Source organism: Pelmatolapia mariae, linkage group LG9 (genome assembly GCF_036321145.2).
Source record: "Pelmatolapia mariae isolate MD_Pm_ZW linkage group LG9, Pm_UMD_F_2, whole genome shotgun sequence".
Classification (NCBI taxonomy): Eukaryota; Metazoa; Chordata; class Actinopteri; order Cichliformes; family Cichlidae; genus Pelmatolapia; species Pelmatolapia mariae.
In genome coordinates this window covers 11,288,162-11,432,340 of record NC_086235.1, presented here as the reverse complement: position 1 = coordinate 11,432,340, position 144,179 = coordinate 11,288,162, and the positions used below count along the sequence as shown (strand labels likewise).

Below are 144,179 nucleotides of genomic sequence, written 5' to 3'. Positions count from 1 at the left end.
TATTAATGTATTTTATGCATTTCTGTTTTATATTACTGTGAAGCACTTTGTGGTTTTTATGCTGTGAAAAGTGCTATATAAATAAATTGATTTGATTTGATCTACTGTTTGCCAAACCCTGATCAAGAATGGCCTTAATGGGAGGGTTGTCACGGCCAGGTTGGCTTGTGTGTTTCTGGTGTGGACCCAAAAGCAGACACAGGAGAGGGAATAAGGTATAACAAAAGTCAACCTTTTATTGAGGCTGATATCCAAAACAGAAAACAAGGCAAGTTGGGGGGAAAAACGAAACTAAAACCTAAACTCGGATAACCTAAATGCAACATGAAAACTATGATATGAACGTGACGTGAATCTGAACAGGCGCATGCAAAAACTATGATTAGTGATTAATGCAAATACATTTTCATCAGTATGCTTGGAGGAGGTCAGGAGAGTGCTACAAATTTGAGTGCCTACAGATATCTGCAAAACACAGTGGATGATATGTCTGGTTGGGGCTGATTTTCACTCTGTGGTGTTGGGGATTTTGTCAAAAAATTGATGAACAGAGAAGTAATGTCACCATGATCATCCCAAACATAATGCCAATTTATTAAAAGTACCTGGACAGAGGAAAAAAAAACAAACATAAACTGGCACGCTAACTAGCCATGCAATTTGACAATGACCCCAAGGACGTGAACAAATCTACAATTGCTTGGCTGAAAAACAAGAGGAAGAATCAGGCAGTTCCAATGGACCAGCCAAAGTCCAACCCAACTGAAATGTTTCGTATAAACAAATGTCTACAAACCTTGATGAACAACATCATATAGAAGAAGGGACCAAAATTCCTACACAATGACAGATTGATAAAGCTGTCCATAAAACGACTTTGTGAGGAAAATAAGGTTGTTTTTCAAACTACTGCATCACTGGGCATACTTAGTTTTTCACAGGACAGCACAGTCCTACAGAAACTTTTTCACATGACTCTATGGATGTTTTCAACCTGTGTTACTCTGTCTAATGACTATACAAGTAATCAACATTCAACATGCATTTCCTGGGAAAAGAGAGATTTATGGAGTTAATTTGAAGCTGCTGCTGAACCTCGAGGAACCCTGCTGCACCATACTGCCGATCCAATTAAAAAGTTGTAATTATGATGACCAACATATGGGTTCAAAAGAATGGATAATCTCATGTGGTGTAAGTGTTCATGTGTGAGCACATAGAGTCTCTGGGAGTCTTGTGGAGCTCCAAACCTTGAGGCAGTGCAGGTAATATCTCAGTTTTTTACAATGAAGGCAATATCTTAGTTGTAGTCTGATATCAGTATCTCTTTTTACATTACAATAACATTTATTCACATGGACCAAAACAATAGTGTCTACTCTTCCTAATGAAAATCTCAGTATTTGAATCAACCCACGTTGATTAACCTTAGAGCTATCAGTTTGTGTGCCAATGACATTTCACATGTTTCTCTGAGATTTACTCTTCATCAGGCTCAAGAAGTGCTCATATTCTGGCACCTTCTGCACTCTCTTCTGCAGAACCCATATGCTCTAGTACAGTCTATCCTGTCTGAATGATAATTAAGCATCTTTACACATCCGAGAAGAGGTTGTTGGAAACTAACCTCTTCTGTGACAAGGTCCAAGGCTGTATGCTTATTTTTCCAATCTGCAGTCCACCTACAGTGGATGGCCAAAATAACAGGAAAAAGCTTGCAATAAAATGCAATCCCAAGCAATGCTATAAGCTATGGCCACAAAAATCTCATCACATTTTTCTGACACAGTCTCAATAAAATCTAAAACCTGCTTGTTATTGTAATGCTGCTGTATGTGCTAAATGTTAAGCCTGTTTTCCACCTCGTGGTCGAATCCTCTTCCATATATCTTACAAATGTTCTTGGACATATTTACATAAGCACGGGAGACTGGTTTTATTCTAGTGTTTCATTTGGACTTGAATTCATGCCGATATGCAGTGGCTGGCATTCTGAAAAAGCCCCTCAGTGAATGATTATTGTCCATAGTGAGGCGAATTTTAATTTAGTTTGCTTTGCAAAACAGCACCAGAGAGATTTCCACTGTTCAATTAGATACTTCACACCTCTCAAAGAAAAGGAAGGATTCAGGAAACAAGGGACCTAAATTGTAAAGGGAACATTTCAGATTTATTTTGTGATTTATGCAGTGTAGCGGGATACCGGCAGGTTTATGTGGTTTACATATTAATGAAAGATTTTCCAGATTGTAAGGCTTATGAGCACCGGGTGTATCTCCTCACATTTTCTAGGCATTTTTAGTGTTACCTGATTATGTCAGAGTTGCTATATTTGTAGAAGTTTTTGTTTTGTTTTTGTTTTGTTTTGTTTTAATATAGATATATTTAAATAAGAAGAGATTACTTGGAAGAACTGAACATGATTTATTGAGGTAGAGAAATTAATGTATTTGGCGATTACACTCCAATGAACCAGAAGAGAGTCCCGGCAGTGACTAGATTTAGGACAGGACCCCCCAGAATCTAGAAACAGGTGGTGGTGAAGATGAAGGCTGAGGCTTGAATAGAGCTCTGACTGAGGTGTCTAAAGGTTGAAATGGGGTGAAGGTGGATTGCATGAAAGAAGTCTGAAAGTGTGAATGGCAGAGAGCACAGATTTAAACCATGTGAAGCAGAGGCTGTTTGGCTCAAAGAAGGCATGTATGAAGAGGACTGGACTAGAGTAATGAAGTCAGTATTGAGATTAACATTATGGGAAAGTGGTAGTCATGTAAAGAACAGAAAAACACTCAAACTCCCAGGAAGGCCGGCAGATGAGATCTTCCTTACTACTCTTACACATGAGCTTCATATAAACCAACCGTGTGAATTGGTCTTGAAAATAGGCGGGGAAATATAAAGCTAATGAACATTTGTCATACAAAAAAAAAATAAAGAAAGAAATAATAATGCTGTCATAAAATTAGATGTCTATGAAACCAAAGACAGCAAACTTGATGTTTAGGCTATCTAAAAAGTAACTTCACATGAGGTGTCATGTATTTCAGAGAAATCTGTGTAAATAGCAATTGAGAGATCACACACATATGCGTAGCATCTCTTTTATGTGAGATTTATAGCTGACACTCCTTCAAGTATAAAATGACATGAAACACCACTTTCAGTTTAAGTAAATCCAAAAATGATTTTCTGTTATCAATATTCAGAAAAGCATAACAAACAAGCAATACCTGTCAACACACAAAACAAGTGACAAGTCTTCACAACAAGCAACAATTGTGGAGAAGACTGGAGATCATAAAGGTGCTCTGTTCCCTTGGAAGAATTTATAGCTCAATAGGGCATGGAGCTTGCAGCAAGGCAATTTCCTGGCTCCACCAAAATGGTTCGAGACGCGGGTGTTAAAGCACCTGTGGGGGGAAATTCGGCCTATCACCAAAATCTCATTAGCTACAGCACTGCATGTTGGCATTACAATGAAATGGCAGATACTTCCATTTTAATTATTCAGTGTTTGCAATAAAGTTCTTTAGTATGTCCAGCGAGGAAGATCATAGAGCTTAAATGAGCTGAACAAGTATTGAAAGAAAGTGTATTGCAATAGCATAGTTGCTTTTTATTTTATGTAAAACGCTCGGTGCAGCAAGGTTGAGCAATAAAGGAATATACCTAATGATTGATGTGGGGGCTGTGGTGTATTTTGTTATTATTTTGCTGATACACAATAGATTTTATAGATATGACCAATTTTCTTTTTCATTCAATTCACTTCAAAAGTAGCTGAAAACGTATCTAGTATACCATATATTATTAATTTACTGTCATTGTCTTTTGACATTTTGTGGGTTGAGAGGTCACATAAATTGCAGTGTTTTTGTTTATAGGTTGACCACCTCACCTTTTTGGTCTAAACTCAGCTTAAACTTCACTTATCTGAACAACAACTCAATATATTGCAATAAATATTTGTCCAGGCATTCATGGCTATAATAATAAGACTAAAAAACAAACAAACTGAGAGTAAATCCTGATGCATACCTCGCTTGTCATCTACTCTCAGTCATAGTGCTGCCATGTGTTTTTTCCCCCTAAATATACTTAGTTGTGATTCTCCTTGGGCTCCAACATGGTCTTCAAGGAACTTTGCACACTCCTGAGTTCTGTTGGTAAAATCCCTAAACTCAGTTTCAGTGTTGGTGTCCTGAATTTTTGAGTCTTCCTCTTTCTCATTGATATCCTTTAACCACCCAACATCTATGAAAAGAATAAAAAGGAATAAAGAATAAAAGAGATGCTTACACCATTGCCAAACCCCAGTCAGTCTTTTTAAAAATATTTATTTATTCATATAAATTGCTGCTATAATAATTAAGAGTATTAATTTGATTTAATTAAATTGCAATATTTTTTTGTTTTGTTTTATTTGAGGTTTTTTTTGTTTTTTATTCAGTCATTAAATATTCTTTGTTGTTTACTATATTTTCCATGTTTGGATCTCTCCTGTAGGCTACACTAAAAGAGAGAAGCAAGTATGGGCCCAGCAAAGGTTTTTTGTTGTTTTCAATTATTTCCATCACTGCTGGTTGTGTGGACTGTATTTTACATTATGTCTTTAGATTAACCAGTGCAACCAAAAAGAAAAAGAAAGAAAATCCAAAAGTCCTAACTGACAGCAGGGAATCAGCTTTTTATTATAAGAGAAGGAATAGTTCTGTTTTCTAGTATGATGGTTTGGTTCTGATTTATGGTACTGTTGGCAGCTGCTGATTAAGTCACACTTATAATCATCCTTCAGTTAAATGTGATATGCCCTAAATGCTTTCTTGGGATTTCTTTCATGCAGTACAATCTAAAGACATAATGTGAAGTGCCTGAGCAGGGTCCCACCTGCATTGAGTTAAATATGCAAAGCAATTCTACATATTTATTTATGGCCCCATGACCTTGTTATGCCTTGCATTTCAATATAATAATAATAATAATAATAATAATAATAATAATAATTTAATGACAACAGTGCACTGAAAGCAACTAAAAAACATTTAGAATATGTTTAAATAAGTGGACTTTCTTTGTCTTCGGACACAGGCTGGGTACACGAGTTGAGTGTGTTGAGTAGAGGATGCACCCTACTCCTGGTTTCATTGTGGTTGTTGGAAATCCAAAATAACAAAGGTCACACAAAATTTCAAATGAAATCCAAAGCATGAGGTAAATCCAGGAACACTAGGCAATAAATAGGAATTAATCGAAGGCAGAAGCAGGCAGGAGTAGACAGGATAACACAGCAAAAAACAAAGGAATATAGAGCTACTACAGCGGTAATATGGAAAGTACTTGTAAGATTTGAAAATAACAAAACCACAAGCATAAAAATAATACACAAACTCAAAGAAGAGACTTAAATATAATCCAATGACATGGGGAAAGCAAACGCAAAAGAAAACCCAGAATCCAAATATAACAACAACACTACATCATTGCAAAGGCAAAAAAAGAAAAAAGAAAGAAAGAAAGAAAACCTCATGCACAAATCAAATATAGGACAGCACAAGAAAATAAAAATACATGAGCGATCATTACAAGACTTATAAACACTGTCTTTGTTTGTGATTATTAATGCTGAAATCTTTGAGTTTTAGGATTGGGCAGAGATTTTCACAGACACTTTCAGAACTGCTTACTGTAGGTGATTACATACATCTTTTCAAACAGTATGAACAAAAGCCCAAGATGCTTGTGTAGTTGAAGGACTTTTGGTTTTTACAGCTAATTATTGCATCTTCACTCTGAGAGTGTAGTCGGTAGTCATAATACATAAATTATAAATAATAAAATTTGCAACACCTAAAAAGTTTTTAGCCAAGGAAAGTGGAAAAAAGAAAGGAAAAATATTTGTTGAGTAACCTGAGGCCTTTTTTATTTTGAGAATTTTGTTCCTGACCTGAAATCCAACACTTTCAGTCAGCCCGGATAAAATAACTTCATCCTAACTTAGGGAATATTACTATGAGAAGCACAATTAAGAAGTACTACCTTAGGATTTTGCAATAATTACAAGAAGCAGTGACTGTGTCACCTTTTTGTGTGTCCTAAGAGGGATAGTGTGCCTCTCTATATCTTTTTTACAAACATCTGTCCTAACCCCAGGAAAAAGAAAGGCTCTCTGTTACATCATTGATTGCAAACTGGACATTTAGCAGTGCATAAGAAGTTAATAGACATCAACCAGAAATAAACTTTGCTTTGTGTCCCCAGCTGTGATAAGCGAAAACTTTTTGATAATACATTATTAAAATAACTGTAGCTTGAAGGTTGTAAGGTGGTAAAGCATCATGCATGTTGGATGACTGAACTTGTCCCCTAATTTGTTAAAAATAATAATAATTTTTTTAAAAAAACTAGAGACATAACATAGTAAAAACTTTTACATGGATAACAGCATATTTCACAAAGTGATATAATTGGAAAAAGACTTTGGAAATATTTACAACATTCAGCAAACGCAATCGACTTGTTTTCAGCTGTTTCGCCAAAACCACTGAAACACTTTGCTTTCCATTATTTTTTTCTTACCATTCAAGTGTTGCATAAGAAGAACCCACTTGGGTCACCATGCTCCAGCCTCTGCAGCCTTCACACAGAGAGGCTGCTGCCCTTGGCTCACACCTCCATCAATAATTACTCGGCTTTAAAGCTTACTTTTGGAAAGCTGTGGTCTGTTGTTAATTTCCTTCTGCATGAGAAGCATGTCAGTGGGTACCCTGTGGTGTAATTCACTGCAATGAGGTGATTTTCAGACTAAGACTAATATGGGGTTGGGCAGGGTGAAGGTTTAGGAGAGGACAGTGATGACACATCAAAAAATGGCTTTACAGTACAGGCTAAGTCAGCTGCATTTGCTTTCAATTAGTTCCAAAACTTTTATTTGTATCCCTCACCAAGTTTGGATGTTAGGAAGTCTGACTTAAAATAATAGCGCAGTTTAAATAGCCACCGACGGAGAAGGAAAAGAGCCTAGCTTTCAGAGATTGTCGGTTGAGTGAAGGGATCCCTTCTTGACGTCTAAACTTTATTGAGGCTCAATCTTGTAGTGTGGTAAGTGAATCTACTTTAGCACACTCACAACCAACAAAAAGACAGTACTGAGAGTATCTCCACAGCGGATCATTGTTTTTGAGAAGAATACTGCTCCCTTGCCTGTCTTGTCACTGAAATAGGGCAGCATCAGCCTGAGATGCTTTGAACACTCTGACATGATTTCAGGAGGCATCTTAAGGGAACAGAAATATAAGAAATTATCTCTCAAAGGTGTCGGAACAAAGACAAAAAGTTGAGGACTGTTGAAAGTTTATTGCTCTGAAGCCAGTGTATAACTATTTTCAGCTGCACAACAGCTGAACGTTGTCAGTGGCTAACTGAGATATACAAACCTGCCCACAAGCATAAACATAAGATGATCGTCATTACAGAGAGAAACTACATCCCATCTCCACAGAGAAATATATTGATGGGGAACTGTGGAAGATAGTAGCTAGCATTTTCCCAGATTCATACGTCCCAGACATACAGTATTTCCAATAGTAAAGCTTTGTAGACACATGTTGATTCATCTTTTTCTCTTCTTCTTCAACAAAATAACACTCTGCTTAGGATGCCATAATCTGCACTTCTGAACAGGCTTGATTTTTGCATCGTGCAATCTCTCATTCTGCTCTCTTCATTATCACCATTCACAAAATCTGCATATCTCGGGGAATAAAAATAATTTCAAAGAAACACATTTCACATTTCATCTGCTATCTATTTTTCCACAAGCCAAGAAAGTGCTAATGTGTGCAAAATTGGACTTTTATTTTTAGTTTGTCATCTATGTTTTTATCCACAAAGAATCACCTGTGTTTTGTAGTGACCAGTAATGATTTCTAATGGTGCACTGGTTTAAAAAAATGATGATCAATTCAGAGGTTTTGTGCAATTTAATTTACTTCGTAGTGTGCATGCCTAATGACTTGTAAAGATCTTTTAACACCATTTCACATACAGTTATCCAAATGTATAAAGTATGAAATTTAATTTTGTGTTTAACAGTGTGGATCTGCATTGGTTGCAAGAGAGAGAGTGGAGAGCGAGATAGTCAATGGAGAGCCGGTTTCAAACTTCCAACATTTAGTTCAAGTTACATCGGTTATACCAGTGGGAAAGTACAGAACCCGTCAACCTTGTTCACCTGCAGGCATGAATGGACATATATGAGATGGATAATGCCACTTGCCACCAGGCGATGGCTTGAGGCCCCAGGCCAAATGGTGACTCAGAGGACTGAGGGACTTACCGATGACAATAGGGAAACCCTGGCCTTAGGTGGGGCAGATGACACATCACTCCAGATGCAAGTGGCGTGCATGATTCTGTTTAAACAAATCTAAGAAGACCAATGAAATAAATGCAATATAATGCAAAATAAGTAAAAGCTGCTTTTAAGATTAGTTAACTTTTAACTTGTTTTAGCTACTAAGCTGTTCTGCTAGCTAAGCAGCAGTCAACTTGTTACTATAACTAGCAGGCTGAAAGAACATAGAAGCCAGCACCTACAGGATTAACACTTTAGAACCAGTCAACTGTGTCTGTTGGTGTCAGAATACTTATAACATGATGGTGATAAATGTTGGTTGGAGAAGCCCCCTTTAAATTCCTTCCCTTTTATAGCAACCCTGAAGTCTCTAGAAATGCCATTGTCTTTCCTTTATTTTCGCATTGCTCCATAATTACTGTATTGTCACTTTATATTATTATACTATATCACTGACCTATATAAATAACTTTAGAAACCATTTGTTGTAAAAATGTCTATGATTTACACAGGATAGACTATGTATAGGATACACCCTGGACATAATGCTAGTCTATCATACTGTAGGGCTAAAACAGAGAGACAGACAACCATTCATGGTCACACTCACATCTATAGCCAGTTTAGAAATGTCAATTAATCCAACATGGATGTCTTTGGACAGTGGTAAAGAACCCATGCAGGCACAGCAAAACATGTAAACTCAACACAGAAAGGCCCAAGCCAGTCAGTGTGTTAGAACTCAGGACCTTCTTGCTGTGAGGCAATGGTGTTAACATCCATGCTCAGTATTACAAGAACAAAACATAGCAGCCAATATGTCACTCTCAACTGATTGCATAATAAGGTAATCATGTGACTTTCAGCGAGAATGTGAGAGTTCAAGCATCATCTGTCTTTTGCACTTTTCGTTTACTTTCTCCTCTCTCTTGCTGTTTAGTCACTAAAATCTCTGCTTAGGTTTAGGTAACAAAACCCATGGGTTGGGTAAAAATACTCCTTTTCAGTACAATAAACACGCTTTAAATGGCAAGCCTTTCCCATCTACAAACAGACCTCACTGACATTTCCATTGGGAGCATCAACACAGATTCATCGTGTCTATTTCAGACGTTGCGGTCTCCTATTGAACTGTGTCTGACTACTACACGCTGAAAAATTACACCAAAGGGGTACTCAGTGCATTACAATGTTAGGCTGATGGGTCCTGACCATGAAGTCACGTGACAACTAAGTCATAAAAGCAGGTTGTAGGAAGTTCTTTCTTTGAAGAATGAAAAGAAAAAATAACAATCACTCATGCACCCACTGTATCTGTGGCAATAACTAGAATACTATTACTGAATTCAGCCTGTTTCATCATGCCATATGCACCAGATTGACCTTTTTAGTCAAATATAGCAAGCGCACAGCACAGCAAAGCTCTGTAGTCTTGGGCATTTTTTACCATCAGACTTTTCTGACTCACATTTTTGGCCATCAGACATTTCTGACTCACAAAACTCCAACTGCAATATGACTAATACGAACTTGTTATAAATGTAGAGCAAACAGGTCTTAATGTGTTTTTTGGTACAGTAGATAATTCATTCTCAGTGGAATTTAAACCATGATTATAATCTGGAATGAGTCTCACTTCATTAAGCAAATAACCATCTGCTTATGAACACAGCGTCTTAGAAAAAAGAAAAACACTGAAGACTTTGTGGGGAATGCAAAGCAAACCATACAGAATGTAGCAGTTAGACTGCAATTGTTAAAAAAAGGAGGTGTAAAAAGTTGGAGACTGGCAGTCATGGATGACCACACTGATCTCCATATCTTCCAAACACAGCCTTGTTCTCTGGGGTCACCTTGTCTGACTGCTCTGGTGCAAGGGGCTTCATGCATAATCCACCATTTACTCCCATGCTCTAAAAACACAAGGCTTATAGACACACAAAGCTTGAGTTACGCCAGCAAAGCTCGTGTTCCTGTGTTGATTCACAACTAAAACACCCAGGTGGCAAGTTGAACACATGAGGGATAGACACAGATAAAGCTGGAATTACTTGTGTTCTTACAATGACACGATTTGCATGAAGCCTTGGAGAAGAGAAAACTGAACAACCTGATTAAACTTTATTTATTTCTTGTTTTATAAAAGGGTTTAGCATGAGCTGACAGAAATCCAACCAGAATTGTTTGTTGATGTAACTTGTTATGCAAGTAAACAAGATTCAGATGCTTGAGAAATTAGTTCGATCTCAAGATTGAGTCTTTTTTTTTTTCATAACTGAGGTATAGCTTCAAAATGGTAAGGGAAAAAAGAATTGCAACCTTGGGCTTTGTTGGTAAGAGACAATCGGGAGACTTTTGGAAAAACAATAAGTCCCCTCATCCTTCACCAGTCTACAGTGACAATGGGGGAAAATACTTATTTTATGATCAAAACTGTAAAGTTGAGAGTGAATGACAGCTTCATAACAACGCCTGAGTGTCAGTGGTGTTATTGAACCTGTTCTAGAGATTTCTCCAGGGCAATTCTACCAAATTCATGCACAACAAATCCTACATTTCTTTTAGTCGCAACAGTACCAACGGGCCTTTTTGGTAAATTTGTCATGCTTAGAAAACCTTCATAAATAAAGCCAGTCATGTCTGTATAGCAAGTACAACCTGATCCTGATACAGGCATCTCTGCAGTGGATGTGGTTAATAGGTTTTAGTAGTGAGGTGACAGATACTTAAGAGAAGATTAGTTAACTTAAAAAATGCATAGCACCATATATACAGCACAAAGGCAATGGCTTCCAATATCAGCAGCAATTTAAATCCAGTATTCCGGTATATCCAGGAATATTTAAATTGGTTGTTATGGACATGGTGGCATATATTCATATATTCAGTGTTTTGTTGAGGGTTGTCTTTGTTCCTGTCTTGGCAGTTCTCTGGAGAACATTGTCATGTGTGAGCACTTTATATTAAATGTACTGTTTGTGCTACTGTTACAAATGTGTGTTTAATCAACCCATTAAATAGATTCTGCACAATTCAAAATAAGCAGGCCAATGAATATAAGGAAAACACTGGGGATGATAACAGGTAAATAAGAAGACAGGATGACAAACAGCTATGATCATGGCAGAACTACACCAGCAGGTCCTCATGACTAAACTATCATACCATTCATTCGTTCCTAGGGTTTTAATGTCACCTATACAAGAGTTTTTGAAATGTTATCTGAGTGTATCCACTGTTAGTGATGGAGAAAGTCTGTATTAGCAGGTAGGAGGCCTTGATTGTTGGCTAGGTAAGTGGAGTGCAATTCTTTTCTACTATTAAGGTTCACTTTGTCTCAGTTTTATTCACATTTCTAAATATGGCTCGGCCAGGATACCAAAACAGCTTGGTTAGGAAGCAGTTTTGTTATCAATATGGGAAAAGATCAATAATTGTTTTAAGTGATACCACACTGACATGGACAGACAATCTTTTGAGTTCATTTTTGATGAGGATCGTATCATGGATACACAAACAATACACAATTCCATGGAGGGTCACACAGTCACAAAGAAGGGAAACGGAAACAAAAGCAGAGGGTGAAAGAAAAACTAAACCATAAACCTAGCACCATGGCACTGTTTTGATATTCATTTGCTTTTGCCCAAAGTTAGATGTTTGTCTAAAGTAACTCTGGTCTAAATCCAGTGAAATGAATAATTTCTAGGCCATACAGATAATACATGCTCGTATTGAAATAGTCAGTCTAATCCACAGAAAGCACTAAGCACTGTCTTGTGGGAGTTTGTAAACTCAAAACTGGCCCACAGACTCAACTGGCAAAAGTCATTATGTCACAACTGATTGCAATAGTTGTTTATAAATTTCTATTGATCAATTACCCAAAAAAGAGTCTTCTGATGACTTCTGATGCTTTGGATGTTTTAGTGATAGAAGGCAGGCAGAGTTCTGTACTTGTCAAATCTGATTGAATTTCATACTCAACTAATGCATTAAGACCATGGAGAATCGAGTTATTTCATCACTGTGAAATAACTGTCTAATTTTGGAAACCCAGTTTTATCACCATTTTTTTAAGTTTAAGTTTAAAAGGCTGAATAAACATCAAAATGACCAGTTATTTCTGGAGGCACTGTATGATATTATGGATAGAAGTCACCATATCCTGACCAAGGAAAGAGTGCTCAAAGCTCGATCTTTTTGGCATGTTTACTCAGAGTGATTCATCCACATGTTTCATCAGTTTGAGAGAATACTTGCACCATTATCTTAATCGCTATTCAACACAGGTGGTCTGGTAGCTCACACTGTGCATTCATAAATACAAAGCAAAACATGTTCTTAAAATTCAAGGTTGTGAACAAATCATGTGATTTTCTTCTCATGCTTCATCCCCTGTGTTATTCCATGTTATACCATTAGTTTTGTTTTACAGTCCACATCCGACCATAAGTATTGTGTTTTTATGGTACGGTATAGCTCATATAATATTTAGCATCTATAAATTCTGAAAAACAGGCCGAACAGTGTCGCGTTTTACAGTTGCCAAAAGTGCATCTCAAGGGTGCAGGCGTGTGAAATAACCTAAAGCTTTATTTTTATCTCTTGTTTCTGATAGTGAGATGGGTTCTTTTATTACAGCACAGCCAGCATTCAAGGACAGAGGATCTGTCTCCATACAGTGTTTTTTTTTTGTTTTCTGAGAGTGGTGTATACGTTTTTACTTAGTATGGCACTGTGATGACATGCTGTCACTCTTGTTTCCTTTGTCCCAATCAAATCAAGTTTCACTCAGCCTTCTTTTTTCTTTTCTTTTGATTTGTTTGTTGGTTTTTTGATGTTGTTTCTTCACAGAGTGCTTTAGATTTTCTGTATATGCACTTACTATGTTTAAGAAATTTGAGGTGTCTATGTGTTTGAAGAATGACAAATTGAAAAGAGACTGGAGGACTAATCATAACCCAGCACCAATATCTGCTTAAAATCTTTGCAGTAACAGCTTTTGATAAAAGTCCTTCAGACATTTAGACAAATGCTACAATTCAGTCCTAAGCAAAATTTGTAAAACATCTTTTACCAACACCAGTGTTTGATATGTTTACCTCTGTTCTTCCCCATAATTTACTGGCTAGTTCTCTATCATTGATTTATTGGAGATTTAACCTTGTTTGTTACCACTTTAATCTGCAGATTCCACTTCACCATTAAGAGAACTGCTTTATTTATGCTGCCTGTGGGATGCATGAGATTCGAGCCATAACTAAACTCCCCTTTTCCTCTTTGAAGTTGATATTCAGGGTCGACCAACTGTGCACAACAAATTTATGCGTGGTTCATATTCATTTTTGCTTTGAAAGGCACCCTGTTGTTCTTTCTCTCTTTAGAAAGGTGTTCACTGCACATTTCCTCACTTTTTATTCCTTTCATTTACTGAATAGGGAGAGGGAAAATTTGTTTGCTGATATTAACACATTTAAATGTAAACACAAGTATAACATTCAGGCTCTCTGAAAAATAGTTGTGATTTAATGTTTTGAATGAAACTTAAATAAAATCGTCTGTCCTCATCACATTCTTATTTTCACCTAATTAATTGTTGAAAGTCTATAAATGCTCATCCTACCGTCTCAGGAGAACATTTACATGACCGTATCCTTGAAATGTTCAGTTTAGTTCCATCAGATCTGAAACTTGATTCAAATGTGCAGTTAGACTACTAATAAAAATTGTTGCCATGACGATTACACTGAAAAACGTGTATGTCCCCTTTATTTCTTAGTTTTCTTTACATTTGTCAGCTATGTCACACTTAAATGTCAAAATCATCAAACAAATGTTAATTTTAGTCAATGGTAACCTAAGTAAATACAAAATGTAACAACTGAGCTTCTGTGTTATTAGTATTTATACAGTAAATATACTTCAGAATGACTCACAAGGTAAAACTAGTGTTATATATAAAATGCTGCATAAATCTTTTTTTTTTGTTATTTATATGCAAGACCTCTTTAGACACATGGTTGCAACCACAACATCCGAGTAAATCACCTGCTTATTACACCCCCATTTGACACAAAAAGAGATAAACTGGCATTTTACAGAGCAGCATTTCACTCTGTCTGTACCCTGACACAAACCACATCTCTTTCAAACAGCAAATATCACTGAGACAGGGACCGCTTAACAAAATGCTGCCAACCACAATAATTTCAGGGGGTTTTTTTTTTTCATTTTTCTTCTTTTTTTGGGGGGAGGGGGGGGCACGCGTTAAAAATAGTTTACCTTGTACTTGACTTAAAAGACTTAAATGAACTCTGTAATTACAGTGCAAACCTTGCATAGACATTGGCTTTTTCATCCATTATAGAGTGAGGCAGTTTGCATAGGATACACGGTTTGTTGAGTTTGATTACATTCTTTGTAAAGCAATAAAAATTAGTTTCATCCTTTTTTTTCTTCTTGAACTGGTAATGAGAGTCTCATCATGCAGAACAGAGTTACACTGCAAACATCTGCACTTATACCTGAACGAGGTGGCCGGTTTCGAGGTTACTCTAGTCTTCCATTCCCTCTTTCTCCCCCTGGCAGTTAGTTGGTAGTAGTAGTGTGCATCTCATCAGTGAACAAAACTGACATGGGTAATGAGTTTCCTCATTCCCCCTTGGCAAGTATCTATTTCAGCAACGAAGGTGCTTTTGGCAAAGTCGAAGTCATGTCTCTTTGTGCTCTCTGTATCATTGTCTCCAAACAATTGAGCCAAACTAATTTTCAATTATCCCAACCTAAATAGAAATATAGAATACCCGTACTAATGACTCATAAAACCTGATAAATGCTTTGTTTCTATACTTAACATGAGGCTTGGGGTGTTTTATGTGGTCTTACTTTCATTTTATTCCTAATAGGACCAATCAGTATTGGTATGCTTTCACACACAGGACAGCTTCCTCCTAAAAAGTAGTACCTGCAATTGCTGACACAATCATATAAATGATTATGACTATGATTATGTATGATGCATACTGCTGCTAGAGAGAAGTAGCCTGCATAGAAAGACTTTCTGGGAATATGTTTGATGCTAGGTCTTTCTTGGAAAATGAGATTTTTAATCTCAATGAGATTTTTACCTGGATAAATAAAGGACTAATAAAAAAATGTTTCAGTGAGTACAGAATGAGGCAACAAGAACCTAAAGCTCAAATCTAACCACACCACGCTGTCCATTTCCAACGATCAAGGTCAAATAGATATTACACCTTGAGAGTTTTAACGTGGAATCATATAGATCAAAATCTGCAACATTTTCACCTCAAAACTATCTTAACTTTTAAAAGCAGACACACTTGAATGAGAATAAATGTTTAAGTTATCTTCCATATCTATGTACAGATTTTTAAGTTACCTCACATGAATACAAGATAACTTCTTAGAAACATTTCAGATGATTCCAGGTACTAAAAACTGACACAATTCAAAAAGGAAAAGAAAGAGAAACACAAACAATAGTTAATTAAATGAATAAAATACAAAATAGATGACACACTAGACATCACAATAGTCATCATGTCATCTGAGACACTTTATTATATCCTCCTTCTGTTATCAGTCCTTATTTCCTTCATAAGTGCCTTAGTTCTTGGTGCTGGAAACATGCTTGGAGATTTTGCTCCATATTGATACAATGGCATCACAAAGTGAACATGACAGCGAGTGAGCTCACTGTCATGTTCAAGAAACCAGGTTAAGCCTTATGACAGGGTATGTTATCCTCCTGGAAACAGCCATCAGAAGATGGGTACATTGTGGTCAGCAAGAATACTCAAGTAAGCTGTGATGTTTAAACATTGATTATCTCATATAAAGCCTCCCAGTGGGTGTCAAGAAAATACCCCCCCACACTGTTTTTACCACCACAGTCAGCTTGAACCATTGATACGGAGCAGGATGGAACCTTGCTTTAATGTTGTTTATGTCAAATTCAGAGTCTACCATCTGAATGTTGCAGCAGAAATCAAGACTCATAAGACCAGGCAACACGTTCCTATCATCTGCTGTCAAACTTTGACAAGCCTGTGTGAAATATAGTCTCAGTTCCTGTTCTTAGCTGAGAGAAGCAGCACCCAATGTGGTCTTACGCTGCTGTAGGCCATCTTCTTCAAGGTCAGTGGTATCATGTTCTTCAGTATACATTAATCTAAAAAGTGGATAGACAAGAGGATGTTGCCTTCCTATTAGCTTGAGGTAGTCTAGGCATTCTCCTCTGGTTTTGTTTTTTTTTAGAACTGCTGCTCACTGGATAACCTGACAGCTATGACATCTTCAAAGTCACTCAAATCACCTTTCTTCCCCATTCCAATGTTTGATTTGAATTATGTCTTGATTATGTCTACATCCCTAAATTTTGCATGTGATTGGCTGATTAGATATTTGTGATAACAAGCAGTTGAGCAGCTTGAACAAGTTTGCCTAACAAAGTGCCCAGTGAGGGTATATAAATTCTTGCATTTTGTTGTCCATAAATGAACTAAACTAAATGATCTTTTTTTACTACAATATGAAATATTAAATTGTCAAAGTGTGACAAAAAGATACATGTATTCACTGCACATACAGGCTGAACGATGAAAACATAATTACTATTATCAAGCTGTCTGAAAAACATTGACAGTGAATGTCACTTTTCCCAGCAGCCACTGCATAAAAGCAAACACGCCATGTCTTTGTGCGGTAGCTGGGAAAGGCAGCTATTAGCAAAATAATGAAACAAGGTAAATTAACATCACTTAGTTTCTTTTCATAGCTTTTATTATCAGATATTTCAATAATTATTGTAAAATTTCTCTCGCAAGCAATGTTCAAAAGATTCCAAGTTTCTTACAACACATGCAGAGAGATAGTAGAATAAACACAAGGAGAGAAATGTGGTGAAAATAATCAAATAAAATGAATGCAAACACATTGTTTCACAATTCACATATCTATAAATGCTATGGAAGTGATTAAATACATTTCTTTGGTGAGACACAATGGGTAAAACTGAATTTTAGGTAAATAACAAGTTCAATAGAGTATAAAAACATGCACAGTAGCAGAGGAAGATAATTAGTAAATTTGATGCACCTATTGTTAAGGTTTTCCCCATAACATTTATTTAATCCTCGATGTAGGAACCAGGACTTTGGTTAGAAGAGCTAAGGCCTTTGAAACTAATATATCCAAACAGGCGTTTTGTGATGTAAGAATTTTAAATTAAATTATTTGGCCTGAAGCGATAAGAGGAACTGACACACTCTCTTTTGAGCTTTTCAAAACTTGTTTTGCAGAATTCTGAAACACTGAAAGACAAGATAAAAAGACTGAGTCATGCCAAAGTATAACAAGTTGTCCAGAAGGATATGAAACCAAGGATTAGTTTCTCTGTTGCACTTTGTTGCATAGAGTTTAACTGCAAACACCCTGGATGCTACTCTTCAGCGATGTTACAGAAGAAGGCCCACAATGTGGAAATAAAGTAATTTATTTGTAAGCTTATTATCTTCATCAGAAATTTTATTTTGCTCCTGAACTCGTCATGATCTCTAATTGGTCCCAGGGTTTTAACATTGTTGGATTTAGGATTTTTTTTTTTTTTTGTGATTTCTACTTGGGTCTTAGGTCTGTTTAGGTTTGTGTTGAGCATTTAAGTCTTGGAGTATTTTTAGTTCTATTTGCTCTTTGTATTTGTTGAGTTTAATTAGTCTCCTTGGTTTTTCCTTCAATGTCATCCTCTTATGGTTTCCCTTTCTTAAGGTCGTTCATGTTTCTGGGTTTTGGTTTGGTTGTCACTCAGTCAGTGTTTTACTTGGTAGTCTTGACCTCTGTCTACTTGTTTAGATTTCATTTAGTAATCCCTCTTTCCACTTCTCTGATTACTACATGTGTATATATAGTCCAGTCCTTCTCCTCAGTTTTTGCTTGTTCCTTGCCAATGTGTTTCCTACTACTTGCTCCTGCAAGACTTTGGATTGTGTTGCTTTGAGTATGGACTTTACTGACTTTGTGATTTTTGTTTTGGACTTTAAATGTCCTTTTTGTAATCTGACCATATTTTTATGTACTTTTTAAATTCAAATTCAAATTTTATTTGTCACATACACAATCATACACAGCATGACATGCAGTGAAATGCTTGTTGCTGTGGAATGCCCGACCATACAGTAAAAATTTACAGAAAAAAGAAATAAGAGTTACATAATAAGATTTAAAGAATAAATTAAGAATTTAACCCAAGAAGTAAAGTCTGAACTAAGAATTAAAGTTACATTTTAAAATAAAACGTTCAAATAAGCAACTTTAAGAATTTTTTTAAATATACAGTGTGCAAAGTAATAATTTACAGTAAAATAACAAGTTACTGAGGTATAGTAATGAGCTACATTATTGTTATTAGAGCGCATGTGCAGTGGTGTGATGAATGAGAGTCCAGTCATACAGTCCTACACCTGGTTCAGAGACCAAATAGCCTGAGGGAAGAAGCTCCTCCTCATTTTCTCTGTTTTAGCCATATGGGAGCGGAAGAGCTTCCCTGACTCTAACAGTGAAAACAATACGTTGTTGGAATGGGAGAGATCCTTCATAATCTTCCTGGCTTTGGTCTTGCACCGCTTAGTGTAGACAGACTGATGCGAATGATGCGTTCGGCCGAGCGCAGCACTCTTTGAAGAGCTCATCTGTCTTGCTTGGTGCTGTTCCCACACCAGGTGCAGATTTTTCCCATCAGGATGCTCTCAGTGGTGCAGGAGTAAAAGTTCTTAAGCACCCTCAGCGACAGATAGAAGTCTTGGAGTCTTCTGAGGAAGAAGAGATGCTGACAGGCTTTCTTGACCAGGGTGTTAATGTGACAGGTGCATGACAGGTCCTGAGTAATGTGGACACCCAGGTACCGGAAGCTGTCCACTCTCTCCACTGGCGCGCCACTGATGTTTAGGGGCTCATAATTCCTTGCCTGTTTTGTACTGAAGTTCACAATCAGCTCCTTAGTCTTGCTGACATTTAGGAGGAGGTTGTTCTCCTGGCACCAGTTCTCCAGGTTCCCAATCTCCTCCAGGTAGGCCGTCTCGATGTTGTCAGAGATCAAGCCCACAACAACAGTGTCGTCAGCAAACTTGACAATGGAGGTGGTATGTGATGTGGCTACACAGTCATAAGTGTACAGCGAGTACAGCAGGGGGCTTAAAACACAGCCCTGAGGTGCTCCAGTACTGAGTGAGATCAGGAGGGAGACATGTCTTCCCACCATCACTGACTGGGGTCTGCCTGTGAGGAAGTTGAGGATCCACTGACACAGTGGTGAGCTGAGTCCTAGGTTCTTTAACTTGGTGAAAAGCTTTGAGGGAATTATTGTGTTGAATGCTGAACTGTAGTCTAGGAACAGGACTTTGATTTATGTGGGACATAAATCAAATAATATAACATAACACTGAAGCTGGAAATACTTTATCTAGAAACTTTACTCATACACTTTAGATATAAATTAATAATAAATGTAATAATAATGATAAATAAATGTTTTGCTTTGTCGTAGTATCCTCAAAGAGCTGAACAAAACCCACTGCCATCTAAACTTGTTTACATTCCCAAACTACATTAGCTTGAAGCTTTACTGACCAGTAGCTTCTCATGTGTTAAACAGATGTAGCCGGGGTGTAATTTCATTGAGCACAGGGGTAATCACAGAGATTGTGTAATCCAGTGTGTATTATGTGGCTGATATAATCATTTGGTTGTTTTTCATTAGACCGCCGTGTTTTCGAATTTATGTGCACTGACCTCAGTGGGTGTGGTGTGAAATCAGTAGACCACTCAAAATATATAAAGCAAGGGTCATCACTATAATAATTCAAGCTCAGTCTTCCTTCATTCTTCTACATCATATGCACCATATCTTTAAATACACTTTAACATTGATTCAATCTGTCTCCATTTCATTTTCTCTATCAGCTATGAGTCTGCTATACCTACAGTAGATGTCAGCTGCGTGGTAAATAAAGTGTTATTTCACACTTCTTTTTTTTTTTGTTTTCAATCTGTCAGAGTTTGTTAATTTAAATCAACATCAGATAGGAACTGTCAGACAAGATATATGCTTATCAACATGAAGAAAACTGTCAAAAGTGGGAAATAAAATGTCTATCTTATAAGAATCTGGATAATATCACAACACATACTGATGATGCAATTATGTCAGTGCTGTAGTTTTGAAATACAAACAGAATAAAGTGTTACTAGACAATTAGAGCACCAAAATGAACAATTCTCTACTAAGCAACACCCAAATCTGACACAATCCAAGCCACAGAAGACTGAGGAGAGGCCATTGAAAATAAGTGACTCAACACTCTATTCCACTTTATTCCAGTGCCACAAGGCTTTAGGTGCACGGTAACACATAAGTGCATAGCCAATGGTATTTTTTTGGCAGAGCTGTAACCAGAGAGTATGAGAAAACAGTCTCAAAAGAGGTACAGTAAGTCTTCAAGCAATTTGTGAGGAGAGACTCTTCTGACTCTACAGAGGCTGATGGCCTGTTCCACCACCAGGAAATCACATAGAGGAAAAAAAGTCTTGCAGAGATGGCATTAGTAGTCCTTCTTCATCTACAGACTTTATTAAACTAGAGGTAATGGATTCATAAATGCTAAATAACATTTTTAAACCAATAGGAATGTGTATAATTTTAATGAGGCCATGATAGTTGCTTCTGGGAATTACAGGTATTATATCATTATTGTTTGTTTGTGTGGGTTTTTTTTTAATTAAATTGCATTTGAAATGAGAGGTTCATCTACACACACACACACACACACACACACACACACACACACACACACACACACAGACACACATATATATATATATATATATATATATATATATATATATATATATATATATATATGATCCCAATAGAAAGTTTTATTTTTAAAAAACTTAGAGGTTTGCACAGCCTTGACAGAGTTATGTGCTCTTGGAGTGCTCTCTGGTATTAATCAGTAATCTGTTTAATTTCACAGATCTCTGGTCAAATCTCTTCAAGGAGTCTGAGTCTTCCACACATTTACTATATCAGCGGTGCATAGAAGGAAGGCTTTAGGCAGGATGCTCTGCAAAATTCAATACTTTTGGAGCTCTCACTGTCAGCAGACCCACATCCAAACTGAGTGTCATGGTAAAAAGGTTAAATGCAGATTATTTGTACTTAAATACCACAAGCACCTCTGTGGTTGAAGAAGAAGTGAGAAGTGCATTTTTAAAGCATCTTGGCCCAGTTCTTTAGAAGCTCCACGACTTGGAACAGTATAGAAGAGACATGTCTACAAAGTTGGAATAAACTCCTTCGAGCATGCAAAATGCGCACATCCCTACCATAATCCTGTACTTTATCAAGCAATGTCAGGTTTTTGCACAGGGAACCAACTTTAGTCCCTCCCTCTTGCAAAAGACACAAATGAAAATGTATTTATTTTTATCAACATTATGCAAACATTCTAAAAAAAAAGGATGACAGCAGACACAAATCTGTGGGCAATGTTGTTTTATTTGATACACATTACATGGGGACAGCTTTGTAGTAGCTGGCTTGGTAATAACATGCACATTTGGCTCTCACCAGCCTAACCTGTTTTGTATTGGCTTTAAAAATAGCAAGCACTCCACTCCCTTGGGGCAGATACCATGTAGAAAATGGTCTGTGTCTGTTGGTGTTAGTAACGCACACAAGGAGCCGACTAAATGAATATGAGTTCAAGCAATGTGTACTCTACGTTCTAAGACTGAACAGAGCACAGAGCATATGGCCCTTAAGTCATTCAGTGGTGAAATGAGAAGGTGCTTCTCCTTAGTTAATGAAGTAGCAAAGACAATGGGGACTGAAATATTGCTATTTAGGGATTCCTGGTTGTAACAATTACATTCTGTGCCTCAATTATGTGAGAACGTATTAAAACACTGTTTTAATAACTTTCCCTTTTAAATCCAAGCCTATTTAACTTTCTGATTGTTTTTGGATTGTCTTTTTTTTACGCTTTTTATTGTGTTTTTGTCATTTGTGAGGTAATGTCAAACATTACTCTTTTCTGCTTGTCCAAAGATGGACAAGAAAGACAGCCATTTGCAAGAAGAGGTAAAAGGTATGTGTTACTGGCCTAAAAGTTGACCTTTTTAGATTGCATTGTACCATATTGACCTGCATTAGAGATGCACAGCCTTTTTTTCCATTTATATATAGTGTCACTGCCTTGAAAGAATGAGTCAGGGCTGGAGTAAGGTACTAGCTGTGTGCTGAGTCATCGTGGCATTTAATGTTTAATGCATTTGTTTCCATTCTTGTTTATCGCCGAGAGCAGCAATATCCAGGACCTTCAAAAATCAAGAGTAGTCATTGAAGATTGAGGTGAAGATCAAAAATAGAAATAGAACAAACTTTGATATGCTGGTTGTCAGATTACAGAAAATCACTGAAAACAGCTTTCGATGTAATATATTTGTTTTTATACGGGAGATGTGAGAGTGCTTTCTCATTTTATTCAATTTGATTCTCCTTTAATTGTTTTTATTTCCCTTGCCATTGTTCTAATGTACTTTGTAGCCTCTGCATAGCACTTCAATTTGGCTCTGTGCTTATTTTATCGTATTGGATGTCTGTTTATCTTAGACTCAGTCTATTCATTTTCATTTCACACTAAGTAAGCAGCAGTGGGATTACAGGGCCGAGACAAAGTTTAGTAGAAGGGGATGTATATTACTCCATAAATACATGCAATCTTGCCATATTTAGCTCCCCAGGTTAGAAATTGAATTCTCAGAAATTTTTTAGATTAAAGCCGCCACAGAATTAATCCTGATTTTTTTATTTAGTTTTTTAATTTTCTTGGCTTTGGTGCAGTTACACTGCCATTTTCAGTAGAACATGTAACACAGAGAGAGAGAAAGACGATTTAGTTTGACTTCTTATGAATCACACCACAAGTGGAGAACAGTAACAAGCTGGAAAATAAAGATACTCCATACAACAAAAGAATTCAGATTATTTTACACATGGTTTTGAAATTTGTGGATGGGTTCAAAAAGTTACTTTGTGGCTTAGTTTTGTAATACCATCAAAGGAAAAAATTACTGTGGTTTTTGTTTCTATTCACTGGCTGACTTTTTCACCCAGTTCTTTTCAACCCTAGTGTCTGGTGTAATACTAAAGATAGGAAGCCTCAAACACATCCCTATGTTAATTCCAAGTAGATGATCTGTACATATGCCTAGAATTTTTAGTGTCATTTATGGTGCAGTCTGTCATGATTCGGGATAAAAATAAGAGCTGTTTTTCACCCTTTTTGAAGTAAATGGGATTTGATACCCATGCAGTACAATACAATTAAGCACTAACTGTGCCCCTTGGATAAGGTCTGAACCTTTAGACAGCAGTTCTCCAACATCATGTCAATAATCATTTTCTATTTGGCTGCGATCAGCTTGACTTGCTTAGATGTACCATGTATCTGGTACATCTGGGTGTAAACTGCCTATTTAAAAAGTTATTCCTGTTTCATCATTATGTCTTAATTATTCCATAACAAAAGCTAAAAATGTTCTTAGAGTGCAATAATGACTGCTGTGTTTACCTATATTCCTCTCTCTCAAGGTTAGCAGCAGCTGTCACTGCATAATTAATAGGGTTAACAAAAGTAAGTGGCCAAAGACGCGCAGCTTTGCACACTAAGATCAGCAAATTCCTGTAAAGCAAACCTGTCAGCTTAGCGAGAACTCAGTGGCAGTAGTGACAGGCTTTTTTTTTGCCATGTGCATATGAAATGCATTTTCTAAAAGCATCCTACATGCAGAATAATACAAAGTGACTGGTATTAATTAACGCACGCGCATCTTTGAGCATTTATAATCCCTGAGGGGTTCTTTAGTAACCGAGGCATATTTCCATAGCCAACTCCAAAGTAATAACAGAGTACTCTTGGTGATGTGTATTCATTTATTTCGTCTAAGCAAATAGTTTAGTGCCTACAACAATAGGGGAGTTGATTTAAAAGGTGTCTTGACAACTCATGATTGTTGAATCATGACAGCTATGCTCTCACAGGCTAATATGACTCAGAAAGTGAATGCTGCACAAACATCTTAGTTCAGAGCCAAACAATGGTCCCAGAGCATGAATGTCCTGTATATTGTGATATTTCCCTATGTTCCAAAGTTACAGTTTTGTTATTGAAGTATTGACAAGTAACTTGCAACCAAGAGGACATTTTAAATTTATGGAGTTACTTAACTCATTGTGGAGTACTGGCAGTAAAAAGAAAAGAGGAGTAAGAACAATGGGACTGGACAGTGTTCTTCACCGGGGCACAGAAGGCTGAACCCAATCCAACATAAACAGTATCAATGCCATCACTTTTTTTGTTGGCGGTAGTAATGGTTGCTTTCCCCTGAGCTATAGCATAGATTGTGCCAGTTCTCTCATGTTTATGCAGGGGATGGCATCCCCCTCATTCCCACACCCACCACAACCCCCTGTTAGTCCTGATGTCTCTGTTTGGTTTGGTACACAGACTGTGCCACAAGACAGAGTGAGTCACAAGCAGTGTTGGAAATGCCGTGCTTTGGGAACAGCCACACAGGGGAATGGGGTGTTTAATGATCACAGTTGCTTACTGTATCCGTTCAAATACTGTGTCACCAAACTGGGGTTGTAGCAAAAATTGGTTTTCATTACTGTTTCTTTTTTTTTTTCACAATTGCAATAATTCTTGCATTGCACCATCAGTTGATACAGTACAACAAAAGTACACAGCCTTGAGCCTCTGAGGCTGTATTTAATCATTATGCATATATGCTCATAACGGTTCACCATGTAGAATTCATATATTTTAGCCTTTTGGGTAGAAAACATTTCCAGTTAGCACAAAGCACAGTGCTTCTGAAGCTGATGGGGGGGGGTGCATTACTTTAGGGCATAAACTTCGAATAATTAAAAGACATACAATGGCAATATTTTACCTAAAAATCAAACTCAAAATGGACCTTGAAAGGGAAAATTCAGATGGTTTAGGAATAATCTAATGTAGTGTAGTGAATACCAAATAGTTTGTACCAAGTTAGGTGCCAATCCATTTGGTAGATCCATGGCTAAAAACCTGAGGCTGTTATGGTAGTAGCAATAATGTGAACTAGATGAGAATTATTAATCATAATGCTAGAGCCTGCAGTTTCTGTCTACTAAGTCTATAATTTGCAGAATATTTTTGCACCGCACTTGCAATTTTGCAAATGAGAAAATTTACAGGTTTTATTGGTTCAAGAACTTGTTATATGACAAGAGCACAAAATTAACATATTGCATCATAGGCATAGTTGGAGTAAACTTCAGTGGTGCAGCTAAGCTGTGAGGAAAGCTCAGTTCTATAATTGACAAATTGCAAAATGACAAGCACAAAGCAGCATTATTGTCATCACTGTCAGTTGAGAACCACTATCCGTAAAAAGGACAGAGAGGGTGTAGAAGTTAACTTATATCACTGTCGTTGCAATTGCTGCTGCCTGCAAGGATCATAGATTACCTAATGTCCATTTAAACACATCGCTACACATTTACTGAAGCTCTACCTTGGTATACCTGTTGGATGTGACAAAGAGAGACAGAAAGTGGAATCACTTATCATCCATTGGTAAAAGATCTACCTTGTATGTCACTGCTTTGGCTTTCATCCAGACCTTCCATTATGTTGTCACCAGAGCATGCCAAGAAAGGACCAAACCACTTCATTCAGTTACTGGAGGAATAAACCATTCTAATACCCTACTGAAGCCTCTGTGTTACTTGAAATGCTTGCACCTTGATTACCTTTGTTCAGCATGGCCAAATCCAGAAACACTCTCTTAAAAACCTTTATTTATTTCAATCAAATGATCAGAAAGTAATTTCTCAGGTGCAGGAAGGTTGTGTTACTTTGGTGGTGAGACCTGGTAAAGAGACATGAAGTTGTGGCAAAAAGAAAGTCTTTCAGCTCTAAGGTTTTAAATGTCGGGACATATTAAAATGGTCTGGTCCTTAAAAGGTCTTAAAATTAGTGATATATAACCTCAGATTAACATCAACCCATGACTTACCACACAGTGTCATTATTTATTTAACAGAAACTAAGCTGACATACTGAAGCAGTGTGAAACAAAAATAGTGCACCGCTTGATTCAATAACTTATAGAATCACTTTTAGTAGAAATAACTCCAATTGTTTGCTGTTTCACCAACAAGTTTCACATTGTTGTGCAAGCCCACTTGTATTTATAACATTGCTTTGGTTCATTGATCTTTATTGGCATTTGTTTATCCATACATCTCTTTCTAAATCAGGTTGAGATCTGGACTTTTACTGGGCCATTGCAGCACCTTTGTTCTTTTCTTTTCCAGCCATTCTATTGTAGATTTGCTGCTGTGCTCGGGATCATTGTGCTGTTGCATGACCCAATTTCAGCCAAGCTTAGCTGTCACACAGATGGTCTCACATTTGTCTCTATAATACTTTGGTCACTTGGTTATAATCTTTTTTACTGTGAAAGGATGGACTTCAAATGGTTTGGAAACAGCTTTACAACCCTTCCAAGACTGATGGCCATCAACAATTGCTTGCACACCCGAATGCTCCAAACCAGCAAATTGCCAAAACCTCTGCTTTTATAGAGGTGCTCACAGTTGATGATGATTAATCAAACAAGTACATTTGATTAGCAGCACGTGGCTGTTCTTAGTTTTACCATACACTGATTCTGCATTTTGTCTTATTCTTTGTTAAAAAATCAATGAAACAATATTGTATTTAACTCATTTTAAGCCCTGGTAAGGAGTAGATGATTTTTATGTCCTGAAACATAAACTCTTTGAATTGAAATAGGGTGCACTTTCTTTTTCACCATGGCTGTATCTATGCTATTTAAACATAATGACATTTGATGGCTAAGTTATTTAGCACCTCACAGTGTGAATATGCTGGTGCTTAGTACTGTAACGTCACCCACTGATTTGTGATCATTGCATTTTGAAACCTCTACTTTAGCTTCTGAAGTTACATAATAATAATGTTAATTAATTAATGTTAATTAATAATATGGAGCTAGAACTTACTATTTACACATGTATAATATATATAGCTTTACAATTACACCTAATGTACCTACCAAGAGTGCTCTGGTCCATTCATACAACTTCTAAGTTCACCATAAATCAGACAGTATTATTTTAATCAGTGGTAAGTGAACTTTCATAAGTAATAAATAGATGGAGAGGGATTCTATCCAAGTGTGGTTTATTTAACAAAACAGTGCTTACATGACTCAACTGTATTATTTAGCCCTAATTTCTCTCTCTCTTTTTTTTTTTTTTTTTACAACTCTAGTACAAGTCTATTCACAGGACCCACCTAATAGAAACATACATTTTCAAGTGGGCCTCGATTAATTACAAAATCCTCAAGTGTCTCCAAAAATAAAAAATACAGATTGATGACTGAGAGATAAATAGATAAATACACAAAAATCGAATCAAACTCAATCAGCCAATAAATAAATAGAACAATAAATAACATTCAAAACATCTTTGGCCAAACTTGGGCCACCTCATTGTCCCCACAGAGTTACATTGGTGTTGGTAGATGCTTCTGCCAGTCAGAGCACAGTGCTGACTGAATTTATCTATGGGGCTCAAAAGAACATCACTGGACATGTGGCATGAAATAGCAAGTGAAAGAACAATTATATTGAGGCACTTTAAAGGATGTTGTTGGAAACGGCAACATTTCCGTGTCTATGCGTGATCCCCGAGAGGAAATAAAATGTAAGACAAGAAACAATATTCAGCCGAAAGGAAATTGAATGACTGCTTAGCTCATCTACTTATGTTATCATATGTTCTTTCTTTTTATTTTTTTGTATTTTTTGAGACAATTTGGGGACTGAGCATGGTGAAGCACCAATGAAATAGAAAACGGTGAGCTGAAAAAAAAACCCCAAAACATTAAAAATGGATAACATGGGAAGAAAGTAATGGTGAAACATTTGAGCCAACAAAAATAATATTGTTACATATTTGCTTTTTGAGTCTGTGAACGACATCAATGTGTGTTCTCTGTGGTTGCTGAGTTCGACTGAGTTTCTGATTGTTCCCCGAAAATCCCTGCCAGTGTCTTAAAGCGGGGCCCCCAGTCAGTGAGGTAATCATAGTCCTCCTCGAGGTCTATTGCGAGGGACTCAATGGAGCTTAGCGAGTCAGCTACAGAGCCATCTCCTTCGTAAGCGTACGTCGCTAAGGAGTCGTACGGCGGGGCTGAGTTGTCCGTGTCATGCTCTTTCAGACGCTGGTTGATGAAGTCTCGGATGTCTGCGCTGTCCTGAGAGACAGGCGGTCTGGGACCTATTTTCATCTCAGGCTTGACATCCCTGCGGTACAGGTTGTCTTTGACAACCTTGGGATTGCGAAGTGTCCCCATGTCAAACGCGTGCGTGTCCTCTTCTCCCCCTCCTTCATCATCGTAGTGAATCACATTATCCCGGATGTCCTCTTTGGATGACATAAGGGTTTCCTTCTTCTTCTGCCGTCTCAATCCCACGTAGAGGACTACAATAACTAGGAGAACAAATCGAAATGTTTCCATGTTAGATTTCCCAAAAAAATCAGGTTATTGAATCTTTATTTGTGAGAAAAGTAGAGCCTCTTAGAGGTATCGTTTTAACCATTTACAGCTCAAAATATGTCAAGTTGTGTTGATCAGAGGTATGAATTTGGATTACACAACAGTAAATGTCATTTTAAACAGGACCCCTATAGTCAAAAAAAGATGATTTTGGTATGCCTTAATTTTTACTTGGCTCTACATGAGAACAGATACTGCAGTTGAGATTGGCTGTATGGCAGGGTACCATGCAGAGAAACTGTGGCAACTTAAATATTAAACCCTATACAAAATTTACTCGACTGGATGGACAGAAGGGTATCACCTGAGTCTCCTTCCTTCACTGAGACCAGCTGGTCTTATGCTTAATCCTACTGAAAATATTTAATAGGATCAACATTTATACACAGTGTGGCCCAGAGTGTTCTTTTTTTGAGTATTGTGTTTTAAAAAAATAATATAAAATGCTATTAACATGCTTACACATGAAACAAAGATGATGAGTATGCTAGCAAAGAGGATTAGTGTAGAAATGTGCTCGGCAAAGTGCAGGTAGTATGACTCTAGGTGTTTAATCTCATTCCAACATAAGCCATACGTTTTGCCATGCTGTGCCATACCCACGATCAAAAACAAGTGGTAATATAGAGCACAGGAACAAAAGTTATAAGGGGTAAAAAAAGAAACCCAGGATCCCTGTTATCATTGTCATTTGTTGTCTAGACATCTGACCTGCAAATCAATGCCTTCTTTTGCCTTGGCATCTCAAAGAATAAGATGTACTCACTGCAATACATGCTTAGAAAAAATAGCACAGAGCTGTAAACATTGTTGGAAGTGAAATTGTACTGCTGACAATATACCCAAAGCAACATTTTATTGTTTTTTCACACAAACCATCAGAGATTGCTCGAGGTGCTGCATATTTTAGACACCATAGTACCGCTGTGTTATTTTCAGCACGGTAAATTTCCTACTCTCTCTTCACTCCTGTCAGTGCAATCTGTCTCTCTGTGTCTGTGTCCCCTTCTAAGCCTAGTCATTGAAAACTGCAGTAAAATGTGTTTTTTTTTTCCTCTGGGCTTTTAATATACAGTTGCATCTAGGAGTAAGAGCAATGGGCAGGAAAAAGTGAAATCATTCAAATGAAATATTCCAATAAATACATTCAGACTGAAAAAAGCCCTGACTAGGTCGCCTCTTTTCAACCTCTCTGTATCTCACTTTCTTTCTCCCTTCTTTTACTCTCAAGTTATTTTTATCTTCCTTTAAGTGGTGTGCCAGCTCCCCCCAGTGGCTCATTTGTAGACTTTCACAACAGACGGTTATTACAGGCTTTGTCATTAGATGCAGTCGATCCACATCGGTTTGGGAGACATAGCAATGCAGATGAACGCCTGGCTTGTTTAATTTCGACTCCTCGTTTTTTTTCCTCACAGGACAACTGGGTCATCCTTACAAATGCTGCACAGAAACTAAGTGGCTCTATGGAAATGTTCTCAGTGGGAGTGCTGATTTTCTCTGCCTCTTCCCTTCTCAGGGACAGCATGACAGTTTGGCATCAGCCTTAGCCTTGGGGGTGGGTCGACTTGGAGCTTTGAAGACATTCTTCTCAAATGAAGTGAACACACCGACACAGCTCTACAGCACAGTGCCACAATGTGCTTTTATGTTCAATCACATATAAAACAGTGGAAGTTGGGCTGATATTTCACATGAATACATTCATGAGGGTAATGAAAAAGGATTAATGATTAGGCATAGGTGGAATTTAACAGCGGATTCTTCGTGCACCGTAAATTAGAAGGAGATAGAGAAAAGTAAATACAGCTAAATTCAAAGGTCATGGACTTCCAGTATAAAACGAGGTCTTCTTTAACAACCGACCATCCCACGCTTATAATTCAGAAAATGATGCCATAAACCTACATTTACTTCCTCCCAGCTATGCAGATGAGCTCAGGCATTAATAGCAGAGAATTAGGAAGGAGTTTTACAACCATGACCTTGTGGGAAATGTAAAAGCTGTAGCTTCTGAAACAGCCACAGGGCAGCAAGATTGGATTTAGTTTATAGAGCCAAGTGACCCTCCCTCTAGTCTTTAACATCTCATTGAATGACAATATTCACATGGGTTTGATAATTAACTGCAGACACTCCTGGAGAAATGCCAGCCCAAATCTGATGGTCAGCTCAGCATGTTTGGAACCAGGTATTGCCAGACACAAGGGGAAGTATATCTGGAGCACATGCATCAATATTCTTTGATGCACATGCGTCTAGTCTCACAGGGTTTTCTAAAACATTACAGTTTTCTTTGGTTAAATTCAGATCAGAATTTGGCTACTAAAATCTCAGGAATTAAAAAATAAATTTTCCTCAACTTTTCAGAGCCTGCACTAAAGGAATAGCTGTAGAGTGGAAATGTCAATAGTTTGATATTTCATAAAATGTCAGCCCCTGTTTTTTTTTCTTTTTTTCTCCCCTCAGAAGTTAGAGAAGATCAATATTTCTCCAAGTCCTGGCGTCATTATGAGATTGCCAGGCAAACAGTGAAGACTCCAGACTGTCGCTGAACCCAGCCAAGAAAAAGTCCAACCCAGGAAAATTGGACGCAATGGTTTTTCATACAACTTAAACATGTGCACATTGCGTGCCCTTGAGCCTCTACAATGATAGTAAGCCATCAGCCTTTGGACGGAGCAGTTTTGCTGGACTGCCTCCAGCTGTTATGAAAAATGATGTTATATTTCCCAAAATGTCAAACTAGTTCACATTTTAATAGAGTTTATAGTACAAGGTATAAATATAGAGCAGACTAGGACTTATCCTCCTGAAATCCCATGAAATATTTTCCACAAAGAAAATGACTACTAAGTATAACTGCCATAAATATAGTCATATTTCACACAGTTTGGAGTTTTCAAAGTTTGAGAATAAAATCCGAATCTCACCCAGCAAGATGATGATACATAGAAGTATAGCAATCAGCGCTCCTGTGCTTAGACCCACAGGAAGAAAGATGGCCTCTGCACTGCAAGTTAACAGTGAACCGTCCGATTCACAGCCGCATACACGGATGGTCAATGTGCCCGTGCTGCTTTTGGGTGGGTAGCCATTATCTTCAATAACCACAGGGAGGAAGTAGATCTCCTGTAAACGTCTTCGAAAGCCACTCCGCTTTGTCACGATTCCAGCTGTGTTATCTAAAAAAGACAAGAGCTTTTTAAAAATGTCATCAAATACACAAAAAGAGCTTCAAGCACAGTCATTGATTCTTTGACAACATATGTAGTCTTGGATTTAAGAGATCTTATTTTTTTTAATGGAAAGGCCTGAAGTAGTGCAGCACCTGCTTATTCCTTGATCTGTGCAGGTTTGAAAGTTCTGACCAAAGTAAAAGAAAATATTCTTCCAAGTATAACCTGACATCAGTCAGACAATCCTCTGAGCTGAATTACAACTCTCAACGTCCAAGTTTGAGAGACGGAATTTTGCCATGTCTGATAACTCTATGTGTGATATCAAATCCTCTCAATTTGTTTCTCTTAGTGAGACGAGAAACTGGAACATATCAAAGACTTGTCCTCTCAAAGCTCTCACTAAAAATTTGCTTCGAGCCACACCCAGAACAGTATTCCTTGAAACACCACAAAGGGTTTTCTATCTAACTGCAGAGAGTTTGTAATTATGTATGTATGTTTTATTTATGATGTTATCTTGTTTTACAGGTAGTAGATAATTTTCTATTATAAATAATTTGGGTCCAGGCTTACTGGAAGCATTTGCAGATCTCTGTCAACACAAGTAGGATTTGGGAGAAACCAGGAATGTTAAATATTAACTTTTACGTGTTCGCTGAAGTTGACTTACTGGCTGCACCAGTGGGGTGGGACATGGTTTTCACGATACTCTCTCACATCTTCATGTAATGACGTCACATGTGTACAGCTGAGACAAAAACTCAGCTGTACATGTTTTTGTCGAACTAAACTTAAAGCAAAATAGATTAAATTATGATTTAAAATATTGTTCTGCTAGTTTTGCATGTATTATCAAATACTCTAAGTATATAATATACATAGGCTGACTATACAGTAGCAGTTCAGACAAGTCTCACCATTGACGTGTCTGATTACTATTGAAACGTGATCGCTTTCTGTGTTGGTAGCATTTAAATGGAGACGTCTAATGATTTAAAAATTGTTACTATTATTTATGAATGAATACACTTGGAGAAAAGTTAAGTGCGCATTAGTGAATGTGCATTAAAAAATTTATTTTCTCAGACAACTGGGAAATTCCTTTTATTTTTTTAATCTATTTAAATAAATGAATATTGATTTACTTTACGATGTCAAATCTGATGTATCAGTTGACTTTGTAACAATTTTTTTGGAAATTCCTTTGGGGCTGAAAACTATTGGAACAAAGACTCCGAGAATGAAACTTTGAAAAGAAACCACTGCAAGCCAAGCTATTTTTGAGCTATGTGCAAAATTGTAAACCTCATTTTGATAGTGGTACCTCTGTGTGCAGCACCTAAAGTTTTGTGGTATGAATATTGTTGGCAACAGGGAGCCTGTCGTGAAATGTTTGTTTTTATGGTTCTGACTTCATAAACCTTTTGCAGCATGGATAAATAAAGAAATAAAAATAATCTGAATAATTGCAGTGGGGTTACTGCTGCTTTGCTGATTACACTCCTAAAAACACACAAAGGGAACAACTTGGGATGACAGCCAAAGGTGTAAGAAATTCAAGTTGAATAGAGGTCGACAATGTATACGAGGGAGAGGGAACATGTCAGGTTAAACCTGCCTGCTTCTGTCTGTTACAGCTAGACTGTCTGACCCCTGTCAAGCCAGGTTTGTTCCAGTGACAAAGCCTAGCACTTTCTCTTGACAGGAGGTCAGGCGTTTTAGCACACCTTGCATGTTGCGCACAAGCACGATTTTGTTTGTGCACTCTCTCCCCCTGTCTCACCCAACCTGTCCGCAGAGCCTGTGGTGTTTGCATTTCCTGTCCCTACCTATCAGATCTCACTTTGTATCTGGAGAGTGTGCTTCTGAGGCTTCTGGCAGTCAGGAAGCTGCAAGACACTGTGTCCAAAAGGTAAAACTGGATCAGAGGTTCGGACCAGTGCTTGTCAAGGATGGTGAATGCATTCGTTTCCCTGGCCTCATCCTGCCATGTCCCACTTTTCACTTTTCATTACCCGTCTTTCTGGTTAGACTTCAAAGGCCTCAACCAGTGCAGACTGCAGAGCTTCACATGTGATATGTGGCCTTATCACAATACAGTGTCTGACTGCATGTGTTTGGGTTATTTTTAGCACTGAGACATGCCACTCAAACCTTTCAATGAAAAGATGATCTGAAGTCTTTTTCTCTGTGCTTTTGGGTTTTGTTTGGAGACAGGTTATTTGCAGGCAGCGACTGAAGAGTAATATGTCACTTGAATGTACAACCCAAGGTGATTTTTATGTCACTATCCCAGTATATTTCAGTATCATCATTACTTTCACTGTCACTTTAAAGTGTTTCAAGTGCAATTTCAATTCATCTCTGAAAAAGGTCATCTGCTTTCTAAGATTATTACCCGTTTGTCAGTATTTCATAAACTGTTCAAGCAGGAGACATGTTTCAAACTGTATTCATTGGTCAGGTATGTCAAAACAGAGAATACGTACTTCCAAAGTCTCGGATGGTAAAATTCCTGTTTTTCAGATCTTCTTTTGGTGATCTGAAGGAGAACTGTTGTCCAGCGCTTGGTAAGTCCTGGTCTTTTGCACTGAAAGATTGTATCACCTGCAAAAAAAAAAAAAAAGAATCCCACAGGTTGACAGTAAAACTATTCAAATCAACTTTTTTTCCTTTGCCATTTATGTGTATTAAACGTTGGGGTTTTTTAAGAGGCTTGCTCTTCTCCTGCCTGTTGGTTAGTAGAAGACTGGCAAACCACACACGCAGAAAATTGTCTGAATTTGCACAGTTTGGAGGTGAAAATTATCCATCATTGAACAACGTCTAGTCGTTTTAAACTGCCTGTGTGTCAGACCTGCCAGTGCTGAAACAAGCCACTGAATTGTTCTGCCGGTCGTTTTCAGCACTTGATTGAAAACTTGTTGAAATTGCTAGATCACCTCAACACATAAAGTGATGGATTAACTTCATTCAAAACTGCTGGAGCTTGTGCAATGGTCATGGAAAGAGGCCAGCTATTTTAAATTGCATTTCTTTTAGAGTGCATCTGCTTTAGGCATAGACAAATGCAGGAAAAAGACACAGTTTGATCAGTCCAACACCGACTGTTACGTACTACTGCACCTCAGCAAACTGGATCACTTACATGTGAAATAGAGTTTACTAATAGAACACCATGACAGCCACTATCCCCTCTGCACTTTCCTGTTAGACATAGACTGCTGATTCAGCCACCTCTGTACCAGGCGGCTGACTGCTTTCTACTTTTTTGTTCCCCAAACATTTCAGAGATATGTCTGGAAATGGCTATGCTGCCAATCCAGCTGTGCAATCAAGCTGCTCTTCACTTACTGGATTTAACCTGCGGGAGACCCAGTGCCCTGGTGCTGGCTCCCCCACCTGCAGGAGCCATGACTCAGCCCCACTGCCCTGCTACATCACCCTGGCTGTGTTGTGTCTGAGGTTTTCCCTTCTCAGTATTTAAATGAAATTCCCTCCAGGGGAGTAAACTTGACACTAGGTGTGATGAGCACTCTGTTGAGGTCCTCGCTGCAGATGTACAGTTTGCACTATTGAACTCCTGCAACCAAATTAGCTTTTTAATGAATAAATGAAGCTACAAACAGACCCATCTTTTTTCAATAAATATAGGCAATTTTGTCTAATGGCCATCAAAAGACTGGGAAATCGTGTTTTGCAGTGTATTCCAAAGGAAAATGACTTAAACTATATCACATAAAACCTTCAACTTTGAATGCTGTAGGTGTACTGTGATTGGTCCAGAAATACGGGCAGGAAGAGAACCCAAATGCAAACTCCAAAACAGACTACATAACAAATGACAGGCCTTTTATTCTGGCTGATTCAAAGTCCACCAGAAAAATGTAAAACTGAATCCAAAGTAGGCAGAGAACACAGTGTAAGTTTAAACAGACACTGCAAGAAAGAGTGAAGGGAAGCCATGAAAGTCATGGTCATGGAAGTGAAGACAGCTGGGGCAATCTAGACACAGGTGTAGACAATCAAGAAAATGAGACAGGGGAGGAAGTAAAACTAAGCACAGCCACAGCCAAAGTAAAACAAGAACTAAATCCACAGATAACTGCTACACTGAACAAAAGCAACATTAAGGAAAGTGAGCACAAATAGAAGACAACAGAAACATTAACTAGAGCATGAATACAATATGAACGAAAGACTAAAAATGCTGATGTGCAAAAAGTTCAATTATGCAAGAGCGAAAAACAAAAGCAAACTGAGAACGCAGACTCAACAAAACCATATACATATACAAACACACTTCGGGCTCCCTACTCTCTGCAGAGAGGTCAGGTGGAAAAACAGGGAAAGCTAAGCCTATATGCAACAGAGGAAATATAAAAAATCTTCACATTTAGCTCCACTTGACCTGCTGCTGGGCATCCAACACAAAGCACAGCAATGTGGTACATGTAGAGAGAAAATTAAGAAGTTGAAACAGGATTACAAGAAAATATCAAACGTAAAAGGTGACTTTGCATTACCAACCATTGGCCAGGTATTACATCATTCCGGATTTCACTATTAGAGATGCAAGAGCAAATAGGGGGAAAAAAAGAAAGGCTAGGAAAGTATGTCGTTCCCAGGAGACCTCCCTTGTGGATACTTATCCCAAAGTAAAGGATGAAAGAGGTTACGGTCTTTTAGCATCAATTGAATTTTAAAATGAATAAAACCTTAGTAAAATAGCCTGTATTAAATGTTGGCAAGTATACCTCCATCAGCTTTGGCTACACAAAATCTCGCTCTTACTCAAAATGTGTTTTAGTGTACCATTATCCCTCGTCTTTACCTATCAAGGACAACAGTATGTACTACAGTAAATCCATGTCATGCAGTATTAACTGACAATTAGCTTCACTGCTGAAACATCAGTACCACGTATCACCAATTTAAAACAGCATTTATTATATTTTTCACAAACATAAAATTAATTATAATCTGTCATGTGCAAATCCACCTTACCTTGCTCTCAAAAATGCTTCCCCTCTCCTCTTGATCACAAGTGGAGCTGTTGCTGCAGTAACCGCTTATTACCGGGCTCTATTATATATATTTTAATGGTTTTAAGTGCATCCTGCTTCTGCACTTTTGCACACAGTGAGATGAGGGTGTCAACTAAATGCTGTAAATGCAAATGTAATTGTTCCAGCGAATCAGTGTGATTCATTAGGTCACTGTTTTAATATAGCATTATCAAAAACAAAGCAAATATAACAGAAGGAACACACTGTATCACCAGCTGCGCTAATATGTAACTCCACAGTAGGAAGTCATTTGTTTTATATTCCCTTTATGGTTGCTTTTCTCATTTCACACTTGACCAGTTGACTCTGAGTACAGTAAATTATGGGATGTGGAAACGACCTGCTGTCTAACTTTGCCACAACCCTGATCTTCTTTATATGCAAAACTCAGTTGAAGGTTTCAGGCCACTCTCCTCCCTGCTTTTTCCACACACTTACATAAAAACAATCAGTTGTTTTTCCTGCTTGCTTGGTTTCATCCAAGTTACCAATCATTTTGAATTGGATGTTGTGCAGCAGCATGAAACACTCTGAAACAAGCTGTTTTTACATGTTTTTAGCAGTGTGAGTGCAGACAAGGGGAACATATGACGGATTTTACAAGAGAGGCTCTGCGGTTCTTTTTTTTTTAATCTTCCAGCTGTGCAAAACACCTGGAGGGATCATGCTGTGGAAGAAAAAGCATGTTCCGGATTTGAGGAAAAAGAAGCTCCAGAGAAATAGAAGTGCCAATTCAGGGTCACTGGAGCCTTTCCCAGCTGTCATAAGGCGAGAGGCGAGGTACGCCCCGGACAGGTCGCCAATCTATCACAGGGCTAACAGAGAGACGAGGATAACCATTCGGAACTATGTTCGAATTAAAATCACAAATTAACCTAACATGCATGTGTTTGGACTGTGTCGGGAAGTTAGAGTACCCAGAGGGAACCCATTCAAACATAGCAAGAACATGCAAACTCCACACAGAAAGGCTCCGAGGTGGATTCAAACTCAGTGAAGCAGTAATACTATACGCCACAAAACCATGCCACCCACGGAGATGTGATGCTGTGTTTTATATACAGGACACTTATTGCATGATGTGACCAGTTCACCTGAACATATGAATCCCTTGATATTACTTTAACTTGTTTACTTTCTTTACCTCCCTAATACATTTGCACATGTATAACAGGTCTATATAGAAAAATAATAAATAAATAAATAAAATCATAAATCTCAATGAGATAATCTTGTTAAATAAAGGAATTACAAAACAAAGAAAACCCCAAAACAACACACCGAGCAAAATAAAAAGCTGATTCTATTGGTTCATCTGAAGCAGAATCAAAGCAGTCATATAATTGAACATAATGACCTCCTAATCCTTAAAGCTAGGGGCACAACCTCAGGAAAGAGAAACTATGCTCAGGGCACCAGATAGCCACTCATATCTGCACATTTATGCACTCTCCTTAAACCTCCCATAAGCCACCCGTAAGTCCACGGCTGCTAGCCTGAAAACCTTTAAAGGACGCATTGTACACCTCATTATTTAGAATGTGGATCGAAATATTCCGATATGTCTCTTAATGAATCATTTGATCACTCACAACTGGCCCAATGGATTATTAGACTTCGCTGATCTTTAGTTACTGATCTGATCTTTGCCTAGGATTCATTCAGTGTATGAATGAACTATGATTATGTATATATATTTTTTTAGATTGAAAAAAAAAGGTTTTCTGCCTGCACAAGGCCTTGCACGTCAGTGAACATGCTATGTGTATCTGCACTACTGTGCTCACATTATGCTGTGAAGTGTAAATTGCATATTGGTCCAGAACTGTCTTCCAATTAGGTGTGATTAGATGAATTACATGCTCGCAGGTACATGTCTTAAACTCAGGTTTAAGACAAACTTTTTTCTATGAGGAGATAAATAATAAAACATCCTTCAAATACTGTTCATCATCCTGCGCAGTGAAGCCATGAGCAAAACACGCTTTTGAGTGGAGGTTAACTTCAAATGACAAACCATTCACGTTAAATTTAGGAGAAAAATAAATATTTTGTGTTTTAAATCAGTCTGGCAAGCAAGAAACATGACAAATTCACATGCCAAGGAAGACACTGATGTCTTCAAATGAAGGGCATGGGCGTTCTGATTGCAACAGACCTGACGACCGGCAAAACATCCTTAATGTGATGAGGCGTCTACGGTGATTTGATAGACTGCCAAAGACGCTGTTCCCTCACAACGCTAACTGCATATAGATGCTAGTTAATGGGCTAATTTACAGGCACAGGTGGTTTACAATCCACACAGGCAAATTCTCCACTGCATCTCAAATATATTATCCGAAATGTGCTCGAGGTTGCTGATATGCAAAGCGCCGCTTTGCTTTATGAACTGAATCCAACTCTATGACTCAGTCAGTTCGAGATTTTGATTCATACTCTGTACTACTCTGTAAGTGTTCTCGGAAAAATCCCCTGAAATAAAAGCTTTTATTCAAGTGACCTTGAGTAAGATGCAATAGCTGGTTACATATCAATGTGAGAGCTAAATGTGTAGCATTCCAGAAAGCAAAAACTTCCTCTAAAAAGTCTGAAATTATTTCTGCCAAAGTTGAAACAGGGACACTTTGTCACTATTCATAAAGAGGTATCTTTCGTATTCAATTTGACATGTTTAGATAATTGTCAGTAAAAGCTGTAAAACCATACCCCCCTCTATGGGGGAACACATATTCCAACAAGCAGCTGTTATCTCGCTAAAAATTAACACAATTTAATGAGTTCTGCCTAATTCCTTCAGCGCCTGTCAGACAAAAGCAGGGATGTGAGCAGCTGTAAACATACCTGTCCTGCTTTAGCATTTTCACACACAAAGGTCTCATAAGGACTGGCGAGCTCAGGGGGGAACTCGTTGATGTCCAGCACTTGGACAGTGATGGCTACTCGACTGGTCAGAACTGGACTGTCTGCAGAGAGAAGAAAAAAATAACTACATGAATACAGAAACAGAGACATTTTGGGTGTTTTGTTCACAGCACTGACATCATGTGGATAAATTAAGTACTACCATCTTATGACAAGCCAGAGCTTGAAGGTTTATCACTGTTGCAGTAGCATGGTCAAGTGGTTAAAGAGGCTTTCATGCTTGAGTCTCCTTGAACAGATGTTATAGCTGCTTAGCCACTGCAAGTGTTTCAATTCTGGAAAACGTCTTATGTGTGTGGAACACAGTGATGCATAAATGCTGTTTTATGATGCTTTTGACTGATGCTGAGAAGGAAAATAAAATAAATACATGTACTAAATTCATCCCATGTGTTGCTTCTAAAGCACACCTCATATTATTGTATACGGCCCTTTGGAGAGGACATTTTTTATTACAAGCCTTTTTTAAAGGTTCTGTTATAGGTTTGAACCATAAGATGTGCATCCCATTCTAATTAGTGTGTGAAAGCCCCTTTGAGTGGGAATAGCTTGAATCCAAAGTTGTTTGTTAGAGTGTTTCCTCACAGAGGGGATACAATGGGGAAATGTCCTCTTTGTGTGAGAGCCCAGGTAAGGTAAACTTTATGGATTTGATGTGGGAATAGGCTTTGGTGCACATTGAGAGGCTTAGCGTGTTCTCGTTTGTGTGAGTGCCAGTGCATAGGTTGGTAGGTTTGTGTGTTGCTGGGTGGTTGAGGAAAAAAAATGCAAGGGCGGGGGGATTGGAGAAGCAGCCACGGCTCAGTTAGCAACCTGTCTCTGACCTTGATGGAAAAAGCAATCTTCCCACCAAGGTAAAAATGACACTGATCATGGGATTTGCTGCTTTGCACTGACTGAACTACTAACACTGATGCTCAGTTGGCAAAAAGGCACTACGCTTGCTTGTCATCGAGAACTCTATTTATAAAAGTGGGGACAACTAAAAATATTTCCATATCAATAAATTCTACATTTCTATATAGTCTCAGTGGTTTGAGCTGGTTAAGTTTACAATTTTCCCTCTCATCTAATTTTAAAAACTCATCTCCATAACTGTTGTTATTATGAGTGATATATCATTCAGCCCACTAGATGGAGCAATGGTACAGTGGTTATATTTGAATCTGACTTCCAGCAGCAATTTAGCCCAAACATATGCCCTATTTATTTACTGAGTCCTGTATAGTTGTACAATGCTTGAGTGATTTGCCCTGAAGTTACCAGTTTATACTGTTTTTCTAATGCACATTTTGTGTTTTTATTTCTCATTTTAATAAAAAAAAAAAAACGTTACTATTGCAAGCAGTCAACCACGGATCTATAAAATGCACTGCAGAACACTAATAAAAAGAAATCATTCTGAATATCTGTCTGCTAAAAGTGTAACTGCAGATAACATAAGTAACAAAACCACAAAAAAACAAACAAACTGTTGATTGGAAAATTAAATTCATTTAAAAATAAAAAAGAAGAACAAGAAGAAAGATAGTAAGTGTGCTTCCTAATTGCCCCATGCCATGGTTATTACAGCATTGAATATATCTCCCCCTTGCCTTAAAATTACCAATGAGTTTAAATGCCAAAACACAACCAGTTAATCTAGCCCTGGCTCTTATTTAGCACGCCTTCTGTTCAGCCCAGTGTCTCAGGGGAACAGCACGCACTGCTCTCATTTTGCTGCATGACTGCAGTGTCTACAGACGACCAGACGGATCGCCAAGGTCTCCGAACTAAAGAGTCTCCAGCTCAGGTGTTGTGACCAGGTGCTTATCACGAAAGCATACATGCCATCCAGCAACTCTGTCGATACTGCTGGATGCTTTCCACCAAGTGATTGTAACGGGAATAAAAGGTGTGGGCGGATAAATGTTAAAAAGCATTAGCGGCAAGAACACTCGGTAGATACCGAGGCAGGTCAAATACAGAGGTCTGCAATAATTTACTGTTTATTGAAAACTGCTGTGCAATGCTACATAGGGCTGCTACAGACTGTAGATAAGTTAGAACAATTATTTTTTCTCTGTGTGTGCATGACCTCTCCTCAACAACTGGATTTTTTTGTATGGGCACTGAAGGCATCTTTGCTTTAGTATTTATTGTTGTTATCCATGGTTTAAGACCTGAATAACAGACAGCAAACATGCCAATGATGACAATAGTATCCAGAACAGTGGAGCCATAACAGCCATCCAATACCCAGAACACAAAGTACTGCCAAATCTAACTCAAGGTCAAACACAGATTTGAACTCAAGCTGGGACACAAACTCTGGGGTGCTGGTTTTTATCTCTGTTCTTGCTGCACCAGTCCAACTATTATTTTTAAACGCTGGCTCTGGAAGTTTTGTTTATTTCTTTTTTTGTTATTGTCAGTGAGCAACATTGTCTGTAGATGAACATTGGTCCTCTGAGAGGGGTGGGCAGAGGTCTGGATCAGAGCCCGACTTGTAGCGAGGTGATAAGAAAGGAGTGAGGCGCAGGTGGGTGAGGATAAAATGAGCAGAACTACTCCCTGATTCCTGCATCTAGTATGACACACTGAACATGCAACTGCCTTGTAAAACTTCCATCTCGCTTCTCTTCCTCCTCATCTGTGCTGTTTCCTCTCAGTCTACCTTATCCTGCAATTTCTTGGCACTTATGCACAAAAGCCACACAAAGAAAGGCGCACACACATTGAAAACAAAATTAGCATGTCACTTCCATGACCTTGAGGGGAAGTGACTAATATCAGTTTCCAAGGCGACAATGACTCAAGTTTTAACAGCCCATATTTCACAGTCTGTCCTAATGAATATACAGCATGTGTAATTTTGATTGAGCACCAGCCTGCCTCTGGGATAATGACTTTGACGGTTCTTAGCAGATTTGATGACTTGATGACGATGGATTTGCTTATTTATCCAGAAATTTGCTCCACTTCCTTCATAAAAACATAATTAGCTTGATGACATGTCTTAAAGCCACAGCTCCACATTAGTTCCATCCTTTTCTGAGCTTGGCTCACAACATGCTGCGATGCCGCTGCGTCGGCAGGCTGTTAAACTGTGGAAGGTTCACGTTTTATTGCGGCGTAAGTAAAAGTTGACTCTGGCAAGACACACTCTCTTCCAATGCCAGTGTCATCAAACGTGCTAAAAAAGGCAGTTAAAAATGAAAACAGAGTTAAGGCAAGTATGCTAGAGGAGACAATGTCCTGAAGACACATCCCTCTGGGAGAGCTATCATAGTTTATAGATAACTATAAACCTTTCCAGCAAAATGGGATTGAGTATTGACTTGAGTAAAAGTGCATTAAATCCTTCACGCAGATTAAGGTGGGGGAAGGACAATGACGCCTGCATGAATCATAACTGATCTCATTGTCATACTTACTGAGTTTTGTCGCTACGATGGAGATATTGTGTTGGGCGATGTTTTCTCTGTCAAGAAGTTCGTTTGTGGAAATCGTTCCCTCCACTGGATCAATGTCAAAGTAGCTGTCCAAGTCGGTCTTCCAGTCAATGGAATACCTGAAAGAAAACGTTAGTTTAAAGACATCCATTTTCAGCACAAACCAGCAAATTAAACCACAGCGATTTTCCTTCTAGCTTCATGTATATGAGTTAGGTGTAATGTAATGTTGGCGTAGCCTTCATTACTCATTCTGAATGGTCATTTCCAGGAAATGTGCTGAGGATTGCATATACATTCCAATCTAGTAATGGGGCACACGTACTTTGGCCATGCTGAGCTAACGGTTTTCTTGGGAACATAAATGAATTTTGGGCACAGTTGAAACCGTATCAATCTCTCATGCTCAATGAACAACAAAGGCATAAAGTGTTGGTTCGATGTCTGAGAACAGAAGGCATGATGTCCTCTCTGTGAAATGCATCTTTGGTCTTACTGAGTTGCTCTGAATGCAAACTATGAAACACAAAAGAGATCTGAGAGCAGACCGCATGGCAGTGACAGCGCCATTCATCACTCCATGCTATTTGATCTTAAAAGGCTATTTTTCATTAATAATTTTGTGATCGTCAATGGCGTTCCAGCAGGAATAAATAGGTTGTCTTTTTTCATTCTCCTTCACAATTAGGTCAGTTGAGATGTAATGGGAATCTGGTGCCTTGCTCATGGTCATTTCCACAGGGCTGATGGTTAATTTTTCATGGGAGTGAGTCCGCATTCACTACATACAGAAAAAGCTGTCTTTGCCACTATTCTGGTATTTTTTTTTTCTTTTCGTTCCCATGCCAAACTATTTGATCTTAAAAAGCTATTTCTCATGAATATTTATAATGCTTGTTTTCCACACTACAGAGCCTCAAACTGGACTTGACTCAGTCATTAAGAGAAACAGGCCTGGCTTACATTAACACCCTCAAGTCTTTTACTGTAATCAGGTTGATAACAACACCACTTGAGTAATATTTTCTATGAGCTTGGGTTCCATTAAATTTTCAGTTTAGTTTTGGGTCAGTCGACATTTTCTCTTTAACTCTGCATTGCATGCGGCCTTGAAGTGAACATGATCGTGTCAAAATAGTTTAGTGTGAGTCTCTTTGATAAATATTACAGCCAAACTCCCATCAAAAGTTCAAAAGATCAATAGGTGCAATTTTTCCTCTGGGCAAAACATTTTTTTTTTTTTTGTGGGGAGAGGGTATCATTGTTGTCGACCTGCTAGTCAAGCACGTGTTTTGCTTTCACCGTGGCCCATGCAGTTGGTATTACAAGATATCACATGTTCATTAACAAACAGTGCTGGTATTCAGTTCAACGACACAAACCTATCAACACATCAGTCACAGTTTCTAAAAGTGCATTACAAAGATGAAAAAACATTCATTCTGTATTCATGTGGGACAAAAAGCATGTAAAATAGTTTGACTTGTAATTGTCCTAATCTCTGAGTTATCTTTCAATAGAATAGAGCTCATCAACAGCCAGGAATAAGAAATCACAGATATAAAGAGTCTATTTAAGATCAACTCAGTGCAGACAGCTGTAGATATGAAAATTAATTATGGCGTTATCTCATTCTTTGAATTGCGATGATGTTAATTCACTTCAGTGCACACTGCACACAGTGCACAAGGTGATTTAAGTGGGGGGAAAAAGGAAGGCATGTTTCAGTTTATTTTCTACAGTCGTTGGTTTTTAAGAGTTTATGGTTTTGCTGTGGTAGCATTTTAAAGTCCATGACCAATGTGGCTCTTCAAAGTCTTGTGATCTGTGTTACTGCCTTTTTTAGGCAGAGGCCTTTCCATCTTTAAGTTTTGAAAACTAACACAAGCTGTAGGAAGCTCTATAGAATCAGCCAACAATGCACTATTCATGATGTCCTTTTTGTCCCTGCAGCTAGAGATAGCTCGACACTATACTGCTAAATAGTGGAATTGGTCGAGTCTAAAGTCTAAAAGCATTATTCCCTATGCATGATGGGTCACTGGGTCCGTTGTTTTGAAGTGAAGAATGCATGGCTCTCTAAAGGCACACAAATGAACAATGTCAGCTGTGGTATTGATGAATATTTAAAGTGCTGGAGACAAAGTGGAGATCCACAGAATAGGGGGCATTAGTTTTTTGTTGTACAAATCTTTGCTTCTTCTCTTCTTTTGTTTTCCCTGGGATGAAATATTCATAATAAAACAACTACTGTCCATGCAACATGTTTTTTTCCCCCATTTTTTGCGTAACACTCTGGTAATTCATCTCTGAAATCCATTACTATAAAGCAATCCACCTGAATAAGAGCAGCTAATATGTTTTAAAAAGCGAAAGGGTTCTCATACATTTTTAAGAATGCACTCTTTTGTCTTTGCAAAGGACAGTCTATTGTTATCCACCACTGAGGTTTAATGGTAGAAAATGGGGCAGCATGAGTAAGTGCGCGTTCTATGTATGTGTGTGCGTGCAGTGGCGGCTGCATATCGAGGCAGAGAGATTGAGAAAGAAAAGGAACGTCTTGCCTTGATTATAAATCAGAAGATGAGTGAGGCATGTCAGATCTATAAAACTGAGCAGTAATGTTAAAATGTCTCACCTGATAATTACCCAGGAGAGAGCAGCAGTGCCTTATAAAGGACCCTTCAGCTTTCATAAACTAGGTGGTTGATTTCAGAGTTCAACAAAAAACTATTAAAGAGGAAATTAAAACCTGAGTAATTAATTCTAATAATATAAATTAGCAAAGGGAAAGAATTTCCATTTGTTTTTAGTACCCTTGTAAGGTTACATGGATATATTATGCTATGGTTTACACTTTTCTTTAATCTAACACATTCTTAGATCTATTACTTCTGAGCAGTATTTAATGCAAACATGCTATCTGCATTGTCCAAACGGGAGGTCTTTTTTTTATATCTAAGCCAATTTGAACCACTTAGAGTTACTGTATAACCAAGATAGTATGTGGGACAAAATATAGGTAAAAAGAAAGTTTTACACAGCTTGATTCATCAAATAATTGTTATGACAGCTAGACAATGGACCTCTTTTAAATATTTAATTTATCTACAATCACTGTCCTCAGTTCTAGCGTGTCACTCCACAAAACCAAATTAATACCATTACATAGTTACATTTTATATTTTATTTTCTATCAATTGAACGACAATCACCTCAAGGTGTTGTATACTGTGAGGTAAAGACCCTACGTCAGTACATATCCAAAGCAGATTTACTACAAGCTACAACACTGTGAAGTGATGATACTGTATGCATTCATGTAGAATCCACAAGCATGTATGTGAACCTTGTTTTAATGAAAACATGTTTTGTTCAAAGTGTCTTGAAAATATTTTATCAGCAATACTAAACTGATACAACAAAAGGGATTAGATTTGAGAAGGTAAAACGTAATTCACTGTAGAATCTGGGTTTTGATTGCATGACACAGTAAGTATTTCCTTCACTGTTAAAAAAAATGATGCATGCAATCTTAAATGTTTATATAGAAGTCTATGGGAAAACAACCCGCACCCGACAAAAATAAAACAAAAGAAAAGAAACAAACAAAACAAAAAAAGGTATGAAATCTGTTTTGTAAAATCAATTTTGTAAATTCTGCAGATTTTTAAGGTCCACTCTTTGTCACCTGCAGTTTTAAAAGTGATTGGTGAAAATGTTCATCCTGTTCCTTCTTAACTGGACTTAAACAGTATGAAAGGTGTCCAGTAACAAGTCCAGTGTCTTAGTTGTTGCTAGAACTGCAATCGTCTGGACAGAGACCTCTGATGTTGTGCCTAGAATCTGGTGGAGTCTCTCTCCCAGTTTGGGGGTTACAGCTTCTGATGTAGCTATTACCACTGGGATCACTTTGGACTTTACCTTTCACATGTGTTCCTACTGTCTGCTCTATCAACCACAAGCTGATGCTTTGGCAGTCTGGTGGGTTTTCCAATGCTCTTCTGAGCAATGCTCTTCTGAGCATTGCTCTTCTGAGCATTGGAAAACGGCCATGGTCACGTGTTGACTTGTATACCTAATCAGCTTGGTTGCTGTAATGCCTGATAGGAGTTTGTGTTCTGTGGAGAGGCAGGTAATTGGCTGTTACCTGCCTTGTGGGGATCCTTCATGATCAGGATTGTTCTGCCTTGTCTGGATGAATACCTGCTATTAGCAGCCCCTTATTTGTGCTGCCAGGCAATCATGGATAGCCAAATCCTCTTGAGAACAAAGGGCAAAAATATCTTCCAATTTAACTTTTTTCGTGATTTGTATGTCGACTACAGGGGCCATAAATGAACAGGCTGGATCTCAGGAGGAGATAGCTTTTTCATAGGCTGGGCTTGTGCCGGGTCCCGGTACTGTCCCGTTCTTCATTCCAGAAATTGGATGTCTGTCTTTGTGACTGGTTCTTGCTCTGGGAGGTGGCTGAGGTGTGCTCTTAGGTCCAATAGCCATTTGGAGTTTGTGTTGTGTGACAACTCTTTTTCCCACATATTCTTCAAAATTGTTCCGTTTCAGCTCCGGATCATTTTCAGTTGGTTTGATACCTTGTGTTTGGCCATAATCTTTATCCTCAGCTCAGTAGATGCATTGCTTTCTTCTGTCAGGGCTGGCTTATTATGTCCATACTGCTCACTATTGTTCCCAGTGTGCTATCGTCTCTCAATGCCCAGCTTTGTAGTGTTCTTTCAATGATGTTATTACACAGAGTTAACAGGTGCTTCTTGGTCAGGGTGGATATTGGCTTTCAACTCATCCACAGTTCTCACATGCATTGCATGTAATCGCTCTCATTACTATACTTCATATATACTTTATATGTAATGTTTAATTATATACTGATTTATTCCCAAATTGTCTGCCTTTGTTGGCATAATTACATAGGTTCCTGCTGCTTTATCCCTATTCGTTATCTGCAAAACAAATTAAACATAACAACAGGTATCTGTAATGTTCAGCTTGAGAGGCAGGGTTTAATAAATTCAGTTTAGTTTAATGAGTCATTATAAACTATTAAAAACTAAAGTCACTAATTTTTGTTTTGAAAGTACACAGAATATTTAAATATACTTAATGACACCACTTACAAAGTTCAAATAGTCTGCTTATGTTGTATAACATTAGTTTGTAGACCTGCTAACAGATCATCCTAGCAGGATTTTACATGGCAGTGTCAAATGTTCTACATAGATTGATTGGGCTTTAGACTGATGAGTAAACCTGACAAAACTCTCAAGATTAAAGCTATGATGACACTGATGAATGAAGACTGGAAACACCGATGAATAGAGATCTAAAACCTTCAATCACCGGCTGCAGAATGACAGTACTTCCCTATTTAACACTTTTATTCTCAAGAGAATGGCAAGGGCAATTTGGCTCAACAGCCTGAGCTCTTGAAGATGGATGCACATTTAGATCCTACCATACTTTACTCAAGTATTTAGTACAAATTATAGTCTGAATAATGTCAACCAATGTGTTTCTTTTAATGGCAGGAATTTCCGAATCATGGGAAACACACTAATGTAGCTGTGTTGTCAAGGTTCTACATAAAACCATCATGATGATGCTATTAATCCAAGCAAATTTAGTATAATTAAGTTGGCACAAAATGCATAGCATCTTGACAAGTCTGTTAATCTTAGTAATTAAGAAAAGAAGTAAGTGTTGTTCATTCAGCATCATATTCGGTCAGTGGCATATCTGGGAATAAGTGATTACATGAAAAACTGATTTTCAAGTGCAGTTTGTCTCTGAACATTCCTACAAAACAAAAGAGAAATATTTCGAATTATATACAGTGCTGTGCAACATTCTTCAGGCACATTTTTTTTTTATTATTTTGTTCTTATATTTTAAAAGTGTCTGGACTTCTTTAAAATGTCTTGAAGATGTTTCACCTCTCAACCTCTCATCCGAGAAGCTTCTTCAGTTCTAAGAGCAATTGGTGGAGAGTCCCAGATTTTTAAGTCCTGTTGGGAGTGTCCCTAAGAGGATCCTGGACCCCCTATTGTTCCGCTGCCTAATCACACAAGCAAAGGTGTGAAAACAGGTGTGGGTCACAATCAGCCAAAGTTTTGGGTGAACCTGTTGTGAGACCTTGCCCCACCCTATCACGTGACTTACTGAGAACAAATGACCTAAGATGTGAGTGGGCGTTAAGGTGTCTGGGAAGGGATCTCAAAACTGGATTATAGATGGCAGACAGTTAGTGTCGTAAGCCACCGCCTCTGTTCGAAGATGGTCGTTCACAGTGGACATAGATGGCTTTTTCACTCCTCTTTCAAACCCTCTGTCTTCTCTGTCCAAGAAGTGGACATTGGCATTCTCAAAAAAGTGACCTTTGTCCTTTAGATGCAGGTGTACAGCTCCAGATGCTCTTCTTTCCAAGCTCCTTACACTATGATGACCTGGATGACTGAGAAGCCTCACAGATATGCTTCTTATAGTTTATTAAACTGTGAATAAGTATAAAAACACACCTAATTCATGTCTTCACACAACTTAACACAGAAACTATTTTAAATTGTATCTTTTAGTACCTTGTTACAACAGTTTCTTTAGTTGACTCTACAGAAAATTCCAAAATTCCAGTTTGGGGCTGTATTTTACCAAGTGGTGGTGGTGGGCATGTGGTTAAAATTGATAGAATTATGAATACAGAAAAGTCCAGCCAGATTTTAGTGGATCATGCAATACCATCTGGAAAGCATCTAACTGGCAACAGCGTAATTTTTCCAGCACAACAGTGATCCCATACATGTTATTAATGCAACAAAAGTGTATCCTGCTCCAAAAATATAAAATAATTTGTGGCTTTGCCTCTTCAAAGTCCAGACCTCGTCATGGCAGACAACATCCAGAGAATTGTATTGTATGCCCTTTAACAAGACTGGAGAACTATGCCTGAAAACTGCGTACAGAAATTACAAGAAACCTTGCTTAAGAGAGTTCAGGCTGTACTGGAGTTACTTATACTATCTGGTTACACCAAATATTAACCTTTTGAATTATACTCTCACGTTTTAATAAGTCAGTGCACCTATTTCCCATTTTTCTGCAGAATATAAAGAAATGAGAGGTTACTCAAGACTTTTGTGTAGTACTGTGGAGATATATGTTTTTGATATAAATACAACCACTTCCTGGGGTATTAAAAACAAAGGTTTTCCAGACAATTTCCACTGTTTGCAAAATATTTGTGGCAGTTTAACTTGAAAGAAACCTGAGACTGGCTTACCCTTTGATAAATCAGATCACTTTTCCCACCACTGAGATATAACAAAACTGATAAAACTGAACTGTGATTAAACACCATGTGCAGAAATATATGTCTACTGGATCTACTTTTTAATCCTGAAGAGTTTAACTTTACCTGACTGGGCTGCTGCTGGCATCCAAATCCTGTGCAGTCACTGCTCCGATGATGGTCCCCGCAGGTGTGTCCTCATACACATCCATCACATAGGAGGGCTTATTGAACACCGGAGGCTCATCCACATCCAAAACGTTAATCTTCACTGTTGCTGTGTCTTTGAAGGCCCCAGAGCTCTGAAATCTTGGATCCAGGTGAGCGTTGGAAGCATCTACCTTAAAGGTATATGCCTTCTTTGTTTCATAGTCCAGAGGCTGAGTGAGGGGAAAAAAAGAAGTAATTTTTACCTCCAACTTGTTTGCAAATCATAATTGTGTCATGTGTTCGCACTTCTGATCTAATGCACTTTTGGTGTAGTGTTCATCATGTACGTGCTAAGAGCTCTTGAGGAAAATGCTGCAACTCGATATCAGCATCACTGTTGACAGCAGTTTCCTCTCAGTTCATTTTTGTTATATTATCATTTTCAAGCATGAGTAACTGCTATCAAATGTCAACATCAGTCTTCACATTCAATAAAAAACAGCATTACGTGTTATTTCCTGTATTTATTCAGTTGGGCAAAACACATTCAAACGGCATTGTTCACACCTACCTGCAAAGAAAAGCTGAAAAAAAGTAAATGCATGTGAAAAAAGCAACAACTGATATGATATGAAGGATAATGATTGTGTGTATGCTTGTTGTTTACATGACAGGTCAATTGGCAGTTAATAGTACAGTAGCACCAAGTTCATGAGACACATATTGCAGGTCCTGACCAGGTCAATGTTTCCCCCCCTCAGGGTGATAAAGTCAAGCAGCACTTATTTGGTTCAGCAGGACTTCACCCCACATACAAGAGTTCTCAAACAATAGCTTCAGAGTTCATATGTTCTTCCTACTTGAGCGTCTGACATATCAGCTCAGGGTCAATTAGTGAAAAGCGAGGGGTGGAATGAGCGGCCTCGGCATGTCTGCGAATGAGGTGTACACATCCGACAGCAATGACACCCGTGTTCGTGCTTCTGCCTGTCTCCTGCCCTCTCATGTGTGACCAACCGTACTTGGCGAGCTTGCAGTCGGTCACGCTCTACTGCCTGGGAGTCACATGAGAGACATTCCTTTCTGTGTATTTCAAATTGACTAACATGTAACCACTATGGCAGCAATGCTATCTCCCTGCCTCAGGTCTTTGGCTTCTCTGGCCTGCTGTTTCAGAAGACACCAAGTGAAAACAGCTGGTAATAGCGCTGCAAAATGTTCTTATGTGAAGAGACAGAGGCTGTGACGGAGTAGGTACGCTGGAGGATGCCTAAAATTGAGGATATTTTTTTTTTGCCATGCAAAATGAATATGACTAAATCATCTGTCCAAATTAAATGCACATGAATTAGCGATGTAATTAGAGTCCAACCACTAGAAATAATCAGAGGCTGTGCAGTCATGATTTCACAGTGATAACAGATGCTTCTCAAACCCTCTGTCTCTCTTCCATCTCCACGGCTTCACAGTCTTGCAGTTACAGCAGGTGTCCATAAAAAGAAAAAAAAAAAGAAAAAAGAGAGCGAGAGCACTATGTGAAGGCAAGCCAATCTGAAAGCAATCATTGACCATCAACCACCATGATTGGTTTGATTACAGTGCACCAGATGCAACTGGCTAGGCACAGCTATAAGATTCTTTAACAGGAAATACACTCTGTCCCTTTCAATCACTCTCAAGAGGTGACAACATCAAGGGAAGACCAAGCTCCCTGAAGCAACAGTCTGGTGTAAAAACTGAATTAATTGTGGGTGTCAGTCAAATACTGATCGCCGCAATCAAGCGAGAAGAGTTTCCCCAAAGTTACACCGACACCTGCAAAGTAGTCTAAAATGTACAACAGTCAGTGTTTACTGAGCTTCCTGCTGTGAATTCCTGGAAACCCGCATCAAAAGGAATTCTCTGTGCTTTTGTTTCTTAAAAAGGATGTTTGAGAGAACTGAAATAACTGCACCAATAAGATATTTAAAACAGCTCTCATTACCTGGATTTATTTGATTCAAACCCCACATAAACAAAGCAAAATGAATAACATGCTAATAATAGGCCCTCTGGCATAGTACATCATACTGCGACTGGACCGGCATCTGTAGACAGCCATGCATAGTTCAACAGTAATACTTGCACAGGTGGAGAAGGAGGAGGGAAGGCGGTGGTGGGGTTGTGGACAGCAGGAGGTGTACACCCAGCCTCATTAGCCAGAATCTCACTGGGGATAGGGAGAAGCTCTGCTTTCCATCTCAACATGCTGCATCACCACAATTAGGATACAGGCCCAAAATCTCACCCTTTATAACTGTCTAATTTTCTTGTAATCCGCAGCTAGCTGAGGACAGTCTTGTGGGATGCGATGAGGAAATGCTCCTTTCACACACCGACTTTGCCACAGTTTTGACACAAATCTCCTAGCAAGCGCAGCTGGTGTCTTGGAGCTCCAGCTGACAAATGACTTTGCATAAATAATGCCTGAAAACAGTTGAGCATGAGCAATGCTATTTAATTGCATGTGGATTCAGGCATTTTAAATGTGACTGTTTTAATAAGGCAGCAACACTTAGCCTTGCATTCAATTTTGTCGGACTCAAAAAGTTACCTTGCTATAACTTCAAACTGCTGGTTGGCTTATTCGTCATTACTACATATTTGTCACATATGAGTTATGATTCATATATTCGTGTTTCTTTTTTTTTCAACTTCTTTGTTTCTGAAGTTATACTCTCTGCATTTGCATATTTGCAAGTGTTTTAACATTTCTCACAAGCCACTAACTACAAGGTGCTCTCAAATCTGTGCATTCACATTCACCTTCCCATTCACAACAGCTTTGCTTGACAAACATTCCTACTTATTAAGATGTCCCAGGTTTTTTGCCAACAAATTAATAGTATGATGCATTTCTTTGAAGGATGTGTGTCTTTTCGTAATTATGAATCACTCACCTTTGTTAGCTGAAACACCCAACGTGGCAACTAGAAAGTGTTTTAAATGTCATAAAAATATTCTTGCCCTGAATCATTTTATGCAACATTTATCACATTTATAACATTTCGCTCATTATGAAACTTAATTAAGTTCATTTGACATGTTTATTCAGTGTGTAATAATTCAACAGAATGGAAGACTAAAATATAGTGCACGGGAGACCAGGAAAATAATTTTAAAAAATCCAAACCTTTTAATACCCTCCCCATCATATTGTTTTAAGCTTACCAAACACTGCCAATAATATTTGATTGCACAAAGACCCCCCCAGGATATTTTCTTCTACAGTATCAAAATAAAGAGCAGAGCTCTCAAATTCTACACTAGCATTTGAAAACTAAAAACACACAACAAACACCCCGGCATAATAAAGCACGTATTAGTGCTTTATTATGGCTTTATTATTTTTTCTTTTTATGGAGTACTATGGCAGAGGATTGAAAGGTTTTGATATCGAGTCTCCTATTAAATGAAAAGAGATGACAACACAGGGGCAAAGTGCAGTTCATTTACTCCACAAATGGAAGCGGGAGATCAGACAATGCATGGACAGACCATCGAGCAAATTCCACAGATTGATTTACATATTCTGGTTTGAGTGCAAACAGTAATGTTCAGAGCTTCACGGCCTTTAAATATGTCTGAGACACATGATGGTCCAAGTATGTCTGGGATAGCTGTGGTTAAATTGGAATAAAATGGGACCAGGAGGGGGTAATGAGAAACTCTGAGTTAATGAGAAGACGTACTAATGTGTCAACGCTTGACTTGGGGAGAATCAAATCAGACCTGCAGGCCATAGGGGAAATTTCCCAGGAAGGAAAAAAAACAGCCATTCATTCTGCGCCTGCATGTATCATTTTAGGTTTTTTTCTTCCTCTCCTTCGAAGATGACCTACTTATGAAGCCAGCTCTGTATTGCTAAGTATTACCCATATCCACACATGTATATTGTCCATAAACAAGTTGCATACCATTCAATTACATGTTTAAAGTGTCTCATTATTGCTTCAGTTGTTATGCACCTTTTTATGGGTGACTGCAGACGCAACAAGGAAGCGTATCAACGGCGGAATTTGTAAGGAGGACAAACCAAGTTCCTCTCATGTCAGTGCTGCTGCTCTTCAACATCACAACAGAACATACTTGAAATTCTAGACATGGCGCAGCGCCCTTTGATATGTAAATGTGCACCTTCATTGCACTGGCAGTGATACTGAATGAAGGAACTTTATTTTATTTTTTTTCCTTGCCAATTGAACCTGTTATGTTCCAAGGGAATTTGTTAATTCAGAGCTGGGGACTAATCACAGCATCATAGTCTCACAGGTACAGTATTATCCTTCACACACATTAAAAAGTCCTTACATCGACAGATTCCCATGTGTGAATACAGAACAATGGATGAGCTCGTTGACGATTTATACTGAGATATTATAAGGGCAAGTCCAAAAAAAAAAAAAAGTAATTTACGTCTCACTTGGCACTCATTTCTGTTTCTACTCGCGCCTTCACAGCTTTCTCTCTTAACAGTATAAAGCGTTAGTTGCAGCTGTTGTTGTTTTTTTGTTTTGTTTTATTTTTTTACCTTGGTGGTTATTTTAGGGATGTGAGAGGCAGGATGATATGCATATTTAATAAGTTCACCGATTGTTTGTGCATTCACTTCAGTATACTGTAACAATAGCAGAGTTCAATACTCTTCTTCAACTTCACCTATGCTCACCTACTAATGGGGGGGATAGTTTTCTGCCAATAGCAGGGACTGTATCTAGTCTTTCCCACTGACGAATCATTATCACAGCACAGCAAGCCATTAGAGGGCTGATTTCATTTGTTTGTGCTGAATGCCTGTGTTACCTGAAGAGGGCCGAAGATTAAATGGGTGAAAAATCCAACAGTGTTGGTTAATCTGTGATATGCAGAGCGGCTTTAAATCCGTTTAACCACAGTATTATATATTTACAATACTGCTTATGAATCACTAACCCCTCCAACCCCCACGAGAGCAAATCAAAGTTAAGCCAAACATGCCCAGAATATTACACATTTCTAATAGCAGCCGCGTGAGCCAACATATTTTTCTGAATAGCAAAAGTGTGTGTTGTCTGGATGCTTATTTCTTGTGAGATCAATACCTTCCAAGCCTACATAACAGCCAGTCCAATAAGCTAAACACATTATTTGTTGGATACAAAGTCGCTTCAGGTTCCACTGAAATTCTGAGATGAGCAGTTATGAGGCATGGTTTGTAGCTGGTTTAGTAGGGCTGTCTAAAATGAATGACACCTTCATGAAGTCACCGCAGTCATTGACTGACAGTTCGGCGAAATTCGGCCATGCAGAAGAATACTTAAGCCCTCGGGCCACAATTGTGCTATCAGCAGTCAACTGACCACAGAGCACAAAGAGCTTATCATCAGTAGAGAAAAGCTTACATGCCCCAGAGAGCCATTTCATGTCCCTGTGAATACCAGGGGGTCCTAACACCGCGGAGAAGAGCTGCTCACTTTATTGTGCTGCCATCAGTCACATCGGTTTGTGTCCTTGGCTGCCTCGAAGCATCTCCATCCCCCCAGTGTTCACAACAGTGGAGTGCCATGTGAGAGCCTTGCCAGCAGCTCTGTCCACACTGCAGTTGAGTAGAGTGACTGTGAAAGACTCGCGCTGCCACTCTTAATAGGACAGGGTTAGCCATGAGATGAGCCCCGAGACACTAGTTTAATCTATAACACCCACGCCTCCCCAGGCCACCGGAGAGAGAAGGCACTTCATCGACTCCTAGCACCACCTCAGCCACCTCTTTGTCACTCTCTCTCCTCTTTTTCTCTTGTTGTACTTATTTGCTCACAGACGGCACATGCAAACACAGACATGCACACACATTGCTCCCTGCTTGGCGTCTCGGCAAGGTGTTATTCATGTGTTGGACACCTGAATCTCCTGCTGTGCTGACATATTGTTTCCTGCTTCCCCCCATCTCTAGACTCCTTTTACACCAGGCCAAAAATAACTCATTTCACCTCCTACTGGAACATTTGGCACGTTAATCAATAGATGAGTTTCAACTCTTGTCTTTGGGCAGGACTAGGTAGTATCATGCCACTCCATGGTCTCTGTCTTTTGGGGGTTTCTTTTTGGCGTGTGTGTTTGTTTGTTTTTGTTTTTTATTTGTTTGTTTGTTTGTGTGTGTGTGTGTGTGGGGGGGGGGGGGGGGGGGGGTTACTGTTATTATCCCATACAAATATATAGGTTATACGCATTATATGTTTCAGATGGTTTTACAATACAAGGGCATGTTATTTCAAAACATTTGAATGTGCCTTTGTCTAATCAGTACTTTATAGTCTTCTTTGTTCTTTTGCATTCAACCAATATCCTTCACAGTTTTTTGGTCCTTCAAGCTAGCAGCTTGTTCATTGTGTTTGTCGTTTGACCTTTTTTTAAGCTAGTATCTCAGCGAGATTGAAAGGCGCTAACAGCATTCATGCTCTGAAATGATTACTGTTCAAACAGCACAGTAATGACATGTCTGATGAAGAAATTAGACTGCAGTCACTTTATGGCTTCAGTAAAATTAAGTCCTTAATTGATGGCAGGAAGGCTGAAAAAAAGGCTTCTTCTCGCAGTACAGTCAATTGACTATGGGGAAGTCTAAATATGGACATTTTGAGCGAAGGCAAACCAAGCAATCAGTCGAATTTGTTTTGCTCCCTATTGGTGGCACACTCTTTTCTTAAATGCCATGCAACACTATAACATTAATCACTTGAACATGCTGTTCTTTGGGAGCAGAAAAAAATGTCACCTTATGCAAGCTGGATGACTCATTGGCTGACTTTGACTGCTGCTTTATTAACTCAAAATCTTGAAAGACATCCTTTCTATTTACATTTAAATACATTAAATAATCCAGCTTGTCTTGTATGCTACCATAGCGTCTATAAGCAAGAGTGATGGAGTCTTGAATCTTATAGACTTCTTGTATGAAGTATTATCTCAGTTAAAACTTTTCAGATATGGTCTGAAATTTGCTTGTGACAGCATCATGCATTGATGCAGATTTGTCAGCCCCAAAAAAGTGCTCTTTGATTTGGTAAGTTTGAAGGCCAGTGAACTTACTTTCATGCCCAAGAAACCAGTCTGAGATCATTTGAGCTTAGCTTACACTGTGGCCATAAAGGGACAGACACAGTCAACAACAACAACCAGGGATGCTGTGGTGTAGTGTTTAAATCATGCTGAATTGGTACTAAATGGTTCAAAGTGTGCAAACATTGCATCAACACCACCAGCAGCCTGTTGATGGCAATATGGATCCCTATTTTCATGTTTTTTGCACCAAATTCTGACCCTACATTTGACTGTCAGAGAAGACATTTTTTCAGTCCTCCGTACCATCCAGTTTTGGTGAGTTGTGACAAATTGAAGGCTCAGTTTCCTGTAATTAGCTGACAGGAGTTGTACCTGGTGTAGGCTTCAGCTGTTCCATTCAATCTGATTTGTGTTTTAAAGATGCTGTTCTGCAAATCTTGGTTGTAACAAGTGGTTATTTGATTATTAGCTCCAGGCAGTTTGTCCAGTCTCCACTGACCTTTGGAATTAGAAAATGATTATTACCCTGAGAACTCCCACCCACTGAATATTTTTTTCAGAGTCTTTCAGATTCAGATACATGGCTAAATGTACTGAATTGTGGCAATGTGGTTGGTAACACAGTGGCTGGTGAGTATATACTAAGTTTGAAACCTTCAAGCCATTTTTTTCTTTGTCAGATATGTGTTTCAGCACCAAGGACAGAGTGAGAAATGACACCTATGTTCACTGACTCTGTAAAACTATGTTATTTCTTTTATAGTATAGTAAGTAAACTTATTTCTATGTCAAGTGTACTTTTGCTATTGCTGCATGTATGTTTCTATAAATGTGGCACAATGCAGCACAGAATTTAAGCACAAATGCCGACAGCGTGGACGCTACATTTTCTGTGTATTTGGTTTGTTTGAAAGTTGGTATTCTTAAGTTGAAGCTATGTCTAAAGAGTTTCTAGTTTACGCTTCGTGCTGTTTATAGGTTTTCACTTTTTCTGTGCATTTTTTATGCAATGATCTTCCAACACCGCCTTGACAACCAACTTAAATATACTAACAATAATCTAACAATCCTAACCGACGACTTCAAAATCCATGGCAACTGATTTTTAATAGACTGGACCATTAAAGCTTGGGAGGACAAATCTCTACACAATATGTCTTTCATTAATCCATTCTCACCCTCATGTTGGTAGAGCTTCAGCATGAAGGTGTTAGCCTTGCCACAGAGAATAATTGGAGTTCAACATCTTGTAGCATCAAACCTCTGATTAATAAACTTACTTCACTCTTGCTAAGAAATAGCCAGAACCATGAACATAAACTATAGAAAACCTTGGCAACCTTTGCAATCGAAAATGATACCAGACATGACACCATTGTAACAAAATATCCAACAGCAGCTCAAAAACACTGTAATATCCAAAGAACCATATCATATTTGTCTTATCTAATGCTGTGTTAAATTTATTATTTTTTTTTTTTTGTCTGACCTGCCAGGCACTACAGATGAAACATAGCCATTTGGCTAACTCTGCCATATTTACATTGATATGTTCATTAATATACACTGCCCCTTATAAATAAAAATATTTAAATTCAAATTTATTTAAAAAGGAGATTTGCCAGTAGGATGCCCAGATACATGTAGGTGTAAGGCAAGATGGACTGGCATGGAAATTATCATCTGAGGTAACAGGAATGCTGGCTGAGCTGTCCAGATTTTCCCTAGCATATTGCATACATATGTTCTAGATATATTCTTTTACCAACCCCAATGTCTTTATAAATACTCATGGTTAAGCTATAGATACAGCAGCTTGCAACTGAAGTCGTCTGTACTTCTCTACAATGGTTTATGGACCACTGTCACTCTCTGTGGTAATGGATTTGGAAGTGGTGCCAGAGGTTTGCAGCAAATGCTCTTTATTCAATGCACTGTGGCCGCTGGGGGCATTCAGTTTTTACTGGGAGGAGATAGTCCTGTATTAAAATAGATTCCCTGAATGTGAGCCAGCAAATATTAAGCCACACAAGCTGTCATTAAACAATGCTGTTCCTTTAGGCCTCGCACATTTCAATTACACATATCTGCCATCTTTTTTTTTCCTCCCAGGAGAAGGCAAATAAACAGGCAAATGGACAAACAGCATTCAATCTGACTGAAAACTATTCTAGCGCCGTAACCCAAGGTTATCATGCAAGATCTCTCAATATGTGGGTGTGCGAGTCTTCTCCATATATCTATAGTGGTATTTGAACAAACTGTGTGCCACTGCATGTTTTTCCATGTACAGTATGTCTCTCTGTATGCACACATTTGTCAGTATGTCTCCTTGGGAATTCATTGGGGGATTTACCTATTGTCTCCCATAATCTTATGCTTTGCAGATGGGATGTACAAATTCCCCCTATGCCTCTGTGCCTCTTTTTACCTCTCTCCCTGTATTGGTAGACTGGGAAACAGATGATCATCCTTTGAACCCAACACTCAGCCTGATCCTCTTATCATAGCCAACCTTCCTGAGTCTTTAATTTGGGGTCTGCCAAGCTCTGTGCACAATGTGGCTCTTGTCTCTACCCCACTGTTTTTAATGTGTGCAAGAGGAAGGGAAGTAAAAAAAAAAAAAAAAAAAAGACAAGAAAGACAGAGAGGGAGGGGAAAAGGTAGAGTGAGGGGTGATCTGTGCACATTTGCACACCTGTCTCTAGGGATAGTCTACCAACCTGAAAAAAGACAAGTCCGTAGGCAGGTCAGTATTCTGGGAACACAGTGAACAACTCTTAAAGGCTTCATCTCTGGCTACCTGCTTCCCACACCTTTCCAAGGCAATGCTCATTCGTCCTCTTTTCTCTTTCTCACTCCTGCTAATATCGTAATCCCAGATGGGAAGGAGCACGTGTTGTTTGGCAAATTACCCTGTGGGGGGTCTGGTCAGTTAGAGGGGCTCAGAATGCCTCCCTTCAATGCTGGCTTTGTACAGAACCATGCTACTGTAGGGGATACATCACAATGCTGCATTGTTGTTATGGCAGCATATCAAACATTGGAAGTAAAACAATAGCAGGAAAGATGCATCCCTGCCATCCATCGAGGCTATGCCTGATGTAAACAAATAACTGTCTTCATTTACATTATAATTGCCTCCTGTTTCATTCTGTTTTTCCATTACTGTCAATGAGAAGGTCACGATATAATGATCTACAGCTATGACTATATCCACTATTCGCTTTCAGTGTACAGACGCGTGCCTATGATCTACACACACTGGTTTGCACATGTTCATGCACACATGTATAGAGCATACTGAGGGAGCTCTTACACTAAGCAGTGAATCAATTACTCACTCAGCTGCATATTTTTGGAGGATCAAAGGATCACACACCTTTGTGTAGTCGTGTGCTGGGGCATGTACTAAAAATGTACCAGTTAACGAATACCTCAGTCTGATAGATCAGAAAAACAAATGAAGATTTGCATTCCCCCAAAGAAAATTTTAGACACTTACATCAGAAATAGCCTGAAAGGCTCAAAATACAGATAGAATTGCCTGCACCTTTTTTTCAAATACTTCTGCAATCAGATGAAATAAATGCTCCGTCCCTGAATAAAATGAGAGACAAAAAGGAATCTGTTGTAACTCCTTAGCAGTGGTTTTTTTTTAGTGAAGAAAGCAAGTTTTAATGTGAAACCCACTTCTTTAACTTCTAGAAGTGATTTTTCATGTGAAGCTGTAACGCTGTGAAGGAAGACTCTTTTTATACACAATTACACACAACCAAAAATAATTATGAGACAAGAAAAATTAAATGACATCAAATGAAATTAAAATTAAATGTTGCTGCTAAATAATTATTTAAAAAAAAAAAAAACAGAAAAAGTTGTGGCTTATCGATTACATACCCATATGGAAAAGAAATAGTAAAAACTTATATGATTTACTCATGAAAGTGGCCACTTTCTCATTACTTTCATATATTGTTTTAGTAAGTATCCAAAACATACAAGTTTCATTTATATAATTTTTCAAGGGATCTTATATCTGTTTTCACTCTTGTATGCTTTTCATACAAGTTTCACACAAGACAGATACAAACTTTATAAGATTTATATATATCTTTTCCATATGGGTATGTTCCAACACATTTAAATGTTTTCTATTAAAGTATGCTAAGCATACGTTTGAGGATTTCGTACACAAATCTTTAGTCACTGACATTTATATTGTCTTCTTTTCCACAATGCTGACATTTTCTGGCTTTTTCATCATGCAAATGTAGCTTTCCTTTGCACTTTTTTTTTCCTTTTCTCTTGAATCTCAGTACCACTGATAGAAAATGCCATTTAAACTCACCACAGGGGTCTGCTGCATCCTGCTAAAGTGAAATGCACAAAAGAATATGAAGGTATCAGTGTAACAAAAGACTTGTGTGAGCAAGTCAGCTGCTAAGTGTAACACAATAGCGGATTGAGAGCTGATATTTCTGCATGTTTCTTTGTCCATGCGATAGAGAGAAAGCGAGAATGCATGAAAAACTTTATATGAGTGCATCTGTGTAGTTTATTGTGTGGGTAATTTTAACTTTTACACCTTCACATTATTTGTTCTCTATTGTTACATGGCACTTTCTGAGATAGTGAGCCAAACATTTGCCAGCTGTTCCAGTGATACTGGCATGATGGCAGAATTGTGGAAGCGTGAGCATTTCTGTTATTGTGTTATGGCTCCAAATGGCAATGAAAGGTATGAGTTCGTGTACTGCTGAAAACAACATATTGCACAGTATTAGTTAGGCCTGTAATGCTTGATGCTTTCATAAAACAAAACAGAGCGGAGAGGCAAACAAATCAACATCAGGAAGCCCGTGTTTCTGTGTACATAGGCACTTTGACTTTGATTTTGATTAATATGACCCGATGAAGGCAAAAAAATCAATCCAGTGGTAATTAAAGTTATATAAAATTCTATTAATGCACTTTTTTGTGATGCATGCCATCATTGTAAAAGGTGTACCTTTTAAGAGATGGCCTGTGAAACCTTAATGAGACCGCAATGTGACTCTTCTCTGCCCATGCAGCACTCACCCACCCACTGCAATTGACTTGAATGCTTTCAATGTCCAAAGAGAAATATCATCCTTTTGCTGTGGGTGTAAGAGCGACATTATGTCTATTTATGTGTGTTTAAACACAATGATTTTTCAAGTTGTTAACCAGATTTACCACAAAGAAAGGGTCACAACAGAATAGAGCATGGCACAAATGAGAAAATGATTTTAATGAGGATATTCTGACTTGAAGAAATTTAGAGGTTTGCTTTTTTGTGTCACAGCTCTTTGTCTAAATCTAAAATTGGATTCTATCTATAGCTGTTTTTCTCTCTATAGATAACACAGAATGGCTGAAAAAGAAAAGAATCAAGGTGCTGGAATGACCAAGACAAAGTCCAGAACTCAACCTGATTGAAACACTTTGCTGGGACCTTGCTTTTGGTTCCTTGCTGGAACCAAAATTCCTCCACAAAGATGCGAGGAGACTGATAAAGTCATAGAAAAAAAATGATTATTTCAAGTTATTGCTGCTAAAGGTGGTTCTACAAGCTGTTGAATCATGGGGTGTACTCAGGCGTTAAAGTGGACCAGCACAATCCGGTACAGCGTTCCTGCACCTTGAATTAATGAACATTTAAATCTGATAGACAGGTTAATGCATATTATTGCTGAATGAGTTCATTTTTGTGTCCTGCAGCCTGTGTCCTGTAGCTGGCTGTTGCTTTCAGTAATGGCATGAAGACACTTAGTCAGCAATGAGAAAATAATGAAAAGACCTGGTCACACTCTTTTTTTTTTCTTCTCATCTTTGTGATGTATTTAAGGTGCAGATGTAAATACACTCGATCACTATACAGCATCTAGCTAACACCACAGAAGTGGAATGAAAGTAAATGAGAGTATATGAGGTAAATTGTTTTAAGTAATTTCAAATGTAACTTTTCAACCTGTTCAAAAATGACAAAAAAAACTGTTTTTGCACAGTTCTGCTTATTTTTTCAAAGAGTTTTAAAATCAGACACTGGACAATTGATGTATACTAATTTTGTGTTATTCAAATCCAAAAAATAGCAATGGATATTGGAGTAGCAGCACAGGTCACATTTTTTTGGTGGTCTTGAGCAATACTTCTGATGGTCTTTCAAAGTTTCCCTTTGGACATTGACTGCTTCTTCATTTGCTTTCAGTACTTCTACCTGACTGTTTACAGAGGAATGTTTATTTTGGTTTCTTAAGCCACTTACCACTTATATTCAAGTATAAAAGAGGCACCTCATTGGATAAACCAGTGTTGTCTCTATACATAACAAGCAACTTTGTAAAGACTTAAATTAAATCATACCAAATTCGTAACTTGCTGCCTGCTACAAAAACACATAATTTCTTCTCATTTTTTTTTAAGTTGGATTTATGATACATTCTGTCATAGTTTTGCATTTTAGCCAGTGGTGTTATGGATCTAGGAAAAATGAATGGAACTACTAACGTAGGTTTTAATTTACCATGTAATGCAATGTGGAAAGCATCTGGTTGGCAACACCTTGATTTTTCAGCATGGTAATGATTCTAAACACACTGCCAATTCAGTCGAACTATACCTGGACAGAAAAACCCACAATGGTAAGCTTTTGGTCATGGATTGGCCAACACAGAGCCCGTATCTCAACATTAATGTAGCAATGTGAGATCATCATGACCAACATCCAAAGAAAAGCTTTGAATGTCCTTCAAAAACTTGGAGTAGTATTCCTGACTAGTTACTAGTTCATGACAAGAAAACTTCAGGTTCAGACTATCTTAAAAAGCAAAATTACATAATTTCATTCATTAGGGATTAAGAAAGTATTCTGATTCAAAGCTGGTCATGGGAAATACTGACTTTCATACCACAGAGTATCAGGGCCACATTTAGAAAAAAAAATATTATTAATCATTTTGAGAATGAAGTCAAAATTCTATTTCAGCAAAAAAGTTGAAGTGTGAAGATTCCTGTTGTGGTTTTATGAAAAAAACCCACAGCTGTTATGCTCTATACAAAATGCCTTCTGTAGTGAAATCAATTACACTTACAGTTACAAGGAAATTATCCCTCTTTTAGCACATAAATACTATGTGGTGATAATTATAAGGACGTTGAAAAAATGGTGCAGAAATCTGCATCTGCTCAGAACAAAAAAAGCACACAAACTCTGAGGAGTTGCCCAGACTTGTACAAAACAAAATGGCTGGCAATGGACAAATGCAAGGAAACAATGGTTACACTCTCCTGCAATAAAGAGAATCTATGTTGTATCACACAGCACGATAGTGCCAAGGCATTTTGCATTTTTTTCTTAATGTGGCTCTAATACTCCTTTGTACGTTCAAGCTAATCAGACTTGTACAAACTCTGTTTTTCCCTTACATAGTGTGTCTCCATGTATGCACATTTCAATAAATCACTGAATCTATTCCCCATTTCCATTCCCCATAGGTGGCTGAAGACTTTTGCACAGCACTGTCTATACATATTTAAATGTAATAATGGATTGCATAATCAGTCTTAATATAGCTTCGTTTTTAGCAGATTAGAAGTGATTGCGCTGGCTGGACCATTCTATTTCTCTCTCTAATTTTAGTCTGTGGCTGTAATGGCCTTTTTTCACCTCTTGCAGTTACAGGCCCCCCTCGAAAATGTGATGACAGATCTCAGTGGGTTTATCCTAGGAGTAATACATTTCACTAATATCACTATGTGCCACTTACCATTTTGTGAAGTGTTATCATGGCCACTCTAATGCTGTGTGTGGTGAAAGAAGTTGGTATTAAATGAGATACTTTTGCTCTGTGGTTCAAAACAGCCAGCAACCAAGACCTCTTGCTGTGGGTCACCATGCACTCGATGTATTCATCCATTTAGCAGAAAGAACATATGGCATACTAAATGAGCCTTGACGTGCTGAGTGAATGCTTTATATAGCACAGGCGCTCAGAGAGAGTTATGCCATGTCTCCGTGCTGTGCTTTAAGGCATGGAAAGCAAGGACTCAAGCAGAGAGCAACATCTCACAACTGAGAGATCACAGGTGTGGCCCTTGCATCTGCCTAGTCCAGCATTATACAACACAACATAAAGAGGGACTAGCTGAACACTTTTACTTATTTGAATATTGTTGCTATGGCCTAAAAATGCTACAAAAAACATTTTGCAGTGCTCAAAACTCATAATCACACTACTAAACATATTATCCATGTGGACATCCTGGGTGTAAAGATAACAAAAAACAATGCGTGATGGCATTAAGTAAATATGCTCAGGTTACTGCAACAGCCTGACCTGTAGCGATTGACACAGTCTAGTCTTTTCCCATTTCTGGTAACTCAAGACTTCCAGCAAATGTGTGTGTTAATGTCATTAATAAAACACGCAACCATTATTTGAAACAATTTGCATTTCTGAGAAGCTACCTTTCTGAGAATGATGATCCCCTCCTGGTTGTGTTCATTGGTAGTGATATCAAACATGGCGCCTCCATCGCCCGGCACAATTGTGTACTCCACTTCTGCATTTTTTCCGATGTCCAGGTCATGGGCTTTGATTCTCCCGACAGCAGAGCCCACTGTAGACGATTCAGGAACTCTTAAGTGAAAGAAACCTGCCAACAACAACAACACAAAAATATGTTTATATAAATCAGACAGGACTCATTTGTTATCATCTGTTGTCATCAAATGGAAATGTAGAGCTCCTTACATCCTCTGTGCTTTAAGTATTCTCTCACCAAGCCAAGGATGTCTTATCCACCCACAGGCAAAGCAACTGATATTCTCTGTGTCTGAAGTCAGGCCTGTAGCTATAGGCATGATATTATTCAATTTTGACGTGTTTGGACATCAAGGCTGCTCGGCTCCTTGAAATTGGTTGGCTCAACCTGTAAGACCAACATACACAAGAGTCCAGGGGCTTTGATACTACCAACAGCAGACATTTCTGCCGAGGATTTGGGAAGAAATCTATAAGCAAACAAACACCAGGTTGATTGATTATCACTTACACCAGGTGGTGGATAGAAATTCATCTTTTTTTTTTTCATTCTAAATTTCCCTACTCTGGCTGAGAAGGATATCAGTTTGAACTATCAGTTTCTGCTGCTGCCAGAGAAATGAAAACTTTACTGTTGCATTAAAAATCAAGTGCCTGCACCTAGTGACTTCAAGGAGGTGATGTGGGCGATTCAGTAGCACACTGAAAGTGAACCTGGGACGTCTTAGGGTAATTACACCACTGATTTTGTCCTTGCAATCTATATAAGTTTAAGAAATGTCAGAATGATGCAATGTCAGAAGGCACTGCAATATTATTCATGATGACTGGATTAGCAAGCGCTTCTAATCAGAGTCCAGCGGCTGAACCTGACCGCTGCACCAGCTTCACTGCTTTGCCATTTTAATAAGCAAATTCCAATCATACTGAATCAATACTTTAAAAAAAAAAAAGCAGCAAAGACCAGTTACACATTTTTTATTTACTCAGCCTTTATTTGACAAATAAAATCTTGCTTGAACTTGAGGATTAGAAAGGATCAATAAAGAGAACAAAATGTGCAGAAGAAATTGTGTGATTGTGCTTCTGATAACAGTGGATTCCTACTTTGTTTCTCAAAAATAAATATGCTAAAACAAAACCCCAAACTGTCCAATATGACAAGAAAATAACAGCGTATTATCTTAGGACTCATTTGTTATTCCTCAATTTTACTATGGATCATAGCTTTTTCCTTCATATTGATCCAAGGATTGAGAGAGGAAAGCTGCAGCATATGTGTGAATCCAGGAGCTGTGATTAAATATAATCAATAAATAATCAAATACTCTCAAGAACATGCTTTCATTTCAAAGTCTTTTCAGGTTCGTGTCCTTTCAAGGATAGAACAAGAACTTTTTGTAAACCCCAGAGTGAAAAAAAATCTAGTTATAAATTATTAGATGGTAACAAACAGCTGTTATGTGGCACTGTCATTGGGTTAACAAGCTTCTAGGATTTAATTCAGCTAAGCCAGATGCAGGTACTATACACCGCTATTAGTAATGGCATCTGCTGGCTTTCCATCACAGAGGTTTAGGGGATTGACAGTTCCCAAACACATAATCTATAATAACAAGCAACGGAAAGACAGATGTGTGGTGGGTTCATACGGCAATATATTACTGAATCAGAAAGAAGTTCTTCTACGCATGACCACCGCACATTACTTAAACCTGCAAGCCCCATATAAATGGAAAAAGGAAGACAAAGGCAGGATTTGGGACAGGGCAGAGGAGCCGCCATACTTGGCCCAAACCTCTGTGCTGTGACAGCATTATGGAAATATCATCTTTTCCTTGCAGCCAAAGGAGCTTGACCGTCTGACTGCATCTATTTACATTCAGAGGAGGCCATTCGGTGTCACCTGAAATACCGAAAGAGTCTGCATCAATACAGAGCAGTATTTGTGCTTTCATGTCATACAGTTGCTGGCTTGGAATAGAAAACATTGTGCAGAGAGTTTAATATTTATGCTTAGTATATGTAGAGAAGCTTTCACAGATCAATGATTTTACAGAATTGTGGATTTTTTTCCCCCTGCATGGCTTCTTACATGACCTGGTGAACGGTACAATTGAATTAATCTGTTTAGCAGCTTATATAAAATACTGAGTAAAATACTGAGTTTAAATACACTGGCTCAATCCCTGATGCATCAGCGACATGCTCAAATCTGATCCAAATATAGAAGGATGCCCCATGAGCGAAATAAAACCAACCCCGGTTTATTTGCCAGGAGTAGTAGCAGTAGATGCAATCATGCAAAATAAACAGGCCATTGCTTACGACAGTGCATAATGACAAATAATGAAAAGCAATTACAAAGAGTAGATATGATGAATACCCCCTGCCCCGTTGTAATTGCACAGTGTTTATTTCATTATCAAAAAAATGTGTGAACCTGTATAAGGTCATCTCCATCATCATTGCTCTACATAACAGCCAAGACGTTGTTTTCTGCAAAGTGCACTCACTTTTAGAGAACCTGGGTGGGTTGTCGTTGACATCGCTGAGGGTGATGTTGATGGTGGTGGTCCCAGCCAGTCCCCCCAGCTGGCCCCCCATGTCCTTGGCCTGGATTAATACCTGGTACTGTTCCTTCACCTCTCTGTCCATATTGGGCAAGGCTGTCTTTATAACCCCTGGTGTACAGCAAGATTGATGAGAAATACAGATAATAAAGAAGAGATATAGCAGAGAAGGAAGAGCAGATAGTGAGAGACAGAGATGGAGAGATAGAGAGACAAAGGTAAAAAGAGTGGTGAACAGAAAATTCTCAGAAAAAAAACGTTTGATGCCAGATTACTTCAAAAAGCACAATATATTTCCACCTAAGCAGCTGACTCCCGTGTAAGAAGCTGCATATGTGCTCAGACCAAGGCTGAAATAGAGGTCATCTTACAAACTGGAAACACTTGACATTCAATAGGGAGCTCTGGTGAAGCCATATAATGATTCACTTGAGGATCAGAGACCCTGAGATCAGAGAGCGTTTGTACTGCAGATTAATAGCTAGGTCAGTGGGAGGTTGGCAGGCTAAAAAGAGGCAACCAGCATAGGTGGGTCCACACTTTCTCCTTTTCTCATTCTACTCAATCTGGTGAGGATGTCCCATTTGATCCGCAAACGTCTAACATGTAAGAATCCAAAATCAAAGACTATAGTTATTTTTTTTTTAACTTCTGTCATCTTTTTCTTCTGGAAGAAGGAGAGTGTCTCTCCCTGTGACATGCATGGTGATTTATGTATATTGTTGTCCTCCTGCCTTTGCTCACCTTTTACCTCCCAGTGTTTGTTCTCCTTGTTTATGTGCGTTTGTAGATAGCTGCAGACCCAGCAGGGCAAACATTTGCTTTAACAGTTTGATTTTTTTCCAGCTTCAGTTTGAAATACAGTCACAGTAGGTGCTCTGTAAAGCTCTGGGATGAGCAGCATAATCAGCAACAGATTCCACCATATCTGGCTGTGTGATATGTATGAACCTATTTTCATATGCTTTGAACAGTTCCAGATAGCAAGCCAACAGCGGCCTACTACCAGCAAGTACTGGCAGTATGAAAGTACAGTATTCTTTATTTTTTTATTTAGATTTTTTTTTTTAGATTCAGAGCCATCATCTGCCATGCTCCCCCTGCTGCCACTCCACAACCTTTTTAGTGCCATTTCCTTCATATGAGACCAAAGCACACATATAAATAAGATGGAAATAACCAACACTGCTAATGTCTCACCACCAAATGTCACCAAATTATTTGTCTTTTAGAGATAGATACTGGTTAAAATTACCTACCTCTATCTGCACGCAACACAGGCTAGCCAGCATCTATCTGCCCAAGATTCAGTAACAAAGTGATGACATTCACCATATTCAAGGTGAATGTCTGATGTTAGAGCAGTTTGGTTTTAGTGTAGCACATCCTATAATCCAATTTTAAACCTTCAAATAAATAATTCAGATTCTCAGGTCTTATTGCCCCAAGGTTAATTCTGAGGCCTGTTTTTCCCGAGTGTTAAATTCTCACACATGCTCACACATGTGATAAAAACCAAATTCTCTTGGGACAATGCAAATCACATAAAGCCGTATTTTATTTACAGTGGAAGACAGAAAACATGAATGTTTAAACTGGACATTTTACTGTTTCATTAAAGTATTTGTTCATTTTGAATTTGATTGCAGCAACATATCTGAAAAAAATTGGGTCAGGTTCGTTTTTACCACTGTGTAGCAGCCCCTCTTCTTTTAACAACAGTATGTAAAGGTATGAAAACTTAACTCAGCACAAATCAGATGTTCCAGTCCTCTTCAGCCAGGAGGATGTAGCGTCCTGACTTAGTGCATTAAAAACAAACTTTGGCCCAGAGAAGAAGGTAGTGTTTCCCGATTATCTTCACTTAAGGCTTCTTCTTTGCATGCTAGAGCTTTAACCTGCATTTTTGGATATCATGGTGAACTGTGTGAACACAGACAGTTATTTCTGGAAGTGTTCATGAGCCTATTAAGTGATTTTCATAAAACAATCATGACTATTTTTAATGCTATTTCTATGCTACAAATGTTTCACAATTTGTAGATGCAGGTTTTTTTGCAGACTGGTGAATGTCTGCTGATCTTAAATTCTTAGATACTCTTTTATACTCTGTCATGTTACTGACCTGTTGCCAATTAATACAAACTTAATGCAAAAGGTTCCTCTGGCTGTTTCTTTTTAGTACCACTTAGTTTTCCAGCCAGTTTTTTTAGTCATGTTACTGCCATTAAATTCAAAATGAGACAATATTTTTTTTAATGAAATAATAAAATGTTTCAGTTTAACATTTCATATGCTTTATGTGTTCTGTTGTGAATAAAATATAGGTTTCTGAGATTTTCAAAACATTGCACTATTGTTTTGTTTAAATTCTAAATCTGTTCACAGCACAAAAAAACAAAAAAACAAAAACACAAGTACTTTACCTGTTTTGGGATCAACAGAGAAATAGGGTTGCCCATGGAGGATGCTATACACCACTCTGGCACTGTTTCCATAGGTAGGGTCATCTGCATCTGTGGCCGTTACTTGCGTCACATATGTCCCTGCAGACAGGAGTGAGAAGACATATTGACTCGATCTAATCGCTTTCTTCATTAGACCGAGATCCAAACTCTTTGAACCTCATCAGTTTGCTAAACAATCTCACCTGACACTAATGAATGGTGAATCTCTGCCGAGAAAGCCTCAGCTAATGCGCAACATTCAGAGCCCCTGATGGAGTGCAATGAGCAATGAGGAGGAGTGCAGAGGAGAAATAATGTGCTGGGAAGTTGTTCAATTTTCTTGTTGTGTGTGTTGATTTGTGCATCGCTAAAAAGTAGCTGTTCTTTAACAATAAAGCAGCAGTTTTATGTTTTTGGTTATTTTTTTTCCCCTTAAAACTCTTACGTGACTATTCATTATACAGTGTAACCATTAAGAAAACAAAGGGGCATGGCAAGAATAGTATTAAGATGGCAGTCTTCCAAACTCCTTCAGTAACAGGGACAGAATAATTACTTGTTGGATGTTTTGCTCATCCCTTTTAACTAGCTGGCAGTGAAAACACTATTTCACTAACACAATCCTGATTAAATGCATTGGAATTAAACAGATTTAATCAAAAGTTTCTAGTGTGAGGAAACAATAAGTGATGCCTTGACAGCATGACTGTTTGACAACTCCACAACCCACTTCTGGGGGTTCTCGTGCAGATGGACCAATTGTTTAGGAGGACTTGCAGACAGGTTGACATTGATGCTTCACTCGCAGTGCGCATATGTCCACGTCTCAACCGCATGCCTACGTCTGGATAGCTGTGCACAATATAGCTGAAGCATTTATGGGATACTTAGTATGATCAAGAGAGGCTGACCACAGGGATTGTATTTACATAGTTGCTTGGAATTCTGCTAAGATTTTAGCTCTCTATAAAGAACTTGATGTATACTAAATAGGCTTTTCAGTCTGAGGAGATGGTAACAATGGAATTAAACATGGTGTGAGGGATTAGTGTTTCAGTCCTCCACATGTGCCTGATTAGACATACCTGAGACGGACCGCATCATGTTACAACACGGTATACAATAGATGAGATAATACACTTAACACCTTTTCTGTTCATCCAAGGAGAGGAAATCCGCTTCAGTAAGAGCTCAGATGCAGAGAGAGTTTGAGAGACTTTAAGCACATACACCTACGCAGCAGGCACCAACCTAGGTGTAGAGCTATAAACAAGTCAAATACATTCTACTCATATTATTATTATTATGGAAATTCAAATGCATAAGTAGGAACACGATGAAAGAAGTGACTTCAAAGGTCACTGCTGGTAACATTTTGCAAAAAGGAAATATATTATATTTATCTAACCTTAAATATTCAATTCATCTCAGTCAGTATTCAAAAAAATGATGATGATGTGTTTCAGTAGAATGTAGAGGAAGTCAAATGACACTGAAATGAAATATGAAGTAAAAAAAAGAAGAGAATGAATGCAGTGAGCATCAGTCAAGAACTCTGGTGCATGGAAAAACACTATATAAGGCAAGAACGGATTTTAACGAGCTTGAAAGTCAGTGGTTGGTATCACCACCTTTAATCTTCAACACAGCCTGAACTCTCTTAGACAAACTTTCTCGTCCTTTCTTTAAGTAGTCTTCAGGAATAGTTCTCCAGGCTTCTTGAAGGACATTCAAGCCCGACAAGTGTCTTCAAAGAAACACACACAGCTCTTCTTTGTATGTTGACTGCCTTTTGTTATGTCCTCTGTTAAGTTGCTTCAATAATGTTGAGGTCTGAGCTCTGGTAAGCACTGTGTCTTCTATACAGATATGCTTTCACTGCATTTACAATGCTTTTGTAATCATAGTCATGCTGAAAAAAATAAAGCTATTTCCAGTCAGAGACTTTCCAAATTATATTGAATGGTGGATCAAAATCTGATAGTAGTTTTCTATGTTTGTAACTTAATCAATTTTGACCAGGTCCCCAATACTGCTAGCTGAAGTGCAGCCCCAAACCATGTCAGGGCCTGCAAATGGCTGCAGACACACACTCTTGTACCTGACTCTGTACATATGGATGACAACTGGAACCAAAAATTTCAAATTTAGATTCATCACTCCATTAGACCTATTGACACTACGGTCCATTTTTGTCCACTTCATCAGTGATTTGGCATACCTCAGCCTTTTCTCCTCATTTACCTGAACAGCATCCATTCCACTAAGACTTTTTCTGAAGAGGCTTTGCAGATGCATCAGCTTAAGGGTCAGATGTATCTCTCAAGTCTTTCGTCAGGTCTTTGCTGGATTTTGACCTTCTTAAGGGCATGACTTTCAGATGCTGTTCATCTTACACAGGTTGATTTTTTTTTAGGTATAACAATTTTGTTCTCCTCTTGTCTAGTTTCTTCAGATTTTTTAAGGACATGCTGCACACAATGCCGAGATATGCCTAGTTTTTAGCTCTTTAGAAATCATCTTGTTGGTGCAATTGGGATTTTTCAGAAATTGAACTAATGAAGCTGGAACAAATTATGAGTTTTTGAGACAGGCTGCAAGTAACATATTGGCTAAAGATACAATTTAAAATTGGTTCTTTGCTACATTTTCATATATATGTAGATACAAAGGTAATTCATCCCTTGGGCTAGGTACTTTGGTCTGGCTCCTTGGGAGTAAAATATAAAGAAATTAGAGGTGACTTTTGCACAGTAAGATACAGTCGTTTCAGCACATTAACTTTTTCTAAAAACTTCTTGGATAAGCTAATAGCTAACAAAGGATTATTACCACGAGGGCAAATAGATTACTTGACTCTATCTACCATTACAGTGTTTATGCTCAGCATCTTTTAGCTTTTATTTTGCCCTGCTAACAAAGACAACAAGAGAGATGTAGCAGTTAATGAGCCCATTGATCACCCAAGTCTTGCTGCTATAAATATTGATAATGACTTCATTTGGTTTAATGCTAATCCAATGGTTGCAGCTCAGTATAGGCATCCTTGTGGGTTGTTGTTTACACTGGCCGCTGCGGCTGAATTCACACAGTTGAATTCTCAACAAAGACGTTTCTGGTAGTAATGTCCCTCTGTATAAATTGGTACCAATTTGGTTTCACCATTACTTTTTAATGGGACTTTGAATAATAGTTCCATCACCCAAACACACAACTAAACCTTTATACGGACTAGATATTATTAAAAAAATATACATATACATATTCTTCAATGTAGAAATAGGATACTCTTACTATTTTTACACAGAATATTATACATTTAGATATTGCCTTCTCCTAAAACAGTAATCAGTCACATATTGGTTAAGCTTATTCACATTGCCATTACCAGTTAAATGGGCAGTCCAATAAATGGGCACGAAGGTCATTTTAGTCATAACACCATAGGGAGTATTACTTAAGCTGTAAAAACAGTTGGAATATGGGTTCTATGGATCTTAAGGGAGCTCTGCAAAGTCTGAAAAAATTACTATGATGATACCATCAGGGGTGCTTCACCAATCATTTTGCATATGATATCATCAGGGGTGTTTCCACTTAAGACTTTCCACTTATAGCAGGAAGCTAGTGTTACAAACAGGGTGGGGGATGGGGCTGTTGCAGATGTAATCACTGATTTAATTCAGAAATGAACTGTACTATCCAGTCGCTTGATGGAAAGTGAAGTTTTCGCTAATGCTTTAGAATGAAAGTCACAGTATAAATCATCAGTGCTTGTTTGACTTTCTTTTCTTTGGACCTCAGAAGCCCAACAACTAGCTATTTGTAAGCAACGCCATTAATCCAGTGTGTGGGTACTGTTTAAATTTCATATCTGTACACTGTTTCCATGGTCACAACAGATGTTTTTCTTTTGATAAACTTAAAAGTCTCTTTCTTATGCTACAATAAACAGTTACCATGCAGCCTGTGATTTGGGAGTGTTCACTGGGGCTATGCTGCGTTGTTCCTGTTTTTCCTACCAATTCTCCAAAGAGTGCTGATTTTGGAGTTTTGAGGGCTTTATTGCAGTTCACATCAAGAGGAGCCTTTTTCCCCGTGAATTACCTTGATCTGTTCTCCCTGGGGATAACGTTGAAAGACAAAGCAGTGAAATTCACTCGGGGCACACCAAGAATAAATGGTCCTCTGAAATGTCAAAATCTGTTGGGGGGAGCAGTCTTACCCTGTGGTTGTAAAGATGCTCCTGAAGAAGAACTTTATGTGTTTCCAAAGTGGAAAAAAGAAAGTTTTCAATGCTGAGAATTGCGGTGTGCCGATGATGATACTGATCCAAGTATTTAAAAGTAACTCTGAATGATTACTTACCTACTGGTGACATCTCGGGAACACTGGCTGTATATGGTCCTTCCAGGAACTTGGGCTCATTGTCGTTGATATCTTGGACCTTGATTACGAATTCTGATTCAGGTTCTAGGGGCCTGTTGGTGTTGATGTCAACAGCCTGGGCGCGCAGGGTGTAGTAAGGCTTCTCCTCCCTATCAAGACTTCTTAAGGCATGGATGTCCCCCGTTGTTTGGTCAATTGTGAAAATAGAGCCAGCCCCTTCTCCTGAGAGAGTGTACTTCACTGCACTGTCCCCCTTATCGAGGTCAGTGTGTAGCTGCAAGACAAAGCAGAAAAAAAAGACAGGTTGAGTGCAAACATTGGCACAGATAATGATTCATTGAATGCGCCGGGGAAGGGCTGTCAAGGAAGACTATTTCACAAAGACAGCCAAGGAAACTGACTGCGCATCAAAGAGCAAATTCATTTCTCTGCACAGATCTGCAAAACACTAAGTCATGAGAAAAATAAAATGATCGTGCTTTCAGAACATTTCACAGATTAATGAGGCTAAATCTCTCATAAATAATGTATTCTCTCAGTGCAATTACGCTGCAGTGATAACTCTTCAACATCGTGGATCAATTCCTAATCATGAATGACGAAAAATGTTCTCTTATATAAAACAGGAGATGTGAGGATTTTTTTTTTCTTTTTTTTCTCCAAGTAGCAAAGTTCAAACTCTAAATCCTTGAAGTAAATACTTGTTTTCAACCTTCACCTTAAAAGTCTTGTAACCAGAGGACTCAGCACAGTTTCACAGTATCACAGCTCCAGCAAGAGAACCTCTTTGTATATAAACCCAGGACTGTGGCAGCTCTCTTTGTACAAGACAAACAAGTTCTGGGCTGGTGTTCGGAAGCCTATTGACACAGTTATGTTTTCCTCACTGCACCGCTCATTCATACAATTCAAAGCCTTTTAAATATTTAAAGGCTGTAATGCAATGTGATCATCACCATATATGATTATGGATTTTTGCTTGCTAAGGTATGGAATTTCCTTAGCCAGCTAACTACTTGTTGCTTGGGGCAAAAAATATTTTTCATTTTTATTCTATCAAAAAAGGGATCTGAATGGAGGTTGCTACATTTCTGGTTGCTTTTAAACCTGTGAACTGATTCCTGTAATCACCCTCTTACAATGGCACTACCTAACACGTGGATAGATCCACACTCTAACACTCACGTTTCCCTCGATTAAATTAGCCTCTCTTCAGCCTGTAAATATTAACCTTTTTGCACATAGATAATTCCAGTGAATTTCCATGGCAATGCCCGGCATAGAGCCAAGAGTAAATGTGGGATGAGGCCATGAATTCTTTGTAGATTATGGTTCAAAACAACCCAAGACACACAGACATGTGCACAAACACACTAGAAGTAATTTGAGATTCAGAGCAAATTCCCAAGCTCACGCAAGCATAGCCTGGCATTATAATGTTATCACCCGTGGTGCATTATTTATTTCTACAGAAATGAATGAAAATTATAGTTAGTACATGACCCCTATTGGATGGCAGCAAAACCACATAATGATTTCTGCAATGACCAGAAAAAATGCAAAAAGTAGATTATTATTATTGTCTAATATACATAAAGTAATAATGATAAAAGTATGATCCTCAGGCACAAACTAGATATTGTAACAACAAAATATGTTTGCATTTATCCTTAGTTAGTAATATAAGGTGATTCCAACGTATGATTGGCATGTACTGTAACATCGTAACGGTGTATATCATGATGTAGCAGAATGTGGGCCACAACTAACGTTTTCAAAGTACCTTTTTACTTAGTTTCCTATATGCAGATGTGCTGTGCATATACCTTTATGTAATACTGTTAATTTAAAACTACCATCTTATTGTCAATTTAACCACTAACTGACATATGAGTTAAAGCAAAAGATGGTAACGTTTATTGGCTGAAGGCCCTCTTGCTGATGGACATGTTGGTCTTGTAATGAAGAGAAACTAGTGGATCAAGAGAAGAGAATTCAGTCATTGAAAGAAAGGGATGTCGTAACGTGCCTGTCATAAAGTATTAAAACTAAGTAGAATAAAATGAAAACTTGTTGCATGTGCTGACTATGAAAGAATAGTGTCAGTATTTGCAACTGAAAACCTCTTTCCAATCATGCTTGAATGGTTGAGCAGTTTCATTTATCCCAGAGGGTCTCTTAATTTTAATGATAATTAATTGTGATTTTTCATGTGTCTCAAATTAATATTGTAAAAGGCTTTGGGGTATTTCTTTTATTACTATCTGCCTACAGGGCAGCACTGTAAGTGTACAGAAAAACTCATTTTTAAAACTTTAACAATGCATCTTAATTTCATTTGAAGATGAGTGCCTGCACTCAACCCAATGGGCAATGACACGGGGTTGCAGGTGGAAACTTCTAGTTTGGATGTTGATAGGGAAGGAGCCTCGCTTTGGGAACTACAGGGTAACCCTAATCACTTTGCAGGGAAGACAGACAAAGCAACCACACAGAAATGTAAAATGTAAAAACACTCCCAGCAGGTTCAGTGATGAGTTTCAAGACTATGATGTCTGTTGTTTCTGTTAGTTAAATTTTGAAGTGCAAAAAAAATAATAAAAAAATGAACTGGCCCTGCAACAGACTGGTGACCTGTTCTGGGTGTTCCCTGTGTAAGAAAGCCTCCAGTCCCCAGCGATCTTGAACTGGTTAAGCAGATGGTTGGATGGATGGAATGATAGACGGTAACTGGAAGATGTTGTGGATGAAGTCAATAGAACTTAATGTGCAAAGTGCCAAGTAATTAGCAGCTTAAAAAGAAAAGCACACTCACACACTTACACACATACCTATGCCATCAGAAACCAGGAATAGTTTTGCTTAATGTTACAATGCTTTGCTGCTAAATGGAGTAACATGAGCTCATTTGGGAGCTTTAAAGAAAGGCATTGTCCACCAGAACATATGAAGGGTGTGGAGGTGAATGTCAGTGGGACATCTCAATATATTCCTCATAGCAGCATTCCAGAGGACTGCAAAGACCCAAGGAGTTCTGGGTTTGATGAAAATACCGTATTAAACACCACATTAAAGAAAACACTGTGATTACAAAATATAGCATATGATTCAGTGACTCCATTTGTCATTTTCTCCATTGCTGGGTGCCATTGTGCCTCTGTGCCATTTGTCAATCTCAGGCTGGCTGCAGTTTTACTTTTGCCTGTGTATGTGTATGAGTGCAAGGGCTGGGTGATGCATAATATATAACGGCGTATTGACTGCCAGTGTATGTCAATTATTTCACCAGGTTTCTAAAGTCCAAAATTAATTAATTAATTAAAACCATTACTGGTTTTTTTTGTCTGATTTCTTGCTTCTTTTCTTTTTGCATCTGACCTAAAACATTTAAGAGGAATATTCTTTTTTATTATCTATAATCATCTATTTTACTTTTTACTGTGCTGTTTGGCTATAGGCTGCTGTGCCATTATGCCTGGCTGATGTCCTGCTTATAGCATCTGTGAGATTTGTTTCATGTACACTTGAATTTTGTTTATTTCCTGCTAGCATGTGTGCAGGCTTGTGCAGCATGTGCGTCATGGTTTTGGCCCATCTGTTCAGCTTTTTCAGATATCCAATTGACATTTATTTATTGCAGCAGAAAAGTTGATGAAATAGTTTGAGATGTTATGATTCTTTTTTTTCCCGTCATTTTGAGTCATGCCATGTCTCAAAAATGTAAAATGTGAATCAGTAATTATAAAAATCAAGAAAAGAATGAAGGGTTTTGGTTTCAGTGGCTATAAAAAAGATGGCTTTAATGTGGTTTACTTTTTCTCTATTCTGAGTATTGATTTGTAAAACGTAGAATCCAAGTGGGAAATTCTGTGATGGCTTTGCTTAAGGATGGCTTCGCCAGCATCAGAGATGCAATAGGCTTCCTGATATGTTTTCTGTCTTTATAAAGTATAATTGGGTTGTTTTATTTTCCTTTGTTTATATTCTACTTTGGTTTAAGCCATTGTGCTCTTACTTTGGCCATTGTGCTTGGCTGTGCATTTCATCATTTAGTAAACCTGCCATGATGTTGCTGGCTGCAGTTCCCTGCTTCTTGTCTCCGCTGTGGTAGGATGCATCAGTCTCTTGTAAAATCAGCTGGGCAGAGAGCTTCCTCTCTAATTAAACTGTCTTCATCACAAAATCTGGGCAGCACTTTTCGGAGCAGTAATGATTACAGTTATTTATCATTTTCTGATGCTATATGCAACACAGTACCATGTCTGCAGGTTAAACTACATTCAGATACCCTAGGGCCTAGGGTATAAACACAGTCCTCTGTGGATATACGCACTCTTATGTGAGAATTGTATTTTGTTGAGCCAAATGAAAGGCAGCCATTTCTTGTGGATCTTTTGACTGGCAGCAGTATGGTTTAAGTGTTGTTGCCCTCAGGTGCTCCCCAGGAATTTGTGCTTCAGAGTTTGCTGGTCTTTAATAAAACACTGTGTATTCTAGTACCAGGTGTTTTAGTTGGACAGTAACAGAGCATCAAGAAGAGTACAAGATGAATAAGGGTTTTGTGTAACTATGGTTCATGCATCTTTCACCTTGTGTCCTGTTTTGCAATCTTGTAAACGTTCAAAATCTATTCAAACGGTTTATGAAATCACTTGTACTACAGCGGATTTCCAACTGTGGGAAGATAAAATTAAGTTAATAGTGAACAGCGAGGGCTTGAAATACATATTTCAAAATTGGGGAGGGAATTCTTTACTTAAATGTTTTCCGCAAGAGGGTTTTTGTACACACTGTGAGCTTAACTAAAGATTTTATTGCCCTATCCTTGGTAGAGATTGTGTTTTGATTGTGCTTTTCCTTAAACTACATGATTGCTGTAACATCTGCTCTGTTTATATTTGCTTTGGAAGTTTTATATTATTCCATGGCCATGTCTCCATGGCATTCTGCATTCTTTCAGTTTTCCTATAACTTTAGTATCACCACATCAGCCCTGTGTATATTAGAAATCGAACAACTCATTTCACCATTATAAGTTCAAACCAAGGGTATAATCTCAGGCAGCTAGTCTGAAACTTGTTTTAGGACTGCTTAGGAACAGGAAGAGGACATCACCAAACTGCTGGGAGCGGACATCACCAAACTGCTGGGAGCATGAAATTATCCAAACTGTCTTGTTAAGCTGCAGCATTAACAGTTCCTTTCACTGGAACTAAGGGGTTGAGCCCAACTCCTGCAAAAACAACCCCACACAATAATCTCCCCTTTACCAAAACTATACTTGGCATGTGATGCATGTGACGTACATTCATGACTGTTCCCAATCGCTTCAACTTTATAATAACACTAATAACAGTTGACTGTGAAATATTTAGCAGTGATGAAATTTTAGGACTGGACTTGCTACACAGGTGGCATCCTATTATATACCACAGTGGAATTCACTGAGCTCCTGAGAGTGATCCATTCTTTCGAAAATGTTTTTAGAAGCACTCTGCATGCCTAAGTCCTTTATATTACCTGTGCCCATGAAGGTGACTGAAACACCTGAATGCAATGATCTGACGTACGAGTGAATGCTAGGGCTGGGTATCGTCACTGATTTCTATAACTGATTCGATTCAGATTCACAAGATCCCAATTCGATTCAATTTTGACTCAGACAGTCAGAAATATCATAATTCTGATCATTCATTAGTATATGAATGATCAGACATATTCAGATTTTTATATCCATGTATAAAAACAAAGTTGACACTTGTGAGAATTCATCAGAGGTGTTAGCATCACAGCAGATGCCTTTGTGTTAAAGCAACTGAGGATCAAACACGGAAAACCATGAAGAAGATTTTGCTGGCCTGACTTTTTATGGCAGATAACCAACTTAAACATGTTCCACAGGAAATCAAAACAGAAGAAAACCATGAATCAGCATATGAACATTATCTGATGCTGCTGAAGTGAAGCAGGGCAAAGTTACAGATATTTTGTTAGAGACACAGCTAAGTGTTTTGCAATTTGACATAATTTGTTAAACTTCACATTTCTTTGGTATTGAACAGCAGAAATGAGGCTTTCTTGTTGGAGGTCATTTTTGGGAAAACAAAAAAAAAAACAGCTCCCGAAGGCACGGTACACAACGGTAGACTGGCGCCTAATCAGCACGAAAGCACAATAAGCAAGAGAATAATGCAGAAAATTGATTTGTTTTTGATGGTAAACTGGTCTCTAAGTACACTGACAGAGGGCTGTGCAGGAAGTAAAAGCAAAAATAAGAGGGAATTCATAGCAAAGTTTTTCAAACGTGAAGCGTAGTGTTGATCTTCTTTTGCTGCTGGTTCAGTGAGTTTTGTTTGGAGACTGACAAAACCTGCAGCTTCAGAATCTGTGAGATGTCGGCTTTCAGGATTGTGGTGTTACTGAAAAATACATTTATATTTAAAAATCAATTCAGGCTTTAATGAATCGATATGACATTATTCAAACTAAAATTGATTTGAATCCGGAAATTGATTTTTTAAACCCACTCCTAGTGAATACGTAGTGAGTATCTGTACTTCCTACTAGAGGTGGGCTTACCAATCCAAATATCAATACCAACTCTAGTATTGGTATCGGATCGATACTATCGCGATTGGATTGATACTTTGCTTTTATCCATCAAGTTCAGTTTGTAGCCCACTGAACTGTGTTAATTATTTCTTTGCAAAAAATAAACCTCAAACATGCACTATAAAAAATGTCTGATCGTTTCTGTGTGCTTTAGAGACAGAAATATTTACATCCCAGGTCTCCAAAAACCCAGTCTCAAAACAAATGAAAAGCTGAAAGGTGTGTTTTGTTGTGTTAACTAATTATTGTGGAAAGTAACAACCACAGTGATATAGTGGTGATTAAAACTGTTCAGAATTTGCAAATTGAAAATTAATCTCATAAGTCATGGCACCTACTCTCCCCCAATTAGCTGATTGAATAACTTAAAATAATTTGTACTGATATCCTGACCCTGTATTTACTAGGTATTGGATCGATACCAAAATTTGTAGTGTGGCACAGCACTGCTGTGAATGAGGGAAAGTGTGAATGTTGAATGTTTTTGTTGAAATGTCCAGGCAAGTATATACATGTTAAATGACAAGATACCTGTTCAAATAAGATCAATTAACACACAACTTTAGTTCTTTTTAAATTTCTTTATGATAATTCTTCATAATTAAACAATAAGAACAAGTAGTCTGATGTCCTGTAATCATTATGAAGCTATAATCTGAAACACAATAACACATTAAGTTTTGTACAAAGTATCGGTATCGTATCCGTATCGTTGATAGCACCCTGAGTTTGGTACACATGACTACTTCCTACTCTTTACATTTTCAAAACAGGCTCGTAACTTTTGCTTTAATGCACTTGAGGGGAGTTATTTTATGTCACTGCTGGTCTTCAAACCGATTTGAGCCTAAACAGTAACATATGATAGGAAATCCTGTTCGTGTATTAATCGCCAGAGGACGTCGCATAAAAAGAGATGACGTGTGCCAAATTAAGGGGCTAAAAGTGGGTTGGTGTTTTTATTTATTTATTTATTTTTTGCCACAACACTGGAACGACTAGCCCTACTGAAGAGGAGCGAGCATAAAATGAGTGACCTTTTTTAAGTGTCAGGTAATTTCAAATGCAACGTTTCTGTCAGCTCAACAAACGTCAGCAAAGACAAACTGTTCATGTGCAGTTTGTCGCACATTGTGTTGCTAGCTAAAGCCGCTGTATTTCACAGGGAGAGGAAAGAAAGAGCGCTAACTTCACTCAGAGATGGAGAAAGATAAGAAAAACAGGACAGGAGCGGAAGAAGAGATATATTTAAAGGTAAGAACTGCTCTGTGGTATCTGATAAACTGGAAAATTAAAGCTTACATGTAAGTCCTCATGTTTTTAAATCGGATATTGGGTCTGTACATGTGACATTATGTTTTGCTTTTTTTCATATTGTGGAACATGCTGTAAATCAAACTAGACTAATTGCTATTTAAAGATTGCATGAAAATCCTGTGCATAGTGAAGGTTAAACAGGTTAGTTTGCTGTACTGTGATGGATTTAAAGTAAAGAACAGCGTGTGACTGGTGCACAGCGGCAGTGGTTTCATGGTCAGAGTTACAACAAGTGTAGCAGAGATTCATGTGAATTTTTAGCAGATGATGCTTAGATTCACTGACTGAATTCCACCGTCATACCAACTTATACTGTCTAGAAAAAAGACAGCATAAACAGTGTACTGTCAGTGAGGATGGAAATCAGCCAAGACAACTCATGAAACATCCGCTGACATCTTGCTGAATTCAGTTGTGTGCATCCACAGAGAGAAGCAGGTCAGCTGATCACAGCTTGTACATTAAGAAAATCTACTGGAGCTCTCAGTAGAAATTACTGTGAGGTCCTTTTTCCCACGCTGAGCCACTACAGCTAATTCTTTGGACTTAAGTTTTTGCATTCCCATCTCCTGATATTATTTTATCATTATGTTAATACAGCACAAGGTTCAGTTAGCTTTGCACAAAAATAGAAATGTCCCCCAAAGAGCAAGTTTTTACTTTCTTACTTTGATTACATTTGAGAGCTTGTACATTTTTACTTTTGTTTGAGTAAAGAAATTGAATCAGTACTTGGACTTTTACTGGAGTGGTTTTAGCACTAGTATCTGCACTTCTTCTTGTACCTCTAAGTATAGAATGTCTGTACTTTTGCCACCTCTGCTGACAGGAAACATACAGGGTTGCACTCAGCACAAACACCTGTGTTCAGTCATCTGCAGTCTAATACAGGTTCTGCAACAAGCAATGTAAATATGATAATGAATTTTAAAATAATTTTTTGATCACACATGAATCGGACATTGTGATTGCGGTTACATAACTTTATCTGCCACAGTTCCAGTGAACAAAACAGGGTGCACAAGTCTGTAGTCAGTAGTGCTGAGCCAACATCTTCACACCACTGTCTCTTACAGTGCACTGTTTCAGATTGCTTAAGGTTGTTTAGTTGTTTGCGATAGCTTCCATGTACTCTACTTTGTGATGTGATGGTGTTTAATCAATATACTAATGACTCAATAGGCTGCCCTATCATCAGTCAACACAGTACTACCGTGGGCGCATTCATATTTTTGTGTACTATTGAGCAAATAATCACATTGTATTTATGAGAGTTTATATTTAATTGTCATTTAACTAAGAAGAGAGTGGGGAAAAACAAGCCTCTTCTGGGTATTGGCATAAAAAGAATATTTTTCACATTTGTAGTTTATTCAATACAAGTACCCAAGAGAGGAACCTGCACATTGATTCAGAGCTGCAGAATTGGAGATGAAAAAGAAATGCAAATGCAAAATGAACAGGCACATTGCCCCATTAATTATAAGTGAAACTTGACTGATATTAATTAAAAATTCCATTGCACTAACAATGGTAATCAATTATGTAAAGAAAGTCCATTAATAAGAAGGGAGACAAATGCTTTGTTTAAGCTATAAAACACCCACAAGACAAGAGACATGATCGTATCCATAACCTTTTAACAATACCGCTTTTTAAAAATAAAGACGGGGGAATTCCTTCCATTGTTGTAGCACTGTTTCCAATTTCTAACACGTGAACAAAACAGTTACAGTTTTCAGTAATGCCATTATTTCATTTGCACACATTAAGTGAATTAAGTTGTGGAGAATGAGTGAATAAGGGCTGGCTTGCAATGATATCCTTCCTCTCCATTTTTCATGTTAAGCACAATTAGTAAAATTCTCTGCTCAAGGTATCAGGTGACATGGCAGCTATAAAAAGAAACTGCTCGTGTGTGGAGCTGAAATGAGATTCCTGTTGCCATCCAAGCTCACACTGTCACTGCACTTAGATTTCATTTGTTTACATGCATTTTTTTTCTTTTTTTTTTTTTTTAAATCTCCTTTAGTGTTCACAGTTTGTCAGACAAATGTTTCAGTGATCACGAAGCAGTTCAGATTTTGTTGGCATAGCTTTTAAAGGGGAAAAAAAGATTAGATTTAGGGTTAAACCTTTAATTTCCACATATTGAGGAAATGATGAGCAGCCAATGCGCCAGCAATGTTTTGAAAACAAATATGGCTAAGGCAACTACTCATCTATTAATCATCAGGGCAAAATACTAATATTGACTCAGACTACTCAACTACTAGCAGAAATGATGGGAAATGGTAGCTCATCTTACCGGCTGTAAAATAGTCACATATTTGGAATTTGCCTTGCAGTAAATTCTTGACTGTGCAAGAGGTCGGTGATCCCTGTTCCTTTTAGGATTTGCAGTGCATGGTTCCTCATTGGCAGTGCAGTAAACCCTGCATATTGATTAATTTGAGTGATTTCAGAGAACGTAACCAACCTCTGTAGAAAATGCTGTAATTGGATTTCTGCAACCAGGATTATGTGGAGCTCCTCTAAGGAATGCATATCACAGCCACAACCCTTTGCTGATAGCGAGCCAACATTGTTCCTTGAATGGCCCAGCAATCCCGCACCAGTGAGTACATTTACAAAATTGTAAACAAGTCTGAAAAGAGTTAGAACGTACTTGCTCTTCTTGTCTTTAAATGCAATTAAATGTCTCTGTGGATTATTCACATTTCGTGGTATCACAAAGCTCTTCTTTGCATATTTATTATACTTTATAAATAAATCGATTCTAATCCATATTTAATTGTGGATTATGCTTTGAGCAAGACCAGGGCATATTCTATATGTCACCTGTCAGAATTTATACTGTGCACTGTTAATGAGAGTAAAACATTCCACTGCTCTTATGCGCCCCTGTTCTATTGCTGTCTTGTATTCATTAGATAAGGTCTGAAACCACCATTCAGTTCAGCCATTCAACCACTGTCCTAGCAACTCAGGAGTATGATGACAGTATGGCAGTCTGTTGGCATTGGGGTACGTTGCAGGTGGCTTGAAGTTCGTGTATTGTCAGGGCACATGATGACTCCTGGTTGCATTGTAAGTTTTTGCAGGTAATTTTGGTGAGCAGCAGCTGATGGAAGAAAAACACTATGCCAAATCCTGCAAGCTTATTATAGCTGATCGATACTGGCCTCCGAGCTATTTCTTTGCTGCTGACAACTCAGAGCTCCCTGTCTGGTTTGTGTCATACCTCAGTCAGGTAATGGGGACGAAAAGTTAACAAAAAAAAAAAAAGATATTCATACAGGAGGCTATACTGGTAGATACGCAATCTCAGAAAACACGTGTGAGGAAGGAAGAGAGCGAAAGCAAGAGGCAATAACAGAGTGACAGATATTGTCGTGGGTGTGCGACAGCAGCAGTCAAAACTGAGACAACTGCGTTTGCCATTTGTAAATGGGTCAATTGTAAATTGTTTTTGATGTAAATGTTTCCTAGGCCAAGAATCTGAGGAACTCGTGCTAAGATTACTGGTTGCATACAAGGCTACCTTTTGCAAATGACATTATGCAGTACTGATTTTTTTTTTTCTTCTTTTTTTTTTAAATAAAACATTGATATATATGATTCTGTTGATCTCAGAAAACAGGGTTAAGGCCGCATTCCATTTTCTCATATCACACATGATTAAACAATATATTGATGTGTGATATGACATGCACAATGCAATTTTCTGCCTACAGTGCCAACAATACTGCCCATCAGTGTCATTGTAAACATAGAAAATGTGGACTATGGTATAAAGTGATACTGATTGGGGCATTACTGCACCATTTGGATATATGGCCCAAGCAATTCAGGGGAAAAAGCCCATTACCCATGAGGACAAAATATGTGAAATATATATTACTTTGGCAGGACAGATGAATGGCATCATTAGCTTTTATTTCAGCTGTTCTTTTCAGAAATCCCACAACATTCATCACTAACGTACATTACAATTGTAAATGCTCTCAACCTCTTAATATGTTCTAACGAGCAGCTGAATCACCGACACACTCCATGCATACTCTTCAGGAGAGCAATCCTTTCAAATTATGTAGAATGTGACAGTGAATTAAAAAGGTGGCAAACTTGAATTCAGAGGTGAATTCAGAGACGGGTAGGGAGCATATGTACAAGTGTAACATAATCTAATGTATTGTGGTGCGTTGGACATACTGTATAGAAGTCATGCACAATTCAACAGGATTCTTGAAAGACTCTTCAAATTGTAGCTTTCCTTAGCTGTTGATCACTGGCTACAAGTCTTCATAGCTTCATGCAAAACAGTGTTATGAAGGCTGAGATTTTTGGAGTTGAAGTTAATTATCCGCTCGCTTGCCTTGTAGTCAATCAAAGTATTTTATCCCAAGTATTTTACAGCAGTGGCTGTCATCATCAAATGATGTAAACAGGTTTGCTGCTTTTATATGGCCATCTTCAGGTTTTAGCTTTACAGCTTAATTCCATAGCATTTAAAACAAACTGTATTTAACAGTGTGGAACATACTATCGCAGAGTAAGGCTTGTAAATTTCATATGGTCAGCTGATGGAATCGCTCTCTTTGTTGAGCCTGGTGCATAAGTCTTGCTGAAAAGGTTTTTATGTCCTTCTTATAGGTCCTCATTGAAAGATTAAATTGCAGGCTTCACATCAGTAATAAATCTCAGCCAGGTGTGGGGTGGTACTGGGAGGAAGAGCCATCAATAAAAAGAAGGATGGTCATTCCTTGTCAGGCAGGAAACAAGGGAATAAACAAGTTGTGGGAGAAACAGCTCTGCCCTTTCAGGAAAAAGAGGCTTATTGACTTATATGTAAATAAGTGACCTTTTGTCTGCAAGTGTGAAAAGCAGGGCATTGGGGCATGTCCTGCATGTCTTTGCATGCACTGCATATATTTTTTCTTTCTTTGTATAGGTTGTAAATGTGGCTCTTTAAATTGATTGGCTTTCTCTTTAACCTTCAGTGCTGTTACGGGTTAAATGATTGCTTTGTGCCACCGTGTTGATGCGTGTTTTAAATTTTATTTTATTTTTTAATGAAAGCAATTCCCTGTCTGCTTTTTCTTGCCAAGTGTATAATTTGTTGAGTATCTTTTGAGACTGTCATTGGCAGCACATTCCATTGTTGTCATTTTCTCATGACTTGCATAAAGAGAAAATAGTGGATTCCCTATCATGTCTATTTTTTTGTTAAATTCAGGCTGGTTTTCATCTTCAGTACAACTGGTTAATTATCTCTTAGAATGAATACATGGTAAAAAAAATATATCTTGCATGTGAATCAAGTTTGCAAAAGCATCCACTGTCACAAGCTTTATACTGTCATTTTACAGTGCACTGCTTGATTTAAAAAACAAAACAAAAAAACAATTCAGGCGTACAGTTCAGATGGATTTGATAACATGAAAACATTTCTTATCTGGGACCAGTACTCAGTTACAATTCTTAGATAATGTTGCACTGAAAAAACTGAAAACAAAGTTTTTAATTTATTATCAGTGTAGCCTTAGCCTTTCTGCTATTTGATACATCTCTCTTTACCTTCCTCTAACTGTATATAAGCATATTGTCTTGAGCATCCATATGCAATGCAATATAAAGTACTCACAATATGCATGACTTTATATAAAATTGGAGCATCAAGTTAGAAAAATCCCAGCAGTCTGGTTGGCAAAAATAAGAGATAAATTGGGTTTTGATTACATCTCTACTGTTAAGTATTAAGATAGTGTTGTCATTCAAAAGACAAGTGCTGTTTAAGTGTATTCTGAGTTGCCATATTATTAAAAATCTTAGGGAATTGCTTCCAACATCTATAGCCATCAAGTTTAAACAGAAAGTGACATGATGTCAGAGGAAAAATCTCGAAAATAGCTCCCGAACTCATTGGAGAGTTTAATCGAGAGTGAGAGGAAGCAGTTTGACTTGATATGCAGCCACGCTGTTAATAGTTTTTTTTTTTACGTCAGATAATCACTACTTGGCACACGAAAGGCCTCAGCATTATCTTATTGAGGGTACAGAGGGTTGTTATATTAACCCCCACGAGCCCTCCGGGCTTCGTTGCTAAACTGCAATAATGATGTTGTCAACATGAGAGTCTTAAAATTTTCTTCACGTATATTCTTGAGTTAAGTGCATGGTTAGGTGTCGTTAGGATTTTATTGATGGTTGTATTGAAAGGGGTGCAGCTTATTGACATTAGCAGTAAATTTATCACTATGCAAATGTACATTTAGCGTTGCGTTTATTAGTGATCATGCCTTTCTATTGGTTATAGTTTAGCGATAGAGATTAATCAATTAATTTACTATTTGCTACATTGGGTCAGCACATGAAATTCCCCTCCAGCTCATGTTTTAATTGCACTGAACTGAAACTGAATGTACATGATTTTCGAAACATCGAAACAGCCAACGCATCAGATTTAAGAAAACATTTGCGATGTGTGCCAAACTTTCCACAGCAGTTATATCAAGTTGTCAGCAAGAAGATGACGTGGCCACCACAGCTGGTGTTGTAACTTTCCCTCTGTTAGTGACAAGCTCTACCTGCTGGTGCAACTTTCAGTAACTGTCTCTGCAAACGTATTGTCGGTGCAGCGTTTTACTTTAAATTTGAGGGAATGAAACCACATTGATGATGCAGTCTCATTAGTAGACAATTACACTGTGGAAAACTTAATTTAAATTTAGGTGGCTAACCATTCAGTGAATGAAAAGTGCTGTGAAAATACTAATAGAACAGCAAAGAAACAATGCTGTACAAACAAACACTTATAAGTGACACAATACTTTATGTGCTATCGTTATAAACAGCAGAGAAAGACGGTGAAAATATATTTGTTTTACTTTTATGTTTATTGTTTATGGCATTAAAGCTTGTTTCTTCACATTGCTGAGAACAACCTCACCATAAAAGTGAACAATGAGCATGACATGTTAATGTGGCTTAAAACCTTTAAAATATCCTTGGCAGACTATGTTTCCTTTATTTACACTACAAATCAAATCTGGTATTAACATGCCCTTTTTTTACTTTTTCAAATGTAAATGTGATTCACTCTAAGTGCATCTTTAATAGAAAAAAGTCCATAAAGCATTGTGATTGTATTTAGAAAAGTTAAAAAAAAATGCAAGAACTCAGAGCATTTGTTAATACAAGCAGTTGGGACTAGTAGTAGTAGTGCTAAAGACCTTGCTGAATCCTGTGACCTTACTTACACCTCTGGGAGAAATCGGGGTAATTAAGTAAGTAGTGGAGGTGAACCTGCAGTTGTGACTGTAGCATTTCTAACATTCCTCTCACGTTTAGTGTCTCCTACCTTAAGTTCCCGAGCATGTAGCTGTTAGTGTTGCAGTGTATAAAATCCTATCTAAATATTAAGATATATGATGTGTATAAAAATGGTGTGAATATTGTAGCTCTGTAGTTCTTTTTTTGTCACACACAGTTATACAGTTTGTATTTTTAATTTAGATGGCATATATTAAACGGTATATAAGCCGGAGTATAGATTCATTTTCTTTATTTTGTACTCATCTGATAATAACAGAACAAGTGAAAATGCAGACATGGCATATCTTTCTGCTTGTGGTGCAGAAGAAAAGAAATGTTGCTTTGCTTGCACTCATTAATCCAAAATAGATCAGGCAGCATTTGATGTTTTTTTTTTTTTTTTTTTATGTGTTTTTCTTCTGCCCTTTACAGACAACCTAGTCTCACAAATCTACATAAGTCTGTCACCCAGAACCTTGTTATTTATTTTTAGTATTATATCATGTTTAAAAGACCTTCTCATCAGTTACTCTAGCTAAACCTTATGTAAGCCACTAAGACAGGCCTAAGGTAAATTAAATCAAGCAAACTAAAGCTGGACCAGTGAATCATCTTTTTATATCAGTTATATCAGGTAACTGTATCCATCCATCTTCTTCTGCTTATCCGAGTCGCAGGGGGGCTGGAGCCCATCCCAGCTACCACAGATCGCCAGTCTGTCACAGCTAACACATGGAGGAAGACACTTACAGTCACATACGCACCCATGGCATATTTAGAACCACCTAAACCCAATAACTGGACTACGGGCAGAAGCCAGTGTACCCAGAGAGAATCTTGCAAACATCTGAACTCCACACAGAAAGGGCCCGGCCAGATGTCAGGACCTTCTTGCTGTAAAGTAACGATACTAATCACCATGCACATGCTGCCCCAGGTAGAAGTACAGAAATGCCCAATTAGGTTTGTTGCATCATTATTAAATGGATTTGCAACTAGGAAAAATAAATACATTTACCAATATAATAGAAGAAGCAGGATATTCTGAGATACACAAAATGATTTGGTTATTTATGTCTGTCAGATGCTTTGAAACATGAGTTATTTTAGTGGGAATAGTCAAGCAGTAAAACCAGGTAGAATTGCATGTTATCCAGTTATGTTTGTGCCGATTGCATTGGCGCTGATATGGGTTCGGTGAAGTCTAAAACTGAGGTGAGCGTGTTCTGACAATTTGACGTACAGCAAGGCAGATGCAAGCACGACTAAATGTTATCCCGCTGTGCTTTAACATCTTCCTTCTCCACAAACAGCTGGTGTATTCAGGCGAAGGCACTAGTTAATAGGCAAACTTACTGATCCATAACACCAGTACTGGCAATGTACTCCATCATCTGTGGTTGTCCCCATTTCTCGTCCGATACGTGTCTGCATTCTGTGCTGTCAGAACAACTGGCAGAAATACACCTTGTTTGTAATGTGACTCGTGTTTTGTTTTTTTTTGTTTTTTTATTGGCCAGCACTAATTAGTAGTGATTTGGCTGTCAAAATTACAGTTGGCAGTGATGCATTTAATGCTCTTGAAATAGATTTTGATTATTGCTAACAGGGTCAGGATTTATTAGTGTTTGTCATTCGTCTCACACAGGCATGGATGCAAGTCGTTCTCCACCTGCTGTCAGAAGTACCTTTTTCTGAGCTTCCTCTGTGAGCGCTGTTCCTACAGTCAGATCGTGCCATTTAAATTTAAAAAGAAAAGATTAATTGTCTGCATTAATCATCTCCTTGATAAATTTGGGTGCGGCATGTAAAATTCTGAAATCTGCCTTGCTATGTACAGAGAAGAGCTTCAGGCTTCATGGTGCATACAAGTGGACCTCATAAACTCAGAAATGAATACTTCAGTGACCACAAAACTGGGATTCCCCCCCCCCCCCCCCCCCTTATTAGTCCATTGTTGATAAATCTGTTATGACAGCATTTTTAACAGTCACGTACTAAAGTATAGTGATTGCTGTATTCAGAATTCAGTTCAGTTCCTAGTTCCTTTTCATGTTCCATTCTCCTCTTTGCTTTCCCCACATTTCCCATATATCTCTGCCGCAGCTATCGAATAAAGGCAAAACAATAAAAATAATAATAAAAACACAAAAAGTAATGAATAATAACAGCACTGTGTATGTTATATACCTAAATAAATGCCGGGTAACATACTCACAAACCATGTCTCATTAAAATACCCTTTTTGAGCTATAGGTGTGCATTTGCATAAACTAGTCACATGTACACTACTTGTGCTTTCTATATTACTTAGCATAATGTAAAAAAATACCCAAAACTGCTTCAGCTGCTTCACTAAACTTTTTCCTCTTGGGTTCTGTTGCCTCTCTTTAGAGGCTGTTGTCAGATAATTACTACTTCAATTGGTCCAGAAGGACACTTCTGCCACAGAGGATAAAACAAAAGTGTCTTGAGCTCCAATTCACTGCAGGTCACTGGCTGGAAATCATGAGTACACTCTAAAGTGAAAACATTACCACATTAGGTATTGATGTAATATAGAACACGCATTCATTGCAGACTTATGGTCAATTATAGTCCATTAATGTGCCCTGTAAACAAAGCTGCTTCCTAAGGTCCTTGAACCCTTTCACCTACATCTTTATCTCATTGTATGCTCTCTGTTTGAACATTTCTCACATTACCGTTCAATATGATATCACAGAAGTGTGTGTAAATGGTAACCCACTCCAGCGTTCCCCGTGCCATTTAACAGTGTACAATAAAAAGGTTAAGATTCAAAGGGAAATCCTCTCCCTTAAGATTTGCCCGACAAAGGTCCGAGGATCTCCAAATGCTTTTCATATGTTGAAGAATCAGTCAATTATTTTGAAGAAGAGCAGCCGCCCAGGATTAAGTGACTTAGGAGTGCAGTAGACAGCTGCTTCCCTGTCCCTGCTTTAGCCTCAGAGACTTCCACAAACAGCATGGCTTGTCAGGGCTGATTGCAGTGGCACTGAGGCAGATAAGTCAGTCTTACTATTATCCTATGTAAGCTTGGAGTGCCAAATTACAACTTTAGCCTTAAACCCCCACAGAGTTTGCTTACGAATGTCTTAAGCCAGAACAGTGAATAAGAAATCCTGTACTAAAAAGCGGGGACGTCCAAGGTTTGAGGTGACACAAAAAGATGTGAGTTTGATGGGATGTATGTGTATATATCTCCGTCTGGTTTCGGATCAGGCTGTTGGGTCTCTGCTGTCTTTTTATTGCTGTCAGCATCTTCCGTGGCTCATAACTATGATGTTCTGACAGCTTTACAAGGACTGTAATTTAAATTTATTTCTACCACACCATCAAACCTTTCACCACTTCAATGTCATGTGTGGCTGGTCTAACATAGAAATCTTGTGGCACAGCTCCATTATTAGGTCTGGATTTTTTTTTCTTGCGTGATGCTGGTCACATCATAAAACACTAAGAAATAGGAGCAGATTTACAAGCCTTAGGGGCATTATTAGATTAAAGAGGTAAAGTTCTTGGGGATGAATGAAAATAGGTGACTTCCAGTAATTGCTGTTACTTGCATAAGTACATGGTATTAAAATAGTCAATAATTAATTACAACATCAAGGAATAAAATATTTCCCATCTGAAATACTGATAGTTTTAGGGTAGTTTTATAGTTACTCTAAACTAGAGTTTTTTTTCTCTGTTCCCTTCCTCCCATTTTATCTTCCTCATGTTCTATCGGTCCCTCCATTTACTCCCAATTCAATTTCTCCTAGGCTCCTTACTATGTGATTTATGACTTCTGCTGCACCATAAATAACAGTGAAAAAAAAAAGAAATTTTTTTTTACCTTGCCCACGTACTGCGGATCTGACCCCATGTACTCCTCCAGTACAAAGAACTGGTTCCACACCCAGCCCCTTTTGACCCGCTGAAATCCAGCTGCCCCATTCCTCATTGGGCCCACCAAGCTCCTGGTGTGCTCCCTTCCCGTCCTGCTCCGTCCCAGTGGTGGTAAAGGTGGACGTAAATAAGAGACCGAACCCTCGTCGACAAGAATCCACAGGAACAGCAGCAGGCAGTTCCTTGTTAGCATTGGCGATCTGTGCGGTTCAGGTCCCCAAGTTAAAGTCCAGTGACGAGAACTGAGCCACAGTGAAACAATTTGCGATGGCGTGTATGGAAAATGGGTGAGTTGTGAGACTCTGCAGCTCTCCCGGGTCTGTCAGGATCCCTCTTAGAGAGTTGTGGAGCTCATCACCTGAAGGAAAGAAAACAAATGTTTAGTCAAAAAGATGTCCTTATCCTCCACACCTGCACCAAACTGTAATAATACAGCATTAGTATTTTTTTTTTTAAACTCTGATTAGAGACAGTCCAGGAATGTCTTACAGCACTTGTGATTATCACAGGTTGATATAAAGTGCTGTTACCCTACTATTCATAAATGTCAGTGAATCGGTAGTACAGCGTAGACTTTATTCTTCCCCCAACGTCCATGCTTTACTTTTTAACTGCACAGTGATAAATGAGACTACTTTGATTCTCAAGCATAAAAATAATTGTTGTAATTATTTGCCTGGTGATAGATTACCTCTACACCAGACAGTTCTTATTGATGCATGCACTAATTATCTAGACTACTCATCTCTTTAGTGAAAACTGAGACTTTATTCTTGCTGTCAAACCACTGTGTGCCACTGTGCTGTGGACCTGTCACTGCCATGATTTCCCACAGAGGTTCAAAGTTATGTATTATTTAGTGACGCTTTAATGAGAGGTTGCTGATGAGCTTTATGTTTTGCCTCACAAACCTTGTCTTAGTATGAAACCCACTGAAACTTGAAAGTTGAACTCTTTACTGAAAAAAACCTGACAAACGTTGCACGCAGCCATCTGAAAATAAAACGTGATACATTGGCAGTTCATATATCAAATTGACATGTGTATTGTGTAAAATGTCAGCATGCTCTCAGTGATTTCTTTAGGATACGTTGCTTTCTTTCAGACATCGCTCTTATGTGGAGTGCATTTTGACAACTAGTGGCCACAGGAGATTGAACCTATTGCTGTAGCGTGTCATTTGACAGACATGTATTCTACAAAAGTGGCACCTCATGCAGAAGATATATATATTACCACTCAAAGACATATAATGTTAGATTTCATTAGAACTTACAGTATATCCAAGAGGTTTTGTTTGCATAAAACTCATTAGAAGTTCATTTGATCTGATTTTGCATCAATGAGTGAAGGAAGAGTGTAAAAACGGTTAAAACAATAATGGTTGTGTTGTGGTCTTACTTGTGCTATAGCTCCAGATGTTAAAGTACGAACAAACCTAAACTGCTTGGTAAACATAAGAAATTAAGTTGCTTAAATATTTATGTTCATAAATTATGTTAATGAAAACGCACAGACTGTGTGGTGAAGAGAAGTAATTCCTAATTTTGCCTGCCTTCCTTAGAGAAGTCTTAGAGACTTTTTTCAGTACAGTAAGCATCTTGAAGTATTACAAAGTATTTTGACCTGTACATTGGTGTATTGGATAATTATTTTACATGTATGTGAAATCATTAATATAAAGTACCTTGCTGATCACACGCCCTCTCTCTCTCCCAAAAGTAAGTTACCACTTCCCACAGTGTTGAGAGCATAATCTGGTGACTTTAACAGGGCAAACTGGTGCGTAACGAGACTTAATGCTGATACATGGACACTTGTATTGATTAAACAGAGGAAACTAGAAATAAAAGCCTGCCTCTAATTCAAGCCAGCTTCAAATGAAACCTTTCTTGTTGCAGTTCAGGTAAATAATGGCCCTGCAGTATTTGCAGAAATATGGCATGCAGATTTTAGATAATATTGAAACAACTCCACAGTGCATTTTTAATAGTTTTTCTGACCGCTCAGCCCCTGTGGTATACTTTAGAGTGTTGATCTAACACACATATCCACCAGTCTTAAATAAACAAATGAGAATGGAACACAAAACCATGACCGTTTGTGTGTGTCTAGAGATTATAGAGAGAAATAGGATTGCAAAAGTACATAATTTAGAAACCCCATTTTTGTCTGCGTATAGACAGACATAAAAATATACAGTTTCAAACTAATTTACTTGCAATTATGGATGTCAGGTGAGTCTTTTTTTAAATTATTATTAATAAAAGGACTGAAATGGTATTGTAATTGAACAATCACTCATTAGACCATTGCACAGAAGAGAATGAAATATTACACAAGGAGCCTAATTTGTTAAGCTCATTCATTATTGAGCAAATGACTGTTGTACCGAGTGTTGCTGTTCACACCTTGTTTACAATCTTGACTACCATATCAACACTCACGCATTCAACTCTGGCCTTGTTACAAGACACTTAATTGTGCTGAAAACAAGAGAAGGCAACCACAAATGGTTGGAATGAAGAATGGAGCTAATGGTTTCCACACCTGGTTTATTATTCCTCTTTTCCCTCCTAATGCACTTATAAGCTGTACAGTAATGGAAGACAGCGTGCCTCTAATTTCATAACTGGAGCCCTCATTGACATCATTGTCTTTGATTAATTATACTGACTTGGAACATCGGCTTCAGAAGAAGATTACTTCAACAAGGTTATGCGGTGCAACTGGATCCATTTATTCTCTCTGTCACGACAGTATCTTAAAAGTCAAAACTGATCTGCAAAGTTCTCTGTGCAAAATTGGCAGGAACTGTCTTGACATGGGTCAGACATGCCTCTCCCGCAGGTCACTCCTCATTTAGCATCGACATAATGGAAAATGACTGTTCCCATAATTCCTGGAAAATCACGATCCTCTGCCACTGTACGGTCCTGGGAGGGCTCGATGCATATTTTATGAGATAAGTTAATTAGCATATGTCTGGCTTCGGTTGTGAGCCTTGACCCAGGTGTCTACTTCAGATAACACAACGCAGTAGGCTGACAGTGTTCTCGCACATCACCTTCAATAATCAAACAACATATGGCTGGCCGATCTGCTGGTGCAGATTACCACCCACAAGAAACTCCCACAGAAAGTTATTAGTCGTCAAGGCTGCTATAAACATGACAAACGAATAAGTAGGCATTGACTTTTGGAAAAGAGGGGAGAAATGAGTCATCTGGATCAAGTTGTTGTTTTGCAAACACATTAATGTCTTGGTAGACAAGTGGGCAGAGATATTTGTTTTCGTCCTTCTTTAAAAACTGCAGCGTCTTGCAGTGGCGACCAGCAGAGAATTTGTACTTGGAATAATAAGGTTAGGGATTTAGCTACGTTTGATATACGAAGGAATTGATCTTGATTTCATATTTTAATTAGAGTGCTACCTGTGTACGATACACACAGGTAGCACACAATGCCACCTTATGAAAGAGGAAGGCTTAACCAGTAACACAATTGCTACAAAGCATTTGCACAAAGCACATCTTTTCTTACACTCTACATTGTTATTTTCTCTATTAATATCTTTTTTTGTCAGGCACAGTATTCTCCATGTGACACTGCAAATAACAAGTAAAACTACATTATTATAATTTTACGTATTTATAATTTAGTACTGCATGCTGTTATTTTCCTCAGACGTACCTGTATGAGAGGTTTTACCATCCTAACAGCAGCATTTAGATTTCCCGAATGTACAACTACCAAATGAGATTTCACTAACCTTGTGTAAATGTTGATGATCATCTACATGAGGTTATCGACTTATACAGAGATGAATAAATATTCCACTGATTGTAGAGCAACAGCATGCACATTTCATTGTAGACAGAAGCATCAAGTAGTGCAGCCTAAGCAGAACAATGCAAGAATGTAATACATAATTTATTGTCTTATGGCTTCTTTTTTCGTAAATCTTCATAAAGATTTTTGCATTTAAAAGAGTGATCTTGAGTTTATGGATAGGAGGTCACAGACTGTGATGGACACATGTTCTGCCAGTCCAGGAATGACCTGGGTCCTTATCCCTAGTGCTACAATTTATACTTTACAAATTGAATTCTGTGCATAGGAGTAATGAATCATTCTTGGCAACGGGGGTGCAAGGGCATCTCAGAAAGCTTATCGAACTCTGGTCTCAACATATTCTAGACTGGCTTCCTGTAGCTCTGCAAAGCTCCACGGCTTTCACCAAAGATTTCACTTGTGGGGACTCAAGCAAACTAAAACAAGTAAACGTTTTTTCCCCTCTTTAACTGTTGTGTTAAGGGTAACTTTCTAAACAGAACTGAAAATCCTTTTGTAAATACTGGGCATTGGACCATATTTAGATTTTATATTGAATGCCATGTCTGGTCTTCCTTTTAGACCAGACAAGGCTGTTCTAATAATCTCAAGGGTTATATTCAAGTAATTTGCTGTCAGTTTGTTTTACTTATTCATATATTGTTTGAGAATGTTATACTGACATTTTTTTTTATGAACCTGATTCACATTCCTTAGTTCTTTTAATTCCTCAGTGTGTACCAAGAATAACCCTTTTAAATGCTGTTTCATGAGAAATAATTTGTCCTTTGAATATAGGTGTTTCCACACAGTGCTGACTCACTCACTTCTGCATTATTGTTAGGCTTTTCACTCAATTCCCTGAGACCACCTACATATACATCTAGACAAGAATTAGTCTCCCTCTGTCTGTGCTTATATTTGACAAACTATCAGCTGGTGATATTAGGATCTATATGTGTATCTGTATGTGCATTAAAGAATCTGTAACATACAAGGAGTTTGGTTTCCAAGTTTTAATAGGAAAGGACTTGTCACAGTTCTATCACTACAGTGTTCAAGGCAGAAACCTCAAGTGAAGTACGGCTCTGACTGAGGAGGAAATATTTGCACTAAAGCTGAGGACATGTGAGGAAAAAAAGTGTCAGGGAAATAACTGGAAGAATTTTTTTTTTGTAGAGCTAAGGCAGAAGAAGACAGTAATATCATTGAAACCCTTGAGGGAAAGAGTGGGAGGAGAGAGGTGTAGGTGGAAGCAATGTAATGAAAATGGGAGTAACAACACAGCTGGCCAGTCAAGGTAAATTATCGAGGAACACCTCATGCGTAGGTTATAGCACAACCAAAGTAATGAATAGTGAACAAAAGGGCTCCGTTAGTTACTCAGATAAATGTACTTATTTACCATGCAGTTGGCTTGTCCTAAAATACAGTCCTTTATTCATGTGTAAAATAACACAGCTAATGTTGGAAATTGAAACATTCTTCACTTTCATTCATTGGAGGGCGTCAGCATGTAAGGTCTATAACACAAATGTACAAGCAGCACGAAATGTTGTTCCCTGAACAATGAAAACATTATTATTATGATGTGATAAGTCATCTTCTTTACTTTAACGCGTGTTACTCCTGGAAAAATGTTAAATTTTGTTGTCGATATGAAATACTGTGGGCATAACAGGAATATGATGAATTTTATTTTCCCATAGGTAGCCCGTGGCATTCTGTCTGCAATACATTCATGTCCACATCCATCAAAGTTTGAGTCCTTCAAAAAGGTTGCGTACATATTTTGCTTCCAATCATAAAATGTATTGAAAAGTTATCACAAAAGTTTGGCACTTACACTTTAGTCCTGTAGGGAAGTGTTTCTCCAGTTTGCATGCACCCTCAATATGTGTCTTATTTGGGTATCAACAACTGGAAAAGCATTCAAAAAACTACCTTGCCAACAAATAGATTCAGCAACAAATAACCCTATTGATTTAAAAGAGGTGATACCACTGTTAAATGCCAGTATGCATTTTTAAACTAAACTGTTAAATTGGACTGTTGAAGAATAACTCTATCCTTTGAGTTTATTACAACTACAAGACAGTAGCCCAAAACACATTCTTTTAATAGTGACAAATGGCAACAATGCTTGTTGCCAAGACTATTTCTGTGATGAATGTGCTTTGATGTTTGTTAAAGTGCTACATCGACAAAACCAGAAAGTCATCACTACAAAGAGACTTTGCAGGGGTTTTGGTAGTCCAGAGAAGCTGCTTAGGAAGTATACTTTTACTGCTTTCCTTGCTTCACATATCTAAACATCTCATTGTTTATGTATCACAATAAGAACAGGGAGTTCAACTGCCTAAAATGACACATTTTGTACTGTACCGCATTGTCCATCTTGAGTCTTTGTCATTTGCACGCCAGTAGCTAAGTATTGCTTTGTGTGCACCGATTTCTGTCAGTCTTCCCTTTGAAAGGGAAAAATCAAGTTGTAGATGCTACTGGTAATTATTTTAAAAGGTTCTTATGTAATTAACTTTGATGTCTTGTCAAATGATTGTAACTTTGCACGCTAGTGTCTGAGGTGCTCTGCTCTAAGACTATTCTACAATCTTGAGCAATTCTGTGGGCCCACGAGAGTGAGACGTCTTCTCTCCAGCAGTTCAATTTATATCAACTTCAAGAGATGAATTCACCCACTAAAATGTTTAGTCATATCAATAATTTAAGCTCATCACCTTAATAGTTTGGAACAAGGGCCTTAGTAGTTGTTTGAAGTAAAAGGTGTTCCAACGAAATAAAAGGCTGGTATTTCAGTGTGTCTGATACACAATTAGTAGTAGTATCTGATCAGACGAGGAGTCAGCAGATTGCTACTTTGAAAGGACTTGGAATATTGATCTAGGTGTGCATGGATTTGGCAACATGCAGTGTTTTTGTAATGAAAACACTGACAAGTGATTGCCAAAAAGCAGAGTTTTATAATAAAGTCAAACAAGACAGGCAGGAAATACAAGAACAGCTTATTTTATACCTTTGATTTGAAATGTCTGTCACCCCGTCACTTCACTTTGACACAAAGTGTCAGTTCTCACATTGCCTTTGTTAAACAGTTGAATTAGAGACGAAAGACTTCACTTCAGTCACACCTCGATTGTCTGATTTAAAATTTAATGTGCTGGTGTACAAAAAAAAAAAAAAAAAGAAAATCCCAAATACTCAAACTATTTTTGATTACACTTAATATATTTAGACTTAATACATAAATATATATGTATATTTTACTCGGACTTTTTAATTTTTTTCTGTCAGCACTTATAGTATTTTTTAATACCCAGGTACACCAAAGAAACACAGTAGCAAATATATTTCGCCTATATCCTGATAAACCAGTCCTCAGCTATCTTTTATCACTTTTTTGACATCTGAGGTTTTGACAGATACAAATATTCAGAGTCAGGAGACATGCCTGATCTTATTCTGGAGCAGTGAAAGACAAGCAGCTACTAAGATGAAATGAAACATCCCTGTTGCCCCAAGGCAGCCATGGTGCACCAATGGTACACAGGCAACTGTCGTCATTCAGGCAGACAGTTCTCAGGGATGCCAGACAACAACAAATTTTTGACCTTGTGATTTGAGCTGCTTGAAAACAGCACTTAATGAGGGATTCCCAGCTCTGTCTTGTGGCATTTAGTATCATTTAGCTTTTTCCATTTTTTTTAACATAACTGGGTATCTTAGAGGATCTATTTAGAGTAAGCAGGTAGAAAGTCACCATCTTGATGTAGAGTAGAAGTCTGCATTTCAGAAGCATGACTGCAGCAGTGGTCCTCAGAGTTTCTCACTTTAAACTGCATGCATTCTGTGACAGTACCTCTGCAGGGCTCGCAAAATTTCAAAATCCCTGGTAGCCCTTCGGGCAGGCACTCATCAGTTTTTGGTAGCCCAAAATAAATTTAAGTAGCCCGAATGCAAAAAAAAAAAAAAAAAAAAAAAAAAAAGAGGACAGTTTTTTGATTGATGTTTTGTTTCCTTTACAATATTATACTTTAATGTATAATATTGTAAAGGAAACAAAACATCAGTCTAAAAATATTTAAAACACAAGTTACAACAACAAATTACAATCATCAACTCAAATATTTGGTTCTAATTGAACAGAAATTTCTATGAACTTGCAAGAACTGTGTAGAACATGAATCAGTCTGTGTCAGATCCTGAATTTGAAATTTCCACTGAAATCACGGGTAAGAGGCAAGTGGAACCAAGATCTAGGACATTTGCTTTTTGAAGTTTGCAAAGACTGCTAAATTTTGCCAATGGTAGTTCACTCTTTGCAACATAGCACGCGGTTCTAAACAGCTTTTTCAGGACTTCTTGTTATGCTTGGTTTATTTTTAGTATGTTTTTTGCAATTGGTGTTTGTTCTGGGAAAGATACTGCAGACTGAGCAATAATGCATTTCTTGCATTTCTCATGGGTTCTGATGGGGTCTTTCTTAAAATGACTGGTCCCAGTAACAAAGGCGCTTGCCGACTCAGAAATCGAGGGAAACTCACAACACACCCGGCAGAACATTATGTTATTTAGCTCGTCATATTCCAGCCACATAAATTCTTTTGTCCATGAAACCAAAAAAGCTGCACTTTCCTTTTGCCTCATAGTCTGATTTGTCATAACTTTTCCGTTTTGTGGTAGGCTTTTCTTTGGCTGCCCCTTCTGTCTTGTTTGGCTCTGCAGAACTAAAATACCTGCGTAAATCCATCTGCTTTTACACATGTACTTACATAACGATCAGCAATTCTCTGCGCAATCAACCTCTATCACATGTTTAAGCTTGCTGCAGGAGATTTCACTTGTCATGTTTGATAGTAAGCTAACGATTGATAAGACGATGCCAGAGGAATTGGTGCGCAATTAATCTGTGACTTACCAATCAGTGCTGCTGCTCTCTATACACAGTTCGCGCGATCGCAAAGTGAAAGCAAAAAACAAGCGCAAATTCAAACGCGATTTCAATGTGTCACATATTGACAGTGGCTCATCGATGCCGATGACATAATTACTCAGCTACATTTGCGAAAGAATGCAAAAGCATTGACATATCTTTCCTTCCTATGATAGCCCGACGGGCAGGGCGGAGATGGATTTTGGTAGCCCGACTGGAAAAATCGCTAGCCCCGGGACGTCGGGCTAGCGATTTTGCAAGCCCTGCTCTGTATGGGCCTCTGTCTCTAAGAAATAATCACAATTCAATGGATGATTTTGTTTATGCTAAAAGAAAATGACTTCCAGAAATATATTTAGGAGCAGATTTTTTTATATTTTAAGTAGTGAAGCTGTTGATCCCATGGCCATTAAAGTGCAAGACTGGACCAGTACACACACACACACACACACACACACACTAGCTGAGGAATAGCTTAAAACAAAATTTGAATCATTAGGATGATTTATGTCTGCCTTGTGGAGTTTGAGACTTGATGGAGCTCTGTAGTGAATACACTTTGTGCAGGACACTGTTGCACTAGTCTAGATCCAATCTTGTACCTGGGAATAAAAATTCTCCATGAACTTTTGACTCCAGCTGTCTGTGTAACACTTGATGAGCCATCTATGGTAAGCAGTGGTTAAGTTATACATGCAATTGTTTGTGGCTATCTGGTAGAGTCCTCTTTGTTTCATACTGATCCCAGTTAGCTGCTTGCAATGTAGAAACTACAGTTTGTGTTGATTACCTTCCATTGTGGATATTGATGAACCATGAAATTTCAGCAGCAGTGCTCATAATTCAGTAATGGCTGTGCACTGGTGAATGCATATTTGGGATATTGTGGTGTCGATTACAAATTAACCATACCAAGTGCACGACAACCAACAGCTAAAGATTTATGCTAAAATGTGTCCAAAGCTGTGGATACCTGATACTTTGGAGATTATTCCAGTCATAAATCTGTCACCTCCTTATCAGTTCAGAGACAGATAGGGGAAAACTGATGATGTGCTTGCTGGGGTGTTTTTAGGAAACCTTGATTACGTCGGTTTCCATGGCTTTTTATTGTATTGTCATTTAAGAAAGGTAGACTAGATTACAAACTAAGACATCTTTTCACAAGTTTAGTTTTGTTCATTTAGGAACTCTTCATACCACTGAGTACTCTGTGAGACAGTATAACACCTTGAATATAATCCAGTTATTATGAAAAATAAATTAGCTATGTGTCCTACTGAACGAAGGTTGCCTCTCTGTTAGAAACTGAACTTTTCCCCCCTGAAGATATGGAAGGCTTAGCTGTAGAGACAAAACTGGCCTGAGGCAATAAAAAAAAGCTCCACACTGACTCAGCTCTCCCCAGCGTGAACATGTCTGGATCCCCTGCCAACAAAATCTATGATGCAACAGATATCGCTCAAATGAAAGGTTATGATTAAAAAGGAAAAATGTATAAAACTTCAGACAGGCACCCAGGATCGGAATTCTGTATTTTCTTTCTAAAGTTTAGATGCTATGGATAATCTGTGACATGCTGCACACATACAGAAAAGAAAAACTGGCCCTAAAGGTGGAACAGCTCAAAAGTGATTCCTGGTTCATGCTGTTTTAGTCAAAGCTACTGCTGTTCTCTGATCTGAACTCAATGAATGTACATTAAAATAAAAGGTGTGACTGTGAAGACCTGTCAGTGCTCAGCTTGAGCACAGACCCAGAAGCCAAATTGGCAGTAGGAGGAATCTTGCTTTACCTCCCTACTGTAGTGTACGCAGTAGAAGCTCAGATAGTGCTTCAGCCCCTGCTGCTTCAGTTCGAGCTATGGAAAGAAATGGTCGAAGGCCGAATTTTGAACTCTGTTGCTGCCTTACAGTGTGTGCCATTAAATTCTGCTGAAGGCAGCACCAACTATTGACAGACAAGGTTAGAGAAGGCAAGTCAGATGATAACAAGACTGATAGCACCAGGGAAGTGGCCAAGTACCGGTTCTCTTTAAGGTGAGAGAAGAAAATTAAGTTTCGAGTTGCAGAAAACCATATGTAATCAAAACTGATGAAAAGAAAAAAAAACATAATTGTCATGAAGAACACTGGTAATTTAATGTAAATGCTTTTGCAGAAAGGCGGATTTTAATTTCTATGTTACAAAAGTTTAAAGTTAATTGAGGATAAAAAAAAATGTCTAAAACATCATTTTATGAACTTCAAAAAAATGATTTATGCCAGATATAGAATGCTAACTGAAATGCCAAGAAGCAGAGTACATGCGGGTGTCAAATAATGCCATTATTTTCTGTTTCTGCTTCCAGAAACTGCATTGCAGGTGTGCATTGATCTCCTATAGTCTCACTACACAAGAGTTTTTGTTGAAAGATTAACAGTACAGTCAGCTGGCATTAAAGTATAAAATAAATTCATCCAGCTGTTTGAGTCAACTGTATGAATTTTACCTTTTGAGTCCCAAAGCCAAAGGACTGGTAGATGCAAGATATCCACCACCCAAACACATTCTTATCAGCTATAACAGGGGATTGTGTAGTTTTACTAAATTACTATTAGATTACTCTATTACCTCTATACTAATTGTAATTCCATGCATGACATACATTTTTTACATGAGACAACAATTAACAGTACCAAACTAATGCTGTTCAACATTGCAAGCATTGTGGACAATAATTGAATTGATAGAGCTTAAGAGAAGATTATTTATTGATTTCTGGTTTCTTTACTTGTATTTATATATTTATTGTGACATTCAATTTTTATACTGTGAAACCATCCGAATTTGAAGAACTACAGTGAAAAGAACATTTTTGGTCAAACTGTCTGGTCCTAGTATACACTTAAACATTAAACTTCCCGTGAGGCAGATAGCCCTTCCTAGATTTACCTTACAAATTGGAAATCTTTTAGTGAGGCAGCAAATACAGCACATTAAAATCAGTCATGGGATAAACTCATTAATGACACTCAGGAACAACCATTTAGCATTGCAAAGGTGTTACTTTTGGTCTGTTAAGCATTATTTAGTTGTTTGTTGACTTGAATTACCCACCTTGGGACATTTCACTCCTCGTGTAAGCTGAGAGGAGTTTTAAGGGATTATAAGGGATTCTATGTATAGACTTTTTTTTACCCCTGTAGACGGCACCTATCTTATAATTAAATACTGGTTTGGCGACATGTAAAAAGAATGTCTAACCAGTAGAAGTTCTTTTTGCTATGTTCACTTGGCCATAATATAATTTTTGTTCATAAAATTGAATTCTGACAGCTGAATTATTTCCAGATGGTTGTTTTTACTTTGGTTTCACACGTTTGATTGCTGGGACAGGCAGAGAATCGTCAAAATATGTATTGTTTCTAATGTATTTAAGTATCCAAATGCAATAATATTTGAAGGCCTATGGGGCACTACGGCTTTAGCACTTAATTCCTCGCTCCTTATCTTTGCTGTTGCTCAACTTTGGCTACTTCAGGATACGCCAACTTAAAGCCCTGATTTAGCCAACTTAGTGATGATTACTGAGTATTGTCTAGCTGCGCCAGAAAAGTTAATTACTGTTGCATTCATCAGATTAAAACATTTGTTTTAATTAAAGCATTTGTTGTCTTTGTCAGTAGGTGTGTACGGTGAATGAAGTATGTTGCCTTTTTAGTGACCTTCATCAGCTATTTGCACATCTGAAACTTAAAAACGAAGCAAGCGATGTACTGCAAGTTGGCCTCTTTAATCACAACTGAACAGCTTTTGCCTATTATAGCTGTTGTCTTCTTCTAATTACCCTGATCTAATAAGTGCATTTGCTTGCTGTGACAGACACATATCCCAAACTGTTATGACTGTCATTATCCGGCCGCAGCATTTTTCAGCCAACGCACTTCCCATTTTTGCTTAATTAGACATTGCTAAATGTTAACAGATAAAGCTTGGGCGAGCAAGTCAGCCTGCGTTCAGATTTACACCCGAGCAGAGCAGATGGCAATAAATTAGAAATGAGCGAGAGAGAGAGAGAGAGAGAAAGAAAGAAAGAGAGAGAGAGAAATGAGTCTAAACAGTTTCTGAAATCCCGTTTGATGGTAGCAGAGAACGAACCAGCCTTTGCTCGCTTTTGTGGTATTTTTGAAGGTGTTTCTGTAGATTCTAATCAACAGTTTTGGAGCTGATATTATGAGCAGTTCCGCCTCTTCCCACCCTCCCTCCTGCTGTTTATTTTGTTTTTCATGATATTGTGGTTATGTACTTAAAAGCATAGCTATTATGGAGGCCTGCTTTAATGTTGCATCTCATATTCAACAGTCAGATCAAAAGCATTTTACCTACTAAGTGTCTTCACATCAACCGCAGCTTCTCTCTTATGCTCATCATGTTGATGCAGGGGATGGATCATATTTCTCACAGTGAGAAAAGCGTGTGAGGTTGAAGTGGGGGGAAAAAGTCCATACTAAGTCAAACTTTTAAGTACTTACAAATGTATGAATTGCAAGCTTGTGCATATTGTCACATGCTGAATCTTTAATCGGACTGACATCTCCACCTCTGCAGTCAACTGAATGCTAATGGCGTCTGACACTTCACTGAAACATCTGCTGTGCAACAAGTAAGTCTTGGACAGAAATTAAAAAGTCCCAACTTCTGTTTGTCACACGCAGTTAATAATTCAGGCGGCCTGGAGTAACAGTTGGCCTGTTGCCATCCTGGGCTGCAAAATAAACTTCTCTCAACTTGAGAAGTAAGTACAAAATAAGTTCCCTGAATAAATTTCCTCCAACTTGTGTTCAATTGTGTTTCCTGCCTTTTGTTTACATTTTCCCTTCCACAGTAATGACTACAGTCAACGGGGGAATTCTCACCCAAAGAATGCCTTATTATTTGATTATTTGAGACAGCTCTAAAAAGTGCGTGTGTGTGTGCTCGGCGATGCTTAATTAAGTGGCTCTGATGCTGCAGAGCCGTCACTTTTGCAATTGGAGGACGGGGGAGAACTGAAAACAAATTAAGCCCTTTTGGTATGCACTATTGACAAACAATGTGGTGCTCATGAATATGAAAATCAGCACTTGTGTGGTGTGTGGCAAATTCATCTCATGACTGAATTTCTCGTGTCTTTAAGTTTTATTTTACAATTATATAGTTATTTATGCAATGTTTGGAGATTATGCACGTTGAAGAAATAATGACTTGTCTTCAGCTTTTACTGCTTTGCATTACCATTAGTCCATTTTATAAAGTACACATGGCAAAAGTAAGCATAAAGTTCACATAATCTTTAGCGCACTTGATGGGATAAACAATGGTAGTGACACATGCTTTGGCTCATCTCCATAAAACTACTGCTATGTTTTCCTTATGGTAGTAAGTTTGGCTTGGCTTTTATTGTTTAACCCCGATGAATTAATTATGAGGATTACATTGTACATCTTTTCATACAGATTACCACAAGTATTTAACTTTACAATTTTATTCAAAATACAACCACATTAGTCTCTCTTTCAGAACAAGATTCATCGCTGTGGTTTTTTTCTATTACCATAGTAATCTAAATGCAAATTTTAACTGCCCCTTTTTCCACCAGAATGATGCTTCTGGCACAGCATGTGCACTAGAATTGAGATGTGGTTTTTCCCTTCCCATTCTACCTTTGTTACACATAAATTTTACTTTCAGTGAATAGAGACTGCTTATCAGGTTGACATATTGTAAAAGATGTCACTAATTGAACCAAAATAAAGCTTTTTGGTTAGATGCTGACACATTTTTGCCTGTACTTTCAGGAAAAGCGATAAAAGTAGTGAGGAAATGTGCAAGGATGCCTAAATAGCGGAATATGACACTGAACTAAATGATGACATGGAGCAGTCAGTAGGTGAGGAATGGATGGCAGTTGTCTTTGGTGATGCAGATAATTTTGAATCTAATCAAATTATAATTTGGGGACTTTACTTTTACATAAAACATGCATTTCTTAGCGGATATGCTGCATTTATCATTTGGACTTAGATGGAAGCTTTTCAGAGGTTTGCCTACTTTGATTGCACATGGAATGAGGAAACAGACACACACACAAACACGCAGTGTGGTGGCACAGACATCCCGGATACACTGATATGGATTGGTGGCAGTGAAAATCTTCATCATTCCTGCCTTCCTTCTTGTGCCATCATCAATTTTCCCTGCATGGATATGGTCCTGAGTGACACCTGGGAAGTTGCTTTCCCCTATCTCCCCTCTTCTGCAGCACTGTAAATACTTCCACAGCGTAGGAGCTGAACGTGCCTGTCCTTCTGTAACTTTAAACCCACATGTTTGAGGTCTGATACCAATAATCTACCTCTGCACGCTGCTGCTTTGGCATTGCCACTCAATTGTACTCTACTGACGTGGTCAGGGATACTCATGGCCTTTTACTATCATTTTCGTTTCATTAGAAGCTGTGGAATATCAGAGTCCATATCATTCATTTCTTCACTCAATTTCTGTTTGAGTTTATCTAAAATGAAACACATCTGCCTCTCACAATTCGAAATTACAAAACTAATCTGGAAGAAGAAAATGCTGTCCAGTCCATTCTATTTATTTTTCTTTCTCATATCATTCTAGCAGGATTTTTCCTGCATACCAAAAGAAAAGTTTGTTTGTACAGAAAAAAATAGAACATTTTAGCCTGATGTTTAGGGAAAAAAGAGCTGTACTTATTTAAGATGAACCTGGAAGAAAAACATAAAAACTGAATAAAAGGTTTACACTCTGTGGGTAATGAAATCCCACAGTCTTCTACTCCCCTGTTGCAGATTTAAAGGCTTAGGATGTTTAAATGAGACAGGGAATTTTATTCTCTTGACAATCTTTCCTGTTAACAAGCAGAGTTTCAGAAAACTGAGTTCAGTGGAAGCCTTTTTGGTTTTGTTGTGAAATTCTAAACAATTTTAATCTCCTCAAAGCTGTCAAAAATGGGGAATTTCCAATACAGCGGGAAAATTTCCTGAAAAAACCCACAAAAATAAAAATGAGAATCAAAGAACTGAGTACTGCTGACGCTGTGGGTGCCATCAGTGCTTGTTGAAGTGCCTGTTAAGAGGCTGGTGAGTGCAAGAAGGCTCTCCAGATGAGGTTAATTATACACTTTTGTAGTCTTTGCTGACAAATTGTACTGTCTGTGTATTAATGTAAAGGGGATTTAATGTTTCAGTTAAAATGTTGTTATTTTCCACTAATTCACAACAGCTTAGAAAGAGGTAAAACGATCAAGGGTCAGACAAATGCACAGGAACAAAAACCTGTGCAAAAAATACTGCTAGGTAATTAATGTACGCCCACTCCTACACCGATGGAAGTGGAATCGTTTTTTTAAATCAAAAATGCTAAATTGTAGAAACACTGTAGTGAGTGACAGATAATTGTGTTTTTTGTGTATTTCGGAATTGCACTTTTACATCTGACTCTGTGTGAATTCATTTCTTATTTATTCTCCCAGTAATTTTGTGACACAGACTGGTTTACTTTATTCTTGAATGGGCACAATGATATGATTATAGAAATTCCAAATCTTAATCGTCTGGTATTAATGCTTTGCTGTAATGTGGGTGTTTGAACAAAGGGATGAAGTACTGACAGCATCTTAGAGCGCTTATCTGCCTCTACTATTCAAAACATAAAATTACTTAAAACAACCATAACGCTTTAGTCCTTAAGCTTGGCTACTGCTAAAACGCCAAGTTTTCTGACATGCAATCTGAATGCAGTATAAGTAATTTTAACACATTATGTAACTTTGACTTTTAACTAAACACAGATGTTGCGTTATACTTTTATTGAGACTTTGGCAGGTTTAAATTATGCAGGAATACCTCGTCTATTCTGTTTTTGTATTTTTTTTAACCCACATGTCAACTCAGTTTTTAAACTGACTGCTAGTTTTTATTTGAGGAGATACAGTAGTCTTGTTTTTCCTATCCTTCAGCATTCTGTCATGCTGATTTCCCTTTTTTTCCCCCCCATCCCAGTATCATGATGGATAGAAGCAGAGCCACACAGCTTGTATTGTTCTGGGTAGATCTGAAACCAGATGAAGAGTCCGAAAGATTGCTAAATACAGCATACAGTACAGCATTAGCACTGAATGCATAGTTAATAATTGATTTTGAACATTTTATAATGATCATCAAATACCTGCACTCACTTCTTTCTTGCAGTCAACTCTATATGAAACTTGGGTTATGTGACCTACCAAAACAACATGTAGAAACACTGAATAAAACAATACCTCTTAAAAGTTAGCAATTAGAGTATAATGAGAAAATGCTATCGCAGAGAGGTTGTTTTTTAAATTATTTATGCGCTCAAATGGATTCAGTTGTCTACAGCAAATAGATAAACATCGGCTTGAGGTCACATATATGACTGTTATTATTACCACAGAAGTACCACAGAAATTCTGCAGAACTCTATAGAAAACCCAGTTGAATATGTAAGTAGAAACCCCCTTTTTTTTTATTTTTTTTTATTTGCATGCCCCATCTAATGAATTTGAAATACCAGCATGTATTATCAAATAAGCAATAATTATTTAAGATATGACCTTTGTGACAACAAGGAGTAATGAAAATGATGTCCCAACTAAAAGAGCACAGGAAAGAGCACGCACAAAGTGAACAGTCTCTTCTTGGCTGTAGCTCAGGCGGTAGAGCAGGTCATCTACTGATCGGAAGGTTGGTGGTTCGATTCCTGGCTTCCCCTAGTCTGCATGCCAAATATCCTTGGGCAAGATACTAACCCCAAATTGCTCTCCGATGCATCCATCGGAGTATGAATGTGTGTGAATGTTACTTAGAAAGCACTTAGAACAATGTGCTTGTGCGAATGTGGTGTGAATGGGTGAATGCACAAGTTGTGTAAAGCGCTTTGAGTGCTCAGATGAGTAGAAAAGCGCTATATAAGAACCAGTCCATTTACCATTTACCATTTACCACATTTTGACAGATTTAAATATGAGGCAAAACCGCAGGTACTTCTATTGTTGGCCTACATCTGTTGAAACAAGTGATAACGAAGATGCAGTGTGACTGCAGGGAGTCCGCTACTGTTCTGGCACACTGAGCAGCACATTAACATTTAGATTTATTATGCAGAACCGTTGTATACATAGGTTCAATGTGTCTCTTAATCAGCCTGTGTGAGAGAAGGACTAAACTATTGATTGGTGTTTCATGGATCGAACACTTGACATTTTATTTTGGGGACTATCAGGACAACCTCCAAGATAAGGAAAAGAGAAGTGATCCTGACCGCATATCCCCATTTAAATGTTCTGAGGTGGTTGCTGTCATTTGAGATCAATGTGGATGCACACCTATTCTTCTTGAGTCATTTAGTGGGACCTGTGATCACAAGACAGATGTGGAGGATATTGCATGTAGTTTTAAAGCTAAATGGTTCGTACTAAACCTGGTATTTCCTGCCCTGTCTGACCCTAATTACTTGGAAGCATTGCCTAAAACATAAAAAGAAAAAGGTTCTTTAAAGCAGGGGGATGTACACCACATCTGTTCCTTGGTCGGGAAAGGTCTGGCATTATGAGCATTAATGAACTGTTAAATTAAAATCATCATCAAAGGCCAATTTCACATGGCGAGCAGGCCGTTTTTATGTAGCTCACCCCTAGTGACCGGTGAACGTTGAATTTCTGAACCCAACCTTGACAGTGAATGCAGCCTGGAGCTTGTTATTTATATTATTTATGTTAGCTTAGTAAGTTATAGTTTTACTCTTGGAGCAATAGTTTCTGTTGTGTGAGTGACTGGACTTGTGCACAGTCAGACTGCTGCATCATTAAAAAAAAAAACATATCAGGAGTCTGATTTGTTGTCCTTTCTTCATGAGCAGTGCCTGTTGTGTATCTGCTGATGTAATTTACACTTTCTTTGTTGTCTTCCTCTTCCTGACAAACTGTCAGAAGAGTAGCCTGCATCACTGCAACAGACTCACCCATACCACACAGTTGGTGATGTTAACTTATGTCGGTTTGTTTGGGGCTCCTGGGAAACTTTTATTGAAAAAATTTTTTATTGAAAGTGTTGTGAAACAATAACATTTTCAGAACTGTAAGACAAGTGGAAGAAGAGAGAAGCTGGTTTAATTTGCATGCAAAAGACAAAGTGTAGTTACTCGCGTTTGCCCAATTGTAGACAGCAAAACTGATTTAAATGAGCTTCATCCTTTTCTGAATCATTAATCGATGAAAAGCATGATTAAAACATGCTGTTCTTAAATGTAAGGTGACACATCTAACTTAGATTGATTAAATAGCTTATATAATCAATGCATCTATATAGCTCATATAGATGTAAGCCCTTTAAGAGAAACATTTAAAATGGAAAAGTAGAATATCAGAAGAATGGAATGGAAGAATATCATATCAGTAACACAGCCAGGTTTATCTCTCCTTTATTGGAGTTATGTCCTTGAAATGAAACCTTGACAAAAAACCCCCCAAAAAAAACAACTCTGCACCTAATTTCATTAACCGTTAGGTTTTGCCAAGTCAGTGAACCTAAAATGATGCAGTTGAACTCTCTGGTCTCCACTATCTGTCAAGGGGGGGACAGGTGTGGGAGTGAATCAACCTTAGACCAGGTTACCATTCTGTGGCCTCCAGTCAACCTCCACTCCTCCTCGGCTCGCTCTATTTTATCCTCTGTTTTAATGGCTCTTTTATTTTCTCTCGCGTGGTGCACATTTTCTGCTCAACCATGCTGCAAAATAAAACTAGAAAGGGAGAGACAAAAGCAAATATTTTTGTCATGGTGTTCTGGGTTATTAGATACAGAATCACATTAAGCTGAGTCTCATTATCAGGGTAAAGATAAACACAAAGAACATTTGGGTTGGAAGTCGCTGATGTATAGTTATGATCATGTCATTGGTTTATGCTAATGGGCTTCTGTGTTTTTCATGTGTGTCCATGTAGCCAAATGGTCATGCTGGTATATATGTATATTAAAGTGTGCGAGTCTGTAACTGAGTGCAGAGTATCTCACTGTTAATGCAAGAAGACACAGAAGAACTGAGCAGTAAACATTTCTTTAGGCTTTGCATTGACTTGCAAGTGTTAGAAACCCAGTAGACCAATCACATCATCCCAAACTAATGGTCCATTATGCACATTTCACACTCTTGAAATTTGGTGTAATAATTATCTAATTAATTAATGAAGATCAAAGAAATGCAAGTAAAAGAGAATGAGTTCAGGGTTTTGCCTTAGGCGGCCCTCGGTGACCACACTATGTGATATAAATGATACGCCTGACGGAATCTCATCTTCCTCCCCTTTAGCAATTTGCACTGCAAGCTATTGATGTTTGCAGCATTGCACCCCGCACTGCAGGGTGATATTACTGTGCCGGCAAAAAGGTCCACTTTAACCTGTAATACCTTTTTGTGCAAATAGAAGAGGGAACAGTTTGTGAGTCAGTGACTTTGAGGTGGCTGTTTGGTGGGATTATCTTTTTGAAACTGTTGTGATCTCATTTATTTGGCATTTCCCCTGCCTGCTGTCGTCTGCCACTGATTACTGAGAAACAATACGAGACACAAAGCTGTCAAAGAGCATTAGGACAGGCAAGGATGATATGCTTTCAGTTAAAACAGAGGTTGTTTTTTCGGGGGGTTTTTTGTATACACAGCACACTTCCAGCTCAGTGTAACTTCACGGCATATAAGCCTGCGCTTGTCTGAAATTGAAAACAGATTTTATAAGTATATATAAAAAAAAAAAAAGCTGCTACATGCATCTTTATTTGACTGATAATCTGTTCCTTTCTCAGTTTTTTTTCCCTCACAGTTTGACTTCCATGTCGCTCCCCTTTCCTGAAATTCCTTTTCAAGCTGTCAAGTTCTCATCTCAAAGCACAGATAATGTAATGGACCCTCAGCTGAGCCTCACTATTATAATAGAGTGGCCTGACCTCACAGGCATTCAGAAAGCTACTTAAGCCCCAGTGTTTTTCAGCACTTAATTAAAGTGACACGAGCCTCATTCCAACAGTGTTTAATCAAAGCATTCTTGAAGGTATGACAGTCTTTATTTCATTGAAGTGGACTGCTCATACTCTTCAGTTTCAATGCAGATGAATGAAGTTTGAAAGGCAGCAGTAGTGTGTCTTGTATGAAATGGTAGAATTACACAGGGACTAAACAAAAATGTAAACTTCAGAGTCAATCTGAGTGCACGCTATTAAAAATGAATTGGCACTGGGATTCAGTTTGTAGTGTTTATTGATTAATATTTAAGAATTCTGAATGCTGTCAAAGAGGCCCCATCAGCATTTGTAATCAAGCATCACAGTTCAACATTATTAGCCTCAAGCAGTGCTGGCATAATCACTCAGCCAGGTAATATTAAAAGGTGGGCTCTTTCAGGGCCTCAAGTGACATAACTGCCTTAATCAAACAGTTATCACGCAAGAGGCCAGAGGGAGAGGGAATAATGAGAAAGCAATATCCTAGATTAAGAATTAGTCTTTTCTGTAATGGCCCTGTCTCACTGGGTCAATGGTGCATAATGGTATGGCATACAAAACTGAAGAAGAAGATTTGAGGTTGCTGCACTAGAGTTTCATGACTCACACTGATGGGAAGAGAACGGGAACATTTTTCCCCCGCAACAAACCAAGTCGAAATAAATAAATAAATAAATAAAGAGTACAGGACTCTGGCTTTTCCTGCTCATAAACAACGCAGTTAGCTTTACCCGATAGTCTGTCTGTGTCACTTTGTTTCCTCTGTTTTGAAGGCTCTTCATGTCCTTAATGGCATTTGTGTGCATCTATGTTTGTTGTTAAATTTGGAAGTTAAGGCTAATTGTCAGCAGTTACTCCTCTATTTAAAAGCAGCAATATTGACTGTTTAATTGCTGCAAAAAGTGTATTTATTGACTTCAGAAAAAGAAATATCTCTGTGCTGGTTTATTTTATAAAGGACTCTTTCAGTATTTAAAATGGTATAATATCTTTTGTCTGTTAAGCAACAGCGCTGGACCTAAAATTCCCTTTGGGAGGAACTTTCTCACTTGCTTTCCTTCTATTGTACTTTATTCTTTGCAAGCTGTATTGAAATATTGAAAAGATGGAGTCTAATGCTGACAATAGCTATAAAAGGTTTATGAATAACTTCACATACCACATTTCATCTCCTCTACATTATTCTGTTCCAGTTAGCAAGTAAACTTTGGGAAGAAAAGGTGTTGGCATGTGCTGAAACTGGAGCAGGTTAATATGAATTCCTTTAAAAACAGAAAAAACCCCTTTGCCAGAAAATACAAACTATTCATCCATCATCCATTGAACTGACGTGAATATAAAACTATTCTATACATAGGTGTTTCAAAGCCATCACTTACTGTAAGCTGTATACCAGGTATGATGTTATGCAACAGGAAGAAGATATTTTTGCGCTTTGCTGGCTGTCGGCTGCAATACACTCAACCTCTACTTCTTCATCTGTAAAGCTAAATACAAATATATAGATAAGCTGCAATGTTTACATGTTTATAATCTATTATTTTAATCACACGTAGCCGATTTCACTGCTTCAGCATGAACAAGAAGTATTTTCTTATTTGGCTATAAATGACTAGAAATTGCATCCATAAAATTCTAAAAACAACAGTATAAGCGGGGGGAAAATTAATCTTCATGTGGATTTTTTTTTCTTCTGTAGAGGAGAAAATTAAGTGTTGATGAGCAGCTACTGTGAGGCATCGTCTGTATAATCTGACAGTGCTATGCGGCTGCTTTTTTTTTTTTTTTTTTTTCCCCAGCTGCTTCAACCATCAAATCATTATTTTCCCAGAGTAACTGTTAATTATGTAATCCCTGTTCGTGTGATAAGATAAGAGATCAGCCATGTGTTTCTTGAATGAGTCACATGTACCAGTTATTTGCCTTTTTTATTTATTTCTTTCACAGTTATCGTGCGTAACGTGTAGAGACATAATCATCACCCGTCACCCAAAAACATCTGCAGAATGTTTTAATTATGTTTCTTTGAGGTGGAAAGTAAATGGCTCTCTGTAGAGTGAAATAAATGGATTAAATTTTTGTACGCAATGTTGCAACACCAGTTTATACAAGGATTACATGGAATTTTATTGTTTTTTTTTCTTTGACTAAATCCAAGTTTACAGCACATATTTTTTTTTATCTTAACCATGGTCACAAACCTTGTCGTATTAGCTTTAAGTCAAAACACGGTGCACCATGCAGTCCTGAGTACTGTGTACTGTGTGTACTTTGACTCTTATTCAATGCAAGCAAAGTGCCACATGACAGAGTGCATTAGTAGTCACATAAAATTAATGAAAATAAGTGCACTGGTCTACAAGTGGGGTCCACATGTCAGGTTAATGTGCAATACTCCAAAAACAACTGAGACTACCACTATTGTTGCACGATAGAAAAACATTTTGGGGAGTAATTCTCACCCTAACTCTTAAAATCACACAGTCTAAAACAGATCATCTCTGCCAGTAAGAAATAGTTCTCTTGAGTCGTGACACTAACATAAGCTGTTGTATTTTTTTTGTTTTTTCTTGGATGCAAGCACACACGAGTGTTGCCAGTCACTTGAATATTGGCAGCAGTAATGAGAACCAAAAATTTAGTTAAATCTTCAATGTCAAATTTCTAGTTGAATTATAACATATTTCAGTTGACTTAATTTCTAAATTAAAGATGTTACTCAAGCCTTCAGATGTTCGTTTAGATACAGTCAATATCCTTAACTGCTTTTCCAACTTTGTGAGCCTGGAGTGTATAAACTGTCCCAGCTGACTAATGGCGAAAGGTGTGCTGCACCTCGGAGTCCATCACAGGGCTAACACAGAGAGACAGACAATGACCAGTTAACCTGACAAACATGTCTTTGGGCTGAGTAAGGAAAGTGGATCACCCAGAGGAGACCTGTGCAGGCAGAAGGAGAACAGGGAGAAGGCCCCAGGTTAAAACCTAGGTCCTTTTTACTGTGAGGCTGCAGTGCTAATGGATAGCGCTATATAAAGAAAATATAGCCTTGCCGGGTGCTTTGTTGTCCTAGTTGGCCCAGTTACTTGTGCAACGCATGAGGTTTTGATAAAGAATACAAATTGTATTTAAAAATGTATGAAGGGAGATTTTTTTTTTTTCATTTAAAAAGAAAAGCAACGCCGTGTGTGTAGCTTAGATTTCCCCTTCATAAATTATATTTTGTAAACACTGTGGACCTTTTGTTACTGCAGGTTATTTGATCAAACATGTAACCAATTTTAAGTTACTAAAACATAGCCAGAGTGATTTATAGCTCTATATAACAAAGATGATAGCTCTGTCAGTCTAGTGAATTGTGCAGACTACCAGAAATGGGGTTCACAGAGGCCTTGCTTGCAGAAGGGTGACTGAGCACATTCTTGTTTATCTTCTACACAATGAAGTCTTGCTCATCAGGAAAACTCAGCAGGCTAGGCCACAGCTGTCAAAGACAGAGGCACCAAGCCTTTGGGGTTTTGTTTTGAATTTTGCTTTGTGTGACTCATTGTTCTGCTCTGTAGAAGTAAACTACAGCAGAACCTGTGGAAGTTTAGGGCACTTCCACTTTGAGGGTAGTTAGAATTGCAAAAGCCACCCATGCTATTTAAACAACGACCACTGATATCCTGCTTTAATAGCACTTTCATATAGATTCAGGTAATTACTTTTGTCCGTAAGTTTTATTTACATCGGACAGAACAGTAAACCACAAAATAATGTCCTTACAGTGTAAGTAGATTTTGCACGTAAACTGCAAGATAGTGTGTTCATTCAGCATTCAGCACCCCTGTGATATTGTAGCCAAGATGGTTTGCATGGGCCTGACACTAGTTTTGACCAGCCAGATCAAGGCAACCTGTCTTTAACTGTCTGTTGCACTGACAATTGTATTTGACTGTTAAAATCCACACTCAGTATTCAGATCCTCTCATTTTCAGATACAGTTCTCTTTTCTTTGAAGCACGCAAGAAGCATATTTCCATCCCCGGTTGAAGGGCCGCCTTTGTGTAATACGTAATATTTCAGTAGTGCTTTTTATTATTTTCTTTTTTTTTTTTTCTAGTGTACTCAACACACTTTCAGAAAAAATACATCCCGCAAACACAAAGAAACTGTCATGTTCCTCTGCCCGTTTCACCGTGTTCAATGGGTTATTTCCAGATGAAACATTGTCACATAAACCTGCCAAATTCTTTTGGCATAATATATTGATTGTAGAGAGGGACTTTCCATGCTAATCTCAAGTATTCCAATCAGCACTTTTGATGTAGGTCACCTCAGTGTCACACTGCTTTTAACTTCCAAGTTTAGCATGAAATTACTTTGAAAGCTTTTCAACTTTAACAATGACTCACGCTTCTTGTTAACATTTTTAAGTACTGAATACAGCTATTACAATATTTTTTTTTTTATTTGAATTGTTGTAAAGTCATTCAAGGGAATAAAAAGAAAGCATAGTTAGTTACACAGAGATAATCTTTGAATTGGTAACTAACTTGACAAACTGTTGGTTTTAATAGCTGGTGATTTGTGCCTCTCCATGTAGTGACATTAACAGTTTATAAATACCGGGACATATCAGGGCACGCTCTTTTTTTAAAAAAAATTCTTTGTCACGTCTTTGAAACCCGTGGCCTCTATTTACAGGTAAACACAATACATTAACCCTCGTGAATCTTCATCCCTCACATCCTCTCCCCGCATACACTGTGTCCTATTCATCACAGGTGCTTGCACACACCAAAGAAAAGTACCATCATGCTGACCTTGAGGAAGTCTCGCTCATAAGAAGACTAACCCAGGCCAAGATCTAGGGTCTGTCAGGATGATTTCTTATTCTATTTAATGGAAGAAGTGCAACACTTTATCACTCCCCAAGTTCATGGTTTATATAAGGCATAAGAGCCAAACCTGTTTGAAATGGTAAGCTGTTAAGTCAAAAACCCTGTATACAAAAAAGACATGTCCTTAAGAGTCACAGTGATTTAAGTGTGTTGGGAATGAATGGGTAATTTCAGATTGGATTGGCGCTCTTCTCAATAGTAAACTAAAAAGCAGACAACAATGTTTGCCTATCTCAGTGACATTTTTCACGGAGGCATTTACTGGAAGATAAGCACGAACGAATACAAAAGAAACAGTTTCTTTGTCCTCAAGACGTCATCAAGGACGACACTTCGGAGTCTTAATTCTTTTCCTCCAAAGATTTTCGATTGGGCTGAAATCTCGTAGTAGGCTAATTTGAACAACAGCTCCTAAATTACAGTGTCGTCAGTTGTTTAATATGAAAGTTTACTAACTTACTTTTTTCTGCAGTTAATTAATCAAAGATTGCCTAAAATGCATGTTTTTGGTCCCATTCAAAAAGCAAACTTTTGCTAACATCAGCATCTTTATGTGCTGCACAAAACTCTAGAAAGCGTGTCTTTAATTCCAAAACCCACCAGTTTTAATTAATCCATAAAAAACAACAACAACAAACTCTACAAAGTTTCATGTCATGTTTCTGCAGACACTGAGTGGAACCTCCATCAGCAATGGTTGACAGGACTAACAGCCTGACTCTAAAATGTACCAATGCTGTGATAACATGAATGAGTGATAATTCAAGTGATTTTTGTGGTTAGCTCCCATATCAAACAGCAGCCTGCCACTGTGCTAGCTCAGCCCCTGTTCTACTTCAGTAAGTTATGATGTAATTTTCCTTTCTACCACAATAATGATAAGAGGAGGAGATACCAGCGGGAGCAACTTCCATGGGTAATTTTATCAAATCACCTTGAACACCTACACCAGCCGTTTTATGCACACAGGACTGAAATTACACCTCAGACATTATAAATCATACAACTGTGTTTATATGCCCTTTTTGTTCTTTTAGTTTGTGGCTCAACTGTAGTTTGGAAGATCTTAGAAATTTCTATACAATATTCTCCAGTGTCAAAGACTTATGAAACATGAATTTGATACTGTGATAGTATTGCTGGACATGGGAAACGGAGTATAAAACACTTCGGCTTCACCAGCTGCATTACTGAAGTCTACTTTCCGGATGATTAGCTTCTTCAAGTGTTTTAAGCAAAATGTATTTGCTGAGGGTACTTCATGGAAAAGTAGTGTTTGCTGCACTTAGATATTGTCGTTGAAGGAGCTAATTTCATTTTAATTAAATACGAAAGAGTTATGATTAATAAAGTAACAATTTTATGTGGCATGTAGTAGAAGAATTAATTAATTGCAAAGTTTTCTTGAAAACTGGAAAAGGAGGCATTGCCGATAATATATACCAGACAACAACACATTCATCTCCTTAAATCAAAATTAAGCTCGTATTTAGCATTAATAACATTGACCATGTGGCCTCATTATATACTATACTAAGTAATGAGCATTAAAGAGAGACAAATATGTTTTTGAGCTAAATGTGTATGACTGATAAAATGGTGATGCTAATTGAATGAAAAGTGGCAATTAAAAATAACCCAACATACCATCAGGTTTTTGTGTTGTTTTAAATCAGCCTTTTTACAAGTTGTGACCAAAACTGCAACCAAATGAATAAAATAAATAAAGCAATACATAAATGAATAAATGTTAATGCCCCTAGTTGCCATCTTGGGTGGTAGTCTGTGAAAACCCTGCCATTTTAAAATCTGTGCTAATCAAAACTCATCACTCTTGTTATTTTTTTGCTAATGCTCAGCTTAGGAGTGTTCAGATGTGATGCAGTCATTCAGTTTTCCACTGCTTCAGGTGCACCACCAGACTGTATTCTTTCTCTCCATATCCTCTTACAGCCGGGTTCGTAATGGTTGCAGATGGCTAGGAGGTCCCTCGACTTCCTCGGCTCATCTCTTATGCTTTCATTACCTCAGCTCTGAGCACTCCATCTTTGGCATTATTGAAGCTAAAGCCAATGGCTTGACTTGGCTTGGGACCACGGGCCTTTAAAACACTAATGCCTGCTTCAGGATGCTCTGTAGGGGAAAAGTCCCACGCTTTGTAAGAGCCCCCTATGCCGTGTGTGCCTTGCAACTCTGTGTCACGTTTTATTTTTTGTCTGGCCTGGGGATGTCACTGTATTTGTATCTCAGTGGTCATCTTATCATCACCGACGGATTAAGTGACGGATTGCCAACATAGAAACGATTCCCAGTGTTTTCTGAAGAGCCGGACTCAAATAAAAATAAACTTGTGATAATTTTATTGACCCCTTAAAGCCAAGGGGTTGCAGTCATCTGCGAGATTTAATCAGTTCACCAGAATAGAGTATTCCATATCTGCCTTCCTCTTTCCTGCAGGACTTCCACAGCCCTGTTCAGCCCCTATAATGAAAGGCCCCCCAGCACCCTCTCTAAAAATCATTACAATCTCCCTCTACCTCTAGGGTCAGTAAACTAATAGTCATTCACCTGTGTGACAGGAAATCTTTCCCACGTCCCCCCCTGGGGCGAGCGAGGTTGTGTTTAAGGTTATAAAGTCGAGTCCAGCCAGAGATGACTGTTTATTGTTTGGACGACTCCTGGTGATTAAATGTTTGTCAGATCGAAAGTATTTCATCACAAATGCAGAGGATGGAGATTACATATATAACCTGCTAATTGCCTGTCTGACCAAGACTGAAAACAGTGCAACCCGTTATTCAGTGCTCTTCGAATATGGAGACACAACAAAGAACAACTTTTATAAATGGTGGCGTAAAAGCGTTGGCACAAAAACACCCTCAATCATCCGCTTGTACTTGTGCCTGTGCTTTGCCTCTGGTGATTTTTATAACCACAACTGTTTCTGCCCACTGTTGGCTGAGAATCTGTGGTGGATTTCTCAAAGGGATGGCACAAATACATTCAAAGACGCAAAGGCCCAGGGGCCTCTTTGGGATATTTAAAGACTTTGCACTGCAATGTTAAAATCATTTATGAAAGAAAGTTCATAAAGCAATCGAACAAAAGAAAACTGTTGTCATTTTCCTTGATGCTTCCAACTGTGGCCATTCTAAGATAAGCCACAGCAGTGCTCAGATATGAGTAATAATCAATGTTGAAACTCGGCACAGTTGAGTCTCAGAGGACCTGCCTCACCTTTTATCTCACACAGAACACCACACTGAGCTCACTGTTTTGTATTTTCGTAGGGCAAAACAGTTGTGTCCTCTATAAATTGTATCGTCAGGTAACTGCATCCTTCCTACTTCTGTTTTCACCATTGCTTCAGACAACAAGCGTATACCACAGGGAAGGTTATATTCGTTTTCCTTCCAGAAGGAGAAAAAATATATATAAAAGAAGAAACACCAGCTTCAGACGGCTGCAGAAACTGTGAGGTTTTACCTCTGCTGGGTATTAATACCACAGAGAGGAAGAAACGACACATCTCAAAAACTGACAAACGAGCAGAGACAAATCTATATAAATAATTACTAAGTAGAGTGAAGAGGAGTTGCCCATCATTCAGAGCAGAAGCGTGCGCAATATCTCCTAGAGATTGAGAGTCATCCATCACTGCAAGACTTTAATTTGAGATGTTTAGGACTCTTGCTGATGAGAGCCTGGTCTTAGAGGTCTGCAGGGTTCTTAGTTGAGAGCGGCTTGCGGGAGGGGGTGTGGGTGGATGAGGGCAAGAAATCACTGCCTTACACAAAGCGCATTTATGCAAGTACAATAGAGACTGCAGACAGAACAACCGAATCCACTGTCTGATTAGCATTCAGATGCTTTAATCGATGGAGGCAAGTTTCTGACAGATGGCTTATTACATCTTAGGGTGCTACAGAAATGAACACAGACACACTTTAGTTGTCACACACATACACACACTCGGACACACCTCATTTAGAGTGGAATGATGTCAAAATGAGTCCGTTGAGTGAGGGCGGAGATTGAAGAGCCCAAGGTAAAGAGAGTCTGGGGACTTCAAATAATCTCAAGTATTGATTCCGTTTAAGCCCAAGGCTCTTGATGGACACTTACTTCAAAATGCAGTGATAGGTAGCATATCTGTATGACTGATCACCGTAGTTCTGCTTACCGTAAAGGCTGCAGACTCTCCATAAATAACAGCTCAGCCCTAATCAAACAGAGCAGTGGATCCTAACGTATGATGACAGCTTTGTAGACCTAATGCTGTAATTTACCACAAAGCACTCAGGGTTGCCATTAAATTTACATGGACACAGTGCAGAGAAAGGCATCAGGAGCTGCTTGGCTTTACATTCTCCTGGGCTCATGGTCTCATACGGACAGCTGACAAATTAAAGGAAAAACCTGAATGACTGACCCTTAGAGTGAGTAGTTAGAGGTATTTTGCTGGTGTGGTTTGGATCCACTTTATCCCTTTAGAGTTAGCAAATCAATACAAAGTTGTTCTGAGTGGTCACCTTTGTTCTGTACTGAAACATGTCTACCCTGATGTGAGCAGTCAAGACTCAGAGCACCAGGATGAAGATGCTCTTATTCACAGAGAATGAAAAGTCAGTGAAAGGTTTGGATTGTGGTTCTTACACTATCCTCCTCATAGACGCCAGATCTCAGCAGTACTAAATACCTGTGCAATATTTAGACCACTCAGTGCATTTAATGCAGACGATAACAAATGTTGTCATCAAAACTCTAAAGAATACATGTTCAAAAGTTGGTGTCCCATGCCTCCTTTTGAGTTACAGAGACTTGGTGAATAAAAAAAAAAATCAGAGTGAGGCTTACTAAGTCACTTGATGTCCTTTCATTTGTCACCCATCTATCAGGGCATTTAGGAAACTAATCATATGCATTATTCTGGACATTCCACATTTACATTTACAACAAGTAGAACAAAGTGCTAATATCTTTTTTCATAGTGATTTGAGCTAAATTAATTCTAAATCCCAAGAAGTAATCAAACATAATTGTCAGTTGTTGTGATTAGAAGAGGTAGTTAAAAAAACAAGACATGCTCATCATAATTTTGTTGGTCATTGAGACCTGATTAAATCCATGTAAATAGAAGGCAGTGTGGTACATGAAACAGGGGGATCTGAAATCTGCAAGGATGCTGCTTATTCCCGTTGCAGACAAATTTCACGTATGTGGGGCAATGCTGAAAATCTAAAACAAAATATACAAACCTGACATTGTTTTATTCTTTAAAAAAAAAGTTGTTCATTTATTTCTTATAGATTGCCTCTCGTTTGGAAAGTGTTTCCTTCCACCTCACGCTGTCTCCAAACTGGCTAAAATAATTGTCCTAATATGCACCTGAGTCAGCAAATATCACTGTCATCACTTAATATACCATAAGTATACTGCATGCCTCTTCATTTATCCCCTCTAATGCAGTTATAATACCTGAGTGGTTGGTGGCTGCATGCCCTGAATGCTCATTTTCTGCACAGTAGCCTCTGTGTACTCAGAGGGTCCAGCTCCTCTTTTTCCTCTGGAAGTGGACTCCTTGGAGCGTAATTTGATTATTCCAAAGCAGGTGTTTTCAGCTGAATGCTGATAAGAAGACTCAGCTCCTCTGACACTAAAGTGAGTTACATTAGACGTGCTTAAAGTAGAGGAAGGCAAGAGACTTTTTTGTTAAATCTAATCTGTAAGTAAAGATGGGATTGACTTTGAAAAGCTGTGCTTGAATTCAAAAGGTATCGCTTTAGACTGAAATGATGTTACACATAGAGAGATTGGGAAGTTGGTGATCTTAATTATTCCTAGCGCAATAATAATGACGCACATTGCTTCAGAAGTCCGGTAAGTCCATTGTGTCTGTGTCTGTCCACTGCATGATCTCGTCTGAGAAATGCAAATTTGATGCAATTACAAATCACAGTGGAATTACCGATGTAATGATCAGATGTATATATTTAATGCAAATGTCTCAGCATTGCTGAAGGGTACATTTCCATATTTTGTGGCCTTAGATTTCCCTTCTAGCTCATCCAAATAAGCATCTGTTATGCGAAATGGGGGCAAGGTTGCATCTGTGATCCCATGTTTCTCAGCAAATCAGATTCTGTCAAGCCTATCTGATATCCTCTTAGATTGTTCTCCCTAATCCCTTTCCACACCACAAGAATGGCCTTACCAACTAATAATGTTGCAGATATACACTATTCAAACAAAAAGAATAATCTCAAGCCTGTGATTGAGCCATGAGACCTTGTGTGCTCTTACTCTCAGCTAAATATGTTGATATTAGTGCTAATTTGAAGCTATTAATTTGAATATTTTACCATAGTTTTATTTTTAAGAAAGAAAACATGGTCATGTTCATGTTTTTTTTTTTTTTTTTTTTTTTTTTTTTTTTTTTTTTGGTATTTTGGAGTCACAAGGAAAACTTGCCAAAGCCACTTGACACACCATGGTGTGTTAATCAGTGTTGAGCACCCTCCAGTACACAGAGTTGAAAAGCTTCACAGTCTTTTGTATGTAGACGAGCTGAAATAACTGAGACCTACAAACGGGGTTAGCACATTCAGAGTGAAGTGTTCCCTGACATGTGTCTAATTGACACTCACTGAATTCTCATTTAATTCTGGGAGACGTGACAGAGAGTGCAAGAGGCAGACAACTAAATGTCTGCCGTCGTCAGACTTAAACGGCATTACAACACTGTCAAGGGCACTGCCGATCCAAATTTCATCCCACTTAACCAGCTTTTGCAAAGAAGAGTCTCAACTGTGTGTCTCAAAGAAACAATGATAGTGACTTAATCGAATAAAGCTCCGTCTATTCTGTGAAGCTCTGTCAACAAGCTGTAAAACGAGTCTCAACTAAACCAAGTAGCTGCAGAGTTGCTGGAAATCAGTTTAAATTATATGGAGGCGAAAACTAGGATGTGAAATGCATAGAGGCAGAGTGAAAATATCTGAAGGAGAACATGCACTTACCTTTAGTGGTAACTTTAGAGCGGAGTCGTAGCCAGCTTAATCCAAATTCTCACTGAATCAAACTGTCCTCCCACCTTTATGCAAGAGCAAGCTCTATCCTTCTCCTCCTTTTAATTCCCTCTCTCACCCTGCCTTCCTCCTTGGTGCCTTTCTTTCATTATCCCGCTCTCTGTGTACACTTTGAGCCCACGCTGGATCAGAACAGATGCTTATGAGTGAACGCACTACGCGAGGTACTGAGACAGCAGCTTTGGAATAGCTGGAGAATTACACAGGAGCAGTAGCAAAGCCGAGTGTGTCCGTACCGTTGCACAGTGACGACTGAGGGAGGGCGAACGAGTCGGTGAGCAGTGAAGTGAGAGAAGAAGCTCGTGTGCGAGTCTGTGTGTGCGTGTATTGGAGAGTGAGAGAGGAAGTGTGTGGAAGAGTGAGAGAGCGAGGGAAAGAGACAGGGACAGCGTTTGTGAGCGCTGCTGGCTTCAGTGGCGAGCAACGGTCGTGATTGCATTGGTGCAAGACAGTAGAGCAACACCTCTCTTCAAAACCCTTTACCCTCCCCATCAGGTCCCCTGAGTACCGGGGATCTTCATCATCAAGCAGATTAAACCGACTAGTAAGCACCCCACCCCCAAACACACACACACACACACACACACAGGCAATGATGCGTGCTGTGGTCCCTGGGGATATTCTAATCAGAAAGACGGTTGGAGATGCTTCCTTTGTCCAGAGCTCATGTGGATGTTGAGCATTTAAAGTTCAACTGAAATGAGATGACTTATTTGTGTTTGCAAACAGAAGTGAGTTAATCATTTCTTTAAAAAGAAGATTCACGTAGATCTGTGTGTGTTTTGGTTTTCTGAAGTTGTTGGGACTGTTGGTCAGTGCTTTGAAGAGAATAGTGTTGGGTGGGGCCATTATCCTGGACTGAGTGGCAGCTGAACCAGCCAGATGGAGGTGTAGTGTAAATAAACTTACTCTTTTTACTGGGACTCACAAGCTAAAACTGAAATTTGCCAAATCACCAAAACTGCATTTGATGGGGGGGAAAAGAAAGTCTTCGTTATTATTGTTTTTGCACTTCCAACATGAAATCTAGCGTTGTTCATATATAGCAATGATGTAGCCTTCTGCAAATCCTTAAATGGACAGATATTAGCTGCAATTAAAAGGTGACACTCCAAATTCTTTTTTTTTTTCATAATTATGTTTATTTATCAAGCTGGTTTTTGCAGTGTATAGAAAAATGGGAACAATTTATACATTTTTATTTTATTAGAAAAGAATCCTTTTTTACAGCAGTAAAAATAAATGTAATTATGTAATTACACATAAATACCTTAAAAAAGTGGAATGGTATATAAAGAAACTAAATACAGTATGACAAATCAAATGTTAAATCTCTCTATATAAAACAAGCATGTCAAAATCAGGAAACTGAGTAAAAACTGCAACTATTAGATGGTATTAAGTGGCTCAGTATATCACTGTAAAGTATAGTAGACTTTGTAGTTCAAAAAAGTGTTGCAATGAAATAAAAACTACAAAATTAAAGCAATGAGTTGACAGAACTATTGGGCTCTATTAACTAAATTTGTTTTTCTTTTCTTTGCACCACCAGACCCTGATTATATATGACTAGTAAATGTAATGCCATGGCAACATGTTAAGCTTTGTAGAACAAAGCACCATTATGGTGGTCTCCATTTTCATGTCTGAGCTAGTAGGCTACCCCCAGAGCTTGTACTGGGTAAGCTAATCAGTATAAGTTTATACTATGCATCAGTGTAAATGTGTGCATCTTCAGGGGTAGATTGTGGACGAAGTTGTGAAATATGTCTTCATGTGGATGCCAGCTTTCAAAAAAAATGCAATAATATACAGTGGTACAGGAAATGCCCGCAGTGAAAATAAGGTGAGGGAATCCAGTCAGAAAAGGAGGCATCAGCTGGTTACTGCTAATAGCCATAACCACTCAAAGAGAAAAAGCTAATAAAGAAACCCAACATCTCCCGCTTCTATTCCCAACAGATATTGCCAAAGAAAAAGAATTACATCATCTAAACATCAAAACTTCACGGATGCCTCTGAAGTATAGCAGTTGTCACTGACGGTGACCTAAATTCTCTTATTTTCATGTGTGCATGATTTTAATGCACTTATGCTTGGCTTTCTTGGCCACGCAGAGCACAGATGTCATCTTGCCTCTCTCAGGCATATTGAAGAGCAACGGCTCACTTTAACCTTTAAAGTTAGACCGAGATATGGTGGGAGAATCAAAGGTGACACACATCACTCTATGGAAAAAGGTTATTCAGGCATTAGCATTTAGTCCTCTCAATATTTCATTTTGAATGTCTTAAAGAGAGACAGGACTCATGGTAAAAGTATATTTCCTTTTCTGTCCATTTCATTGCAATTTTTTAATTACAAACTCTAAAAGTCTGTGCTTTAATTTCAGAAAAACAAAGATTTTTCAGCATATACAAATACCTTCTGAAAGTACAGGATTAAGATCGCCCCCTTTAAGATACCCACGGGTAAAATAAATTCTAAGTCACATTAAAACAGAACATATCTCAACTTAGACACATTGATGGTTTTTCATATAATGTATCACCTGTCTGTAGTTTAGCCTTATATTAGAGAAAGTAATTGCCTTCAAAGTGCAAAATAGTGCTTTACATCAAGACTCCCCTGTTAACTGTAATTAGTCAGTCATCCTGTTTCAATTTCATTTCATTGTTTTTATACAACAATAGGTGGCTATATCAAACTAGGCAGAAGAAAGTAAAATAAAAAAATAAAAATAGTAATAATAAATGACAACAAAGTCTTTGTCTTCCTTTTTACCATATTTTGTATTACTTCCTGAATGGAGAGAACAGTCACAGAAAAAAAGTGTTTTTTAATGTCTTTCTAAAAGGCTAAAGGCTGTGTTTGAATATAGTTATGTAGTATTTTTTTGCACTCAGCACTCCTGGCTGACAACCCTGCTCCCAGATCAACTCTGTCCAGATGGCATGGCATGGCCCTAGAGAACTCCATTTTTAATCCTCTTGGCACAAGCTTTGCAAAGCAAGAGGCTGAACGGATGCTTGGAGTCAGGCGTCAATCAGGGCATTTCAGACTGCTGTATGGGACACAAAAGTGTCCCACAGAAGCATGCATATAAGACAGAGGAAGAGATAAATCCATTGGTGTCATAAAAAAAGTAACTGAATGTGATGATACATTCTTACTGAATAGACGTTCAATATATTATGATGAATAAGGTTAAGGTTTCAACATTGCATTATGCTGTAGATATACAAGAAAGACGATACAAACACTGATTTAATGTTGTTAAATAGGAATTTTATTTCTCTAGATTTTCTTATTGTGTTTCAAAATGAGTAGCTACATATTTACGTATATGAGTTAAATATACCTAAAGGGGAAGAAAAGGATAAATAAAGTTCAGAAAAAATATACAAGCGATGTAAAAATTGAAACATTAAAAAGAATTCAATGATCAGTTTAATGAAAACATCTCTCATAGAAGTTAGTACTCCTTTTGACAAGGTTTGGGCTATTTAGACCACAACAATTTAATAGAAAAGCAGTTCGCAGTACTGCTATGGCAATTAAACATTTTTAAAGACTCAAATAAGATGTGGAAGAAAGCCTCGTCTTGCATTCAACACAAATAAAGACTTAGTTATATTTAAAAAAGAAGATTTCAATAGTGAAATTTCATTCCTTTGTGAACCAAATGGAAACCAAAACCAGACATGAACTTGTGTCATTCCAATAAAGTTAAATTTGTAAAGCTCCTAAAAATGGCAAAATGTGCTTAAAAACCATTTCGTTTGGTGCTCAGGGATTCATAACTTATTATATTGATTTATTCTTTACAAATATTAAATGATGGTGTAGCTATAGTGGACAGTTAAGGGCATGAGATTTATTCATGAACTTTTCTTTGGCCACCAGGTCTGATGTTTCATATTATAATGTTTTTATTTAAAAGCTCATAGATTAACAATGTGGTGTATAAACAAAGGCAGGGTGATATTTCAGATATTTTCAGTAATCTTTTTTTTTTTTTTTTTTTTTGTAGAAATTTGTCCATTTTACTTACAAAATATTTAGATTCATATGTACTTTATTTTCCTGGAGCATGACTAGGATGAAGAGGGTCACATAGAGAGGGATTTGTTGCAGGACAACAAGGACCCAGGTGTAGTTGTTATTAGAGGCTAAGCTAATGGAAACACCAGTCTGCCTCTTGCCGGATCATGAAGCCGAAGAAGAGGCGAGCCTGTCCTGAGGGAGGTCTAGCCCAGAAGTGGGCATCTGGAGCCTTGGTGTGCCTCCCCCACTCTGACTCACTGTATTTACTAGTAGGAGAGAGACAGGCTTTATCCTCAACACAGCACATGTGTAGATACGGATTTCTGTAGTGCATCAATAAAACTGAACCTAAATAACCTGTTTTTTTATTTACCTGTGATAGTGTTCTGTGTAGAAAGAATACTTGATCCAGGCTCCATCTTTGCTCATAGGCTGTGACATTCTCCCTTACAAAGAAACAATGATTAGTTAGTTTAATATATATTCCAGTGAGAAGCTATTTATGACAATGGTGCAGTATACCTTATAATATAGGTTTTATTAAGAAAACATTTCATACCTAGACAGGGCAGTCTTCATTCTAGTGAACCAATTTGAAAGCATTTTTTTTCCATCTCTTTGCCTTTTGGAGTTGCATTTGGTTCTGAGATCCACATCCACAGTGTTAAATCACAGTGGAATAATCTTTCATTAAAGCTCTTCATATAAAGCAGGCTCTTCACAATCAAGACCAGAAGGAAAGTGAGGGGAGTTTTTAAGGAAAACTCAAATACTGAATACTGATCACAGTACCAATGCTGCATTGATCTGAATGGAGACCTAATTAAAACAGCCATGTGTTTCAGAGAGTTGCTTGAACAGAGCGAGCCAGACACCAAGTCTGACAATGCCCCTGCAATACAGGTTGCCATTAACAACAATCAGTGCAGCCACTAGGAATGAGGCATCTAATCAGTTTCTCAAAGCTCTAATGCCAACTTAATGAAAGAGATTAAAAACGCTTATTTGAGTGAGGCCGGCACGTGTTTCCCTGATGTTTTTCCTCCTCTAGAAGAAGATAAAAGGTAATAATACAAGACAAATTATTATGGACTGGGATTTAATACACTGGAACTGGAACTCGTTTCCTAGAAGAATAGTACGAGTTGTATGGGAGAAAAACCCATAAATTTTCATTTGGAGTCGCATCAGTCTTTGTCTGCAAAACACAGATATTACAGAAATTGCCCTGCAAATAAAACCGGGTCACATTTTACTAGGTGGGAGTGAAAACTGTCTGAAAGTTTGGGTGATTTGACAATTTGATCAGCAATCTTGGCAAGTAATCAGCTCTGGCAGACACAAGCCCACTCCTGTCAGTGCCACAGGCTGCTGCAGAATGAGCCCATATTACTTGTCTGCTGCAAAAGCTGCGGGATATGTTGTCAGGCAAGCGTTTGGCAAAGGTTTGAACTAAGAGTGGGAAGGAAGGAACACATTAAATACTGTGGAGAGATGAGGCGGGCAGTATATAGGCTCCAGCCTGCAGAGGTGGAGGTATATTGAGCGAGTGAACGAGGATGATTTGAACAGCCGGGAGGGCTGTGGTGCAGAAACTGCCTCAACTCACTGCAGGCTCTGAATTGTGCTCTGCAGCGACAGTATATTACGTTTCCATGCTGTCCACCTGAATGCAGCCCACAGCCTCATGCTTAAGCCTATTGAGAGCATTTAAGTATTTCTCCCAGACTACATAATTGTACTTCAAGCTTGGTGCTGTGAAAAGAATTCTATGTTGTTTTCGCATTTGAAAAGAAGTGATATACTTAAATATCTCTCAGTAAGCTTGCACTGTGATGTCATGCTTTGCATTTGTAAGTCAGTGCTGTGTAGATGACACAGTTCCTCTGATGCGGTCTGTGTGCCTGGCCTGTTGCAATGGGGAAAAGTACTGAGGTCTGTCCTATTAATGGTCACAAGCCAACTTGGATGTTATGATGAAAACGAGAGACATGTAATCTCTGAGGGAAGAACGGTGCCAGGGAAACGGCTTTCCTGGATTTTAGATCCCTTCATCCCAGTTCTCTCCCACTGCCGTCACAGAGTTATTATTCCCTGAATTCCCACTGTGTGGCCAATCAACAGATGTGTTTAAACTGAATTTGTCATCTCTCCCAACAAGCCCCTTTTCCCCTTAACTGGTGATATTGTATTTTCTAACAAATCACAGCTAATTCACTGTGATTGCTAAAGTATTGTGAATTGCAAATAGGGTACTCATGTATCTGACAGAAATTATTTGACCTGCATCGAAAACATCAAGTGGATGATTTTGCTCTAGGCAATGTAAAACTGGTGTTGTTAGGAGAGAAATTAAAGGATAGCACTTTAAATTAAGCATGACCATTGTTTTCAGTTGTAAGTTTAATATTATAATTATATTCAAATAATTAAAATGCTGTATGATCTGTATTCCACTGTGCATGGCCTCTCCTAGCTAGGGTCGATTGTAATGATAACATTTTAGTCATATTTAACACAATGTCGACATTTCTTTTGCTCTTGGTGGTCTATTAAAGGAATGTTTAAAAGTCTGTAAAGCAAATTTGACGTTTAGCCTGTCAGATTGTGAAACCATCTGTAAATACAAACTGAATTAGCATGTTTGTCTAACATGGAGCTAGTTTCAAGAGATAAAGGAAAGGTACAAATATTAGTAACTCTTTTGTTTATGGTTGTTATGGTTTTCCACCAAAATGACTATTTACCTGAATAGTTAAAAAAAAAAAAAAGGCTCTACTGCTTTATTTTTACCCGAGTTTTGAACTTCAGAAGTTGATTCACAGTGCACATCTATCGTTATAATACTGTTGTTTCGTTTAAATAGGCTTCTTTTCTAGTAAGCACAAGAGGAACTTTAAAAAGTATAGTCGAGTAAAATCAAATGAATTGAAAATATTATATGTAGTTCAATTTTCTCTGCTGTGACTTAAGTATTTTTTCTTTCTTGAAATTATTGGATAACTTATAGAAAACATTACTATAGGAAGAGGAGGAGGGAGATACGCTGCAAAGTTTCCCAAATGACCAAAGATGCTGCAACTACATGTGCCTTTCTGTCTAATAGGCCATCAGTGTGCCACTTATTTATTCATTACAAAAAAAAGAGTAAATAAAAAATAAAACAGAAAATAATGAGCCCCTGCACATGATTCTCGAGCAGCTCGGATATTATGAACATACAAGGTAGCTGTGTGGCAGTTACCATACAGAGCCTAATTTGTCACTGAAGATGATGATTCCAGCAATTCTGTTTCAAAATTGGGTCAATAAATTGCTGTCAGTCTAATTCACTTGGCACTGTGTCATTAAAGCCAGAATGATTCTGTTACAGCTCTGCTGCATCCACCACACTTGGCAAGCGGGGCTTAAATTAATATTTAGTTGGACTGGTTTGGCTGAACACACACAGACACACACACATAGGGCAGATAAAGAGAGCAGGAGCTAGATTATTTAAAAATGATGGTGCAAATGACTTCCTTCTCCTTCAGGAACTCTTTTCACCGTGAATAATAAGGGACCCTAAAATTCTGGGAATAAATACATAAACTTCATAAACTTGTATCACCTGCTGTATTTCATTAGTGCAACTCGTAAACACACCAGATTGTCTCCAGCTAGTTGTTTTAGCGACTGAATCTGCCAGCTGCTGCTGTGCTTTATATTGAGCCGCTTCTTGTGACCGTAAAATTGTGTTAAAATTGTCCTAAAATGATTTTTTTCTTTTACAAATTTATCAAATAACACAGAATAGTAAGTTCTGCTTTAAAATAGTCAACTGGCCAATTGGATACTAGAGTTATAGTTTATAGAGGTCAGCATTTTTTTTTTTTTTTTGGTAGATTCAAAGAAAGGATATTTCTTGGTTATATAATTTACATAAGAAAAAATAGTTACAAATGAATTGGGTGCTTGCTATAAATGCCACCACATTTCTTTCTGTAATCTCTACCAGAAGCTCTACTGGGACTTACTGTTGCCTCTGAATGTGTAAGCTAATAGCAGACTGTCATTTGATATGGACTTTGGATAATTCACAGTTCATAGTGCTTTTCTTCTCTGACGCACATTTGTGCATCATAGCAAGGAGGAAAGAAGCTTTGGATAGTGGAATCAGGCTGTTTCAGGCAATACAGTGTGTGATCTCCTTATATGCAAGGGCATTTTTAATTTTCTCTTTGTACCAAAGGAAATCAAGTTTTTAGATGTTGTGCAGTTTATGTGTCATTGGAAGCGGAAATCACAAAACAGTCTTCACCAATGTCAGCAGGCGTGTATAGGACAACTACCGCCATTCTTGCATGAATGCTATTAGAGACTTGGAGATTTTAATCTGCATGCATTTTCTCATTTAGACAAATCCAAAAAACACACATGCACACTACATCTGAAGTAGACAAAATAAATTGGTTCTGCTGTGAATACTTGCAGTCTCTGCTGGGAGCTTATTATGTGGCACTGCACAACAACGTGAGTGGTTAAAGAATGGTTGTCATCTTTACAGTATGTCGACACATACTTCTTTCTGACCTGTCATGAACAGGTCCAGCCTGCCTGGTAAGGGGTCCAGTCATTATTGGACTTAACTTATGGTGAGCACAGCTACATGATCAAATGGCTTCTTTCAACAGGCGCAGGCAAAGAGTAGTTTTGGCAGCCTTAGGCCTCAAGCTGTTCAACCTTACGCTCACTAATTGCTTTCTGTCAGGAAGGCCAGAATCTGTCAGCTCAACAGTGTTCAAAGCTCAGGGAGGAACTCTGCTAATGAACAAATATAGGAAAAGAGAAAGAAGTGAATAACATATGGGGAGGAGAAAAGAAGTGGTGTCAAAAATGAATAGATTTTTTATTAATAAACTTTGGATTGGGGAGCTGCAAAACATTATTTGTAATATTTTCACTCATCAGTTATAGACTAGAAGAAAGTTTTCCGTGCAACTGATCTTTTTTTTTCATGATCCATCAATAGATTTGTTTTCCCATGGTTACAGAAAGAACTATTTTCTTTGAAACGTCAGACAAAAGTGAAAACGATTTTATATGGTAGTGCACTTACAAAACCATCTGTTATTCACAGCACTTTTATAAAAACAAATTAGTGCCTGTGAATGACACATTAACTGTATACATTATATTACAATGTAAGTTATTCTTATTTACATGTACAATTTACATTAAACAGTATTTTATAAATGTACATATATTAAACACTACATATAATACAACTTCAGTGGTGCTTATATTGCAAGATGTGTGCAGTAGGAAAAAGAGCGGGTAGTAGTGAGAATGGGGGGGGGGGGGGGGGGGGGCTTATTTGTTTAAAAACATATTAACAAATTTAAAGAGAGGTTGATGTAGCAATACAAAACTTATTATAATGACTTATTCAGTTGTCTGTTCATTACAAAGTACAACTTGGGGTATTGATCTTTCTCTCTTTCCCTTTGTAAAAAATGAACATGATGCTGGATGTTTCTGTTCTGATGTACTAGAGGGAAAAAAACATCCTCTGCCCCTTTGAACTTCAGAGCATTTCACTTAGTGTATTTATTTATTTTTTAAGTCACATCTACTGTTGTTCAGGAGTCACTCATAACTTTTGAGTATATATTTCATAGCTGATTGTGTTATTCCTACCATCACATCTACAGTATGTAATGTTGAATTTCTAAGTTTTTTTTTAACAAGCAGCAAATTGAGTTATGTATACCTTATTTAAGCAAGCAGACAGCAAGAGCAATCAATAATAAATTAAATTATTTACAGAAAAGAGAACTTTGAGGTGAGTGTTCTAACATTCCTTTTTTTTCCTTTAACTGAAAGGTAGTTCTTTAGAATCTGTAGCCATTTGTACCTGAACACATTCTATTTTTTTAACATTAGCTTGTCTGGAGGAGCGTATGACTGAACTGGATTGGTGCTGAGATTTGTAATAAGAAAACAGGAAATGCTGTGGTTATACAGGTAAACTTCAGGCTGTCCACTTACTCAGATATCTGCAGAGGAAGAAGAATTGCTTTGTGAGTCATTCACCCTTACTGGCCTTCGATCACCTACGCCTTCCATAGTAGTAGGGAACAAATGCACTGTGCCTCTCGCAGCGTATAGCAGAGGAGGGCCTTTGAAAAGAATAAAGAGGGTCAGTTTGTGCTGCTTTGACGGTTTCCCCCATATTGCACTCCATGTTACCATCTTGGTCTTCAGCTGGTTTCCACATAGAGATGATAAAAAGGAAACGGTCCTCGAAGAAGAAACATCCCATTCAATTTTAAATAATAAAATCACAAAATCTATTATTTATGCCCCAAATGTCCAGCTTGGGATATCAAATGCACTTTTGAAGTCTGTAAGGGTGTATCTTTTCACCTTGTTTGAAGCTGGTCCCACCGATATGAAAGGAGGTGGGTGTATACAGAGAATATCAAGCCGAGTACGTGTTTACTTATTTATCTGCTTCATGCATTTGCTCTTTTAGGACTCGGTTCACAGGAAGTGCAGGATGGACATCTGAGCCTTTTGGGTAAGGATATTTCATAAACTGCAATAAATGTTGTGCGCCAGCGGTAACTTCTTCCTCTTTGAAGACAATTCAGAACTCCTTTGGGAGTTAAAATATTACTTTTTTCACCCTATTGAAATTGGATTGGCAGCTGGTTTCAAATTTATATTACTAAAGAAATGATGACCAACGCTCTAAAATATTGTCCACACTCCAATGAGACTAGATTGAGAATTCTTCCAAAGTTGTTCCTCAGTTCCAAACATCCAAAGGCATTTACTGTAGGCATCCTATAGTTTTATTGGCTTTCTCCACTGACCTGTGTTTTGATCGACAAGTTGACTCCTAATATTTAAAAGATCAACAAAATTAGTGATGACTCACCTTTTTTTTTTTTTGCATAATATTGTCTTTAGTTCCAATAGTTGTTAAATATGTGCAAAATGTCCATATTTTCAAATCTTTAATTATACCATCACTTTAGGCATGGTGTATAAATCCTGCAAGTGAAACTTTAATGCATGTAATCGCAGAAAGTTCTCTTATAGTAACCCCATATAAATCTGACATGTCTATATTGTAGCTGTGCTTTGATTTTTTTTTTTCCCCCAGTAAAAAATAAGTCTAAAGACAAAGAAAGCAAGCAAGGTTTCAAATGTACTGGCAGGACAAATGTAGTGTTTTGTTCTGCTAAATCATTCAGCAATGATACAATTCATGTATTCGAGGCACTGCTGGTTTTAGTGAATTTTTTATTATATGCTAGTGTAATTTACTAACCACAGAGGTTGTTCATAGTTCATTAATTACCTGAGGTCCCCACATAATGAAGGCCTCAAGAGAACAGGGCTCAAGGCGTACTCCCATTGATGTATTTTGGTGATATATACAAACTTGCATACACTCATAAAGAGATGAATGCAAATATACACGTTAAGAATAAAAAATACGCTGGTTGTGGCCCTTTTCTGTTCACATGTGCTATTTTTAAAAAAGCAAGGATGAGGGGGACAAAAAAGTTGCCTGTATGCTCTTTCTGCAACTCAGGTGCTGAAGAGGGGAAACAGATGATGTCCTGCTTTTTTCTGACTTAACTGCAGAAAACAAAACCAAAGTTTATGTGATAAGCAGACCTATGAATTCTGTTTTGTGTGTTGTCAGAAGAGGGACAGAAGAGTTTCTGATCATCTATTGTAGAACAACATGTCAGTGTGTAATAACTGGTTCACAGTAAATATTAGAAGTTCCTTACATGGTCTAAAAACATGAACCTTACATTTCTGTTAGCTGTCACAGTTGTGGAAATAGGAATTTAGTGGTCTGTTGCCCAAAATCTAGTGTTGTGTGAATCACCATGTGTTGGTTGACCTCGCTTAAACAAACTGATGAAAGCGAATGAAAAGGGTTTAAAAATTCTATTTCTATTTCTAATTTCTATTAAAAATCACCCCACACAAGGTAAACAAATTCTTAAGATGTTCAGGTTCTACAGAAACTTGCAATTACCCTTTGCAACCCACTACTTGTGTAATAGGGCATTGGTTTTCGCTAAGAAAATGTTCTTTTTTTAAATTCCACATGTCCTGAAACAGTTTAAGAGTTTCTGAAATGAGTATTTTCCTACTCTTTACATTCTCTCAGGTGGTAAATCCCAATTCCAGTGCCTATTACTCATGCTGGAATAGGTATGTGTTCTTCACTGCGGAGGGATTGAATCGACTGCTTTCAGGGTGAATCAGTAATGCGGAAATGAAAGAAAAGCAAAAAGCTGCAAATTAAACTCCTTGCTTCCTCTGGCAGGTTCTTTTCAAGAGGAGCTGACAGGGCTTGACTTGAGAGCTGATCTTACTCAAGGAGGTGATAATTAAATAATGGAGGCCCACGTCTAACAAATTCCACAGTATGGATTTGGGATTTCTCAGCAGTTTCACCTTCCCTACTGTGCCACACAATCAATATTTGATCAAGGTCCTAGTCATGAGAGTCTAAGCATCCCCATTTTCACTTTTAATTCCCTACCCAGTTGTGTAATTCCCTTAAACTGGGATGGCTGCTTTTGCCAATATTTGATTTTTCTAAGTGTGCAGCCACAGTCCGCGCACTTTGAACTGTATTAATTTCAGACAACAGTAGTTTCTTCTGAGTTTGAAATAGCCAATAGCAATTAAAGTGTATAAATGCGTTTGAGGCATGTGCTCACACACACCATCCAAAGGAGAATGTTAAATATGCTGGTTTACAGAGCATATTGTAGTTGTTCAAATAATAATAGAAAGCTACCTTATTCACAATAGTTCTCCAAACTCTGCACAATTAATTTGACAGAGTTTTACAGCTTCTGCAACACCAGAGGGATTTGTGTGTCCTCCCTGGATCAAACCAGGAATCTTTGGCTCCTTATGTGGATGTGTAAACCACTACACCATCAAGTCGATTGATGCTAAATTGATATATAAAGTCTTAAACAGCGCTGAAGCACACATTACAAACTTTTTGCAAGTATAAGTGAATTCACATTCATGAAATAATAATAAGTACATTCGCATAACCAAATTTACAGTAGCGCTAATGGATAAAGCAAAATAGATGATCATCTTGTGAACATTTAAGTGACTTACAGTTATTTTCAGGAGACACAATTGTAATATCTGGGGGGAAAAGTTTCTGCTGTTTCATAAACTGGAACTACTTCACTTGTATTTTTTCCCTCCCAAGTTTCTCTGCTTTATGGCAGGAAACGTGGGTAGGGGAAATCACAGAGGACTGGTTATATTCCCTTTTCGACAAGCACTTTGATGACACTTTGAATGGGCAATAATTAAAATCTTATTTGCATAATGTTCCCCAAAAACTTTATGGACAGCAAATTTAATTAAACTACCATACTTAAGAACCATGACCTTGAGGCAACCAAGAAAAGGAGATGTTACTTTCCCCTTTCAAAGGTATGCTAATTATACCATTTGAAAACATTTTACACTCTTTCGTCAATTTTTCAGCACACAGCCTATAGTTCTCTAGTGGGCACATAAAATATCAGTATGGTCCTTTAAGTCTGAACTAGTAAGCAGGACAATTAGAAACCTCTCTGCAGTAAATATTAAGCGGATAGTGTGCATTTGACTAGAAATGAGGGATTAACTTCTTAAAATGTTCTGCTTGATCCCTTGACTGGACTTCAAAGTGAAGTTATATTGGAAGAAGAGCGTTTGAGAACATGGGCCATTATCTGCGGCCCTGCCGTGCTGCTGACACTCAGAAGTCAGAGTGTTTCCAAGAAAGTTTGAACCCCATGGGAATGCGCTCTGATGACGCACAATGAACTAATGGAGCTCATAACTCATCAGAGTCTATAATAATGTAGTAGTTCTTTAATTTTACTGAATTTACTTCATCCTGCGATGTGTCAAAGTCAAGTAGAGAGTGACGGTTTACTGGGCTTTTCCTCCCTGAGGTTGACCAAAAAAGTACTTATAAAACAAGTTGGTACATTTTTAACTTCTATGTTGGTCAACAAAACATATTAATTTTACAATAATGGGTCTAAAATGTGTGATATGCCTACGTTTTTTATTATTTCATATTTTTAACACTTTGGTTAAGTTTGAGCACCATAACTACCTTTTTAGCTTTAGGAAAACATTATGGTTTGATGAATGAATATCTTTCAATAACTTTTGTTTTAGTCTTATAATTGTGTGATGAGAGTGACTCCTGTATGTATTCATGGAGGTATGTCAGGCTATTTTCCTCTCTTTGAATAGCAGTGGCTGTTCAGCTATTCCTCTTTTCCTCTATGGTCGGCTTACAACTGGGTATATGGAAGAATGCTATTGATGTAGCATAATTGCTGTTGGCGCAGTTTCAGAGGGCGCTGGCTGCCTTACACAGTGCTTATGATTGCTTCTTTCTTGGCCAAATACTAATCACATAGTAGTGATACTTTGGTTCATGTTTCCTCTTTTTTTCCCTGTTTTTTTTTACTGAATCACAAATTATTGCATTGTGACTGTGCCAGTTCTTAATGATAGATGTTTTAAAGTTGTACGGTTTGATTTCTAATAAAACTGTAAAGTATGAACTTGTGCCAAATACCTTTGGAAGTTAATACAAAAGACCTGGCTACTGAGGAAAGCAGCATCCTTTCAATTAATACTGAGAGCACACAAATTATAATTGCTTTTATAAGCTGAACAGCAACAATTGCCTGATTGAATTCCATTATTCAAATTGAATTTTACTTTTCAAGTATTTCACTTGATATGAAATGGTTAAATTCATGTCAGTGATTTATCTGACTTGGTCCTATTTTATATCCAAGGCCCGGCTTCTTTGCCGGTAGCACAGGATTAAATTAGTCTAAAAAAGTTACAAATATTTTCATGCTTCAGAAGCACACTTTAAATTAATTAAATAAATAAATAGATAAATAATATGCATAGTTTCCTAAATAGAATCAGCAACACTAGCGAAGCAAACTCTCGTTTGATTCTTTGTGCTGGTATCCTAAGTGTTGTCCTCTAGGTCTCGGCACTCATTTCAAACAAATCAGCCAATTATTATCTGGCTGCCCATGTCACCATTGATGTCTATGTGAGGGTTCCAAATCCAGCATTTCTTTCCCATAAGTGTATGACCTTAATGATTTCTCATTCAACTAAGAATTCCCATGCCAGACGTGTTGCTTCTTAAAATGTATTGAACTTTGTTGATCCATGCAGTGTACCATCCTTGGGCAAGGTTTACTGTATGATGACCTGACCCTCTTGAGGAGGTGGGCCCAGGCTCTGCAGTTCAGTAGAACTTATGTATGTAAGTGCGTTATATACAGCATGTAATATATGGTGTGATCACTCGAGGGACTGCAGTGTTATCTCAATGATGTCTGGCTCAGTGAAAAGCAGCGTGTTAAAGAATTAGTGAATCTGTAATTCATGTAAGAGGATACGTTCAACAACTGCTTCAATTAAACCACAAAATGTATGAAATTGTGAAGCTCATAGTGCTGCACAACAGCACTTATCAAAAGCATGTGTGTAGGTGAAAGAGAGAGAGAACGACTGAGAGAGATGACATGCTGATATAAACTGAAGCATACTCAGGCACAAATTGTTAAGTGCAGTGTGAGTGCAGGTAGATTTGGGGAGAGGGGGGCAACTCCAGTCAGGCACACTAGAGGGTAACTGTACTTACATGAGTGCACCCTAAAATACTCTGCCTAGGTTACACGAGGTGTGATCAGAAAGTTCAGGAGTGGGTCTAAAAAACTCTACCCCTTACTCTATTTTAAATTTGACTGATTTCCCATTCAACATTAAGCATCTTCTGCAATTCTAGATTGTTTTCAGCGCTGGTGAAATTTTTACACTCTGTACAAGTTCCATTTTTCCCCTTTGCACTTGTGCCAGTCCAGTGGA

At 38.1% G+C, this 144,179-nt stretch overlaps 1 protein-coding gene across 1 annotated transcript; it reads right to left on the bottom strand.

Moving 5' to 3' along the window:
- Nucleotides 1-27,679: 27,679 nt before the first annotated feature.
- On the bottom strand, nucleotides 27,680-128,543 carry LOC134634208 (cadherin-12-like). The gene is made up of 12 exons (XM_063483265.1): nucleotides 128,106-128,543; nucleotides 95,301-95,711; nucleotides 76,172-76,466; nucleotides 71,783-71,902; nucleotides 69,300-69,467; nucleotides 66,708-66,895; nucleotides 51,113-51,366; nucleotides 43,672-43,808; nucleotides 40,175-40,296; nucleotides 34,751-34,868; nucleotides 32,013-32,264; nucleotides 27,680-29,012 (listed from the first exon to the last, which is right to left on the bottom strand). The coding sequence occupies exons 2-12, from the start codon at nucleotides 95,544-95,546 to the stop codon at nucleotides 28,501-28,503; spliced, it is 2,412 nt and encodes an 803-aa protein (XP_063339335.1). The 5' UTR covers nucleotides 95,547-95,711; nucleotides 128,106-128,543; the 3' UTR covers nucleotides 27,680-28,500.
- Between the last annotated feature and the right edge of the window lie 15,636 nt (nucleotides 128,544-144,179).

Coding starts and splice junctions, on each gene's coding strand:
- LOC134634208 (XM_063483265.1), bottom strand. CDS start 95,546: ATGCTAACAAGGAACTGCCTGCTGCTGTTCCTGTGGATTCTTGTCGAC. Junction 69,468..71,782: donor CTCTGTTGATCCCAAAACAG/GTAAAGTACTTG, acceptor GCTGTACACCAG/GGGTTATAAAGACAGCCTTG. Junction 40,297..43,671: donor CATCGTAGCGACAAAACTCA/GTAAGTATGACA, acceptor TTCTCTCTGCAG/ACAGTCCAGTTCTGACCAGT.